The sequence below is a fragment of the Salmo salar genome, chromosome 22 (assembly GCF_965601325.2).
Source record: "Salmo salar chromosome 22, fSalSal1, whole genome shotgun sequence".
Classification (NCBI taxonomy): domain Eukaryota; kingdom Metazoa; phylum Chordata; class Actinopteri; order Salmoniformes; family Salmonidae; genus Salmo; species Salmo salar.
In genome coordinates, this window is record NC_138312.1 from 8,089,562 (window position 1) to 8,192,305 (window position 102,744).

Below are 102,744 nucleotides of genomic sequence, written 5' to 3' on the forward strand. Positions count from 1 at the left end.
AGACTCCGGACATTTTCCCTTTTTGAGAATAAGTGATATGTTGGCTTCTCGCAGCGTTTGGGGGAGCTGGTCATTTGAAAATGAGTGGTTAAACATATCACGCAATGGCTCAAGGATCAGGCCATGGAATTCTTTATAGAACTCACTACAAAACCCGTCCGGTCCTGGGGCCTTACCATTTTGCAGATTCTTAATTGCGGACATTATCTCTTCCTCAGTAATAGGAGCATTAAGGAGAGACCTCTGTTCTTCGGAGATAGTAGGGAGCTCAATCTTAGAAAATAAGTTCTCCATTAACTTGGGTGCGTCATTTGGCAGTTCTGAGGCATAAAGATTTGCATAGAATTTCTTAAATGAGTCATTTATCAATTTATTTTCATATAAATGATTGCCATCAGAATCAGTAATAGAGTTGACTGTGAGTCAGCTCTCTTTTTAGCTAGGTACGCCAAGTACTTTCCTGGCTTATCGCCATGTTCATATAGCTTTTGCTTGACAAATCTCATTTTCTTTTCAGCGTCCTGTGTTAGGAGGGAGTCCAACGTTGATCTAATGACTGATATTTCCTTTAATAGGGCAGGAGTGGGAGTTTCAATGTAGTCCTTCTCTTTAGTTCCTAATTCACCCTCTAGTGTTTTTTGCTTTTCACGCTTTTTCCGCCTCTTAGTGGCTGCGTATGACATAATCAGACCCCTGGCGTACGCCTTACAGGTTTCCCAAAGGAGTGAGGGGTTATCTGTTGATTGAGAGTTAATAGAGAAAAATGCTTTAAACTCTGTAATAAAATATGATGTGAATGTATGGTCTTTAAGAATGGTTGTATTCAACCTCATGGATTCAACCTTGACTGATTGAATGCCCCGTTTTATGTCCAGGATCATCTCCGCATGATCAGATATGACTATGGTTCCTATCCTAGCGGATAAAACCGACTGCAGTGACGTCCTGGGCATAAAAAAAGTAATCTATTCTAGTCTGACATCCATGAGGTGCAGAGAAAAAAGTGAACTCTCTGTTGGAGGGATGAAAAGCTCTCCAAACATCAGCATACCCCAGATCATCACAAATAGCTGTAAGTGACTTAGCTTGAGGAGAGAGTGGGGCTATACCACTGGGAAGCTTATCAATAAGGGGCTTCAACAAACAATTAAAATCCCCTCCAACCACTGCAGTGTCTGAGTTTAATTCTGAAAAGTCTAGAAATACCTTAGTGAGGAAGTCGGGGGGGTGGGCAGGGGGGAAGTAAATATTCATTATGGAAATGCTCTGCCTTTGTAAAGTACCATTAATTATAACAAAGCGACCAATTTATCTTTCACACACTTCAAGACCTTAAGTGGTAGGTTCTTTTTCACAAGAATTGCTACACCTCTACTTCTGGATGTAAATGATGAGAAAAACACTTGACCAAACCCCCCTTGTTGTAATTTCAGATGCTCCTTATCATTCAAATGAGTTTCTTGTAATAGGGCAATATCAATATTTTCTTTTTTCAAAAAGGACAGTACCTTCTTCCTTTTAATGGGGTTATGGCTCCCTCTAATGTTCCATGTACATACACGTAGTCTGTTACCTGCCATTGCGCTTTGACCATTCAATATCCAGACTGAATCCTACTGTAAAAATGGGGTGGTACCTTTTTCCATGTGTTGAACTCTCCTCTATCTCACTGAGCGTAAACAAACGATATGAACCCTGAACTCGAACTATACTAAACCCAAAAATTAAACATGAAAAGATCCAAAAGGGGGTTTTCCCACTAGCTAACATGCAGGGGATTTCAACTTTCCAATGTAGACTCTTAAGTCCGCATTGCCACTCAATAGCCTCATCCTTTATATATGTGGAAATTAAAATCAATAGAAGAAGATTGAGGCTCTTCCACCTAAAACCGAGCCTGGGCACTAATATAGGTTCACACATATCTCAGTCTGAGCTACGGCGGCAGTTACTTTAGCAAGAAAAATAATAACGATACGAATGTTACTGAACAGGAGCACATGAGAACTTACACCACTGTTTCATGATCAGATTCAAAATAAAATAAGACGTTATCCAATGCTGCGGAGGTGCAGCTTAAGGTTATTTACCCGAGAGAGTCAATAAACGCAGCAGCCTCTTCAGATGTGTAGAGTTTTTTAGGCGATCCGTTGACCATAATCTTCAATGTGGCCGGGTACAGCAGTGCGTAGTCGATCTTCATTCTCTTGAGTCGAGCCTTCACCTCATCAAACGCTTTGCGCCTTCGTACAACCGCTGTGGAATAATCATTGAAGAATGAGACCTTTGGACCTTTACGTTGACTACCGTCAGAACCGATGTTTCTAGCCGCATCCATGACGCGCTGCTTGTCGGTAAAGTTGTGGAACTTTATAACCACTGGTCGTGGGCGCTGATTGGGACCAGGTATCGGTGCTTGAGAGCAATGTGCTCTGTCTAGCTTCACCCGACCAGCCTTAGTGTCCATTTGTAGGTAGCCAGGGATCCATTCCTCCAAAAATTTTACTGAACGTGTCCCTTCAGAATTTTCCGGGAGTCCCACAACACGTATATTGCATCTGCGTCCTCGATTATCCAAGTCGTCAATGTGCTCCGCCATTTCGCGCACCTGTTTCTCAAGTGCTTTTATCTTAGTGTCCATGGATGTAGTTGAAGTTTCCACAGTAGCAATTCTTCCTTCCGCCTCATCAACACGTTTGACAACCCTCTGTAGTTCAGCTGAATGGCCTGCTATTGCTTCCAGGACCGTTCCTATCTTAGCATCGATCACTTTAGTAATGTTATCCATCATCCTTTGAATCACCAGGTCCATTGTGCCTGGATCCGCAATGTTGTTAGATTCGCTAACGTTAGCTAGCTCCTCCTGCACATCTACATGGATGGCGGTTTTGGTCGACTTCTTAGTAGCTCTGTTGGGCATGTTGTCGGAGATTTTTGAGAAATAGTCGCCAAGACTCATTGTAGGGTAACTTATTTAGCCAATTCTACCACTTTTTCAAGCTAGGAGATTAATGTAAGAATATAAATTTACGAATACCGCGTGAGCTCGCTGAAACACCGTGTTCTCTCTACGGCGCCATTTTGTTCCCCCAGGGAATTATTTTGAATTCAAGGCACACTTAGCCTCTATGGGCTAGGCGGGACAAATTCGTCCCACCTACGTAACAGCCACTTGAAGCCTGTGGCGCGATTTTCAAAACCTTAAAAATCCTATTACTTAAATTTCTCAAACATATGACTATTTTACAGCTATTTAAAGACAAGACTCTCGTTAATCTAACCACACTGTCCGATTTCAAAAAGGCTTTACAACGAAAGCAAAACATTAGATTATGTCAGCAGAGTACCAAGCCAGAAATAATCAGACACCCATTTTTCAAGCCAGCATATAATGTCACCAAAACCCAGAAGACAGCTAAATGCAGCACTCACCTTTGATGATCTTCATCAGATGACAACCCTAGGACATTATGTTATACAATACATGCATGTTTTGTTCAATCAAGTTCATATTTATATCAAAAACCAGCTTTTTACATTAGCATGTGACGTTCAGAACTAGCATACCCCCCGCAAACTTCCGGGGAATTCGCTAACATTTTACTAAATTACTCACGATAAACGTTCACAAAAAGCATAACAATTATTTTAAGAATTATAGATACAGACCTCCTCTATGCACTCGATATGTCCGATTTTAAAATAGCTTTTTGGTGAAAGCACATTTTGCAATATTCTAAGTACATAGCCCAGGCATCACGGGCTAGCTATTTAGACACCCGGCAAGTTTAGCACTCACCATAATCATATTTACTATTATAAAAGTTTGATTACCTTTTGTTGTCTTCGTCAGAATGCACTCCCAGGACTGCTACTTCAATAACAAATGTTGGTTTGGTCCAAAATAATCCATCGTTATATCCGAATAGCGGCGTTTTGTTCGTGCGTTCCAGACACTATCCGAAATGGTAAAGAAGGGTCTCGCGCATGGCGCAATTCGTGACAAAAAAATTCTAAATATTCCATTATCGTACTTCGAAGCATGTCAAGCGCTGTTTAAAATCAATTTTTACGCCATTTTTCTCGTAGAAAAGCGATAATATTCCGACAGGGAATCTCCTTTTCGGCAAACAGAGGAAAAAATCACAAAGGCGGGGGCGGTCGGGTCACGCGCCTAAGCCCAGAGTCCCTTGATCGGCCACTTGAGAAAGGCGATAATGTGTTTCAGCCTGGGGCTGGGATGACGATATTCTGTTTTTTCCCGGGCTCTGAGCGCCTATGGACGACGTAGGAAGTGTCACGTTAGAGCAGAGATCCTTAGTAAAAGATAGAGATGGAAAAGAAGTTCAAGAAATGGTCAGACAGGCCACTTCCTGTAAAGGAATCTCTCAGGTTTTGACCTGCCATTTGAGTTCTGTTATACTCACAGACACCATTCAAACAGTTTTAGAAACTTTAGGGTGTTTTCTATCCATATGTAATAAGTATATGCATATTCTAGTTACTGGGTAGGAGTGGTAACCAGATTAAATCGGGTATGTTTTTTATCCAGCCGTGTCAATACTGCCCCCTAGCCCTAACAGGTTAACCAGCATCACTACCACAGCATTCTGCAGCTATACACCATCCCATCTGGTTTGCACTTAGTGGGACTAGCAGTTGTTTTTCAACAGGACAATGACCCAACACACCTCCTGGCTGTGTAAGGGCTATTTGACCAAGAAGGAGAGTGATGGAGTGCTGCATCAGATGACCTGGCCTCCACAGTCACCTGACCTCAACCCAATTGAGATGGTTTGGGATGAGTTGGACCGCAGAGTGAAGGAAAAGCAGCCAACAGGTGCTCAGGATATGTGGGAACTCCTTCAAGACTGTTGGAAAAGCATTCCAGGTGAATCTGGTTGAGAGAATGCCAAGCGTGTGCAACGCAGTCATCAAGGCAAAGGGTGGCTAATTTTTGAGAATCTCAAATAGAAAATATATTTTGTTTTGTTTAACACTTTTTTGGTTCCAATGTGTGTTTGTGTTTTTTTCAGAGTTTTCACTCTATTTTTTTTATAAATAAAAACCCTTGAATGAGTAGGTGTGTCCAAACTTTTGACTGGTACTGTATGTGAAAGTTGTGTGATTGTGTGATATGACATATCAAGCTGATTTAAATTTGGATAATAAGTTGATTGATTGAAATTTGGATATGAAGTATTATGCATAATGGATTACTAGAGATAAAGTAACATAACATTGAGTATAATGCGTTACTAGAGATCTGGTGAAGCAACAAAATAAAAAATTATAATAATATACAACCTGCACACCCACACTTAGATGTACGTAAGTGGTGTAAAAAAATATTCTGAGAAATGTTCAGAGTGGTCTCTTTATGAATCATTTGGTAAAGATAAGGTTAAAGCATTGTACGGGACTTGACTTACCCCTAACCAATAAAACTATAAATGCTTATGAGATTTCCTCCACCCTGTTAATACATTTTGAAATAAACCCCATACCCTGTTAAAAAGCCGCAATGATTTTCTGTGTTCACCTACTCAACTGTTTAACTTTCTAGGGAGAGACTTATTATGGACAGAGCACCATGCCATCTACAGGGGACTGATAGACAGTGCCAGCCCAGTTAATACATATTGATCCCTCCAAAGCATTAAATATAAATAATAGACATTTAATAAGTGTGAAGTAACAAAATGAATGGTAATTGGCATTCAGATAGCACTCTAACAATGCAATGTCTTAGTAATTTGAAGAATTAAATGTTTCAATACTAGGTCACATGATAAACAGAGGGATTGAGCATTGAGACTGATATTAAATGAGGCCGCCATCTGGTGTTTGGGTCAGAGATAAGCTTCCGGTAGAACAATATATAGCCGCCAGTACACACTAAACTCAAACAGGCTGTGGGGAAATTTGGGACAGAGGTATGAATAATTGAAAAAGACATGTTTTTGACAATTTACTACTCAATTCTATAGTTTGGGTAGCACCAGTGATTTAAGTAAGAATGTAATGTCATCTAAAACAATAATCTGTTTCCATTACATGGAACTATGTCCAGAATAAGTACATCCAAGTAAATGTTTTAGTACAGAATATTGAGCTGATAAGCCAGCACCAACTCTTTGAAGGTCCTAGCAGATTTGTTAAACAACATGTTTCATATTTTGATTAGTTTATGTCCCCGGGACAGTCTGTTCAGAACTATGTCAATGCAACAGGTCAAAATGACAATGATTACAAGAGAGGGGCTCTGGGTTTGTTTACTTTAGAAGGTGCATTTTCAGCTTGACGGGTAAGGCCTTGCCGTTTTATACGTTTTTTACCACACACATGCCAGCACCCACACACAACCCACCTGTTAATGAATATTTGTTAGTGGTTAATACTCTGTTTGATTTATTGTGTGGGATCTTTCCATTTTTGTTTTAGTGGGTTTTTCACGGGTTAGAAAGGATGCAACTTAAAGGGTACACAAATGAAATTCTCTGAAGTTTGTCAGAGTTTGGTTGCACATATATAAATTCTCGTGATAAGAAATGTACTGAAAAACCCAATGTAAACCATATGCACGAAGTGTTTGAAATGTTTGAAATATCTTTAAATAATGTCTGAGGTACAGGGAAAGAAACACTCACTTAATAGGGCTGACTGACCTCTGACTTTCTGGTGAGGCCTGATCACCCTTACTAGAAAGACTAGAGACATTGAGTGAGATTTAAATGAGCTATGTACTGTGCTGCCCCTGAATGAGGGACACCTGTCTCTAGTTTATTTTACCATTACCTTATGGGATACAATTATTTCCTTATGGAGTTATCAAGTGTTCTAATTTGATTTGTTGTTTTTATTTAACAGGCAGTGTTTTTGTTTTTTTGGGAAGCACGGATTTGTGTATTGCTCTTGTTGTTTAATTTTCTTTTTCTTTGTTTTTGTCTTGCTTCAATAACAGATCTCACCAGATTGGGTCTGCTGGATGATCAGGATTTCCACTTAAGGATTAGTCCTCTAACTCCCTGACCCTGTAACTCTGCAACGAGATTGCCAAGATGATAGGGGAGTATAAGCCAATAATTAAAAAAATAAAATGTTTAAATTGTGTGTTGCTATTCTCTTTGACGTTTGACAATCTGTATTAAGAATATTGGTAGTAGTAATAATTTGTCATACAGGGAATAATTTGTATGGATTTCCTGAATCAGAAATGCCCTAAACTAAACTGTTGTTCTGGTCTGTCCTTTCTCAGGGTTATGGCGAAGGTGACCACAGATGGTATCTAGATGCATGGAAGGGATCATTTGAACAAGAACAGTTTAAACCTCACCCCCTCTAACTGGCTGAAGTAATGGCGAAAATGGCATTCACTATGGCCCTGTCCTTCACCACTTCTACCGTGAGACCTGAGTCCGAGCCAGCAACCTGTACACAGCATTCAGTCGAAGCTATGAACTGCTTTTTCTCCCATGCCTTTTCTCACAGGATTGTGACGAGTCCACGTGGAGTGAGCATGGAGAGAGATCCCGTCCAAACTTCTCTCATGCTGTTGATGTACTGGTAGGAAAATGGACAAGACATAATGGACTGTAAAGGACATTGGCGGCTCAAGTGAGGGCCATCCACTTTGAACATGTGCCATTGGGAGGACAAACTGAAACGCCAGAAGAATGAGTGCCAGGAGGGAGGGGGGTGGTCAACCATGCCCGTAATTAATTTAGGATTATCCCAAATTATATATTTGGGGCATCAGGTTGGTTTTGGAGGTGTGCACACTGCAAAATGTATAGTACTTTAGACTAGAAATGCATTGTGATACCGATCTGTCATTAACTTGCCACTCGCAACAAAAGCTCCATCTGAAATGTCATTGCCAGAATCCATAAATTCAATTGTGTAATGAAGCATATGTGTAACTGTATGAAGCGAAGGTCTTAAGTTAAAACATTCTACTGCAATAGTATTACAAGTACAAACCAGAATGATTGTACAACCCAGAATGAAGGGTTTGAAAGTGTCTGTGATTTTATGTGTTGATTAAGTATAACCTTTATTATGATTTATTATAATGATGTATTTTGATTTTGACGGCCCCTCCCTACTCTATCTACTGGGTTTTGCTGTGCTTACTTCCTGCAGGAGATTGGTGGGTGGAGTAGGAGAGGTGGGTGGAGCTGCGAGGGTCGTCAGCACTGATGGGGAACACCTGTGAAAGCTCAGCTGTGGCATAAAGCCACTGTTTCCCCATTCAGCAAGAGATTCCTCTCTTCATGCATACCTTTGGTTGTTTTGTTGTGGCTTTGGCAGTTGAGACCTAATTTACTGACCTTCATGCCTCATCTGATTATTGTGGTGAATGTTTACTTTATTTATGGAATAAATTCATTTAGTTATTCCTTTACTCAGTGTGTGGTTTCCCATTGTTACAATCTTGAGCCAGGTTTTAACCTCTTAGGGATCGATTAAGCTCGAATCCCACTCGAATCCCGTTAGCGGGATACATTTGACAACATCCAGTGAAATTGCATAGCGCCAAATTCAAACTACAGAAATATAAATATTCAACATTCACGAAAATATAAATGTAATACATCAAAATAAAGCTTAACTTCTTGTTAATCCAGCCGCTGTGTCAGATTTCAAAAAGGCTTCATGGCAAAAGCACACCATGCGATTATCTGAGGACAGCGCCCCGCATACAAAAACATGAAAACCACTTTCAACCAGGCAGGTGCGACACGAAAGTCAGAAATAGCCATATAATAAATGCCTTACCTTTGAAGATCTTCATCTTTTTGCAATCTCAAATGTCTCAGTGACACAATGAATGGTTGTTTTGTTCGATAAATTCCTTCTTTATATCCACAAAATGTCCATTTATTTGGCACGTTTGATTCAGAAATATACCGGTTCCACCTCGCCCAACATGACCACAAAGTATCTAATAAGTTACCTGTAAACTTGGTCCAAACATTTCAAACAACGTTCCTAATCCAACCTTAGGTATCCTAAAATATAAATAATCGATACAATTTAAGACGGGATAAACAGTTTCCAATACCGAAGAAAAATAACACGGAGCACGCTCCTGTTCACGCACAACAAAAGACTAGTGACCTTCTGAGTGACACATGAAAAGAAGAGGACTACTTCTTAATTTCTCAAAAGAAAAACATCGAACAATTTCTAAAGACTGTTGACATGTAGTGGAAGCTATAGGAACTGCAATCTGGGCCCTAATAAATCAGGTTTCCCATAGAAAAGCATTGGAAAACACAATGACCTCAAAAAGTTTTTGCGCTGGATGGATTGTGCTCGGGGTTTCGCCTGCCAAATCAGTTCTGTTATACTCACAGACATTATTCTAACAGTTCTAACATTATATGCATATCCTAGCTTCTGGGCCTGAGTAACAGGCAGTATACTTTGGGCACGCTTTTCATCCGGACGTGAAAATACTGCCCCCATCCCTAAGAAGTTTTAACATGATATAGGAGCTAAAATCTAAATGCTTGCATTAACATGTAATGATTACTATCACACAAGTGATAAGAGGATGGAATATGATTGACATGTTTATCTTGTGAAAAGACAGCCTTGAAAATGTTCATCTTGTTTTAGTGTCATAAATAATCCTTGGTTCCTGCCTGTGCTTCGTAAAGATAAGGTCCTTAGGTCCTTCTGGCAGAATGCCCAGAATATGTTCTGAAAGGGATCGGTGTCCCTTCCACGGGACGGTTGAGCTAACGTAGGCTAATGCGATTAGTTTGAGGTTGTAAGTAACAAGAACATTTCCCTGGACATAGACATATCTGATATTGGCAGAAAGCTTAAATTCTTGTTAATCGAACTGCACTGTCCAATTTACAGTAGCTATTACAGTGAAATAATGCCATGCTATTGTTTGAGGAGTGCACAATTCTGAACATGAAAAGTTACTAATAAAAAAAAGTTAGGCACATTTGGGCAGTCTTGATATAAAACTTTGTGGCTCAGTTGGTAGAGCATGGTGTTTGCAACGTCAGCATGGTGTGTGCAACGCCAGGGTTGTGGGTTCGATTCCCACGAGGGGCCAGTACAAAAAAATGCATGAAATGAAATGTATGCATTCACTACTGTAAGTCGCTCTGGATAAGAGCGTCTGCCAAATGACTAAAATGTAAATGTAATACAATGGTTCATTGGATCAGTCTAAAACTTTGCACATACACTGCTGCCATCTAGTGGCCAAAATCTAAATTGCACCTGGGCTGGAATAATACATTATGACCTTTCTCTTGCGTTTCAAAGATGATAGTATTACCTTTTACCAGATATATTGTGATATATTCTACTACATTCCTTTCACATTTCCATAAACCTCAAAGTTTTTCCATTCAAATGGTGCCAAGAATATGCATATCTTTGCTTCAGGGCCTGAGCTACAGGCAGTTAGATTTAGGTATGTCATTTTAGGCGAAAATTGAAAAAAAGGGGCTAATCCTTAAAACCTCTTAGGGCTAGGGGGCAGTATTTTCACGGCCAGATGAAAAACGTGCCCATATTAAACTGCCTCCTACTCAAACTCAGAAGCTAGGATATTCATATTATTAGTAGATTTGGATAGAAAACACTCTGAAGTTTCTACAACTGTTTGAATGATGTCTGTGAGTATAACAGAACTCATATGGCAGGCAAAAACCTGAGAAAAATCCAACCAGGAAGTGGGAGATCTGAGAATTGTAGTTTTTCTTTTGAATCCCTTGAGAAACTATAGTGACATAGGGGTCACGTTGCACTTCCTAAGGTTTCCATTGGCTGTCAACAGTCTTTAGAAACTGGTTTCATCCCTCTCCTGTTACAGGGCAGAAAATAGTAGCTCAGTCAATCAGTGGCCGGTCTGAGGACAGGTGTCTCGTGACGCGCGTGCCCGCGAGCTTGCTGTTCATTCTTTTTCTTCTGGGATTGTCCGGTTGTCCGGTTGGAAAATTATCGCAATTTTACGTAAAAAAATACCCTAAAGATTGATTGTAAACATCGTTTGAGATGTTTCTACAAACGGTAATGGAACTTTTGAACTTTTCGTCTATGGATTTGCGCCCACGCTTCATGGCTTTGTAATAGTGTTCTGGATGCGCCAACAAAACGGAGGTATTTGGACATAAATGATGGACTTTGCAGAACAAATGAACATTTCTTGTGGAAGTGGGAGTCCTTCCGAGTGCATTCCGCCGAAGATCATCAAAGGTAAGAAAATATTTTGAACATATTTTAGAGATTTGTCGATGCCGTGGTTGTAGGCTAACTGTATAGCTTAGCATTGAAGGCTACGTTCTGTACTCAGAATACTGAACAATGTGCTTTCTCCGTAAGGTTATTTTGAAATCTGACAAAGCGGTTGCATAAAGGAGTAGATTATCTATAATTCTTTAACCTGTTAGGGCTAGGGGGCAGTATTGACACGGCCGGATAAAAAACGTACCCAATTTAATCTGGTTACTACTCCTGCCCAGTAACTAGAATATGCAAATAATTATTGGCTTTGGATAGAAAACACCCTAAAGTTTCTAAAACTGTTTGAATGGTGTCTGTGAGTATAACAGAACTCATATGGCAGGCAAAAACCTCAGAGGATTCTATATGGGAAGTGGCCTGTCTGACAAGTTGTTGTTCATCTGGGCTCTTTTTATTGAAGACTGAGGATCTTTGCTCTAACGTGACACTTCCTACGGTTCCCATAGGCTCTCAGAGCCCGGGAAAAAGCAGAACGATATCGAGGCAGCCTCTGGCTGAAACACATTATCGCTTTTGGCAAGTGGCCGATCAGAGTACTATGGGCTAAGGCGCGTGCACGAGTCGACCCCGTGCTTTATTTTCTTTCGTCTGTTTACCTAAATACAGATTCCCGGTTGGAATATTATCGCTTTTTTACGAGAAAAATGGCATAAAAATTGATTTTAAACAGCGGTTGACATGCTTCGAAGTACGGTAATGGAATATTTAGAATTTTTTTGTCACGAAATGCGCAATGCTCGTAACCCTTATTTACCCTTTCGGATAGTGTCTTGAACGCACGAACAAAACGCCGCTATTTGGTTATAACTATGGATTATTTTGAACCAAACCAACATTTGTTATTGAAGTAGAAGTCCTGGGAGTGCATTCTGACGAAGAACACCAAAGGTAATAACATTTTTCTTATAGTAAATCTGACTTTGGTGAGTGCTAAACTTGCTGGGTGTCTAAATAGCTAGCCCTGTGATGCCGGGCTATCTACTGAGAATATTGCAAAATGTGCTTTCACCGAAAAGCTATTTTAAAATCGGACATATCGAGTGCATAGAGGAGTTCTGTATCTATAATTCTTAAAAGAATTGTTATGCTTTTTGTGAACGTTTATCGTGAGTAATTTAGTAAATTCACCGGAAGTTTGCGGGGGGTATGCTAGTTCTGAACGTCACATGCTAATGTAAAAAGCTGTTTTTGGATATAAATATGAACTTGATTGAACAAAACATGCATGTATTGTATAACATCATGTCCTAGGTGTGTCATCTGATGAAGATCATCAAAGGTTAGTGCTGCATTTAGCTGTCTTCTGGGTTTTTGTGACATTATATGCTAGCTTGAAAAATGGGTGTCTGATTATTTCTGGCTGGGTACTCTGCTGACATAATCTAATGTCTTGCTTTCGTTGTAAAGCCTTTTTGAAATCGGACAGTGTGGTTAGATTAACGAGAGTCTTGTCTTTAAAATGCTGTAAAATAGTCATATGTTTGAGAAATTGAAGTAATAGCATTTCTAAGGTATTTGAATAACGCGCCACAGGATTCCACTGGCTGTTACGTAGGTGGGACGATTTCGTCCCGCCGGCCCTAGAGAGGTTAATCTAACCACATTGTCTGATCGCAAAAAGGCTTTACAGTGAAAGCAAAACATTAGATTATGTTAGGAGAGTACATAGACACAAATAATCACACAGCCATTTTCCAAGCAGGGAAATATGTCACAGAAACCGAAAACACAGCTACATTTTGCACTAACCTTTGACGATCTTCATCAGATGACACTCCTAGGACATGATGTTACACAATACATTAATGTTTTGTTCGATAAAGTTCATATTTATATCCAAAAACAGCATTTTACATTGGCGCTTGATGTTCAGAAAATGTATTTCCCACCAAAAACTTCTGGTGAATTTACAAAACTACTCATCATAAACGTTGACAAAATACATAACAATTATTTTAAGAATTATAGATAGACTACTCCTTTATGCAACCGCTGTTTCAGATTTTAAAATAGCTTTACGGAGAAAGCACATTTTTCAATATTCTGAGTACATAGCTCAGCCATCACGGCTAGCTATTCAGACACCCGCCAACTTCGGGGTCACCTAAACTCAGAATTAGTATTAGAAATATTGTATTACCTTTGCTGATCTTTGTCAGAATGAACTCCCAGGACTGCTACTTCCACAACAAATGTTGCTTTTGTTCGAAATAATCCATAGTTATGTCCAAATACCTCTGTTTTGTTCACGCGTCCAGGTCACTATCCAAAAGGTAACGCGCGAGCGCATTTCGAGACGAAAAAATTCAAAATGTTCCATTACCGTACTTAGAAGCATGTCAAACGCTGTTTAAAATCAAAATACCATAAAAAATGTTATGGTATTTTTCTCGTAGAAATGCGATAATATTCCAACCGGACAATCGTGTATTCATTCAAGGAGGAAAAGTAAAAACACTGTGCTCGCGGGAATGCGCATATCCAATCTCTTTGTCCCCACGCAGTCCACTCTGAAACTGAGCTACTTTAATCTGCCCAGAGAGGGGAGAAGGCTCAATCCACTTTCTGAATGCTTTAGACAGGCAATGGAAGCCTTAGGAAGTGCAACGTGACCCATAAGTATTTGTAGTTTCTCTAGGAATTCAAAAGTAGAACTACAGTTCTCAGAACCTGACACTTCCTGCTTGAAATTGTCTCAGGTTTTTGCCTGCCATATGAGTTCTGTTATACTCACAGACACCATTTAAACAGTTTTAGAAACTTCAGAGTGTTTTCTATCCGAATATAATAATAATATGCATATTGTAGTTTCTGGGCCAGAGTAGTAACCTGTTTAAATTGGGTACGTTTTTCATTCGGCCGTGAAAATACTGCCCCCTATACCACAACAGGTTAATATTAATATACATTTATTCAATAATTAAATGCATTCACTTGTCAGTCACACACAACATAGAAAGGAAAACATAAGTTGACTGCCCCATGCATTCACCATGCAATCATAAGACTGGAGGGAGAAACTGTTGCTTAAATGGTCAAGGGTGCTAATGAGCAGACTGGAGACAGGTGAGGTGCAGTAGTGTGTATTCATGGATGCCAAGGGATGCCAGGCTGTTGTGGAAATTCTACACAGGGACACTTGAAGTCAATCTTGAATCATTCTTTATTATTAGAGCACTGGAGAGGTTCCAACCAACTCAATACACCATGTACACATGTAGATCAGGAGCTCCACTCGGGGCAGTCCCGTTAGATCCTTATATACTGGTTACAGACACATTACATAGGCATAGTTCATAGGGTTGGTTCCGGCATGTGTCTGGCACCATCTCCTATCTTATTAACCTCTTACATCTAGATGTTCCGCTAGCAGAACACCGCTCCAATATCCAATGATAGGGTGTGGCGCGAATTACAAATTCCTCGAAAATCCGAAAACTTCAATTTTTCAAACATATGACTATTTTACACCATTTTAAAGACAAGACTCTCCTTTATCTAACCACACTGTCCGATTTCAAAAAGGCTTTACAACGAAAGCAAAACATTAGATTATGTCAGGAGAGTACCCAGCCAGAAATAATCAGACACCCATTGTTCAAGCTAGCATATAATGTCACAAAAAACAAAACCACAGCTAAATGCAGCACTAACCTTTGATGATCTTCATCAGATGACACTCCTAGGACATTATGTTATACAATACATGCATGTTTTGTTCAATCAAGTTCATATTTATATCAAAAACCATCTTTTTACATTAGCATGTGACGTTCAGAACTAGCATTCCCACCGAACACTTCCGGTGAATTTACTAAATTACTCACGATAAACGTTCACAAAAAACATAACAATTATTTAAAGAATTATAGATACAGAACTCCTTTATGCAATCGCGGTGTCCGATTTTAAAATAGCTTTTCGGTGAAAGCACATTTTGCAATATAGCCCGGCCATCACAGGCTAGCTATTTTGACACCCACCAAGTTTGGTACTCACCAAACTCAGATTTACTATAAGAAAAATTGGATTACCTTTGCTGTTCTTCGTCAGAATGCACTCCCAGGACTTCTACTTCAACAACAAATGTTGTTTTGGCTCCAAATAATCCATAGTTATATCCAAATAGCGGCGTTTTGTTCGTGCGTTCAAGACACTATCCGAAGGGTAACGAAGGGTGACGCACCGGCGCGTATCGTGACAAAAAATTTCAAAATATTCCATTACCGTACTTCGAAGCATGTCAAACGCTGTTTAAAATCAATTTTTAAGCGTTTTTTCTCGTAAAATAGTGATAATATTCCGACCGGGAGTCGTTGTTTTCGTTCAAAGACTGAAAATGTGAAATGGACTCTTCACGTGCACACGCGCGCGCGCGCGCCCGTCTCATTGTTCTCAGATCGACCACTATCCAAATGCGCTACTGTTTTTCAGCCATGGACTGCAGAGTCATCATTCAACATTCCGGCGCCTTCTGAGAGCCTATGGGAGCCTTAGAAAGTGTCACGTTACAGCAGAGATCCTCTGTTTTCAATAAAGAGGCTAAAGAAGGCCAAGAAATGGTCAGAGAGGGCACTTCCTGTTTGGAATCTTCTCAGGTTTTGGCATGCCATATGAGTTCTGTTATACTCACAGACACCATTCAAACAGTTTTAGAAACTTTAGGGTGTTTTCTATCCAAATCAAACAATTATATGCATATTCTAGTTTCTGGGCAGGAGTAATAAACAGATTAAATCGGGTACATTTTTTATCCGGCCATGAAAATACTGCCCCCTATCCATAACAAGGTTAAGATCCTTTTTAGTTGATGTTAGTTTATATCATGCTGCCAAATTACTTAGTAAAATTTCCTGTCAGTCCAGCATGTAAGATGCGGTTCAATTATTTATCCCTTTTGCACTTGTCAGTCATGCTTGTATGTTAACATGTGTTTGTATCTCCCTCGTGTATTTACCCAGTAAACCACAGCATTATCCTTCAACCATTCCCCATGTGCTCCAGTGTTTGTGTGCAATAAAATCCCACTATTTGGATTCCTGCTTCATCTCATTTCATCTGCATTCTTATCGACGTGCCATGGTGGCACACTGAACAGTGGCTTATACAGTCCACCTTTTCCATACACACAGTGCACATGAGGTTGGTGGCACCTTAATTGGGGAGGCTGGGCACGTGGTAATGGCTGGAGCGGAATATGTGGACTGGTATCCATTTTCTCCGTTCCGACCATTATGATGAGCCATCCTCTCCTCAGCAGCCTCCTCTGACACAGTGGTCTATTGACGCCGTCCACACAACTGATGACACAGGACTTATAGTTGTTAGGAGGAGTTGAGATATGCAAAAAACACATTTCCATTTCACTCCTCACACTCATACAGAGTAGCCACTTCTACATGCAGTGAAACAGGACAAATATAAGCACCCCTATTTGACCTTTGGGTACAGTGTGTTGCTATGGAGACACCATAATATAAGGGCCTCTGAAGTCAGGGGGTCAGAGGAGGGGGCAGTTTATGAAAGTTTCCCTCTTTTTCTCTTCTCTCTCGCTGTGTCTCTCAATCCTATATTGTATCTGGACAGTGTGGCCATGGTAACTGAAATCAGAACTTTAAGAAACCTGAGGATAGTCGCTGTCTGATGAAATGTCCTCCTTCCTGTTCTAGGAATCAGAGGGGATAGTGTGGCCAGTGGCCAGGTAGTGTACCACTACAGAACTGTAGTCCAGCTGACATTTTGACAGGCATCACACCCAACTAGCACACAATGTTCAGAGAACCATATGTTTCTTAGAGCTTGGTGAGAGGGTGGTTGTCCTATGGTTATTTTGCAAACATTCTGGGAATGGTGCAGGATACCCAGTCAGCACATAACGTTCTGGGAACCATATGTTTCTTAGGTGGGAATTTCAGTACTTCAGCATAACGTTTCCCACAGGTTTCCTCGTGGTTCTTTTTAAAGTTATGTTCTCAAATTGTTCAGAGAACGTTAAGAAACAATGTTCTTCTGTGGGAATTTCAGTACTTCAGCAAACTTTACAATATTATTCATGATACATACAGTTGAAGTCGGAAGTTTACATACACCTAAGCCAAATACATTTAAACTCCATTTTTCACAATTCCTGACATTTAATCCTAGTAAAATGCTCCTGTCTTAGGTCAGTTACTTTATTTCAATAATGTGAACTGTCAGAATAATGGTAGAGAGAATTATTTATTTCAGCTTTTATTTCTTTCATCACATTCCCAGTGGGTCAGAAGTTTACATACACTCAATTAGTATTTGGTAGCATTGCCTTTAAATTGTTTAACTTGGATCAAACGTTTCGGGTAGCCTTCCACAAGCTTCCCACAATAAGTTTGGTGAATTTTGGCCCATTCCTCCTGACAGAGCTGGTGGAACTGAGTCAGGTTTGTAGGCCTCGTTGCTCGCACACGCTTTTTCAGTTCTGGCCACAAATTTTCTATAGGATTCAGGTCAGGGCTTTGTGATGGCCACTCCAATACCTTGACTTTGTTGTCCTTAAGCCATTTTGCCACAACTTTGGAAGTATGCTTGGGGTCATTGTCCATTTGGAAGACCCATGTGTGACCAAGCATTAACTTCCTGACTGATGTCTTGAGATGTTGCTTCAATATAGCCACATAATTGTCCTCCCTCATGATGCCATCTATTTTGTAAGTGCACCAGTCCCTCCTGCAGCAAAGCACCCCCACAACATGATGCTGCCACCCCCGTGCTTCACGGTTGGGATGGTGTTCTTCGGCTTGCAAGCCTCTCCCTTTTTTTCTCCAAACATAATGATGGTCATTATGAACAAACGGTTCAATTGTTGACCAGAGGACATTTCTCCAAAAAGTACAATCTTTGTCCCCATGTGCAGTTGCAAACCGTAGACCGAGATTTTTATGGCGGTTTTGGAACAGTGGCTTCTTCCTTGCTGAGCGGCCTTTCAGGTTATGTCGATATAGGACTCGTTTTACTGTGGATATAGATACTTTTGTACCTGTTTCCTCCAGCATCTTCACAAGGTCATTTTCTGGGATTGATTTGCACTTTTCGCACCAAAGTACGTTCATCTCTAGGAGACAGAATGCGTCTCCTTCCTGAGCGGTATGACGGCTGCGTGGTCCCATGGTGTTTATACTTGCGTACTATTGTTTGTACAGATGAACATGGTACCTTCAGGCGTTTGGAAATTGCTCATATGGATGAACCAGACTTGTGGAGGGCTACACATTTTTTCTGAGGTCTTGGCTGATTTCTTTAGATTTTCCCATGATGTCAAGCAAAGAGGCACTGAATTTGAAGGTAGGCCTTGAAATACATCCACAGGTACACCTCCAATTGACTCAAATGATGTCAATTAGCCCGTCAGAAGCTTCTAAAGCCATGACATCAATTTCTGGAATTTTCCAAGCTGTTTAAAGGCACAGTCAACTTAGTGTATGTAAACTTCTGACCCACTGGAATTGTGATACAGTTAATTATAAGTGAAATAATCTGTCTGTAAACAACTGTTGGAAAAATTACTTGTGTCATGCACAAAGTAGATGTCCTAACCGACTTGCCAAAACTATAGTTTGTTTAACAAGAAATTTGTGGAGTGTTTGAAAAATGAGTTAATGACTCCAACCTAAGTGTATGTAAACTTCCAACTTCAACTGTATGTTGATGTTGGGAATGGTGCTGGAGATTATAAACAGCTTTGTACGAGTAATACAAACATAGCTTGTTCCATCCTGGTGGTGCAATCGACTAATTCCATGGATAGAGAACAGAAAATCCTGTATTCTAAATAAAAAAAATTGCCATGCCACAATAAAAAAATAAAGATTTGCATGGTTAATGTCGAAGCAAATTAGTTTCCTTGTGTCCTATCTGCGCTTGGAGTTCAAAACAGTTAAACTAAGCTAACAGCTTATTTAAAAGTCTTATAGAAACATGGTTTCAGAAAGTTATTTAAAACCTCTTACATCTAGACGTTCCGCTAGCGGAACACCTGCTCCAATATCCAATGATAGGCGTGGCGCGAAATACAAACTCCTCGAAAATCCGAAAACTTCAATTTTTCAAACATATGACTATTTTACACCATTTTAAAGACAAGACTCTCCTTTATCTAACCACACTTTCCGATTTCAAAAAGGCTTTACAGCGAAAGCAAAACATTAGATTATGTCAGCAGAGTACCCAGCCAGAAATAATCAGACACCCATTTTTCAAGCTAGCATATAATGTCACAAAAAACAAAACCACAGCTAAATGCAGCACTAACCTTTGATGATCTTCATCAGATGACACTCCTAGGACATTATGTTATACAATACATGCATGTTTTGTTCAATCAAGTTCATGTTTATATCAAAAACCATCTTTTTACATTAGCATGTGACGTTCAGAACTAGCATTCCCACCGAACACTTCCGGTGAATTTACTAAATTACTCACTATAAACGTTCACAAAAAACATAACAATTATTTTAAGAATTATAGATACAGAACTCCTTTATGCAATCGTGGTGTCCGATTTTAAAATAGCTTTTCGGTGAAAGCACATTTTGCAATATTCTCAGTAGATAGCTCACCATCATGGGCTAGCTATTTTGACACTCACCAAGTTTGGTACTCACCAAACTCAGATTTACTATAAGAAAAATTGGATTACCTCTGCTGTTCTTCGTCAGAATGCACTCCCAGGACTTCTACTTCAATAACAAATGTTGGTTTGGTTCCAAATAATCCATAGTTATATCTAAATAGCGGCGTTTTGTTCGTGCGTTCAAGACACTATCCGAAGGGTAACGAAGGGTGACGCGCCCGGCTCGTTTCATGACAAAAAATTCAAAATATTCCATTACCGTACTTCGAAGCATGTCAAATGCTGTTTAAAATAAATTTTTATGTGATTTTTCTCGTAAAAAAGCGATAATATTCCGACCGGGAGTCGTTGTTTTCGTTCAAAGACTGAAAATAAAAACATGGAGTCGTCTCGTGCACGCGTGCGCCAGTCTCATTGTTCTCAGATCGACCACTTACCAAATGCGCTACTGTTTTTCAGCCATGGCCTGCAAAGTCATCATTCAACGTTCTGGCGCCTTCTGAGAGCCTATGGGAGCGTTAGAAAATGTCACGTTACAGCAGAGATCCCCTGTTTTGGATAGAGACGATCAAGAAGGCCAAGAAATGGTCAGAGAGGGCTCTTCCTGTTTGGAATCTTCTCAGGTTTTGGCCTGCCAAATGAGTTCTGTTATACTCACAGACACCATTCAAACAGTTTTAGAAACTTTGGAGTGTTTTCTATCCAAAGCTAATAATTATATGCATATTCTAGTTTCTGGGCAGGAGTAATAATCAGATTAAATCGGGTACGTTTTTTATCCGGCCGTGAAAATACTGCCCCCTATCCATAACAAGTTAAATTACCTTCAAATAACCTACAATTTTCGTTCTCAGAATGCTAATAAAACGTTGCAGGAAATCTTTCAGGGAACTGTAGTAAAATGAACCTCCCTGCAACCTAAAAATATACTTTCCCAGAACAGGCGAAATGTTCACTTCTGTTCTCAGAAAACAAAAAAAACGTTCTGTTTTACCAGTCAGGAAACTTATGGCTTTGTTCCCAGAACTAATGGGAAACCAAAAACATTCATTCCCACAACATCCAAGGAACCAAATGTGGTAGATTGGACCATTCAGTTTCTTCAGAAAGTATTCATACATCTTGACTTATTCCAGATAGATTTTTTTTCTCACCCATTTACACACAATATCCCAAAACGACCAAGTTACATGTTCTCAGACATTTTTGCAGATGTATTGAAAATGAAAATTATGACCAATTTGTTTGACTTCCTTGATACTTGAGCCGTGCCGTTTATCATAGTTGCAATGAACACCACAAAATCCACTTTCATTACATACAGCTTGTTCTGTTCTTTTGTTTGACACATTCACTATAGGCTGTGGTGCATCCACTACCATTATCTTCAACACTAGTGTCACTAGCTCCCTCAGCTCTTTTAATTGTTTCCGCATAAGTGATCCGATGGACCGCCCTCACTTTTGCCACCTTTTATTTATTTTATTTAACTAGGCAAGTCAGTTAAGAACAAATTGTTATTTACAGTGACGGCCTACCCCGGCCAAACCCTAACGACGGTGGACCAATTGTGCGCTGCCCCAGCTCAACCCACGTCATCCTTACAGGGCACTCCACGAAGACTGGGTTATGATCCCCACTACAATTGCAACACGGCCGCTCTTCACTCTGATCTTCAGTATACTCCTTCCGTCTGCACACATTTGAAACATGGCCAAATTCTTTACAGTTTTTGCATTGTAGTGGTTTGGGGATAAATCCTCGTACTAAGTACCTCATATATCCTATCTTTACATGCATAGGGAGGTGTTCACTATTAAAAAACAAATAGCCCAGACAAACCTTCTTATTTTCCTCCATGTGGGTCATGCGACAGGCACTATCCACACCTGGGATTCTCGTCACAAGAAATTCCTTCTTAATTTCCACCAACACCCCACAGATAACTCCCTTAGCAGGTGCCTTAGTCCAGAGTTGGAAATACGATACTTTGGATGACACGATTCTCGTGATGCCTTCTTCCTCTTTTCCTCAGACACACAATTAATCAACTCAAGTCCACTCTTGGTCACGCTGATTGATCCCACTTTTCCCAAAACAAGATTCACCTTCTTCGAGACTCCAAACAGATCTCCCAGGTAAACATCCTTATCCAAAAGTATCCTTGTCCGACATACACTTATCATCCCCTTCATTTTTCAACACTATCTTCTTTTTCATTCCATTCTTCAACACCATTATTTTCCATTAATCTTCCCCAACTCTACTAGACTCATTTCACCCTCGACATCAACTTCTGCCATGATCTCTCGCTAGTTCAGCTTCTCAGGCCAAGAGTGAACTGGACGCTCCATTTTAAGGATCTCAGGCAGACCTGGGCCAACTCCCGTCTCCAAGCCAAGACGGAGGAGTCTGCAATAAATCAATTAGAAAACACAAAAGGAGGGAGAGGCACAGCAAACCATAGAAATTCGTGCAAATTAGAATAAGGTAGACATAAAAGATCACTGCAAACTCAAAATAAGTAATAAATACACAAAAAAAGGGGGCTCGTTTCCAATTGGGGGAAAAACAAAGGGAGGGTAGCACGTGACACATACACACACCCTGTTTTTGCCTGTAGCGAAGTTCTCTGAGGAGAGGGGAACACACTATCACCTTTCACCTTCACTGTAAGGAAGACACTTGGGACACGACACGGCTTGCCACACCATGGATTGCGTCAACCCACGCAGCCAGCTAGTTTGTATTGTATTGACCCATGATGGGAACAGAACACGGGAGAGAAACATGGGGACCCACAGAGCACAGACACAAAACAAAACCACAGGAAGGATGTTACTTCTGCATAAAAACTTTACAAATGTACTAAGTTTAACGCTTTTACTTTAAAAATGGAGTTGAAAAAATGTCACATATTTGCCTGGACTAAGTGATTTGTGTGGTATTTGTATACAATTTCAACCGTAACACTATCACCATTACCTTTCAGATCATAGGCAATCTAAGGAAGGATGAAAAGAAGGAAGACAATACAGAGGGTGGAATGGATTGAGCGAAGGAGGGACTAAAAGACAGAAGATTGAGATGTCAAATACATTTGTAGAAGATGCAAATAGTTCAGGTGGTCACTCTCCACCTCTTTCAGATTTGTGACAACTCAACCTCCTTGGATCAAAATTAGGGGCGTGCAAACGTGATAAATAACAGCAATTAATTAATCCAGTAATGCCACTGTCCTTTTCCCCTCCTCTCTCTCACTGACACTCAGACATCCAACCAAACAACACAATAACAAACACGCCTGGAGACTGAGACGACGTATTCAGTTCCACCTCTCTAAAGAATCTTTTTTCCTCCTCACTAACAGCAGACAATGAATGACAGAACACAAATAATCAAAGGCGAGTCCCTAGATAGGACAGGGAGGAATAATAAAGGAGAATATGGCTGTCTTTGAAATGTACTAGGTCAGTCTCCGTTTTGTGCCTGTCACATAACCATCTCAGACCCAGGGGCATTTTCATTAGGCACCAAACGGGAGAAAACAGACGGAAACAGGGAGGACCTACCTGCACTTGTCTAATAGGAAACGAAAAATGTTTGTTTATCATTGCAAAACGTTTTGCTACGGTGTGCCCTGATGAACAGGAGAGGTAGATAGATACGGTGTAAGGTGGACAAAAGCACTAACAATAGGGGGGAGCAGGTGTGGTTACAATATAAAAGGTGGTGGAGGTTTTTCAGGTGTTATGTCTGGGGTGTGAGAGGAGTGTGCATGAACCTGTCTGCAGTGCTTGGCTTAATCTCATAAAGGTGAGTAGGCTTGAAGACATAACTTCTGTTTGGTCTTGGGTGAAATATTACAGAATTGTAGAATACTGAATACATTATTGATATAATATTGAATGCACTACAGATAGATCCCAATGACTGTATTTTCTAGATGTACAGAGTCTGAGCATGCTCAGAACGTTCTAGTATCTCCAAAATGTGATACTTTTTTATGGATATGGTCGTATGGTTTTATGGATATGAGAATTGCAGGTAGCACTTTATAATAACTCCATGTAATAAAGCATTTATAATATAAATACTTTATTGATCATTACTCCATTCATAATATGTTTAATATAGGTCCTTATGAACAATTGACTAATCATTAAGTCTTGTTGCATGGCCTCATCTAAAGTGTGGGATATTTATACTTCAGAAATGTTTTGAGTGACCAGTGTAATTTCTCACAAAAAGATGGACATGCCATTGGTAGACATTCCAGCAGTACCTGATGCTCCTTAAGGTCTCAGAACAATCATGATAATGTTGTAAACCTCGAATGCAAACTAATCACAAAAAAGGAAGATGTAGCCTACACAAAACAACTGGTAGAAATGTTACATGTATAACATCTAGATGCTTCCAGTGCTTCAGTCTTTTAACCACAGACTATTCTCACACATGGCTTTGTTTGGCAGCACATTTATTGGATCTTTAAAAGGTATAAATTATTTTAACATACCTGGTAAGCAGTATATGGACTGCTCTTAATGTCTTGTGGACAGATTCTGTGCATAAACAGAATATTCTCCTCTTATTCTTCTTATTTTTTTTTTTTAAATGCAGGTTGGCAACCAAAATTTGCATTACAGCCACCAACTGGACTGGAGTGTAAATCTATTACACTTTGTGACACAAAATCAACAAATAAATACATGGAAAAACAATTACCCTGCCAACTAATCTTTCACGTATTAAATAAACTAAATAAAACCCACCACCCCATTCCACTACTTTGACCCTTTTTGATCCTACACCAGGCCAACAGCCTGGGAGGACGGGATACTACAATTCAACACTCCTTGTAACTCCTCCGCAGTAAAATCTCGTAATCCCAAGTACTTCTCACAGCTGCCGCCACCACCACACCTATTTCCTGTGATTTACATTCCATTTCTGCGGTGCAGTTGATAGCCATGGCAATGAACACTAAAAAGCCAAACTTACTGAAGCATATCTCATTAAACACACTCGCCACCGGGCCTGCATCGCACCAAATGGCAGGCGTCACTGACACCGGGAATCTTCAACTTCAGTTGATCAACCTCCATCCACACCCCAGTAATCACTCCTTCCAATAGCGCCTTTTGCTGAAAGCAAAGCAAGTAACAGGTATTTCACAATTTACATGGCGCAGAGCACCTGCTTCCTCTGGGTGGAAGAAACACAAAAACGTATCACAAGTCCACTTCCGGTTACCTTCACCGATTCAACAGTACCCAAGTCCTTTTTCACCCAACCTGTAACCACATATGGGTCAGCCAAAAGGCAGGGGTCCACTTAAAAAAATAAAAATGACTCTTGCTGGACCAGATTCCTCACAACACATCAAGTACTTCATCCTCATTCTCTTCTAATACACCTCCAGAGCTACTGGAGTAAAGCTCATTCTGTTTGTACTTGACGTCAATCTTCCTCGACGCCCACGTCTCCCTCATTACTGCTAGCTTCATCGGAAAACACGTAACCTACTTCCAGCCATCTCTTCATTAACCCCAAACCTGGGTTTTCATCACTGATTAATTGGATATATTAATTGGTGAGGGAGGTGCTTAAACTTTGACTGCTTCGCATGTGTGGTGAAATTAACGAAAGAGGGGGCGGCTTTGACAGAGTTTCCTTTTGCGAGGAGGGAGAAACCAACTCCCAACCAGTGTTGGGAAATAGTGAACTACATGTTGTTCAACTAGCAATAAACTTTATTTTGCAGAAGCTTGGTGGTAGTTGAACTAAATTCAAATCTTGGTAGTGTTTTCAGTAGTTAATAGCTTTTTTTGCCATGTAGTGGGGTAGCTAACTACTGGAACTACACACTAAGAGAAGGGTGAAATAGGCAAGAATTTCATTTCTTTTTCATCATCAGACCTGCCTAATCCTCACTGGAACATAGCTTTTGTGTTTAATAGACACATTCTCTTAACATCTGACTCCGGAGTGATCTGTTCATGCAATATGCAGTCTATGACATTTCTGATTTAGATATGATACATTTTTACCAGGAGGTTGGTGGCACCTTAATTGGGGAGGATTGGCCCGTGGTAATGGCTAGAGCAAAATAGGTGGAATGGTATCAAATACATCAAACACATGGAAACCACTATTTTGGAATAAAATGTTCAATATATTTTCTTAAAACATCCTCTGTATTTTGTGATTATTGTTTAACCATTGATATGTTCTAGGGGCATCAGGTACTGCTGGAATGTTTACCAATGAAATGTCCATCTTTTTGTAAGAAATTACATTATAAATTATTTTAAGGGACCAAAGTATAAATAGCCCACACTTTAGATGAGGCTACCCAAAAATACTTTACTAATGATTAGTAAATGTTTTATAAGGACCTATATTAAACATCTTACGAATGAACTTGTGAATCATTATTAAATACTTTAAAAGCTGTTTATACTATAAAAGTGTGAATAAGGGTACTAACACTTACAATTAAATGATCCATAAATGAATAAAATATTTACCAATCAAATATAAATGTTTTATTACGTGGAGTTTTTATTAAGTGCTACCGAATTGCACAAATATGTTATGTCTACATTAGTGGTACATTTCTAAATCTATAGATTTTATTGTGGCATGTTCCTGAATGTCTAATGGCAGTAAAAATATGGAGTAAAATATTTCCCAGTGTGCTTTTCTGTCTGCTTTAGAACCGACCAATCCAGTCCAAATAGACCAGACCAAGCCAGATCAGACCAGATAACCATGGCAGAATCATGTCATGTATCACTGATCCTAATGGTCATCCTTACAATCAGAGGTATAGAACCAATGTATGATACTGGGCATAGAAATTATTCGGCAGATGTCAATCTTACCTTTAAATACCTCCTCTCTCTCCCCTCCTACCCTCCTTCATCTCCCACTCTCGCTCCCCCTCTCCTCTTCCCTCCTCACCCCCTAACCTTTCTTCCTCCCTCCCCCCACCTCTCCTTCCCGCCCGCCTACCCCTCCCTCACTACCTCTCTCCCCCCTCCCTCCCCACCACTCTCTTGCCCCCTTTCCTATGTCCCTCCTTCACCATCCCTCCCCATCTCCTTATAGGAGTACTGGGCCAGAGGATCATTGGAGGTCTGGAGGTATCACCCTACTCTATAACATACCAAGCCTCCATCCAGTACAACAAATACCACTACTGTGGAGGGACCCTCATTCACCCTCAGTGGGTGGTGTCTGCTGCCCACTGCTGGAGACCGTGAGTAATTAAACTGCTATTTCAACCTACAGTTTCTTTGATGGACAATAGCTTCCCACAGCCACTGTGTCTGGAGCTCTATGAGTCTGGCTAATATTGTCCACCAGCTGGCTCTCTCTCTGAACATATGCGGTAGCAATTGAGCCTGGGGATGAGGTTAGAGTCTGGCAAGTGAGACTACCTCTTGTACTACACCCACTAGATTTGGGGGTTATGATGGGATAGAGTAGGGCATTTCTAATGTATATTCTTCAAGAATCAATAGATATACTATTGATTGAAATAACCATTGAACACCAGGACATCTTACAGAGGGTGTTTTTAGAATTAAGTGGAATGATTCATGGTAGATGCCAGATTGGAGTCCTAACTTCCGCTCCTCTCCACCCCTCTCCTCTCGATCCACAGGGCATACCTGATCAAAGTGGTACTGAGTGAGCACAGTCTATCCAGAGCGGAAGGCTTTGAGCAGGAGTTCAACGTCTCCAATGTGCTGGTCTACTACATGTATAACTACAGGACGTTCGACAATGACATCATGCTGCTCAAAGTAAGCTGATACGATGGACAGTAGCTTTGGTTTCCCTGTACTCCCTCTCTGTATATTATCTAGTGGTCTGATTAATTGATGGATAAATCAATGAACAAGTGAATCAATTCATGCCCTCCTTAACCCCCATACAGTGAGGGAAAAAAGTATTTGATCCCCTGCTGATTTTGTACGTTTGCCCACTGACAAAGAAATGATCAGTCTATAATTTGAATGGTAAGTTTATTTGAATAGTGAGAGACAGAATAACAACAAAAAAATCCAGAAAAACACATGTCAAAAATGTTATAAATTGATTTGCATTTTAATGAGGGAAAACAGTATTTGACCCCCTCTCAATCAGAAAGATTTCTGGCTCCCAGGTGTCTTTTTTAAACAGGTAACGAGCTGAGATTAGGAGCACACTCTTAAAGGGAGTGCTCCTAATCTCAGTTTGTTACCTGTATAAAAGACACCTGTCAATCAATCAGATTCCAAACTCTCCACCATGGCCAAGACCAAAAAGCTCTCCAAGGATGCCAGGGACAAGATTGTAGACCTACACAAGGCTGGAATGGGCTACAAGACCATCGCCAAGCAGCTTGGTGAGAAGGTGACAACAGTTGGTGCGATTATTCGCAAATGGAAGAAACACAAAAGAACTGTCAATCTCCCTCGGCCTGGGGCTCCATGCAAGATCTCACTTCGTGGAGTTGCAATGATCATGAGAACGGTGAGGAATCAGCCCAGAACTACACGGGAGGATCTTGTCAATGATCTCAAGGCAGCTGGGACCATAGTCACCAAGAAAACAATTGGTAACACACTACGCCGTGAAGGACTGAAATCCTGCAGCGCCCGCAAGGTCCCCCTGCTCAAGAAAGCACATAAACATGCCCGTCTGAAGTTTGCCAATGAACATCTGAATGACTCAGAAGACAACTGGGTGAAAGTGTTGTGGTCAGATGAGACCAAAATGGAGCTCTTTGGCATAAACTCAACTCGCCGTGTTTGGAGGAGGAGGAATGCTGCCTATGACCCCAAGAACACCATCCCCACTGTCAAACATGGAGGTGGAAACATTATGCTTTGGGGGTGTTTTTCTGCTAAGGGGACAGGACAACTCCACTGCATCAAAGGGACGATGGATGGGGCCATGTACCATCAAATCTTGGGTGAGAACCTCCTTCCCTCAGCCAGGGCATTGAAAATGGGTCATGGATGGGTATTCCAGCATGACAATGACCCAAAACACACGGCCAAGGCAACAAAGGAGTGGCTCAAGAAGAAGCACATTAAGGTCCTGGAGTGGCCTAGCCAGTCTCCAGACCTTAATCCCATAGAAAATCTGTGGAGGGACCTGAAGGTTCGAGTTGCCAAACGTCAGCCTTGAAACCATAATGACTTGGAGAAGATCTGCAAAGAGGAGTGGGACAAAATCCCTCCTGAGATGTTTGCAAACCTGGTGGCCAACTACAAGAAACATCTGACCTCTGTGATTGCCAACAAGGGTTTTGCCACCAAGTACTAAGTCATGTTTTGCAGAGGGGTCAAATACTTATTTCCCTCATTAAAATGCAAATCAATTTATAACATTTTTGACATGCGTTTTTCTGGATTTTTTGTTGTTGTTATTCTGTCTCTCACTGTTCAAATAAACCTACCATTAAAATTATAGACTGATCATTTCTTTGTCAGTGGGCAAACGTACAAAATCAGCAGGGGATCAAATACTTTTTTTCCCTCACTGTATCTTTCTCTCACTCTCTATCCATCCATCCATCAGCTGGGGAGGCCCGTGAATCTCAATGCCAACATCCAGCCCGCCATCCTGCCCAGAGTGGACATGCCCCCGTTGCAACAGGGAATGACCTGTACGGTAAGCGGCTGGGGGGTCACCAATATCTTCAGCTACTACCTGTCCCCCGTGCTCCAAGCTGTGGATGTTGACGTTATCACCAACTGCCAGAACTACTACTCCTTCAGCATCACAGACAACATGCTCTGTGCCGGCTCTCCCTTCGGAGGGAAGGACTCCTGTCAGGTGAGAGAGAAGAGATCTGTGGCTCTATTTCAGTGTCCATAATCCACACTGACATACTACTTAGAATTAAGTAACGTATCGGGCATACTGTACATTCTAAGTAGAATGCTAGTATGGAGACAGGAATGTGTAGCCTGTGTCTGAATTTCAGACTGTAAGGTACTTTATGTCGTGATGTATGCAGACCGAGGTTCAAATACTATAAGGTATCTCAGTTATTAAGTAGTTGAATATTGGAATGTATTTGAAAAAACACTTGGAAAGTATTTGAAAAAACACTTGGAAAGTATTTGAAAAAACTCAAATACACTCCCATGAAAATAACACAGTTATTTGAAAATAGTATTTTAAAAAAACATTTAAAAAGTTACCTTTTTAGATAAAACTATACTAAATATTTTCACGTGACCAAATTATTTATTAAAACACACTGTTTTGCAAAGAAGGTCTACAGTAGCCTTAGCAGCACTCTGTAGGGTAGCACCATGGTGTAGCCGGAGGACAGCTAGCGTCTGTCCTCCTCTGGGTACACTCCTCTGGGTACATTGACATTAATAGAAAACCTAGGAGGCTCATGGATCTCACCCCCTTCCATAGACTTACACAGTAATTATGACAACTTCCGGAGGACATCCTCCAACCTATCAGATCTCTTGCAGCATGAACTGACATGTTGTCCACCCAATCAATGGATCAGAGAATTAATGTAGTACTGAAAGCATAAGTTACAGCAAGCTAGCACTACTTAAAATGTGGTGAGTAAACTCAGCAAAAAAAGAAACATCCCTTTTTCAGTACCCTGTCTTTCAAAGACAATTCGTAAAAATCCAAATAACTTCACAGATCATTGTAAAGGGTTTAAACACTGTTTCCCATGCTTGTCCAATGAACCATAAACAGTTAATGAGCATGCACCTGTGGAACGGTCGTTAAGACACTAACAGCTAGCAGACTGTAGGCAATTAAAGTCATAGTTATGAAAACTTAGGACACTAAAGAGGTCTTTCTACTGACTCTGAAAAACACCAAAAGAAAGATACCCAGGGTCCCTGCTCATCTGCGTGAACGTACCTTAGGCAAGCTACAAGGAGGCATGAGAAATGCAGATGTGGCCAGGGCAATAAATTGCAATGTCCATACTGTGAGACGCCTAAAACAGCGCTACAGGGAGACAGGACAGACAGCTTATTGTCCTCGCAGTGGCAGACCATGTGTAACAACACCTGCACAGGATCGGTACATCCGAACAGCACACCTGCGGGACAGGTACAGGATGGCAACAACAACTGCCCGAGTTACACCAGGAACGCACAATCCCTCCATCAGTGCTCAGACTGTCCGCAATAGGCTGAGAGAGGCTGGACTGAGGGCTTGTAGGCCTGTTGTAAGGCAGGTCTTCACCAAACATCACCGGCAACAACATCGTCTATGGGCACAAACCCACCGTCACTGGACCAGACAGGACTGGCAAAAAATGCTCTTCTCTGATGAGTCGGGGTTTTGTCTCACCAGGGGTGATGGTCGGATTGCATTTATTGTCGAAGGAATGAGTGTTATACCGAGGTCTGTACTCTGGAGCAGGATCGATTTGGAGGTGGAGGGACCGTCATGGTCTGGGGCAGTGTGTCACAGCATCATCGGACTGAGCTTGTCATCATTGCAGGCAAACTCAACGCTGTGCGTTACAGGGAAGACATCCTCCTCCCTCATGTGGTACCCTTCCTGCAGGCTCATCCTGACATGACCCTCCAGCATGACAATGCCACCAGCCATACTGCTCGTTCTGTGCGTGATTTCCTGCAAGACAGGAATGTCAGTGTTCTGCCATGGCCAGCGAAGAGCCCGGATCTCAATCCCATTGAGCACGTCTGGGACCGGTTAGATCTGAGGGTGAGGGCTAGGGCCATTCCCCCCAGAAATGTCCGGGAACTCGCAGGTACCTTGGTGGAAGTGTGGGGTAATATCTCACAGAACGGGCAAATCTGGTGCAGTCCATGAGGAGGAGATGCACTGCAGTACTTAATGCAGCTGGTGGCAACACCAGCTATTGACTGTTACTTTTGATTTTGAACCCCCCCCCCCCCCCCCCCCCCCTTTGTTCAGGGACACATCATTCCATCTCTGTTAATCACATGTCTGTGGAACTTGTTCAGTTTCTGTCTCAGTCGTTGAATCTTATGTTCATACAAATATTTACACATGTTAAGTTTGCTGAAAATAAACACAGTTGACAGTGAGAGGACATTTCTTTTTTTGCTGAGTTTAGTTGAATCAAAGAGAAAGACAATAGTTGAACAGCTTTGAACAAGTTAATTTCTTCCAAAATTAAGGAGAAGCAAGATAGAGAGAATGCTAGCTATATTTCATAGTATATTTGTTTTCCACCTTCACTTAGCTAGCATCAATGCAGCTAGCTAGTTTAGCCTACTCAAAGACAGCTTAAACAGAGAGGGATGCTATGTTAACTAGCTGGCTATCCAACACTGGAACTCTTCCAAGTCAGCTTTTGGTTTTATTAATTTCTTGCTACTGGGACACACCAGAGTAACTGCTAAACTGCTTTCTGACTTTAGAGGGTTTACTAACGTGTTAGTTCTAGAAGCTATGTTGACTATGAGATGACTAATGGTTACACCCTTGACCAGCTAGACGCAAGTAAGAGTGTGCAAAGTTGTATTGAATGTGTCACTGTCTGTCACCTTGTTTACTCAAAATCCTCTCGACTTGTGCACCCACGTAAACTTTCATTCATCGGCTAGGTTGTAGCAACCTCATGATGGATACAGGGAAAATATGAGTATCATGTAGTAGCCTGAACCTTTTGATGTTACATTGAGCTGGGTGAATGGAATATGAATGACAGTCATCCAATACGCTGTTATAGAAATAAGGCCATGTTCATGTTCCTCCCTCATATTAAACGGCACTGACCGCCACTATCTACTAACCCTAGCTCTACCCCTAACCTTAACCCTTGCCCTTATTCTAACCCTAACCCTAACCCTCGCCTGAACCTTAACCCTTATTCTAAAGCTAACCCTAACCTTAGCAAGCAGTTGCTTATGAACAGATAGTTTGTTGATAGTCTGACCATCTGTAGAGCATCTACAGACGAAAATCCAGACTATCCAAATAAAGTGTGACCATAAATAATTATATAAAAACTACGCATGTATTTGAACCCAGGTCTGGACATATGTTGTGATATGTGTATGCCAAGTATATCTGTATGGCAAGCAAATGTCTTGATGCGGATATTAAAGCAAATCAATTCTATCAGGGTGACTCAGGCGGCCCTCTGATCTGTAATGGACACTTTGAGGGCATCGTGTCCTGGGGCATCAGCTGTGCCAACCCCTACTTTCCTGGTGTTTACACCAAGGTCAGGAAGTACATCAGCTGGATCAAGTGGATCATGCAGAACAACAGCTAGCGACGCCGTCTTCTCCTTTGTAAGGATCACAATGGATATACCATGTACAGAAACTGATAGTGTATCGATATGGGACATAGATGCTGAACTACCCACCGTAAACCATTACCACCAGTTTTTTTTTACTAAATAGAAAACACGAAAAAATACACTCAGGTCTATTTTCTCTCTTATGGCTACTGAATGCTGTACTGAATATGTCAATAGTGAGTGATATTGTCTTTTTGCTGATAGAAAGCTTCTAGGTAATAGTGTTATCAGCAGACAGACGTGATAAACCTCCAGCCCATGTAATCATTTGTTGAATAAGAAAAAACCTACGTACACTTTACGTCCATTGAAAAACATCGGGAAAATACACAAGGGTTGGTTTCGTTTGTCCAGTCACCAAACAGAAATAGAGTTTAAGACACACTAAAGCGTCTGTGTCTGCACTGTTAGTTGACATTTTTTCCCCTCTATATCATATTTTGATTAATATGTTATTTTGTATGTCTTAGCAAACACATACTTCTTATCCATTTCACCTGTTGATAAATAACGTTTGTGAGGTTATTTTGGTTTTTCCTTTGTGCTTTCCCATGTCCCTACTAAGGGGCAGTAAAATAAAGATCATTATTTTTACCAAGCTGTCTCTTTACTAATCAGTAGCTACTCATCTACAAAAAAATTGATTTTACCAGCACACAAACCTCATTCCGTGAACTTTATACACTGCCACAAAGAAAACATTTACAGTAAGCGATTGCCACAATATGCAACATCCTGCTGGTTACGCAACAGATGTCTATTGCTCACTCATGTCTATGCAGCTGACTCACCCCCCTCCCCCTACACACACACCCTACCCACCCAGACCCATCAGAGAGGGGGAGAATAAATAAGTAACAGGGATTGGCTATAAAGAAATGAACCACCCCCCTCTACCCTCACCCAATCTATTACAGTACAAGGCATACTCATTAAAGTCAGAGAAACTCAACAAGGACAGACACACGCACCTACACCCACAGATTCACACCACAGACAGAGACTCAGAGCCAGTATGGGAGACCTGAAGATCGCGATGCTCCATGGTAAGGACCAGGGGTTGCAGCTCCTCCACCACCCAGACAGGGTAACGGTAGAAGGGCTTATCCATCAGTCCCTGGAGGCCAAGGAGTTTGCCTACTGTCCCTACAGCAATTTCAGGGTGGGGGCTGCCCTCCTGGCCCACGACGACAGAGTGTTCACAGGTGAGCTTTCATCCATTACTTTCATCTATTGATTGAGTTTATTTGATCATCTTAAAAAAAAAAAAGTCCTACAGCTGACAATCAGTATACGTTTAGTTATATTTATTTGACCAGGTAAGTTGACTGGGAACACGTTGTCGTTTAGCGACAGTATTGAACTGGGAAGACTTAGTGGAGAAGGATCCGACATTGGATGCATGTGTTACAGTAAAGTAAAAATGTACAGAACGTCTACATTTTAATCAATAACTTTAGAATAGATGCGTAGATAACCAGAAAATAGGCATATCCAACAATCGGAAAAATTAAACATTACCCTGTAACGTTTATACTGTAGAATTTGTGATAAAGATTGCTTCTAATCGCGAGCAGGAATTTCCTGAACCTGTTTCATGAGTCATGACGAACCACCAAAAAGGAATAATCCCATATGAAGCAGGCCTGTGATGTTCAGAATGATGTAACTGTCTGTGTTCTACAGTTCTGTAGACTATTCACACTTGTTCCCTCGTCAATGGAATTTACTCAGTCAGAAATGAATCAGTTAGTCAGTTAGAATTTAGTCAGTAAGGAATTTAGCTCAAGTGGGCAAGAAGCCTTTATGTGCACAAGCATAACTAGGTTATTTAACAATACATGAACAGTCAGTAAATTCAAAGGATTTCAATAACTTTGTTGAGTACATTGTGTTCTCGACTGACTGGTTTTGCATAACCTGTTAATGATTAACTAGGGGAAAAACTATCTAAACCAAGTACTCTGCTTGGCCTAAAGACACATTTTTTGCAAGAGGATGCTTGGTATTTTCAATCAACCAATCCATCAATTGATCAATCATAAGATCTTTAGAGGGAACAGGGGAGACATCCTCAGCTCTGTCTACTTTGCCTTTGTTTTAAGCCCTTTGAAACCAAGTGAAAAGCGCTGTACATGACAGTAAATGTGATCTGTCATCTCTTCAGGTTGCAATGTGGAGAACGCGTGTAACAACCTGGGGGTGTGTGCAGAGAGGAACGCCATCGCTAAAGCGGTGTCAGAGGGATGCCGTAGCTTCAAGGCCATCGCTATCGCCAGGTAGTTCTACACTGAGTGTACAAATTATTAAGAACACCTGTTCTTTCCCATGACATAGACTTACCAGAAAACGAAAAGAGACCATATGTGTTTTTTCATAAATAACAACTGGTCTCAAGCTTTTGCTCACCTGATAAATAATATCTCATGGTAAACTGCAGACTTATCTACCAAGAGAGATCTCATCCATAATTACACGGCTGTCTACATTCATCCACAAGCCAACAAGGAGATTGAGGTTGTAACCTCATATAAATATCTTGGAATTTTGATTGATGATGGCCTCTCTTTTAAAATGCATATTCAACAACTTACAAAAAAATTGAGGCTGAAATTAGGATTTTATTTTAGGAATAAGGCTTGTTTTTCTTTTGAAGCCAGAAGGAGGCTAGTATCAGCTACATTTATGCCTTTACTAGACTATGGGGATATTTTATATATGAATGCTTCCGCTCAGTGTTTGAGATCAATTGACACCGTTTACCATGGCACTTTGAGATTTATTTTAAATTGCAAAACCCTTACGCACCACTGCACTTTGTATACCAGGGTTGGCTGGCCTTCTCTAGTCACTCGTAGAATCAGTCACTGGTATACTTTTATTTACAAAGCCATTTTGGGTTTACTACCTTTTTATTTGGGCATTTTTATTGTTCAGAAATGTGGTGGGTACTCTCTTCGTTCGCGGGACTTTATCCTGCTAACTGTTCCAAATGTCCGAACTGAATTTGGTAAAAGGGCTTTTATGTCCTCTGCGCCATCGTCTTGGAATACCTTACAAAATACTTTTAAACTGGAAGAACTTCTCCCGATTGGTATTTTTAAATCACTGATGAATGATCTTGAGACTGATTCCCTGACATGTCAATGTTTTTAATTTGCTGTTTTTGATTTTGTTATATTCTTTGTTAATTCTATGGTTTTTACTAGATTAATTGTAGTTTTTCATGTTGTTTGTCTGTAATTTTTGTAATGACTTGGCGCTGCCTATCTTGGCCAGGACGCTCTTGAAAAATAGATTTTAAATCTCAATGAGCCCTTCCTGGTTAAATAAAGGTTAAATAAAAAAAAATAAACACCACACTGGCACTCAACGAACTGTATGGGGCAATAAATAAGAAACCGCTCACCTCAGCGTTTCTGGTGGGTGGTGACTAACATGGGGAGACTTAAAACCAATCCTACCTCACTTATCCCGCTCCAATAGGGGAGCTAAAACTCTAGACCACTTTTATTCTCCCACAGAAACGCATACAAGGCCCTCCCTTGGCCTACCGTTGGCAAATCTAACCATGACTTCATTCTCCTGCTTCCTGATTACAAGCAAAAGCTCAAACAGGAAGTAGCAGTGATAGACTCAATACGGAAGAGGTCAGACGAAGCAGACGCGAGGCTACAAGACTGTTTGCTAGTACAGACTGGAATATGTTTTGGAATTCATCCAATAACATTGAGCCATTTACTACAACAGTCACAGGCTTCATCAATAAGTGCATAGACGATGTCGTCCCCTCAGTGACTATAAGAATGTATCCCAACCAAAAAGCATGGATTACAGGCAACATCCGCTCTGGGCTAAAGCCTAGAGCTACCACTTACAATGCTACGGGGACATGCTTTCATTCAGCCACAAGAGCATTAGTGAGGTCAGGCACTGATGTTGGGCGATTAGACCTGGCTCTCAGTCGGCGTTCCAATTCATCCCAAAGGTGTTCAATGGAGTTGAGGTCAGGGCTCTGTGCAGCCCAGTCAAGTTCTTGTACAGCCAATCTCAACAAACCATTTCTGTAAGGACCTCGCTTTCTGCAGGGGGGCACTGTCATGCTGAAACAGAAAAGGGCCTTCCCCAAACTGTTGCCACAAAGTTGGAAGCACAGAATTGTCTAGAATGTCATTGTAGCATTAATATTTCCATTCACTGGAACTAAGGGGCCTAGCCCTAACCTTGAAAAACAGCCCCAGACCATTATTCCTCATCCACCAAACTTTACAGTTACCGCTATGCATTGGGGCAGGTAGCGTTCTCCTGGCATCCACCAAACCCATATTCGTCCGTCAGACTGCCAGATGCTGAAGCGTGACTCATCACTCCATATGAAGCATTTTCACTGCTCCAGAGTCCAATGGCGGTGATCTTTACACCACTCCAGCTGACGTTTGACATTGTGATCTTAGGCTTGCGTGCAGCTGCTCAAACATGGAAACCTATTTCATGAAGCTCCCGACGAACAGTTGTTTCCAGAGGCAGTTTGGAACTCGGTAGTGAGTGTTGCAATTGACAAGATTTTTACGCACCACACGCTTCAGCACTTGGCGGTCCTGTTCTGTGAGCTTGTGTGGCCTACCACTTCGTGGCTGTGCCGTTGTTGCTCCTAGACATTTCCACTTCACAATAACAGCACTTACAGTTTACCGCGGGAGCTTCTAGCAGGGCAGAAATTTGACAAATTGACTTGTTAGAAAGGTGGCATCCTATGACGGTGCCATGATGAAAGTCTTCAGTAAGCTCTTCAGTAAGGCCATTCTAATGCCAATGTTTATCAATGGAGTTTGCATGACTGTGCGCTCGAATTTATACCCCGGTCAGCAATGGTTGTGCCTGAAATAGCCAAATCCACTAATTTGAAGGGATGTCAAATCAAATCAAATCAAATCTATTTATATAGCCCTTCTTACATCAGCTGATATCTCAAAGTGCTGTACAGAAACCCAGCCTAAAACCCCAAAGAGCAAGCAATGCAGGTGTAGAAGCATGGTGGCTAGGAAAAACTCCCTAGAAAGGCCAAAACCTAGGAAGAAACCTAGAGAGGAACCAGGCTATGAGGGGTGGCCAGTCCTCTTCTGGCTGTGCCGGGTGGAGATTATAACAGCACATGGCCTAGATGTTCAAATGTTCATAAATGACCAGCATTGTCAAATAATAATAATCATAGTAGTTGTCAAGGGTGCAACAAGTCAGCAACACAAGAGTAAGTGTCAGTTGGCTTTTTCATAGCCAATCTTTGGGAGTATCTCTACCGCTCCTGCTGTCTCTAGAGAGTTGAAAACAGCAGGTCTGGGACAGGTAGCACGTCCGGTGAATAGGTCAGGGTTTCAGCAGGTCTGGGACAACAGGTCTGGGACAGGTAGCACATCCGGTGAACAGGTCAGGGTTCCATAGCTGCAGGCAGAACAGTTGGAACTGGAGCAGCAGCACGGCCAGGTGAACTGGGGACAGCAAGGAGTCATCAAGCCAGGTAGTCCTGAGGCATGGTCCTAGGGCTCAGGTCCTCCGAGAGAGAGAAAGAAAGAAAGAGAAAGAGAGAATTAGAGAGAGCATATTTAAATTCACACAGGACACCGGAAAAGACAAGAGAAATACTCTAGCCCCCTGACACATAAACTACTGCAGCATAAATACTGGAGGCTGAGACAGGAGGGGTCAGGAGACACTGTGGCCCCATCCGATGAAACCCCCAGACAGGGCCAAACAGGTAGGATATAACCCCACCCACTTTGCCAAAGCACAGCCTCCACACCACTGGAGGGATATCTCCAACCACCAACATACCATCCCGGGACAAGTCCGAGTTTAGCCCACAAAGATCTCCACCACGGCACAGCCCAAGGGGGGGCGCCAACCCAGACAGGAAGACCACGTCAGTGACTCAACCCACTCAAGTGACGCACCCTTCCCAGGGACGGCATGGAAGAACACCAGTAAGCCAGTGACTCAGCCCCCGTAATAGGGGTAGAGGCAGAGAATCCCAGTGGAAAGAGGGGAAACTGGCCAGGCAGAGACAGCAAGGGCGGTTCGTTGCTCCAGCCTTTCCGTTCACATTCACACCCCTGGGCCAGACTACACTTAATCATAGGACCTACTGAAGAGATGTGTCTTCAGTAAAGACTTAAATGTTGAGACTGAGTCTGCGCACATGGGTAGGCAGACTATTCCATAAAAATGGAGCTCTATAGGAGAAAGCCCTGCCTCCAGCTGTTTGCTTAGAAATTCTAGGAACAATTAGGAGGCCAGCGTCTCCTAATCTCCTATGTCCACATACCTTTGTATATACAGTGCATTCGGAAAGTATTTAGACCACTTGACTTTTTCCAGATGTTGCTACGTTACAGCCTTATTCTAAAATGGATTTAAAAAAAATCCTCATCAATCTACACACAATACACCATAATGACAAAGCAAAAACCAGAAATAGAAATAACTATTCAGACCCTTTGCTATGAGACTCGAAATTGAGCTCAGGTGCATCCGGTTTCCATTGATCGTCCTTGAGATGGTTCTACAACTTGGAGTCCACCTGTGGTAAATTCAATTGATTGGACATGATTTGGAAAGGTCTATATACGGTCCCACAGTTGACAGTGCATATCAGAGCAAAAACCAAGCCATGAGGTCAAAGGAATTGTCCGTAGAGCTCCGAGACAGGATTGTGTCGAGGCACAGATCTGGGGAAGGGTACCAAAACATTTCTGTAGCATTGAAGGTCCCCAAGAACACAGTGGCATCCATCATTCTCAAAATGGAAGAAGTTTAGAACCACCGAGTCTCTCCCTAGAACTGTCCGACTGGCCAAAGTGAGCAATCGGGGGAGAAGGGCCTTGGTCAGGGAGGTGACCAAGAACCTGATGGTTTCTGACAGAGCTCCAGAGTTCTGTTGAAATGGGAGAAACTTCCAGAAAGACAACCATCTCTGCAGCACTCCACCAATCAGGCCTTTATGGTAGAGTGGCCAGATGGAAGCCACTCCTCAGTAAAAGGAACATGACAGCCCGCTTGGACTTTGCCAAAAAGGCACCTAAAGGACTCTCAGAACATGAGAAACAAGATTCTCTGGTCTGATGAAACCAAGATTGAACTCTTTGGCCTGAATGCCAAGCATCACATCTGGAGGAAACCTGGCACCATCACTACGGTGAAGCATAGTGGTGGCAGCATCATGCTGTGGGGATGTTTTTCAGCGGCAGGGACTGGGAGACTACTCAGGATGGAGGGAAAGATGAACAGGAAAAGTACAAAGAGATGCTTGATGAAAACCTCCTCCAGACTGCTCAGGACCTCAGACTGGAGGCGAAGGTTCACCTTCCAATAGGACAACGACCCTAAGCACACAGTCAAGACAACGTAGGTGTGGCTTCGGGACAAGTCTCTGAATGTCCTTGAGTGGCCCAGCCAGAGCCCGGACTTGAACCCGATCAAACATCTCTGGAGACCTGAAAACAGCTGTGCAGCAACTCTGCAGAGAAGAATGTGAGAAACTGCCCAAATACAAAGATCTCCACCACGGCACAGCCCAAGGGGGGGCGCCAACCCAGACAGGAAGACCACGTCAGTGACTCAACCCACTCAAGTGACGCACCCTTCCCAGGGACGGCATGGAAGAACACCAGTAAGCCATACCCAAGAAGACCAAAGGTTGTAATCACTGCCAAAGGTGCTTCAACAAAGTACTGAGTAAAGGGTGTGAATACTTATGTAAATGTGATATTTCCAGTTTTATTTAAAAATTTGGAACAATTTCTTTTAACGGTTTTTGCTTTGTCATTATAGGCTATTGTGTAGATTGATGAGGAAAAACTGTGTTGAATCCATTTTAGAGTAAGGCTGTAACATCACCAAATGTGGAAAAATTCAAGGGGTCTGAATAATTTCCAAATGCACTGTATCATGTATCTACCTCGAGTACCTCTGCACATTGACCTGATACTGTATGTAGCTCCATTCTTGAGTATTTTATTACTTGTGTTAGTTACTATTTTTGATAAAAAAAATGTAAAACTCTGCATCGTTGGTAAAGGTTCATAAGCCAGCATTTCACTGTAAAGTCAACGACTGTGATAAATACATTTTGATATGTGGACATTCCTCATCTCAATAATTCAAGTCTAATGCTGACTCCTAGTGTCAGGGAAGTGTTATAACATCTTGATAACTATCAATGTTCTTATACAAATGTGTTCGAGGCAGGTTGACTTTTATCGTCAGGAGTCTCGCCCTGGAGGCAGAACTGAGCGGTTTCCGCTAGATACGCCAACTGCAAAGTCAAAATTCATATATATAAAAAAAAATGTTTTCATTTAGGGTTAGCAGTGGTTACAGTTAGCTTTAAAATGAGATTATGACTTTGTGGCTGTGCCAGCTAGTGACCACTCTGCACAGCTGCCTCCAGTCATCCCAATAAATGCCAACCTGCGTGTTGCATAGTGCAGTGAAAGGACGATAGTATTCTTCTTATTGACAGTGTTGTAAAAATGTCTTTATATCAATTTGTTCGCAGTGACTTACATGACCAGTTCATCTCACCATGCGGTGGCTGCAGACAGTTCATGAGAGAGGTAAGCATCATTCAAGCCTTGCATAACTGTCTGTCATTCATCTGTACTGAATGTGCAGTAGGTCTACTTCTGATTACCAAAGTAGTTATAGAGCAGGAAACTTAATCTAAAGTTCTGCTGATGCTCCATATACAACGTGTTTTTCTCCAGTTTGGGGCCAGCTGGGACGTGTACCTGACCAAGCCAGACGGCTCATACAAAGAGATGAACGTCAGCGAGCTGCTTCCTGTCTCCTTCGGTCCAGAAGACATGTCCATGAAGAAAGTCGTCAAGATCTCCAACGAGTATTAACCCGTTATAACAACCACTGGAAGGGGGGGGCGGGGGTAGATAAATACACAAGTTGTAAATTATCGAGATGTATTACACAAATCTTTGATATAAGGTAGATTGGGGGTTCCATTTTATGTAGCATGTGTGGACTGGATAGTAGTGCTATGGCAAAGATGTATATTTATGCATTTTCATTGTTCATGTATATCGAGATTTAAATGTTATTGACAGTACATTGATCAATTTGTATTCAATACATGTATAATATTTTGTCACACTTAGCTGGTATCTTTATTCCACATCAATCTATTCCTGTGAGTGATAGATTTAGAAAATGTTTATTAGGCTTAGGAAGCATATAGGCTACATCAAATAAATATCAACAGCACATCGAATAATTCTACATTCACATAATTTCATACCAATCGTTTAAAATGGACTACAGTACTCTCCCAAACATCTCAAACGTACATTTTGTTAAATCTCTCATCAGCACCAATATTGGACATGAACATGAAAAACACATTAAAATGAAAGGCAGGCAAAGTGAAATATCTACGTAGTTCATATCTAGAACTTAGTGAGCTGGAAATCATTCTGTAGCAAGAATGCAAGTAAAGGACATCTTATGCAAAACCTTGTGCAAATGTGACCGGCTGGGTTTGAACCATGGACTATACGGTTTCAACCAGACTGTTTAGCTCGCTAAGCTAAAGCCTTAACCAAAGTCTTCGGGTCTCAGGCAAGGTTACTCATCACACGAGCATGGTTCACAAGCACATCATGAGGTACAGGTACAGAAAGAGATGTGGAATAATGTTGATGTAGCTTTGCAAATCATGTGACAACACAGAATATTCTTCTGACAATGACATGCAATAAAAATCCATAGCGGTATATTTAAGGGCACAGACTCAAAACGGAAAGTAAAAGAAAAGAAACAAGACAGAAGGATGATTCAACCTTTCTGCCTGATCTGCAAATGGATAGAAATATTTATAAAAGAGTTGTACTGAGATCTCCAGCTTGGGGACCTGGCCCTGAGCAGCAGCAGAGAACACCAAGGGCTCTATTCAATCAGCTAGGAACAGTTTAGCACCCCCAAGTCCTAACCATTAGGAAAGAATAAGCAAAACTGACCTTAGTCCAGTGTTACTGTGGTAAAGTTCAGTAAGCATGAAATAGGAGAAAACGTAGTGAAAAGGGAGGTAATACCTGAACTTGTGCTACAAAAACTAGTTTGTTTTTCCTGATTCAAAAATGAATTCCTATGAACATGACCCTAGATTAAAACTGTACATTTAGATTTTTTTGCTTCACATAATTTTGTTCAGTACATGGATCCTAACCTGCATAATTTCCCCCCCATAATTGAACCAGAGTCAGCTGGTGAGAGGAGCAATAGGAGGACGTTTGACTCCATTCCATTGATTCCATTCCAACCATCACAATGAGCCTGTCCTCCTATAGATCACCCCACCAGCCTCTCTCTGAACTGCACATAATATATCCCCCCCCCCCCCCCTTTTCTTTAAATCCTAAGAGCCGGTGGTTATTGAATAGGGCCCTTGGTGTTTATTTACAACAAAATATCCAAACATACAGTAGTCAGTGCTTTACAGTGCAACACGTCAATTGTCTCAAGCCCTAATTCTGGGTTAACAGCTTCCTATGAAAGACAATGGCAAGATCAGTGCATTTGAAGCTTCACCTACTATAGTCCCTAAAGTGAAAGTAAAAAATGATTGTTGTGATAGGGTAAATGAAGCTTCAGTTTCTTGCCTGGTTCTGGATCAGTTTGTGCCGTCTGGCCAACTCCTATGACCATTGTCACACCTGAAGTTGGCATTCGCAAGACAGCACAAACAGATGTGGGACCAGGTTAGTATCCTTTATAGGGTTATATTAATCTTCTGTATTATTCATTGGCTTTGCATAATGACTACTGGCTACGTTTAAGCTGCAGAAACCTCATTTACACTTCATAGGGGTCCGGTCGGGTCCAGTCCAGTGTGGTTCCTCAGTTCTGGGGAGTGGGGCTGGAGCTTGGGGAGGTGGTGTCCAGCCCAGGCCAGCCAGGGACACTGTGCCTGGGCAGAGTCCCCTCCATCAGCCTCTCCATCCACAGCCCCAGCCTGTCCAGCTTATGGTGCACCTCCAGACTGGTAGCCCTGGAGGCCCGCCCACCACCCCTCCCTCCCCTACCCGACGGACCCCCCTCCTCCCTGGACCTTGAACGTGAGCTCGACTGGGACCGCGACCTTGACCGAGACTTTCTCCTGGAGCCTTCGTCAAATGATGAAGATGATGAGCTCGAGCTCTCTCCGCCAGTGTCCGTGTCCCCAGTGAAGACAGGTCTGAAGAGACAGAAGTACTTCTTGTGTCCATTGAGGGCCAGAACATGGCCTGTGAAGTCTCTGGGACGACCTGAGAAAGGAGAGGAGTGTTCATCCCCCTCTCCTCCTCCCCCCTCCTCCTCCTCTCCGTGGGCCAGGGCCCGGGCTGCAGTAGGACAAGACTCTAGGAGAGATGGCATCCACTGGCTGTGTTTGTCTGCATTCAGGAAGGAGAAGTGTAGGGTCTGGGTCCTGAGGGTGGGCATAAAGAGACAGACAAACAGAGAGGGTGTAGCACAAAAATACACTAATCACTAGCGCAAGCATGGTATAATACAATATCGCACAGAATGCGTTTCATTTCTGACACAAAATAAAGTGTTGAGGTTATTTTCTAAAGCAGTACATTTTCTGTAACCTTTATTTATATACGTTTGTCTCACTCATTTATATATTACAAAAAAATCTATTTTGCAAGAGAGGCTAAGCAGTGTATAGCATCTTACCCGGAGAAGGAGAAGACCTCTTTGGCGTACTTCCTGAGCAGAGCATTCTTGGAAGCGTCAGTGAGGACTAGGACCACGTTGATGTGACCAGGTCTCAGCTTGACCAAGTTACTGATGTAGGTGATGTTTGTCAGCTCAGTCACCTCCACAAAGTCCTTCTTAGGAGGACGACTAGCAGGGTGGGGAGAGATGAGAGAAGAGGGCGAATACTCGTTATGTTACTGAAGAGAAATATCCTTGCGCATGCATGCACGCACGCACGCCTCCCCACACTCTCACTCACACACACTTATTTTACTGTTACCTGGAAGTATTGGCTCGACCAGGTGAGTCGTCAGTCTTTGGTGGGTTCTTCGGCTTTGATTTCGGGGGAGGCTTCTCTTCACCCGAGTCACTAGTGATGAAGAAACGGTGAGAGAACAGCTGTATGTCTGTCTGCTATCAGAAGACATATGACTCAGCACTCGACTACCGACACTGACTGAAAAGTCTGAAAAGTTTGAGTTAACTAACATAAAAATATGCAGCATCAGGTGTTTTCCAAATATATTTCAGAAAGACAAATGGGATTCTACACGTTTCTATTGTAAATACTGTCTAAACAAATCCTGATAACAGAATATATGCCGTTGTGGAGCCTTTTGTGGAAGCATACACCAGAGGGGTATACTACAAAGAAGAATGAATGAGTTAGCTATTGATTTTCTGGTTCACAAAAAAAGCTAAACTTGGATATAGTTACAATCAAGTTTGGACACACCTACTCATTCAAGGGTTTTTATTTTTACTATTTTCTACATTGTAGAATAACAGTGACGACATCAAAACTATGAAATAACACATACGGACTCATGTAGTAATCAAAAAGGTGTCAAACAAATCAAAACATATTTTATGTGAGATTCTTCAAAGTATCCACTTTTTGCCTTGAGGACAGCTTTGCACAGGCTTGGCATTCTCTCAACGTGCTTCATGAAGAATGCTTTTCCAACAGTCTTGAAGGAGTTCCCACATATCATGAGCACGTGTATCCTTACCTCTGCGGTCCAACTCATCCCAAACCATCTCAATTGGGTTGAGGGCGTGTGATTGTGGAGGCCAGGTCATCTGATGCATCACTCTCCTTCTTGGTCAAATAGCCCTTACACAACCTGGAGGTGTGTTTTGGATCATTATCCTGTTGAAAAACAAATGATAGTCCCACTAAGCGCAAACTAGATGGGATGGCGTATCGCTTCAGAATGCTGTGTTAGCCATGCTGGTTACGTGTGCCTTGAATCCCAGACAATGTCACCAGCAAGACACCCCACACCATCACACCTCCTACTCCATGCTTCACGGTGGAAACCACACATGCGGAAATCATCCGTTCATCTGCGTCTCACAAAGACACGGCGGTTGGAACCAAAAATCTCAAATTTGGACTCATTGGACCAAATGACAGATTTCCACTGGTCTAATGTCCATTGCTCGTGTTTCTTGGCCCAAGCAAGTCTCTTCTTATTGGTGTCCTTTAGTAGTGGTTTCTTTGCAGCAATTCAACCATGAAGGCCTGATTCATGCAGTCTCCACTGAACAGTTGATGTTGGGATGTGTCTGTTACTTGAACTCTGTGAAGCATTTATTTGGGCTGCAATCTGATGTGCAGTTAACTCTAACGAACGTATCCTCTGCAGCAGAAGTAACTCTGGGTCTTCCTTTCCTGTGGCGGTCCTCATGAGATAGTTTCATCATAGAGCTTGATGGTTTTTGCGACTGCACTTCAAGAAACTTTCAAAGTTCTTGAAATTTTCCGGATTGACTGACCATGTCTTAAAGTAATGACGGACTGTCATTTCTCTGATTATTTGACCTGTTCTTGCCATAATATAGACTTGGTCTTTTACCAAATAGGGCAATCTTCTGTATACCATCCAACCTGATTGGCTAAAACACATTAAGGAAAGAAATTCCACAAATTAACAAGGCACACCTGTTAATTGAAATGCATTCCAGGTGACTACCTAATGGAGCTGGTTGAGAGAATGCCAAGAGTGTGTAAAGCTGTCCTCAAGGCAAAAGGTAGCTACTTTGAAGAATCTTAAATATATTTTGATTTGTTTAACACATGATTCCATGTGTTATTTCATAGTTTTTATTTATTCTACAATGTAGAAAATAGTAAAAATAAAGAAAAACCCTGGAATAAGCAGGTGTGTCCAAACTTTTGTCTGGTACTGTATGTGCTTTTGGTTGTTGAGTCAATTTGACCATGACTATTTCAATCTCATTTTTCATATATATATTTAAATATTTAGGCAAGTTAGCAGGCCTACGGTATGTAAACTAACTTTGAGTCCCAGCCCCAGAGGCGGAGGCTCCCATGCTCACCTGAAGGCCTGGATGATGACAGTACCAAAGAGGATGAACAGAGCAGAAAAGATGAGAGACAGGATGGGCATCATCTCTCGCCTAGAAGATAAACATCAACAAGTATAGATGATACTTACTTTTTTGGTCCACAACACTAACCATGTGAAAAAAAACTATAATTGACAGCCAATGTTTGCCTTTTTTATTTTGGGCTATGGCAGTCAACTGCAAAACATTGTCAGTATTTCTGATTGTCTCCTCAACTCACTCTCTCTCATACTTTTAATTTGCGGCTATGACTAGGGCTGTGGAGGGCATAAAAATGTGTCAGCCAGTTACTATCATGCAAAAGTCTGCCGGACTCACTGTAATTGACCATTAATTAACATAAAAAGGTTTAGCATATCCAGGCCTCCACGCATACAAGCCACTGAGCTGATGTGCGCCTTTGGAACATCTACATTTAAAAGCCTCAAATCAATTTAATATACTGTTCACCATCACAATAAATCCATAATTGATTTTTAGCCAGGTCTAAAGAAACAATATGATATGAAGAAAATGCATTTCAGAAGAACAGAATATGGAGTTGGCCTACTGTATGTTATCTGGCTAAACTCCATGCCATAGCTAAATGAACAAACATACAGCCTAACAAGATACCAGTGCACTCAAAGTACTCAGACCCCTTGACATTTTGTTACGTAACAGCCTTATTTTAAAATGGATTACATGTATTTTTTTCCTCAGCAATCTACACAATACTCCATAATGATGAAGCGAAAACGGGTTATATATTTTTTCAAAGATATAAAAATAAAACAATATTTAAATTGACTTATTTACATAATTATTCAGACCCTTTGCTATGAGACTCGAAATTGAGCTCAGGTACATCCTTGTTTCCATTGATCATCCTTGAGATGTTTCTACAACTTGGAGTCCACCTGTGGTAAATTCAATTGATAAGATATGATTTGGAAAGGCACACACTTGTCTATACAAGGTCCAACAGTTGACAGCGCATGTCAGAGCAACAACCAAGCCATGAGGTTGAAGGAATTGTCCGTAGAGCTCCAAGACAGGATTGTGTCAAAGCACAGATCTGGGGAAGGGTACCAAAACATTTCTGCAGCATTGCAGGTCCCCTAGAACAGTGGCCTCAATCATTTTTAAATGGAAGAAGTTTGGAACCACCAAGACTCTTAATAGAACTGGCTGCCTGAGCAATCGGGGGAGAAAGGCCTTGGTCAGGGAGGTGACCAAGAACCCCATGGTCAATCTCACAGAGCTATGGAGTTCCTCTGTGGAGATGGGAGAATCTTCCAGAAGGACAACCATCTCTGAAGCACTCCACCAAATCAGGCCTTTATTGTAGTGGCCAGGCAGAAGCCATTCCTCAGTAAAAGGCACATTTATTATTTATTTATTCAACCTTTATTTAACCAGGTAGGCTAGTTGAGAACAAGTTCTCATTTACAACTGCGACCTGGCCAAGATAAAGTATAGCAGTTCGACACATACAACACAGAGTTACACATGGAATAAACAAACATACAGTCAATAATACAGTAGAAAAAGTCTATATACAGTGTGTGCAAATGAGGTAAGATAAGGGAGTTAAAGGCAATAAATAGGCCATGGTGGCGAAGTAATTACAATATAGCAATTAAACACTGGAATGGTAGATGTGCAGAAGATGAATGTGCAAGTAGGGATACTGGGGTGCAAAGGTGCAAGATAAATAAATACAGTATGGGGATGAGGTAGGTAGATGGGCTGTTTACAGATGGGCTATGTACAGGTGCAGTGATCTGCTCTGACAGCTGGTGCTTAAAGCTAGTGAGGGAGATATGAGTCTCCAGCTTCAGTGATTTTTTGCAGTTCGTTCTAGTCATTGGCAGCAGAGAACTGGAAGAAAAGACGACAAAAGGAGAAATTGGCTTTGGGGGTGACCAGTGAGATATACCTGCTGGAGCGCGTGCTACAAGTGGGTGCTGCTATGTTGACCAGTGAGCTGAGATAAGGCAGGGCTTCACCTAGCAGAGACTTGTAGATAACCTGTAGCCAGTGGGTTTGGCGACGAGTATGAAGCAAGGGCCAACCAACGAGAGCGTACAGGTCGCAATGGTGGGTAGTGTATGGGGCTTTGGTGACAAAACAGATGGCACTGTGATAGACTGCATGCATCCAATTTGTTGAGTAGAGTTTTTTTTTTATCCGGCCGTGCAAATACTGCCCCCTAGCCCTAACAGGTTAAAACTTGTTTTTCAACCACTTCAAATTTCTTGTTAACCTGTTAGGGCTAGGGGGCAGTATTTACACGGCAGAATAAAAAACGTACCCGATTTAATCTGGTTATTACTCCTGCCCAGAAACTAGAATATGCATATAATTACTGGCTTTGGATAGAAAACACCCTAAAGTTTCTAAAACTGTTTGAATAGTGTCTGTGAGTATAACAGAACTCATATGGCAGGCAACAACCTGAGAAGATTCCTTACAGGAATGGGCCTGTCTGACACGTTCTAGTTCTTCTTGACTCTCTTTATTGAAAACTGAGGATCTTTGCTGTAACGTGACACTTCCTACGGCTCCCATAGGCTCTCAGAACCCGGGAAAAAGCTGAATGATGTAATTCCAGCCCCTGGCTGAAAAACATTAGCGCCTTTGGTTAAGTGGTCTATCAGAGGACAATGAGACTGAGGCGCGTGCACAAGGCGACCCCATGTTTTTATTTTCTCTCTCTTTGTACTAAAAACACAGATTCCCGGTCGGAATATTATCGCTTTTTTACGAGAAAAATTGCATAAAAATTGATTTTAAACAGCGGTTGACATGCTTCGAAGTACGGTAATGGAATATTTAGAATTTTTTTGTCACGAAACGCATCAGGCGCGTCACCCTTCTTTACCCTTTCGGATAGTGTCTTGAATGCACGAACAAAACGCCGCTATTTGGATATAACTATGGATTATTTTGAACCAAACCAACATTTGTTATTGAAGTAGAAGTCCTGGGAGTGCAATCTGACGAAGAACAGCAAAGGTAATAACATTTTTCTTATAGTAAATCTGACTTTGGTGAGTGCTAAACTTGGTGGGTGTCTAAATAGCTAGCCCTGTGATGCCGGGCTATCTACTGAGAATATTGCAAAATGTGCTTTCACCGAAAAGCTATTTTAAAATCGGACATAGCGAGTGCATAGAGGAGTTCTGTATCTATAATTCTTAAAATAATTATGTTTTTTGTGAACGTTTATCGTGAGTAATTTAGTAAATTCACCGGAAGTATGCTAGTTCTGAACGTCACATGCTAATGTAAAAAGCTGTTTTTTGATATAAATATGAACTTGATTGAACAAAACATGCATGTATTGTATAACATAATGTCCTAAGATTGTCATATGATGAAGATCATCAAAGGTTAGTGCTGCATTTAGCTGTGGTTTGGGTTTATGTGACATTATATGCTAGCTTGAAAAATGGGTGTCTGATTATTTCTGGCTGGGTACTCTGCTGACATAATCTAATGTTTTGCTTTCGTTGTAAAGCCTTTTTGAAATCGGACAGTGTGGTTAGATTAACGAGAGTCTTGTCTTTAAAATGGTGTAAAATAGTCATATGTTTGAGAAATTGAAGTAATAGCATTTCTAAGGTATTTGAATAACGCGCCACGGGATTCCACTGGCTGTTACGTAGGTGGGACGAAATCGTCCCACTGGCCCTAGAGAAGTTAACAAACTCTAGTTTTGGCAAGTCGGTTAGAACATCTACTTTGTGCATGATAAGTAATTTTTCCAACAATTATTTACAGACAGATTTCAGTTAATCACAATTCCAGTGGGTCAGAAGTTTAACATACACTAAGTTGACTGTTCCTTAAAACAGCTTGCAAAATTCCAGAAAATTATGTCATGGCTTTAGAAGCTTCTGACAGGCTAATTGACATGATTTGAGTCAATTGGAGGTGTACCTGTGGATGTATTTCAAGGCCTACCTTCAAACTCAGTGCCTCTTTGCTTGACATCATGGGAAAATTAAAAGAAATCAGCCAAGACCTCAGAAAAAAGAATTGTAGACCTCCACAAGTCTGGTTCATACTTGGGAGCAATTTCCAAACACCTGAAGGTATCACGTTCATTTGTACAAACAATAGTACGCAGGTATAAACACCAAGGGACCACGCAGCCGTCATACAGCTCAGGAAGGAGACGAGTTCTGTCTCCTAGAGATGAACATACTTTGGTACGAAAAGTGCAAATCAATCCCAGAACAACAGCAAAGGACCTTGTGAAGATGCTGGTGAAAACAGGTACAAAAGTATCTATATCCACAGTAAAATGAGTCCTATATCGACATAACCTGAAAGGCCGCTCAGCAAGGAAGAAGCCACTGCTCAAAAACCGCCATAAAAAAGCCAGACTACGGTTTGCAACTGCACATGGAGACAAAGAGCTTACTTTTTGGAGAAATGTCCTCTGGTCTGATGAAACAAAAATAGAACAGTTTGGCCATAATGACCATCGTTATGTTTGAAGGAAAAAGGGGGACGCTTGCAAGCCGAAGAACACCATCCCAACCGTGAAGCACGGAGGTGGCAGCATCATGTTGTGGGGGTGCTTTGCTGCAGGAGGGACTGGTGCCCTTCACAAAATAGATGGCTACATGAGGAAGGAAAATTTGGTGGATATATTGAAGCAACATCTCAAGACATCAGTCAGGAAGTTAAAGCTTGGTTGCAAATGGGTCTTCCAAATGGACAATGACCCCAAGCATACTTACAAAATTGTGGCAAATTAGCTTAAGGACAACAAAGTCAAGGTATTGTAGCGGCCATCCCAAAGCCCTGACCTCAATCCTACAGAAAATATGTGGGCAGAACTGAAATTGTGTGTGCGAGCAAGGAGGCCTACAAACCTGACTCAGTTACACCAGCTCTGTTAGGAGGAATGGGCCAAAATTCACCCAACTTATTGTGGGAAGCTTGTGGAAGGCTACCCGAAACATTTGACCCAAGTTAAACAATTTAAAAAGGCAATGCTACCAAATACTAATTGAATGCATATAAACTTCTGACCCACTGGGAATGTGATGAAAGAAATAAAAGCTGAAATAAATCATTCTCTCTACTATTATGCTAGTGAGGTAGGTTTCATCATATTTTCCAGCACGATTTCTGCTTTTGTGCTGGTGAGTTGCCTCGGCTTCACTTAATGTAGTAGCCACCGAACTGAGGATGGTTGTATAAGAAAACAGTCAATTTTGCAGCAGCGTAGCGGGCCTAGCCATTCACTGTGGGCATGATTCATGTGCCGCCTTTTCCCATGATCTAAGGGTGCTCTCTCAGTGGTTGAATTATGTCTTTTAGATTTGAATCATTTTAATTTGGATTTCTAAGGTTAACCACATTACAATGACTTTAAGATATATATAATATTGTCTTTGTATATATACAGTATCTCACAAAAGTGAGTACACCCCTCACATGTTTGTAAATATTTGAGTATATATTTTCATGTGACAACACTGAAGAAATGACACTTTGCTACAATGTAAAGTAGTGAGTGTACAGCTTGTATAACAGTGTACATTTGCTGTCCCCTCAAAACAACTCAACACACAGACATTAATGTCTAAACCGCTGGCAACAAAAGTGAGTACACCCCTAAGTGAAAATATCCAAATTGGGCCCAAAGTGTCAATATTTTGTGTGGCCACCATCATTTTCCAGCACTGCCTTAACCCTCTTGGGCATGGAGTTCACCAGAGCTTCACAGGTTGCCACTGGAGTCCTCTTCCACTCCTCCATGACGACATCACGGAGCTGGTGGATGTTAGAGACCTTGCACTCCTCCACCTTCCGTTTGAGGATGCCCCACAGATGCTCAATAGGGTTTAGGTCTGGAGACCTGCTTGGCCAGTCCATCACCTTTACCCTCAGCTTCTTTAGCAAGGCAGTGGTCGTCTTGGAGGTGTGTTTGGGGTCATTATCATGTTGGAATACTGCCCTGCGGCCCAGTCTCTGAAGGAAGGGGATCATGCTCTGCTTCAGTATGTCACAGTACATGTTGGCATTCATGGTTCCCTCAATGAATTGTAGCTCCCCAGTGCCGGCAGCACTCATGCAGCCCCAGACCATGACACTCCCACCACCATGCTTGACTGTAGGCAAGACACACTTGTCTTTGTACTCCTCACCTGGTTGTCGCCACACACGCTTGACACCATCTGAACCAAATAAGTTTCTTGGTCTCATCAGACCACAGGACATGGTTCCAGTAATCCATGTCCTTAGTCTGCTTGTCTTCAGCAAACTGTTTGCAGGCTTTCTTGTGCATCATCTTTAGAAGAGGCTTCCTTCTGGGATGACAGCCACGCAGACCAATTTGATGCAGTGTGCGGCGTATGGTTTGAGCACTGACAGGCTGACCCCCCACCCCTTCAACCTCTGCAGCAATGCTGGCAGCACTCATACGTCTATTTCCCAAAGACAACCTCTGGATATGACGCTGAGCACGTGCACTCAACTTCTTTGGTCGACCATGGCGAGGCCTGTTCTGAGTGGAACCTGTCCTGTTAAACCGCTGTATGGTCTTGGCCACCGTGCTGCAGCTCAGTTTCAGGGTCTTGGCAATCTTCTTATAGCCCAGGCCATCTTTATGTAGAGCAACAATTCTTTTTTTCAGATCCTCAGAGAGTTCTTTGCCATGAGGTGCCATGTTGAACTTCCAGTGACAAGTCAGTATGAGGGAGTGTGAGAGCGATGACACCAAATTTAACACACCTGCTCCCCATTCACACCTGAGACCTTGTAACACTAACGAGTCACATGACACCGGGGAGGGAAAATGGCTAATTGGGCCCAATTTGGATATTTTCCCTTAGGGGTGTACTCACTTTTGTTGCCAGCGGTTTAGACATTAATGGCTGTGTGTTGAGTTATTTTGAGGGGACAGCAAATTTACACTGTTATACAAGCTGTACACTCACTACTTTACATTGTAGCAAAGTGTCATTTCTTCAGTGTTGTCACATGAAAAGATATACTCAAATATTTACAAAAATGTGAGGGGTGTACTCACTTTTGTGAGATACTGTATATATATTTTTTAATTTCACCAGGCTTTTGGACATTTTCCCGTGACCCCATTTTCATATCAGGCAACCCCACATGGGGTCGCAACCCCTAGTTTTTGGAACCGCTGACCTAACCCAATTGAAAACGGATCAAATACAGAATTATCTTACCAGTTGGAGAAGAGAAGGTCATCATAGATTTGAAGGAAATAATCGTAAGCTGCATTGATCCACTGAATCAGAAACATCTAGAGTTGGGGAAGAAGAGAGAAATTGCTGTTTAGTTCAGGTAGAGTGCCGTCGTAGTTCAGGTAGGTAGGTGCGTGTGTACCAGGTGTGCATGTGTGTGTGACTCACAGGGGTCAGTTTCGTTGTTAAGTTCAGGTAGTGTAGCATCATACAGTTAACTGCCAAAATAATGGAAACACTTGAGTAAAAAAAGGTACACAGTATATTGAAAGCAGGTGCTTCCACATGTGTGGTTCCTGAGTTAATTAAGCAATTACATCCCATCATGCATAAGACACTATGTTGGTGTTTCCTTTATTTTTGCAGTTACCTGTAGCTCAGGTAGGCAGGCGTGTGTGTACCAGGTGTGAGTGAGTGAGTGTGTGACTCACGGGGGCCAATTCGTTGTTTAGTTCAGGTAGCGTGGCGTCATAGCTCAGGTAGGAGGGGTCTCTCTGCAGGAGCTCCAGCTGCTCGTGGAGGCGGGTCTTATCATCGTCACTGCCGTTCCATCCACCAATCACAGACCGGTACACAGCCTTACCTCCCGGGCTCCGCCTCTCCAGTATCACCACCTGTCATGGTGCAATCAAACACGAGCGCATAATGTGATACACGTTATTGCCCATTTGTGTGGGTGTGCATTGTAAGCAAAGCATGCGTTTATTACTAACCTGTGCGAACAGTGGGGCCTGGTTGTGGAGCAAGGCCTGACACAGTGGTTGTTGCTGTCTCTGGTAGACGTATGTGAAGCGCAGGACGTCTTTAGTGTTGGACGAGGCGAAGGTCAGGAAGGCCTGGTTACCAGGGACAAACCCTGGCTCCTCACCAGTGATCAGCAGCACACAGTACCTGAGTGAGTGAGAGAGAAAAGAAGGAAAAAGATTAACTTTATTTTCCTTAAGGATCAGAAACATGTCTTTCTGCTTTGTTCCAATAACCACACAAGCATAACACTTATAACTCAGAATGCATACCAATACAATACTTAATTCTTAGGATTATCCCGACGAAGATAAAGTATATCCGAGAGTCTTTATTGCAGTCACACTGCAAAGATAAGATCTCACAACACGTATAGAAGTGTTGAACATCTCAGGAACCCCATAAACGTTATATAGAAATCTTCTGAAATGTGCAGTGCACAGTGAGACTGCAATAAAAACGACCTTGGACAGAGGCAAGCTCTGTCCACATTAGCATACCACTTAGAATTAAGAATACATGCCCAAAACATGACTTCATTCTCAGTCAGGCCTGGGCAAAGGATGGCCCTTGGGCCGTATACGGCCCGCGACCTGATTCAATACGGCCCACGGAATCCTGCTCAGATCAAAGAATTTGCAATAGTAATGTTTTGAAAAAAAGTATTTGTTATTCAAATTAAAAGCCCAATGAATACTCGCATTTGTGTAATGATTTAACTCCAATGGCTTGTGGGACATTTATTTTGAAGGCACGTATAAATAACAACTGAACGAGGACCGACAGGCTGACACACACACGTCACAGTTACAAAGAGTAGCTAGCTAGAAATTGTGCAAAATGAGCTTTTTCAAAGGAAAGGAAAGTAGACAATGAATGTAGGGTGTTCCAGCAAGAGCAGACATTGAAATAGTTCTTTATTGAGGTATCAGGGAAAGCTGTGTTCTTAGTGTGCAAAGAGAGCATCACTGTCTTGAAAGACTACAACTTGTCCCGACACTTCCAGACGAAGCATGCAGAGAAATATAGGAATATGTCTTCTGAGCAGAGGGCAAGCACATCGATAGAGTTGCTTTCTCATTTGCAAAAGCAGCAAGGACATTTTACAAAACTGCATTCAGCAAACGGAGTTGCGAGAGCTAGCTATGTACTGTCCCACAACATTTCTAAACATAGCAAGCCATTCTGAGGGTGAATTCATTAAAGAATGTTTAATTGACTCTGCATGAATACTTTGCCCCGACAAGAAAGAGTTTTTTGAAAACGTTTCCCTGTCAAGAAGAACAGTGACACGGCGTGTTGAGGACGTCGCAGAGAATATGGAACAGTTCCAAAAGCTCATCAATAAGCTAAAGGACCCTGGGATGAAACACCTCCCTCTGCAACTGGATCCTGGACTTCCTGACAGGCCGCCCCAAGGTGGTAAGGGTAGGTAACAACACATCCGCCACGCTGATTCTCAACACGGGGGCCCCTCAGGGGTGCGTGCTCAGTCTCTTCCTGTACTCCCTGTTCACTCATGACTCCAACACCATCATTAAGTTTGCCGATGTCAACAGTGGTAGGCCTGATCACAGACAACGACGAGACAGCCTATAGGGAGGTGGTCAGAGACCTGGCCGTGTGGTGCCAAGACAACAACCTCTTCCTCAACATGATCAAGACAAAAGGAGATGATTGTGGACGACAGGAAAAAGAAGACCGAGCACACCTCAATTCTCATCAATGGGGCTGTAGTGGAGCAGGTTGAGAGCTTCAAGTTCCTTGGTGTCCACATCACCAACAAACCAAGCACACCAAGACAGTCGTGAAGAGGGCACGACAAAACCTATTCCCCCTCAGGAGACTGAAAAGATTTGGCATGGGTCCTCAAAAGGTTCTACAGCTGCACCATCGAAAGCATCATGACTGGTTGCACCACTGCCTGGTATGGCAACTGCTCGGCCTCCGGCCACAAAGCACTACAGAGGGTAGTGCGTACGGCCCAGTACATCACTGGGGCAAAGCTTCCTGCCATCCAAGACCTCTATACCAGGCGGTGTCAGAGGAAGGACCAAAAATTGTCAGACTCCAGCCACCCTAGTCATAGACTGTTCTCTCTGCTACCGCACAGCAAGCGATACCGGAGCGCCAAGTCTAGGTCCAAGAGGCTTCTAAACAGCTTCTACCCCCAAGCCATAAGACTCCTGAGCATCTAATCAAATGGCTACCCAGACTATTTGCATTGCACCCCCCCTTTACACCACTGCTACTCTAACATCTATGCAGTCACTTTAATAACTCTACCTACATGTACATATTACCTCGACTAACCGGTGCCCCCGCACATCGATTCTGTACCGGTACCCCCCTGTATATAGTATCGCTATTGTTATTTTACTGCTGCTCTTTAATTACTTGTTACTTTCATTTCTTATTTGTACTGCATTGTTGGTTAGAGCTCATAAGTAAGCATTTCACTGCAAGGTCTACACCTGTTGTATTTGGCACAAGTGACTAATAAAATTAGATTTGAACAGTTGAAAGACAAGGTAAAGGATTTGACCTATTTCTCCTTGGCCCTGGACGAGAGCAGTGAGGCACGTGACACGGCGCAGTTGTTGATATTCTTACGAGACAGAACCCCAGACTGAAATTACAGAGGAGTTTGCTTCGGTGTAGTCAATGAAGAGCACAACCACAGGGAAAGATTTATTGGAGGAGGTTAATGAGTGTGTGGCAAAGCTGGGACTGAGTTTTGAAAAGTTATCCAGTGTGACCACTGATGGGTGCCCAAACCTTGACAGGAAAAAGACATTGGCCTTTTGAAAAGGATACAAGATCAAGTACCAGAGCTGAACCCAGATTAGAAAATGATTTTCCTGCATTGCATTATTCATCAGGAGGTGCTCTGTAAATGTGTTCTGAAAATGAGCCATGTGGATACAGTCACTAAACTGGTAAACTTAATAAGAGCAAAATCTTTAAACTACAGGCAGTTTGTCTCACTGTTGGAAGAGAGTCGGGTCATGCAGATCTCCCTACCACGCAAACGAGAGATGGCGGAGAAAGGGAAAGGTGCTTAAAAAGGGTGTGGGACCTGAAGTCGGAGATTTCCTTTCTTTTGCAAAAAATTGCCCTCAACTGCAAGATAAAGAAAGGTTGGCTGATTTTGCCTTCACCGTGGACATCATGGCCCTCATGAATGAACTGAATTCCAAACTACAAGGGAAGGGCCTTTTTGCACATCAGATGTACAGCCTTGTCAAAGCCTTCAGGGGAAAATTACTCCTCCTGACCCACCAAGTAGAAGCCAACAATCTCACCCAGCTTCCGACACTACTAGTCTGTTCGCTATCAAAATGACCAGCGGGAGAAATATACATCGCTGCTGCATGCTTTGAACGTTCAGTTTTCCCGTCGTTTTGAGTTTTTCAAGTATTGGAAAATGACATGCTGTTGGTTATCTCTCACCAATATGGAACACGCTCCCATTGGCCTGCAACTTGAGCTTATCGCTCTTCAGTCTGATGCAATGATTGGATAACTATTCAAAACAATGTCACTGACGATGTTCTATGCATCTCTCGATGAACAAAACTTTGTAAAGATTAGGAGTCATGCTCAGAACATGTTTGTACTGTTTGGGTTAACCTATGTATGTGAACAGACATTTTCAGTGATGAAATATAACCAGTCAAGGCACAGATCCTCTCTTACTGACTCTCACCTCTCAGCAATCCTGCACATAGCGACGAAACTATACGATGACTTCACTGCTCTAGTCAACGCCTATCAGACTTTTCCCTCCGTGTAGTTCATTGCATGTTTAATAATGAAAATACCTACCAAAAGAAAATATGGATGTGGTTTATTTCTGTGATGTTAAAGTAAAATAAGTGGCATATCTGGACGTGATTTACAGAAGAGATATCTGTCAAAGTCAAACACAATGTATAATCCTGTTATATGATTCTGGCCCACGATGGCAAAAATATATTCGAATGTGGCCCTCCATGGAAAATAATTGCCCAGGCCTGTTCTAAGTGGTACTAGTGTGGATATTAAAGCCCAGTGCAGTCAAAAACGTGATTTTCTTTGGAGATTTTCTTTCTTAAGTTTATTAGGTACACTCAGAGTACCGGGTAGGACCTCTCTTTTCCTCCAGAACAGCCTGAATTATTCAGGGCATGGATTCTACATGGTGTGGCGTTCAAATGTTGCTCAATTGTTATCAAGGGACCGAACGTATGCCACGGAAACATTCCCCACAACATTACACCATTGACACCAGGCTGGATGGGGCCATGGCCTCATGCTTCTTACACCAAATCCTGACTCTGCCATCAGCATTACGCAACAGGAAGCAGGATTTGTCCAACCAAGCAATGTTTTTCCACTCCTCAATTGACCAGGTTGGTGATCGCGTGCCCACTGGAGACGCTTCTTGTTTTTAGCTGATAGGAGAGGAACCCAGTGTGGTCGTCTGCTGCATTAGCCCATCCCTGACAAGGACTGACGCGTTATGCGTTCCAAGATGCCGTTCTGCACATCACTGTTGTACTACGCAGTTATTTTCCTGTTTGTGGCTCGCCTGTTAGCTTGCACGATTCTTGCCATTCTCCTTCGACCTCTCATCAACAAGCTGTTTTTGCCCACAGGACTGCCGGTGACTGGATGTTTTTTTTATTTTTCCCGCATCATTCTTGGTAAACCCTGTACACCGTCGTGCGTGAAAAGCCCAGGAGGACGGCCGTTTCTGAGATACTACATCTGGTGCGCCTGGCACCGACGATCATACACGCTCAAAGTCCCTTAGGGCACTCGTTTTGCCCATTCTAACATTCAATCGAACAGTAACTGAATGCCTCGATGCCAGTCTGCCTGCTTTATACAGCAAGCCACGGCCATGTGACTCACTGTTTCTAGGAGGGAACCATTTGTGAACAGGGAGGTGGTGTACCTAATAAACTATATTTTATTGTATATTTCCACAGTGAGGTTGTAATAATACTGTTGAAAATGATGATAATACCTTTTCAGTGTGAGAGCTGTTTGTAAAGACATCCTGAAATTTCACCGTTTTGAAGGGATGGAGTTTTGGCCAGCCTGGTAACATCACCAGGTGGTAAGTTAATTAATAGACCAATAAGAAAGAGTTCCAAACCTTTCTGTGAATAACAACTAGTTTTCAGTTTCCCCCTCCCCACTCAGACTACTCCCAGATAGTCTTCGCAAAATTCTTGGTTGAGAAATTGTGCTTTGCTAAGATGCTATTTTAGTTTATTTTTGACCATTTTAATAGAAATCACAGTAAGGTACTAAATTGTTATCCAGAAATGATTTGATATGGAGATAGAAACGGCTGCATTGGACCTTTAAGATCAGAGGCCGGATTTAGTTGGTTCTTACTTCCTGCGTCGGTGGAACTGCTTGATGGGGCAGAGCTCATCGAACAGATGCTGGTTGACCAACCGAGGGACACACAGGTACTTGTTGTTGGACACAAACTCCTCCATGATCTGTCTCTTCATCCCTTTAGCCTGGAGGAGGGGAGCAATGATCAGGTATTCAACTGGCAGTCTTGTGGTTCTGACCCATTGATCTCTGACACCAAAACAGAATAAGTCATCTAGATCCAGCGCATGCAACTATTTTAATACTGGTCCATGAGTTCACCTGTATAATATCAGCAGGTTGCTCAGTGTTCTCCTTGAACAGCAGCATTGTGGGAGCATAGCTGTTGATGTTGAACTGATGCAGTAGTCTGGATGTCTCTGTCAGGCCCTGGTCCACGTAACCAAACCGCACATAGTCCTTAAAGGCAAACGCTGTGAGCTGGAGAGAGGGAGAGAGAAGGGTAAGCTGTTGGACTGATGACTAGATAGATAACCATTTCCCACAGACACACTCATTGTGTGATACCTTGTAGAGCAGGGGCACTGCAGGCACTTGGTCAAACAGCAACACACTGGGATTGTTCTCAACATGCCAGCTGCCCAGGAAGGACACATAGTTCTTATCTGTTACCTGACAAAGAAAAATAAAACAAGATCAATGGAACAACTGATTAAGTTCAGGAGAGATTAAAATGCTTTATATATTCATACAGTGCCTTCGGAAAGTATTCAGACCCCTTGACTTTTGCCACACTAACGCTACAGCCTTGTTATAAAATGTATTAAATAAATAAAAATTCTCAATCTACAGACAATACCCCATAACGACAAAGCGAGAAACTAAAATACCTTATTTACATAAGTATTCAGACCCTTTGCTATGAGACTAAAAATTGAGCTCAGGTGCATCCTGTTTGCATTCTTGAGATGTTTCTAAAACTTGATTGAAGTCCACCTGTGGTAAATTCAATTGATTGGACATGATTTGAAAACGCACACATCTGTCTATATAAGGTCCAACAGTTGGCAGTGCATGTCTGAGCAAACACCAAGCCAAGGTCGAAGGAATTGTCCGTAGAGCTTCCAGACAGGACTGTGTCGAGGTACAGATCTGGGGAAGGGTACCAAAACATTTCTGCAGCATTGAAGGTCCCCAAGAACGCAGTGGCCTCCATCATTATTAAATGGAAGAAGTTTGGCACCACCAAGACTCTTCCTAGAGCTGGCCACAGGGCCAAACTGAGCAATCAGGGGAGAAGGGCCTTGGTCAGGGAGGTGACTGACAGAGCTCCAAAGTTCCTCTGTGGAGATGTGAGAACCTTCAAGAAGGACAAACATCTCTGCAGCACTCCACCAATCAGGCCTTTATGGTCAAATGGCCAGACTGAAGCCACTCCTCAGTAAAAGGCACATGACAGCCCGCTTGGAGTTTGCCAAAATGCACCTTAAGACTCGCAGACCATCAGAAACAAGATGCCAAGCGTCACGTCTGGAGGAAATCTGGCACCATCCCTACGGTGAAGCATGGTGGTGTCAGCATCATACTGTGGGGATGTTTTTCCAAAGTCAGGGACTGTGAGACTCGTCAGGATCGAGGGAAAGAACAGAGCAAAGTACAGACATCCTTGATGAAAACCTGTTCCAGAACGCTCAGAACCTCAGACTGGAGCAAAAGTTCACCTTCCAACAGGACAGCGACCCTAAGCACACAGCCAAGAAAACGGAGGAGTGGCTTCGGGATAAGTCTCTGAATGTCCTTGAGTGGCCCAGCCAGAGCCCGGACTTGAATCCGATCAAACATCTCTGGAGAGACCTGAAAATAGCTGTGCAGCAATGCTCCCCATCCAACCTGACAGACCTTGAGAGGATCTGCAGAGAAAATTGGAAGAAACTCCCCAAATACAGATGTGCCAAGCCTGTAGCGTTATACCCAAGAAGACTTGAGGCTGTAATCGCTGCCAAAGGTGCTTCAACAAAGAACCGAGTAAAGGGTCTGAATACTTATGTAAATGTGATATTTTAGTTTAAAATGTTTAATACATTTGCAAAAATATCTAAACCTGTTTTAACTTTGTCATTATCGTGTATTGTGTGTAGATTGATGAAGGGAAAAAAACTAATTAATCCATTTTAGAATAAGGCTGTAACGTAACAAATTGCGGAAAAAGTCAAGGGGTCCGAATACTTTGCGAAAGCATTGTATTTTATGACATGCAGTGCAAAAAAGGAAACCTACAATACGTATTACAGATACTGCGTAATTGTAGCAATTATACACAATATATCAATAATATAAACAATATATCACTTTGGAATGAAAAACACTGTAGCTTATTAAAGTGCAACTGTGTCACTTTTCAACCTCATATTCATTATATCCAGCACCAAACCAGTGTCTACAAGATGGTGCATATACACTACCGTTCAAAAGTTTGGGGTCACTTAGAAATGTCCTTGTTTTTGAAAGAAAATCACATTTTTTGTCCATTCAAATAAATAAAAATTTATCAGAAATACAGTGTAGACATGGTTAATGTTGTAAATGACTATTGTAGCTGGAAACGGTAGATTTTTTATGGAATATCTACATAGGCATACAGAGGCCCATTATCAGCAACCATCACTTCTGTGTTCCAATGGCACATTGTGTTAGCTAATCCAAGTTTATCATTATAAAAGGCTAATTGATCATTAGAAAACCGTCAGCTATGTTAGCACAGCTGAAAACTGTTGTTCTAATTAAAGAAGCAATAAAACTGGCCTTCCTTAGACTAGTTGAGTATCTGGAGCATCAGAATTTGTGGGTTCGATTACAGGCTCAAAAATGGCCAGAAACAAGGTACTTTCTTCTGAAACTCAGTCTATTCTTGTTCTGAGAAATGAAGGCTATTCCATGCGAGAAATTGCCAAGAAACTGAAGAGCTCGTACAACGCTGTGTACTACTCCCATCACAGAACAGCGCAAACTGGCTCTAACCAGAATAGAAAGAGGAGTGGGAGGCCCCGGTGCACAACTGAGCAAGAGGACAAGTACATTAGAGTGACTAATTTGAGAAACGGACACAAGTCCTCAACTGGCAGCTTCATTAAATAGTACCCGCAAAACACCAGTCTCAACGTAAACAGTGAAGAGGCGACTCCGGGATGCTGGCCTTCTATGTAGTCTTATGTAGATATTCCATAAAATAAATAAAAATCTGCCGTTTCCAGCTACAATAGTCATTTACAACATTAAATGTCTACACTGTATTTCTGATCAATTTTATGCCATTTTAAGGGACAATTTCTTTTAGCTTTTCTTTCAAAAACATTTCTAAGTGACGCCAAACTTTTGAACTGTATAGTAATAACACATTTTTATGTGTTATGTAGAAAAAAAGGTTATACTCGATGACATCGTCAAAAGTTACATAAAAAAAATGTATTTTCAAAACACTGAGATTCCCAGTGACATGGGGAGCAAGGAAATACCATCCCTCTTGCTAGAAAAACTCATTGCAGGTTCTGAAAATATTTCTTACTTTTAACCTTACCCTGTGATGTCACAGAGAAGCATTTTTTAGGACCTTATCTTTTAACACAGAGCAAAGAAACATATGTAGACATTGGTTTGGTGCTGAAGATAATGAATAAGGTTGAAAAGTGGCGGAGTTGCCCTTTAAGCTATTATTTTGGACATGTTTGCCTCGGAGGCAGCAGGTCCACTACAAACTGTCTGAGGAATTTGACTATTTATTACAATGGTGCTGATTAACTGAACACAATAGGTGACAATAAAACATTGGAAGCCAGTCATTTTCAATGGAGGGAAGTGAAATGGGCAGGAGACTGTTGGGCGATTCGAAAATGGCCGAAAGAATGTGAAGGGGGCGGGACCTAAGTTGGGGAAAAATGAATTCTCAGCGATATTGCGTCAAGATTGACCAATCAAAGCCTACTATAGCTTCCAGCCTCTACTGGATTGGCTGTTGATACCTAGCACGCTCGCTAGCACCCATTATTACTATAAATCATACTGGATACGTTGCAATATTGATAACAGCAGGCCTACCTTTTCCACCAGCCTCTGAGGCAGCAGGTCTTCTACAAACTGTCGCAGGTGTTCTCTGACCACGGAGTAGTGGAACACGGTCACTCTACCATTGACCACACCCAGGATGGATGGCGTGTGATGGACACCCAGCTGGTTGGCTAGGCGACGCTCGTAACCAATGTCAACAATGCCGATACCCACACCTGAGTGATGGAGACCATTCATTAGGTTGTTACATACCAGTGGACAGCAGAGGGAAGCAAAGAGACAGTTGTATTAAACAGATTACAATGTACTATATGTTTTGATTCATCCGAGTCACCACTGACTAATAGGTTTGAGCCCATTTCCCCTGTTGTTCTCTTGTCAATGGTTAATTTCTCCACCTGTTACAAAACACATCAGTGAATGAATTTAAAAATCTTCAAATCAGGATTCGACCCCAACGGATTCTTAGTGAAAGACGTACTGCATCCCAAATGGCACCCTTTTCCTACAGAGTCCACTACTTATGACCATAGCCCTAGTGTACCTGGTCAGAAGTAGTGCAGTATATAGGGAATAAGGTGCCATTTGGGACACAGCCATGGACTTCCTGGATGTCAGCCGACTTCATACCCAGTGGCTCTAGCTCTTGTACTGTCTCCCTCCAGACTGGCTCGATGTGAACGCAGGCGAAGCACCACTCGGAGGTGATCTTGATCAGGTAGGGCCGCTTGAAGCTGTCGGGCAGCACCTTACTGTTGAACCCTGCGTGGTCGAGCAGGTACTTGCTGTCTGAGAAGTCCCGGCCTGACCTGGGGGAAGAGAAGATTTAGCCACTCTTGGAGGACAATGGAAGTTGATTAAAGATGCTTCTTTAGTACTAAACCCAATGTATTTCTTGCATGTAGCCTTCGTCAGGGTTTCCCTAGACAGAAAAATAAAGGAGGCTTTGATACTGTATCTTTCAAAATGGCCTCAGGGACCAATCAATTCAGGGACAACTCAAAGTGGGACTACATTTACGTTTTGGTCATTCAGCAGATGCTCTTATCCAGAGCGACAGTGGAATTAAGGTATGTAAAACCAACACATATCACAGTCATTGCAAGGGATACAAGACAACATGATATGATTGGCAAATGAGTTGCAAAAATTGCGTGGTATCTTTTCCTTTGCACTGACCTAGGGAAATTGAAGAATGACTCGTCGAAATAGAAGCTGTTGTGGAAGTGTCGGTTGAAGCCCTGCTGGTGCTGACCCTGCTTGTTCTCCTCCATCTGACCGTAGCGGTCATAGTTAGCACGCCGCTCTACATTCCCCAGGATCTGAGGGAGGGATCCAATCAAACTTTATTATGAACTCCTCTCCTCCTCCTGACTGGAGAGTTTAAATAGAGCAATGTTCTACAATTCAGATCCTTGGAGACCCATAGGGTCAGGATGTGCTGCATTTACACAACACTTCAGCACCAGAATCATCAAGCTCTTGATTAGTTGAGCCAGGGGTTAGATTTGTGCTGTGTCAATCTGTAGTGCACACACCCAGTGCATGCGATGTAGCCATGTTAGATGAATAAACATGACTCTAACATCTAAATATTTAAGATTTTTGTCCGCATGTGTGTCTGGTAAGGGAAACTAGTTTACCTCATAAGATTTAGTGATCTTGATGAACATATCTTCAGCCCCAGGATCATTGTTCTTGTCTGGGTGCCTTGAATACAGAGCAAAGAGACACTTAAAAAACACCCCTACCAGTAGAAATCCACTTTTTCGAGCTGAAAGAAAACAGCCAGAGCTTAACCACGATGTTGAACAGCGATTTAATTCAATAAGTCATTGTTTTAGTCAAAGTATGATATTTTTAGGCTTGCAAATCCATGCAAATCCATGGGAATCCGGTGACTTTTCCTATGATATGACATACATATTATTTTCGGCCTAATTTGTTTAAAGGCTGGGTTTTATTTGAATGTACTACCCACAAGCATGGCATTGTTTATTAATCAAAAACAGCTGCAAAGTTATTCCTCTTAGCGAATGAGATGAGCCAGACAGCCTTGCACCAATTGGATATGTGTAAATTCACTTTTGTTTTGAAAGTCTGTATAAAGAAAACGCATAACCTACATGCATACATACAACCAGTCAAAAGTTTGGACACACCTACTAATTCAAGAGAGTTTTTCCTTTATTTTACTTTTTTCGACATTGTATAATAGTGAAGACATCAAAACTATGAAATAACACATGGAATCATGTAGTAAGCAAAAAAATATAAATAAAAATGTTAAAACTAATTAAAATATATTTTATATTTGAGATTCTTCAAAGTAAAACACCCGTTGCCTTGATGACAGCTTTGCACACTCTTGGCATTCTCTCAACCAGCTTCATGGAGGTAGTCATCTGGAATGCATTTTAATTAACAGGTGTGCCTTGTTAAATTCATTTGTGGAATTTCTTTCCTTCTTAATGTGTTTGTGCCAATCAGTTGTGTTGTAACAAGGTAAGGGTGGTATACAGAAGATAGTATGTACTTGGTATTTTACCAAGTAGGGCTATGGCAAGAACAGATCAAACAAGCAAAGAGAAATAACAGTCCATTACCTTAAGACATGAAGATCAGTCAACCAGGAACACTTCAAGAACTTTGAACGTTTTTTAAAGTGCATTTGCAAAAACCATCAAGCACTATGATGAAACTGGCTCTCCTGAGGACTGCCACAGGAAAGAAAGGAGTTACCTCTGCTGCAGAGGATAAGTTCATCATAGTTACCAGCCTCAGAAATTACAGCCCAAATAAATGCTTCAGAGTTCAAGTAACAGACACATCTCGACAACTGTTCAGAAGAGACTGCGTGAATCAGGCCTTCATGGTCAAATTGCTGCAAAGAAACCACTACTAAAGGACACCAATAAAAAGGGATTTGCATGGGCCAAGAAAAAAGAGCAATGGACTTTAGACCAGTGGAAATCCTAGAGATGAATGTACTATGGTGAGAAAAGTGAAAATCAATCCCAGAACAACAGCAAAGGACCTTGTGAAGATGCTGAGGAAACAGGTACAAAAGTATCTATATCCACAGTAAAATGAGTCCTATAATCGACATAACCTGAAAGGCCGCTCAGCAAGGAAGAAACCACTGGTCCAAAAACCACCTTAAAAAAAGCCAGACTACAGTTTGCAACTGCACATGGGAACAAAGATTGTACTTTTTGGAGAAATGTCCTCTGGTCTGATGAAACAAAAATAGAACAGTTTGGCCATAATGACCATCGTTATGTTTGAAGGAAAAAGGGGGAGGCTTGCAAGCCGAAGAACACCATCCCAACCGTGAAGCACGGAGGTGGCAGCATCATGTTGTGGGGGTGCTTTGCTGCAGGAGGGACTGGTGCCCTTCACAAAATTGATGGCAACATGAGGAAGGAAAATTTGGTGGATATATTGAAGCAACATCTCAAGACATCAGTCAGGAAGTTAAAGCTTGGTTGCAAATGGGTCTTCCAAATGGACAATGACCCCAAGCATACTTACAAAATTGTGGCAAATTGGCTTCAGGACAACAAAGTCAAGGTATTATAGTGGCCATCACAAAGCCCTGACCTCAACCATACAGAAAATATGTGGGCAGAACTGAAAAAGCATGTGCGAGCAAGGAGGCCTACAAACCTGACTCAGTTATACCAGCTGTCAGGAGGAATGGGACAAAATTCACCCAACTTATTGTGGGAAGCTTGAGGAAGGCTACCCAAAACGTTTGACCCAAGTGAAACAATTTAAACGCAATGCTACCAAATACTAATTGAGTGTATGTAAACTGGGAATGTGATGAAAGAAATAAAAGCTGAAATGAATCACTCTCTCCACTATTATTCGGACATTTCACATTCTTAAAATAAAGTTGTGATCCTAACTGACCTAAAACAGGGAATTTTTACTAGGATTATATGTCAGGAATTGTGAAAAACTGAGTTTAAAAGTATTTCGCTAAAGTGTATGTAAACTTCTGTCTTCAACTGTATCTCATAGTTTTGATGTATTCACTATTATTCTACAATGTAGAAAATAGTAAAAAAAATTAAGAAAAACACTTGAATGAGTAGGAGTGTCCAAACTTTCACTGGTATTGTATAATTTCCTCACCATCTTAAATAAGCATGCCCCTTTCAAAAAATGTAGTACTAAGAACAGATATAGCCCTTGGTTCACTCCAGACCTGACTGCCCTCAACCAGCACAAAAACATCGTGTGACGGACTGCACTAGCATCGAATAGTCCCCACGATATGCAACTTTTCAGGGAGGTCAGTTACCAATACACACAGTCAGGAAAGCAAAGGCTAGCTTTTTCAAATAGAGCTACTGGATGCAAATTTCTAACTCCAAAAAGTTTTGGGACAGTAAAATCCATGGAGAATAAGAGCACCTCTTCCCAGCTGCCCAATGCCCTAAGGCTAGGAAATACTGTCACCACCGATAAATCCACGATAATCGAGAATTTCAATAAGCATTTCTCTATGGCTGGCCATACTTTCCTCCTGGCTATCCCAACAAACAGCGCCGCACCCCCCGCAGCAACTTGCTCAAGCCTCCCCAGCTTCACCCATATCCAGATAGCAGATGTTCTGAAAGAGCTGCAAAACCTGGACCTCTACAAATCAGCTGGGCTAGACAATCTGGACCCTCTCTTTCTAAAATTATCCGCCGCCATTGTTGTAACCCCTATTACCAGTCTGTTCAACCTCTCTTTTGTATCATCTGAGATTCCTAAAGATTGGAAAACTGCCGCGGTCATCCCCCACTTCAAAAGGGGGTGACACTCTAGACCCAAACTGTTACAGACCTATATCTATCCTGCTCTGCCTTTCTAAAGTCTTTGAAAGCCAAGTTAATCAACAGATCACTGACCATTTAGAATCCCACCGTACCTTCTCCGCTGTGCAATCCGGTTTTTGAGCTGGTCACGGGTGCACCTCAGCCCCGCTCATGGTACTAAACGATATCACAACTGCCATCGATAAAAGACAGTACTGTGCAGCCATCTTCATCGACCTGGCAAAGGCTTTCGACTCTGTCAATCACCACATTCTTATTGGCAGACTCAACAGCCTTGGTTTCTCAAATGACTGCCTCGCCTGATTCACCAACTACTTCTCAGACAGAGTTCAGTGTGTCAAATCGGAGGAACTGTTGTCTGGACCTCTGGGGGTACCACAGGGTTCAATTCTCGGACCGACTCTTTTCTCTGTATATATCAACGATGTCGCTCTTGCTGCAGGTGATTCCCTGATCCACCTCTACGCAGACGACACCATTCTGTATACATCTGGCCCTTATTTGGACACTGTGTTAACCTCTCTAGGCTAGGCGGGACGAATTCGTCCCACCTACGTAACAGCCACTTGCAGCCTGTGGCGCGATTTTCAAAATCTTAAAAATCCTATTACTTCAATTTCTCAAACATATGACTATTTTACAGCCATTTAAAGATAAGACTCTCGTTAATCTAACCACACTGTCCGATTTCAAAAAGGCTTTACAACGAAAGCAAAACATTAGATTATGTCAGCAGAGTACCAAGCCAGAAATAATCAGACACCCATTTTTCAAGCCAGCATATAATGTCACCAAAACCCAGAAGACAGCTAAATGCAGCACTCACCTTTGATGATCTTCATCAGATGACAACCCTAGGACATTATGTTATACAATACATGCATGTTTTGTTCAATCAAGTTCATATTTATATCAAAAACCAGCTTTTTACATTAGCATGTGACGTTCAGAACTAGCATACCCCCCGCAAACTTCCGGGGAATTCGCTAACATTTTACTAAATTACTCACGATAAACGTTCACAAAAAGCATAACAATTATTTTAAGAATTATAGATACAGACCTCCTCTATGCACTCGATATGTCCGATTTTAAAATAGCTTTTTGGTGAAAGCACATTTTGCAATATTCTAAGTACATAGCCCAGGCATCACGGGCTCGCTATTTAGACACCCGGCAAGTTTAGCACTCACCATAATCATATTTACTATTATAAAAATGTCATTACCTTTTGTTGTCTTCGTCAGAATGCACACCCAGGACAGCTACTTCAATAACAAATGTTGGTTTGGTCCAAAATAATCCATCGTTATATCCGAATAGCGGCGTTTTGTTCGTGCGTTCCAGACACTATCCGAAATAGTAAAGAAGTGTCACGCGCTTGGCGCAATTCCTGACAATAAAATTCAAAGTATTCCATTGCCGTACGTCGAAGCATGTCAACCGCTGTTTAAAATCAATTTTTACGTCATTTTTCTCGTAGAAAAGCGATAATATTCCGACAGGGAATCTCCTTTTCGACAAACAGAGGAAAAAATCCCAAAGGCGGGGGCGGTCGGGGTCACGCGCATAAGCTAGTGTCTCTTGATGGGCCACTTGAGAAAGGCGATAATGTGTTTCAGCCTGGGGCTGGAATGACGACATTCTGTTTTTTCCCGGGCTCTGAGCGCCTATGGACGACGTGGGAAGTGTCACGTTAGAGCAGAGATCCTTAGTAAATGATAGAGATGGCAAAGAAGTTCCAGAAATGGTCAGACAGGCCAGTTCCTGTAAAGGAATCTCTCAGGTTTTGACCTGCCATTTGAGTTCTGTTATACTAACAGACACCATTCAAACAGTTTTAGAAAATTTAGGGTGTTTTCTATCCATATGTAATAAGTATATGCATATTCTAGTTACTGAGTAGGAGTGGTAACCAGATTAAATCGGGTATGTTTTTTATCCAGCCGTGTCAATGCTGCCCCCTAGCCCTAACAGGTTAACTAACCTCCAAATGAGCTTCAATGCCATACAACACTCTTTCCGTGGCCTCCAACTGCTCTTAAAGGCAAGTGAAACCAAATGCATGCTTTTCAACCATTCGCTGCCCACACCCGCCCGCTTGACTAGCATCACTACTCTGGACGGTTCTGACTTAGAATATGTGGACAACTACAAATACCTAGGTGTCTGGCTAGAGTGTAAATTCTCCTTCCAGACTCATATTAAACCTCTCCAATCCAAAATTAAATCTAGAATCGGCTCTCTATTTCGCAACAAAGCCTCCTTCACTCACGCTGCCAAACATACCCTCGTAAAACTGACTATCCTACCGATCCCCGACTTCAGCGATGTCATTTACAAAATAGCTTCCAATACTCTACTCAGCAAACTGGATGCAGTCTATCACAGTGCCATCCGTTTTGTCAAAGCCCCATATACCACCCACCACTGCGACCTGTATAATCTAGTCGACTGGCCCTCACTTCATATTCGTCGCCAGACCCACTGGCTCCAGGTCATCTAGAAGTCTTTGCTAGGTAAAGCTCCGCCTCATCTCAGCTCACTGGTCACGATAACAACACCCACCCGTAGCACGCGGTCCAGCAAGTATCTCTCACTGGTCATCCCCAAAGCCAACACCACCTTTGGCCGCCTTTCCTTCCAGTTCTCTGTTGCCAATGACTGGAACGAATTGCAAAAATTGCTGAAGCTGGAGACATATTTCCCTCACTAACTTTAAACATCAGCTATCTGAGCAGCTAACCGATCGCTGCAGCTGCACATAGCCCATCTGTAAATAGCCCACCCAATCTACCTACCTCATCCCCATATAGTTTTTATTTACTTTTCTGCACAACAGTATTTCTACTTGCACATCACCAACTGCTCATCTATCACTCGTGTTAATTTGCTAAATTGGAAATACTTCGCTACTATGCCCTATTTATTGCCTTACTTCCTCACTCCATTTGCACACACTCTATATAGACTTTCTTTTTTTTATTGTGTCATTGACTGTACGCTTGTTTATTCCATGTGTAACTCTGTGTTGTTGTTTGTGTCACACTGCTTCGCTTTATCTTGGCCAGGTCGCAGTTGTAAATGAGAACTTGTTCTCAACTAGCCTAAATAAAGGTGAAATTAAAAAAATCAAACGTACATAAGTATTCAGACCCTTTGCTATGAGACTTGAAATTGAGCTCAGGTGCATCTGGTTTCCATTGATCGTCCTTGATGTTTCTACAACTTGGAGTCCACCTGTGGTAAATTCAATTGATTGGACATGATTTGGAAAGGCACACACCTGTCTTTATAAGGTCCCACAGTTGACAGTGCATGTCAGACCAAAAACCAACCCAAGAGGTTGAAGGAATTGTCAGTAGAGCTCCCAGACAGGATTGTGTCGAGGAACAGATCTGTAGAAAGGGACCAAAACATGTCTGCAGCATTGGCGGTCCCCAAGAACACAGTGGCCTACATCATTCTCAATGGAAGAAGTTTGTAACCACCAAGACTCTCCCTAGAGCTGGCTGCCTGATCAAACTGAGCAATCGGAAGAGAAGGGAGGTGACCAAGAACCCTATCGTCACTGACAGAGCTCCTCTGTGGCAATGTAAGAAACTTCCAGAAGGACAACCATCTCTGCAGCACTCCACCAATCAGGCCTTTATGGTAGAGTGGCCAGACGGTAGCCACTCCTCAGTAAAAGGCACGACAGCCCGCTTGGAGTTTTCCAAAAGACACCTAAAGGACTCCTAGACCATGAGAAACATGATTTCCTGGTCTGATGAAATCAAGATTTAACTCTCTGCCTGAATGCCAAGTCTGGAGGAAACCAGGCATCGCTCATCAATATGCCAATACCATCCCTACGGTGAAGTATGGTGGTGGTAGGATCATGCTGTGGGGATGTTTTTCAGCGGCAGGGACTGGGAGACTAGTCAGGATTGAGGGCAAGATGAACGGCGCAAGTACAGAGAGATCCTTGATGAAAACCTGCTCCAGAGTGCTCAGGACCTCAGACTGGGGTGAAGGTTGACCTTCCAACAGGACAATGACCCTAAGCACACAGCCAAGACAATACAGGAGTGGCTTCGGGACAAGTCTCCGACAGTCCTTGAGTGGCCCAGCCAGAGACCAGACTTGAACTCAATCAAACATCTCTGGAGAGACCCGAAAATAACTGTGCAACGACGCTCCCCATCCAACCTGACAGAGCTTGAGAGGATCTGCGGAGAAGAATGGAAGAAACTCCCCAAATACAGGTTTGCCAAACTTGTAGCGTCACACCCAAGAAGACTGAACCCAAGAAGGCTGTAATCGCTGCCAAAAGGTGCTTCAACAAAAGTACTGATTAAAGGGTCTGAATACTTATTTAAATGTGATATTTCAAGAGACAGAAAGATAGGGCTCTACCGTGCGACCATTTTAGTCACATATGCGCCAAAATATTTTGCGCTTGAACTGGAATTTTAATTTAGGAACAGTGTGCCTAGAAAAATTAAGGATTCCAGCTTTATTACCTTCAATATTTTAAATTGTGTTACTACATTTCTGTGTGTGCGCATACATTTTTCCAACATAGGGGCACACACGCTGCTTGTAAAAAAAGGTCAGTGTAGAACTGTCGTGCATCTGCCGGCCGAAAGTACTTAGTGGTCCCTATAACACTCTGTGCCGACAGAAAGCAAGTTAATGGCCCCTACTATGCAGACCGACACTTGGTCTGGTACGTCCTCCCTACCCTATTGACAGACATTACTAGAGACAAACAAACATCCATCCTTAAGAGGCCACACACACGTTACCCAAACCTATCCATAGTATGATAGACAAAAAGTAGCAGGGTGTTTCCAACTCACCATTCTCTGACCAGCCTCTTGTACACCTTCTTGACCTCTGCTTGACTGGCGCTCTTGGTGAGCCCCAGGACTCTGTAGGGGTCAAACTCCTGGGCTGTGTTCACCGTCTCCCCCCGCAGCAGAAGGAGAACGGCCAGCCAGACCATAGAGGCCTGGAGTGGCCTACACAATCCCCCCATCTCCTCTCCTCCCTGTCCCAACGTCTCTAAATCTGCAACCTGAGTCAGGAGGAAGAAATTAAAGTAAAAATATACATTCATATCATATGACTCACTGGCAGTTCTGTTGGACCTCTAACTGAAAATATTTTTCTTCACTTTCATTTCAATACAGCGGTGCAGTTCTGCGGTGTTGTGAAATGGTTTCAGTTGTGTCGTTGAGACACTTCACCTGCATCAGCTCGGTCAATGAGTGTCTCTAATGAGCCACGGAGTGGCAATGAACAACAATCAAAACGTTTTGCTAAGGCTGGCATAAATGACCTCACCTAGCCAGCAGCTAGTACCAATATTTCTAGCCAAAGTTAGCTAGGTATAACTATTGACATGATCAACATTAGCTACTACAGCTAGCTAATATAGCTAGCTGCATTTGGTCGATGTTTTGCTAGATAACGTTGCTGACAGCTGGCCAAACAAAATACGAGTGTAGCTTTTATAACTAGTTAGCTATACACATTACTCTGCTAGCTAACTAAATACGGCCGAGAGAAAGATAATGAATGTGGTGAGCTCGCTAGATATTCCAGCTCTTTGCCCAGCTAGCAGCAAATATTTTATCTGTATTAGCAGTTTTTGCCTTTACTCTAGCTAGCTAACGTTAGAGGGCTAAGTCACGTCTACATTTATCTAGACGGCGACGCAACATGAAAATATGTTGCTAACTAGATACAAAATATGTTGTAAAAATACTAAACCTGGGTCAGTCACAAAATCAACTTGTCATCATGTCGACTGATATAACTTGATTTGGGCTGCCAGTTAACGTTACGGATGCTGCTGCTGCTTCTTCAAATGTGTCCACAGCGCCACCTACTGTACTGGAGTGTGAGTTCTTGTGTGGCTAGAATCAAATACTTATGTGGCACACATCAGAGTCAAATACTTTCTATAGAACAAACGTCACGTCAGGATAGGCAACCGAAATTAAAAATGTATGTATGTATGTGTGTGTTATATTAAACATAGAGGTACGGGCGACATGGGCAGCCGCCCAGGGCGGCATCTTGCCGGGGACAGCACGGGGCGGGGGCGACCGCTGAAGGTGGGGTTCGCCCAGGGTGCTATACAAACTGCAGACAAAAAAATGCTTTCTGCTACTATGATCAGTGAAATGTAGGCCAAACTAACAACGGAGAGTGAAGGACATAAATCTCAACTAGGAAGCAAGTCGCAGCAATAAAGAACACGAACACCGGCCCCAATTGGTGAAAAGTGTATTATTTTCAACTACCAAATGAATACTTCGCTTGGTAAAAACACCAGGTTATTGATGATTTAATATGATATTTTTCAAAATGTCATAGCGAGCTGATAGAAAGAGAAATCGAATGGCTACCTCCTCAAGCTAGCAATGCTCAGGCATCATCCAATGTCGTTACACAGGAGGCAAATGCTTTGATTGACAACTGCCACAACTATACTGGCCTGACAGACTCTATGACACTTAAAAAGTGTCTGACAAGGATTTTCCTTTCCAAGAGAGGCATGTTTGAGCTGGGCCCAGATGCCGCTGCCAACAATGATGTCATCGCCACTCTTCCCACGCTCATCAATGACAGAGAAAATGGTCAGGGACAACGCAATGAAAATATTGACTTTGCATGCATGGAAATCAAGAACGTTAAGAAGGTCGCCGACATCGAAAAGCGTTTCGAAAAAGAGGAGGGAAAGATGGACTTGTGCCAAAGAAGAATCGCAGAACTCGAAAACTACTCCAGGCGGTGGAATCTGGGACTATGGAGTTCCCGAGGCAGACGGGGAGGACGCGTGGCCAGAGACCATCAAAGCCTGCCAAACTATCCTACCCGAGGAGAAGGATAAACTAGCAGATGTGGTCGAACACCGTGCATCGCCTCGGCACGAGAAGGCAGGGTGACCCCCAAGCCCAGAGGTGTCATTCTCCAGTTCACATTACAGATCTACAGGGATGCCACTTGGAAAGCAGCCTATACATCTACCTTCCTACGCGACAACAACCTGTGGTTTGCTGAAGACCTCTCGAAAAGAGAGAGAAACTGTGGCCAGTTGTGGGAAAAGCATGAACATAGGGGAAAGCGGCTTACTTTTCATCGGAGGGCGCGCTTTCATCAACAGATTTGAAATTAACCTTCCTCCTTGAGGACTGTCATAGACTGCCTGGTGGTCAGCATAGGCTACCTAGATAGCTACCTCTGATGTGAGCAGATCCCAGTCCCGGCTCAAAAGTGATGGATATGTACTATTTTATTTTTTCTCTCACTTCTGATATTTTTACCTGCGGTATTAGCAGTGAGCAAGCTCTTTGTTGTTTCTTGTTCTGGCAGTTATATTTGTTAAGGTAAACTATTCTCATTCAATCATTTATATCTATATGGTGTGCAACGCTGGTTTCTTTTCATTCATACTCGATTTGCGATTGCTGTACTTTCTGTTCTATATTCCACGTTGTCGTTGTCTGTAATTTCACTCAATGCTAGGGGGTTAAGAAATCATGTAAAGCGCAAAGCCTTATTTTTATTTGCCAAACAGCTTAAAACAGATTGATATTTTTTTTTCAAGAGTCTCATTCAGTTTCTACCGACGTCAACTTCTGGAGATCTCAGTGGGGAAATGATTTATGGCTCTCTCATGGTTCTGAACGCTCTGCTGGAGTTATCACTCTGGAGCAGGGGGGACACGACCCCCCCCCATCCTGGGAAAAATATGATTTGTCCCCCCCAATATATCACTGAAACATAACTATGTAATTTAAATAATATTAATAATACGCAATGAAAGCAATTGTGCTGATTAAGATTGCGTGTCCACAAAAGATTGCGACCCCCACACCCTTTGCCTCACAATGGTTTGATCCACTGCCAGTTCCTTAGTTGGCAAGGTAACAGAGGGGTCGTATCCACTGTCTGAAAGGCACTCAATGAACGTAACTGACGTGAGGTTAATCCAGTCAATCGCGCGCACACACACTAGCTGAATATGCAGAGCTAGCGTGCAAATATTAACTATTAAGCTAGCTAGTACCTATTCCATTTATGTGGCCTCGTCAAAGATGGAATCTTTGCTATCGTCAATTTATTCCAAGATCAGCATGCAGATGATGTAAATTAGTGCTTTAAAGTCCATGTGATAAGGTTAGCGATAAACTGAAGTCCAAACTGAACAGAACTACACTCTCTTCTACCATTGTCTTAAATATATTTAATGGTCTCGTTGCAAAAGCTAAATTGTTGCAAGGGAACTTTTATTTATTTATTTTATTTCACCTTTATTTAACCCGGGTAGCAAAGATTATAGCAAACACCACTGAAACCGAATTGGTGCTCGCTAGCTTTGCAAATTCAGCTATTGTTGGAAGCCAGCCAATATGAAAGAAACTATTAAAATTACAAAAGGTTGCAGCATATGTTGTGTAAATGGTGAACTCATACAGCTGTCAACTCTTGTCATTTTAATCCGTTTCACATTTGCTAGCTACCTTTTAGATCGAAGCCCAAATAGAATGATAAAAGATAAGATGATAGAAGCCCATCTCCTACTATAAATAACCTACACACTGTGTGTGTGTAGCCAGCCAGCCAGGTAGAAAAATGGCAGAAAAATAAAAGACAGACATCAGAGTATTTTTCAGTACACCAAAACGCAAAGTAAGAACCCTAGTAGCCTAATATCTCAAAGACTAGTTGATAAAATGTTCATAAGAAAGAAATGAAATTCTAATGGAAATGTTTCACAATGATGTCATTAGGCAGAGCAGGCAACAGATGGCACACAGACAGCAGAGTTGGGGACAGATATGCAGGGACAGACTGGCAGAGACAGGGAGTCTCAGGTAAGTTTGTTGAGTCTTTGTTTGGCAACATTATGAAAGGTTCTCCATTTTTTTTACTTGTAACATAGGAACATAATTGGAAAATGCCATGGATACCCCCACTCTCAACTTAAACTGGTGACTGAACTAAGATTTGTTAAAGGCAATGGTATTGCTGTTGTGATTAGTTGTGTAGTTTTGGGTACCGGTAGTTAGGAGTACGGCAAACACCTTATTTCTTTGGTTCCTCAATATACATTTACCATATTACAATGTAGGCTATGTGTTACAGCACTACTTTTGGTGTCCCCCTCAGGAATTGCTCTTGAGAAAATTTCATGTAATTGTCCCCTCCAAAGTTGATATCAGATTTTCGCCCCTGCTCTGGAGAATACTTTAAATGGAAGTATTTTCTCCGACTGTGACCCCTTTGGTCACTTTCTTTGTCTTGTTATCAACTGTAACAACATCATTATTATTATTACCAACATTTAGGGGTACAATTCCAAACTTGAAAATGATCAGTTACTTGAATCTTTGGAAAAGCATATTCTCCATTGGCTAACCAAGTTCTCTAATGCTTTACTTGTAGTAGGTGGGGATTTTCATATTTCTCAGGTTATGGAAAAGTTTGATATTATAGATATTTGGAGAGTAAAGTTTCCCAATGACAAGTCTTTCACTTCGAGTAATAAGGCACGCTCCAGAAAACCACGCATAGATTTTTGGCTGGTGTCTAAATGTTTTGATAAACAGAGTATTTCTGTTAACATCCTGGCCACTCCCGTCACTGATTGATCATAGAGCTATTTATATTGACCTTAAACTGTTTATCTCTGATAATGGCATTGGCAGAGCATCCTACTGGAAGCTTAATAGCTCTATATTAAAACATGAGTTGGTCAAGGGGGAGATAAACAATTTAATTACACACTTCTGGAACAAAGCTATAAGTGACCATTCATACAGTAATAACTGGGAGCATTTTAAATATGAGATTGGAAAATATTTAAGAAAATATGGGAGTATTCTTGCCAAGACGAGGAGAGCTGAAGAAGAAAGTGTAATTACAAAGACCACCTCTCTTGTTCAAAAGCCTGTTGAAAGTCTCTCAAAACACCAGTCTCAACGTCAACAGTGAAGATGCGACTCCGGAATGCTGGCCTTCTAGGCAGAGTTCCTCTGTCCAGTGTCTGTGTTCTTTTACCCATCTTAATATTTTATTTTTATTGGCCAGTCTGAGATATGTCTTTTTCTTTGCAACGCCGCCTAGAAGGCCAGCATCCCGGAGTCGCCTCTTCACTGTTGATGTTGAGACTGGTGTTTTGCAGGTACTATTTAATAAAGCTGCCAGTTGAGGACTTGTGAGGCATCTGTTTCTCAAACTAGACACTCTATTGTACTTGTCCTCTTGCTCAGTTGTGCAACGGGGCCTCCCACTCCTCTTTCTATTCTGGTTAGAGCCAGTTTGCGCTGTTCTGTGAAGGGAGTAGTACACAGCGTTGTACAAGATCTTCAGTTTCTTGGCAATTTCTCGCATGGAATAGCCTTCATTTCTGAGAACAAGAATAGACTGATGAGTTTCAGAAGAAAGTTTTTTGTTTCTGGCCATTTTGAGCCTGTAATCAAACCCACAAATGCTGATGCTCCAGATACTCAACTAGTCTAAAGAAGGCCAGTTTTATTGCTTCTTTAATCAGCACTACAGTTTCCAGCTGTGCTAACATAATTGCAAAAGGGTTTTCTAATGATCAATTAGCCTTTTAAAATGATCAACTTGGATTAGCTAACACAACGTGCTATTGGAACACAGGAGTGATGGTTGCTGATAATGGGCCTCTGTACGCCTATGTAGATATTCCATAAAAAAATCTGCCGTTTCCAGCTACGATAGTTATTTACCACATTAACAATGTCTACGCTGTATTTCTGATCAATTTGATGTTATTTTAATGGACAAAAAATGTGATTTTCTTTCAAAAACAAGGACATTTCTAAGTGACCCCAAACTTTTGAACGGTAGTGTATGTTTAATAATGTCCAACTGGTGTTTGACCTTATTGACTATTCTGATCTAATCTTTTAAGATAGAAGACAATAAAACTTAGACTTTGATACAGTGGAACATGAGTTTCTGAGAATTGTTTGCTGTTAAAGACTGTGTGATACCCTCCATATGCAATATTCCAGTCAAGGAAAAAGTAACATACCTTGGGATTACCATATCTAAGGATCAACAGGAAAGATGCTTATTCAATTTCATACCTATTATTGAAAAAAAACGAAAAGAAGTTGAACCATTGGTTGCAGAGGGATTTGTCCTTGAAAGGTCAAGTATTGCTTTCTAAAGCTGAAGGTATCTCCAGACTTACTAATGCAGCCCAGTCCCTACATCTTGACAACAAAATAGGTAAAGTGGTTGACCAGATATTTTTCAACTTCATTTGGAAAAATCGTACAGATTATATTAGGAAATCTGTCGTTATAAACGCATGAATATGGTGGTCTCAATTTTTTTGATTTTCCCACTTTGAATAATACTTTAAAGATAAATTGGGCTGAACATTCAAAGAATCCCGCTTCAATTTGGAATTTCATCCCTCATTATGTCTTCTCCTGTTTTGGTGGCTTCAATTTTATGTTACTTTGTAACTATAACATTGATAAGATTCCTACAAAATTATCTGCTTTTCATAGACAAGTATTCTTAGCGTGGTTGTTAATAGTGTATATAAACCTAATTCTTCCCCACATAGGTATTTCATTTGGAACAATAAGGATATTTTTGATAGAATCAAGTCTTTATTTTTTAAGAACTGGTTCAATAATCATATCCTGCTGGTGAGACAATTTTTTTATGCAGTAGGATTGTTACTCAATTATGAGGAATTTTTATCTCATTACAATATATCTGTTACACCTAGAGAGTTCGCCATAGTCTTTGATGCTATTCCATCTGGAACTCTCATGTTGTTTAGAGGTGTAACCAGACCTCATCTTCTTGACCTACCCTCTCTTTATCCAGTTGACTTTCCAATAGGAAAAATGTGTTTCTCCTTGCTTCCTCAGAACAACAAATCTATATGTGCTTTATTTCAAAAGGATATTCTATCCATTTCTTATGTCACAATTTACTGGAATACATTTGTCAATAATGTCTGTTGGAAAAAAGTCTGGTTATTACCACACAAATACCTGCTTGTTAACAAGGTCAAAGAGATCTCTTTCAGAATGATCCATAAGTATTACCCTGAGAATCATTACCTGAGAAACTCAAAAAAGACATTAACATTAACTGTACTTGTCACGACTTCCGCCGAAGTTGGTTTCTTTCCTTGTTCGGGCAGCGGTCGGCATCGCCGGTCTTCTAGCCATCATCGATCCACTTTTCATTTTCCATTTGTTTTGTCTTGTCTTCCCACACACCTGGTTTCAATTCCATCATTACTTGTTGTGTATTTAACCCTCTGTTTCCCCCCCATGTCCTTGTCCGGAATTGTTTATTGTAAGTGCTTGTGCTCGTTATGTCTGGTGTGCGACGGGTTTTGTACCCATTTATATATTGTTCTGTTTTCCGGTGGTTTTTATTATTAAACTGCGCCGTTGTAAACACACTTTTTGCTCTCCTGCGCCTGACTTCTCTGTCACCAGTACGCACCCCTTACAGTACTTTTTGTGTTGACCCTCCAGAAACAGTTTTGCATTGATTTTGGCATTGTTTACATGTAAAGAAATTAAGGAAAGATATTCATAGTTCTATAATTGTTAATATTCTTGATGACATTTGTTTTTTATGGGAGAATGTGCTGCTCGGTTTCCTTAACTATAATAAGGAAAAAGAAAAACAATTTTACCTCATAAATCTAATTGTGCTAATGGGAATGTAATATTCATAAATGTAAATTCACAAATAAAAAAACACTCTTCTGTGTTTTCTATAAGGAATTCGAGCAGTACATTAAGACCATTCTACATTCTTCTAATAAGAAAGCTGTTAAAACAATCAAGGTCTTTGTATAATCTGTAATTTGTTGTACCCCCTGGCATATGTTATCATTGTCTGTTTGTATACTTCTTGTATGTATACTGTTTGTTCTGCAATAAATACAAATAAATATATAACCATCATACTTTGTGATACAAAATGGCAAAAGAGAAGAAAAATATATAATTATTTAAAAAAATACACCCTTCCAACTAAACCTACACTGATTAAAAACCCACTACCCCATTCCACTACTTTGACCCAATCTACTCCTGCACCATGCCAACAGCCTGGGAGGACAGCACACCACCACTCAACACAACCTGAAGTCAAATCTTGTATACCCAAATAGTTCTCTGCAGCTGCCACCACAACATCTATTTTCTGTGATTTACGTTCCTGTAACGGTCGTCGTATGAAACGGACCAAGGCGCAGCGGGTTGAGTGCTCATTTTAACTTTTAATTTAGAACACTGAAAACACAAAACAACAAAACGCACGAACGCACAGTAATGCAGGCTACACACAGCAATGCACAAACAACAACTTCCCACAAAGAGACAGGTGAAACAGGGCTACCTAACTATGACTCTCAATCAGCAACAACGATGTACAGCTGTTCCTGATTGAGAGCCATACCAGGCCAACACAAAGAAATACACAACATAGAAAACCATAGAAATACAAAACAAGAACATTACCCAAAAACCCCGGAACACATAAATCAAACACCCCTCTTACATAAATACATATCCCATTAAACCCCGAACCACATAAAACAAATACCCCCTGCCACGTCCTGACCAAACTACAATAACCAATAACCCCTTATACTGGTCAGGACGTGACATTTCCATTTTTGCGGTACAGTTGATAACCATTGCTATGAATGCTAAGAAGCTAACTTTACTGAAGCATAAAGTGCCTTCGGAACGTGTTCAGACCCTTTGACGTTTTCCACATTTTCTTACATTACAGCCTTATTCTAAAATTGATGAAAAAATTAAATTCCTTATCAATCTAGACACAATACCCCAAAATGACAAAGCAAAAACAAGTTTAGAATTGTTTTGCTAACTTATAAAAATACAACATTTACATAAGTATTCAGACCCTTTACTCAGTACTTTGTTGAAGCACCTTTGGCAGTGATTACAGCCTCGAGTTTTCTTGGGTATGACGCTACAGGCTTGGCACACCTGTATTTGGGGAGTTTCTTCCATTCTTCTCTGCAGATCTTCTCAAGCTCTGTCAAGTTGGATGGGGGCGTCTCTGCACAGCTATTTTCAGGTTTCTCCAGAGATATTAGAGCGGGTTCAAGTCCGGGCTCTGGCTGGGCCACTCAAGGACATTCAGAGACTTGTCCCGAAGCCACTCCTGCGTTGTCTTGGCTGTGTGCTTAGGGTCGTTGTCCTGTTGGAAGGTGAACCTTCGCCTCCAGTCTGAGGTCCTGAGCAGTCTGGAGGAGGTTTTCATCAAGGACCTCTCTGTACTTTGCTCCGTTCATCTTTCCCTCGATCCTAACTAGTCTCCTAGTCCCTGCCACTGAAAAACATCCCCACAGCATGATGCTGCCACCACCATGCTTCACCGTAGGGATGGTGCTAGGTTTCCTCCAGACGTGACGCTTGGCATTCAGGCCAAAGAGTTAAATCTTGGTTTCATCAGACCAGATAATTTTGTTTCTCATGGTCTGAGAGTCTTTTGGTGCCTTTTGGCAAACTCCAAGTGGGCTGTCATGTGCCTTTTACTGAGGAGTGGCTTCTGTCTGGCCACTCTACCATAAAGGCCTGATTGGTGGAGTGCTACAGAGATGGTTGTCCTTCTGGAAGGTTCTCCCATCTCCACAGAGGAACTCTAGAGCTCTGTCAGAGTGACCTTTGGGTTCTTGGTCCCCTCCCTGACCAAGGCCCTTCTCCTCGATTGCTCAGTTTGGCCGGGCGGCCAGCTCTAGGAAGAGTCTTGGTGGTTACAAACTTTTCCATTTAAGAATGATGGATGCCGTTGTGTTCTTGGGGACCTTCAATGCTGCAGAAATGTTTTTGGTACACTTCCCCAGATCTGTGCCTCAACACAATCCTGTCTGGGAGCTCTACGGACAATTCCTTCGACCTCATGGCTTGGTTTTTGCTCTGACATGCACTGTCTACTGTGGGACCTTATATAGACAGGTGTGTGCCTTTCCAAATCATGTCCAAACAATATAATTTACCACAGGTGGACTCCAATGAAGTTGTAGAAACATCTCAAGGATTATCATTGGAAACAGGATGAACCTGAGCTCAATTTCGAGTCTCATAGCAAAGGGTCTGAATACTTATGTAAATAAGGCATTTCTGTTATTTATTTTTAATACATTTTTCTTACAAATATTAAAACCTGTTTTTCGCTTTTTTGTTATGGTGTATTGTGTGTAGATAGATAATGTAAAAAATGCTGGAACTGTAACGGAACAAAATGTGGAAAAAATAAAGGGGTCTGAATACTTTCCGAATGCAACGTATGATTGTTTTTTGATGAGTCTCTCCCTTCTTATGTAAAGCTTGAACACTCAACACCACAGTTTTAGAGACAGAGGTGGTGAGAATAAGGGCTGTCCAGCGTGTCTCCTATTTGGAGGCGGTGAGAAGAGTGGAAGGAGCGAGTGGAATTGAGTAATCAAGGGATTCTGAGATGTTACAGGTGAAAAAGGTGGACTTGGTAGCATTTATTTCAATGGTCACAAACTGCACAGCACAAACAAATAAGATATCAGAGAACATTTGAAGGACTGTGCAGCAGTACGCTTTTTGGGAGTTTACAGCCGAGGCATTGCAAGAAATCCTGTCGAAGGACGTTCCGCCCTCACAATTCCCTGAGTCTGTGTAGGGATGTGATTTGAATGGTAATGTGACTGAAGGAGTGTCTATTTTTATATTTCGTATGATGTCGGTTTCCCACCTTTTTTTCCTACAATGGTTCTCAACTGTGCCGCAGAACTGGAACGTAAATCAGAAAAAAATTGATTTGTTGTGGTGTCAGCTGTAGATAAGTACTTAGGTGTACGGGATTTTACTGCAGAATAGTTACAAGGTGTGCTGAACGATAGTGTCCCATCCTCCCAGGCCGCCGGCCTGGTGTAGGATCAGGTAGGACCAGTGGAATAGTGGTGACATTTTGAATGGGTGTTTTGTCTTCCTTTTTCTCCATCCCTTCCCTTTTCCATTTTTATATCACAAAGTGTAATGAATTCACACTCCAGAACAGTAGGCAGAAACACGGGGCTAGATAAGAGAAATAGATTAATAGGACGGCCGACCGTTTTTTGTTTTTTTTACAGTAATGATTGACGAGCGTCGAGGAGAAAGAGAGAAGGGAGAGAGGCTGTGCCTCTGCTCATGCTCTCAAAATGTCGGCGCCCGGAGAAGACATGTTTCCAAGGTGAGCAGGACGATTATGAGATGAAGTTACGTCAGGATGCCACAAGGCTGAAAGCAAAGTCGGGAGAAGATGAATATTGTGAAAGGGATACAGAAAGGTGGGTTTCTGAGGATCTAAAACCCTCACTCCGACTATAAACAAATCTAGGGATTTCTTTCTTTCCATCACCATTACTTCTTTTGATTCCTTTCTTTTTCACGACTGTAGCCCAATCATTCTCAATCTCATCTTCACCCGACCCACCATCAGTTTTGAACAGAACTGCTGTTTCCACCACCTTCCCAAATCTTTCTTTAACCTCTAAGGTTTATTGGCAGACTAAAAACCTATAAGGTGTATTGCCGTCACGTAATGTGCGAGGTAGTAAAACATCCCCCAAAAAACAAGACGTTTTGGATTAAAATATTCATACTAACTACGATCTTCAATATGCTCCATCCGTTTGCAAACATTTGCAACATGGGCAAATCCTTTACAGTTTTTGCATTGTAGTGGTTAGTGGACAAATGCTCTTACTAAGTACTTTACATGCATAGGGATGTGCACAAGGGATGTGCTCTTAATCAAAAAACAAAAGAACCGACAGACTTTCTTCCTTTTTTCTATTCACCATTCAGTTTAGGCGAAGGCCACCAACCACACCTTGGATTCTCTTGAAGTATTCAATCTCAACTTCCATCGACACCCCGACGATGACTGCTATAACAGGTGCTCTACTTTGCAGTTCAAAGCATGACACTTTGGAATTTGCAATTCTTGTGATTCCCAATGCCTATTTCTGCTCTTCAGAAACACAATTAACTAGAACAAGCCCACTCTTGGTCACTCTTTTCCCAACACGTGCTTCACCTTCTTTCATACCTCAAATGGGTTTAAGGATCGGGCCCTTTTTTTCAATTTTCGCCTAAAATGACATACCCAAATCTAACTGCCTGTAGCTCAGGCCCTGAAGCAAGGATATGCATTTTCTTGGTACCATTTGAAAGGAAACACTTTGAAGTTTGTGGAAATGTGAAAGGAATGTAGGAGAATATAACATATTAGATCTGGTAAAAGATAATATAAAGATAAAAACAACCGTTTTTTGTATTTTTTTTGTACCATCATCTTTGAAATGCAAGAGAAAGGCCATAATATATTATCCCAGCCCAGGTGCAATTTAGATTTTGTCCACTAGATGGCAGCAGTGTATGTGCAACGAACCATTGCATTTCTGTTCAAAATGTTGTATCAAGCTGCCCAAATGTGCCTAATTTGTTTATTAATAACTTTTTCATGTTCAAAACTATGCACTCTCCTCAAACAATAGCATGGTATTCTGTCACTGTAATAGCTACTGTAAATTGGACAGTGCTGTTAGATTAAGAAGAATTTAAGCTTTCTGCCAATATCAGATATGTCTATGTCCTGGGAAATGTTCTTGTTTCTTACAACCTCATGCTAATCGAATTAGCCTACATTAGCTCAACCGTCCCACAGGGGACCCACCAATCCTGAAGAAGTTTTTAAAGTAATGATGGACTGTCATTTCTCTTTTGTTATTTGAGCTGTTCTTGCCATAATATGGACTTGGTCTTTTACCAAATAGGGCTATCTTCTGTATACCACCCCTACCTTGTCACAACACGACTGATTGGCTTAGCACACCTGTTAATTGAAATGCATTCCAGATGACGACCTCATGAAGCTGGTTGAGAGAATCCCAAGAGTGTGCAAAGCTGTCATCAAGGCAAAGTGTTGCTACTTTGAAGAATCTCAAATATAAAATGCTTTTTTGGTTACTACATGATTCCATATGTGTTATTTCATCGTTTTGATGTCTTCACTATTATTCTACAATGTAGAAAAGAGTCAAAATAAAGTTTGTGTCCAAACCTTTGACTGGTACTGTATAGTTTTTTTTCCAGGTTTTTGGAAATTCTCCCATGACCCCATTTTCATATCAGGAACCCTAGTTTGGAAACACTGAGTTAAGTGATCCTGAAATACTGAGAATGAAGAAGGTGGATTTTGTTGCAATTATTGCGCAGGTTAAACTCACAAGAAATTGAAGAAACTTGACATTGTGAATGTAGCAAAAAGGTTTTTGGATCTGCAGGACTTTACGGCTAAAACATTTCAGGTAATACTGTGCGAAGATACGCTTTCGCCTCAGGCCCCAGAGTCTGTAGGGATCTGAGTAGACATTTTAATCTGAGTACATTGATTGATTGATGTATTTTTTTGGGGGGGGGGGGGGGGGTTCAACCTTTCCCCATGATGAGTGTCAGTCGGATAAGGATTTGTTTCTTGTTGGGATGCGTTTTTTTTTTTTAATTAAGCCATGTTTCAATCAGGCCAATCACATCAAGATTATGATTATGATTAAGATTAGTTCCTTGACTATAACTGCCTTGGAAGTGAGGGATCTAACATTAAGTAGCCCTATTTTGAGATGTGAGATATCACAATCTCTTTCAATAATGACAGGAATGGATGAGGTCTTTATTCCAGTGAGATTGCTAAGGCGAACACCGCCATGTTTAGTTTTGCCCAACCTAGATCTAGGCACAGACACGGTCTCAATGGGGTTAGCTGAGCTGACTACACTGATTGTGCTAGTGGCAGACTCCACCAAGCTGTCTGGCTGCACCCTATCTCATTGTGGAGCTGGAGGAGTTAGAGCCCTGTCTATGTTGATAGATAAGATGATAGCACCACTCCAGCTAGGATGGATTCTGTCACTCCTCAGCAGGCCAGGCTTGGTCTTGTTTGTGGGCGAGTCCCAGAAAGAGGGCCAGTTTTCTTTTGGGAGGGGCAGAAAACAGTTTTCAACCAGCGATTGAGTTGTGAGACTGCTGTAGAGCTCATCAATCCCCCTAACTGGGAGGGGGCCAGAGACAATTACTCGATGCCGACACATCTTTCAAGCTAATTTGCACGCTGAAGCTAGGTTGCTCTTGGTGACCTCTGACTGTTTCATCCTAACATCGTTGGTGCCAACGTGGATAACAATATCCCTATACCCTCTACACTCACCAGTTTTTGCCTTAGCCAGTACCATCTTCAGATTAGCCTTAACGTCGGTAGCCCTGCCCACTGGTAAACAGTGGATGATTATTTTTAAGTCTAATATTGCGGGTAATGGTGTTGCCAATGACTAGGGTTTTTAATTTGTCAGAGCTAATGGTGGGAGGCTTCGGCGGCTCAGACCCCATAACGGGTGGAGGAGAGACCTGAGAAGGCTTAGCCTCTGACTCGTTGCTTTATAAGCTGTTTATTCGATTGTGGGGTTTGAATAGTGTGAGAAGACAACATATTTGGTGAAAATCACAACAGGATACAAAATCAATTATTGCTCTTAAAAGAGCAGTAGCCATCGTTAGGTGCTCATTTTCAATTACAGCATTATTTAATCTGCAGTTATTCTTCTGTTATTTAATCTGTTACCAATAATATTTACATGTTAATAGTATATTCTGATTACAATTATTATCTCTCATATTTTAACTAAATGCAATCTATTAGCTTCCAAAATGTAAGTAGATACATATCAACCTGTCCGATAACACATTCTGATGAAATTGCTTGTCCTGCACTAGTAAAAGCCTAGAGTGCATTGAGTGAATGTTGGAAAAAGATCTTGGTTCCTTTCTAAACATAGCAATGTGAATGCAAAGAGGACTCTGAAAAAAATGGGTGAAGTGAACTGGCAAAAGAGTTCAGTCAAAGGCAAGGGCAGTGTGAATACAAAGATTTCACTTTAAAAATGACTGGGAACGGTTCTGTTAAAGAGGACTATATGTGAAAACACCCTGAGAGAGCCCAGAACGCATCATTTAAGGTTACCTATCATATAGCACTATAGCACAGGCAATGGAACCACACACTATTGCAGAGACTTTGATATTAACCGGCCTCAATTGATATGGTGAAAACGATGTGTGGAGAGGCAAAGGCACAGAAACTCACATCAATACCTCTGTCAGATAACACTGTGAAACGAAGAATAGCCATCAAATGGAAACTGACTGTACATGTTGGAGGACACTACATGTCGCGGGATGCTATTTACGAGGATATAATTATTGTATGAAACAGCACAGGGGATGTTCAGTGTGCTGCGTGGCTACAGTATATTAATGATGGGACTCTGTCGATGGTGGCACGGGGAGCAAGCCTCCGTACTCTAGTTATGAATGTGTCTCCCTGCCCTGTGGAACGTATTGTATGATACACCAAGAGAAACTGGCGGCAAAAGAGCTGATCGCTGAACTCAGAGATATACTGCAGCAGGTAACTTTGATTGTAAACTACATCAAGCCAAATCCACTGCGTGCACGCCTGTTCGCAAAACTACAGTGAGGGAAAGAAGTATTTGATCCCCTGTTGATTTTGTACGTTTGCTCACTGACAAAGAAATAATCAGTCTATAATTTTAATGGTAGGTTTATTTGGCCAGTGAGAGACAGAATAACAACAAAAAATCCAGGAAAACACATGTCAAAAATGTTATAAAATGATTAGCATTTTAATGAGGGAAATAAGTATTTGACCCCCTCTGCAAAACATGACTTAGTACTTGGTGGCAAAACCCTTGTTGGCAATCACAGAGGTCAGATGTTTCTTGTAGTTGGCCACCAGGTTTGCACACATCTCAGGAGGGATTTTGTCCCACTCCTCTTTGCAGATCTTCTCCAAGTCATTATGGTTTCGAGGCTGACGTTTGTCAACTCGAACCTTCAGCTCCCTCCACAGATTTTTTATGGGATTAAATATGTGTCCAAATTTTTTTTCCTGAGCTTTCTTATATCTCCTAGATATAAAGACAGACACTTCAAAACCTTCTCCTTTAGGATAAATTTTTTTACTGTCTTTTTTTGCCATTTATGAATGTGTTAGTCAATGTGTTTCTATGGGATATACACTGCGTGCACAATTAATAGGCAAGTGAGTATTCTGATCTTATCATTGTTTCTATTCATATTTTCGATCTCCAAACCATATAAACTTGAATGCTTATTGGTTTTAATCATTTTCAGGTGATATGTATTTGTGTAATGAGGGAGGGTGTGGCGAAAGTGAATAACACCTTATATCAAGGTGTGCATAATTATTAGGTAGCCTCATTACCTCAGGTAAAATGGGCCAAAAAATAGATTTAACTGACACTGAAAAGCCGAAAATGTAAAATGCCTTTCAGACGGATGCGACACTCTTTAAATAGCTAAACTATTGAGGTGTGACCACTGGACATTCAAACATTTTGTTGCGAAAAATCAACTGGGGCGCAAAAAACGCATGGGGAAGAAAAGGCGCAAATTAACTGCAAAAGACTTGAGAAGAATTAAACGTCAAACTACCAGGAACCCATTATCCTCCAGTGCCACCGTATTCCAGAACTGCAACCTACCTGGAGTGTTCAGAAATACAAGGTGTCAAGTGCTCAGAGACATGGCCAAGGTCAAGAAGACTGAAACAAGACCACCACTGAATAAGATTCACAAGTTGAAGGGTCAAGATTGGGCAAAGAAATACCTGAAGACAGATTTTTCAAAGGTTTTATGGACAGATGAAATGAAAGTGACTCTTGATGGACCAAATGGATGTGTCCGTGGCTGCATCAATAATGGACACAGGGAACCACTTTGAGTCAGGTGCCAGCAAGGTAAAGGAGGGGTACTGGTATGGGCTGCTATCATTGAGGATGAGGTAGTTGGACCTTTTCGGGTTGAAACTGGACTGAAACTCAACTCCCAAACCTACTGCCAGTTTCTGGAAGATTCTTTCATCAAACAGTGGTACAGGAGGAAGTCCTCAGCATTCTAGAAGGCCATGATCTTTATGCAGGACAATGCTCCATCACATGCATCCAAGTACTCCACTGCTTGGCTAGCCAGCAAGGGCCTCAAAGATGCATGAATAATGACCTGGCCCCCTTCCTCACCTGACTTAAATCCTATTGAGAACTTGTGGGCCCTTCTCAAACGTGAGATTTACAGTGATGGAAGACAATACACCTTTTTGAACAGCATTTGGGAGGCTATGGTTGCTGTTTCAGCAAAAATTGATTGTGAACAGATCAAGAAACTGACAGACTCCATGGATGGAAGGCTCATGGCAGTTATTGAAAATAAGGGTGGCTATATTGGTCACTGAATATTTTTGAAAGGCCAAAAATGTTATATAATTGTCATTTTGTGTTACTTATCTGTTACACTTACTCTAAAAATTGAGAATAAACAAGTGAGTTGAGAGAAATTATTTTTGTAATTTAGTTGCCTAATAATTCTCCACACTAATAGTTGCCTAATAATTGTGCACACTTATATATTTCCCTGAGAAAGACAAAACTCACTTTTCCTTTGTTAAACATTCAGGTTTGAGGTTCAATAACATTTTGGATTGACTGAGAGCATTGTGTTTGTTCAACAATAAAATGAATCCTGAGGAATACAATTTGCCTAATAATTGTGCACGCAGTGTAGTAGTAAAGGCCAAATTCAATAGTCTAAGTAATCAAACAGAATTATTGTCTGGAAAGAATCTACAGTTGAAATCGGAAGTTTACATACACTTAGGTTGGAGTCATTAAAACTCGTTTTTCAACCACTCCACAAATTTCTTGCTAACAAACTATAGTTTTGGCAATTCGGTTAGGACATTTACTTTGTGCATGACACAAGTAATTTTCCAACATTTGTTTACATACACATTATTTCACTTAGAATTCACTGTATCACAATTTCTGTGGGTTAGAAGTTTACATACACTAAGTTGACTGTGCCTTTAAACAGCTTGGAAAATTCCAGAAAATGATGTCATGGCTTTAGAAGCTTCTGATAGGCTAATTGACATAATTTGAGTCAATTGGAGGTGTACCTGTGGATGTATTTCAAGGCCTAACTTCAAACTCAGTGCCTCTTTGCTTGACATCATGGGAAAATCAAAAGAAATCAGCCAAGACATCAGAGAAAAAAAATAAAAATAATTGTAGACCTCCACAAGTCTGGTTTATCCTTGGGAGCAATTTCCAAAAGCCTGAAGGTACCACGTCCATCTGTACAAACAATAGTACGTAAGTATAAACACCATGGGAACATGCAGCTGTCACACCACTCAGGAAGGAGACGTGTTCTGTCTCCTAGAGATGAACGTACTTTGGTGCGAAAAGTGCAAATCAATCCCAGAACAACAGCAAAGGACGTTTTAAATTTTTCTTAACTCGGCAAGTCAGTTAAGAACAAATTCTTATTTTCAATGACCTGCCTTGTTCAGGGGCAGAATGACAGATTTTTACCTTGTCAGCTCAGGGATTCGATCCTGCAACCTTCCGGTTACTGGTCCAAAGCTCTAACCACCTGCCGACCTTGTGAAGATGCTGGAGGAAACAGGCACAAAAGTATCAATATCCACAGTAAAACGAGTCCTATATCGACATAACCTGAAAGGCCGCTCAGCAAGGAAGAAGCCACTGCTCAAAAACCGCAATAAAAAAGCCAGACTACGGATTGCAACTGCACATGGGGGCAAAGATCGTACTTTTTGGAGAAATGTCCTCTGGTCTGATGAAAAAAAAAAAACAGCTGTTTGGCCATAATGACCATCGTTATGTTTGGAGAAAAAAGGGGGAGGCTTGCAAGCCGAAGAACACCATCCCAACCGTGAAGCACGGGGGTGGCAGCATCATGTTATGGGGGTGCTTTGCTGCAGGAGGGACTGGTGCACTTCACAAAATAGATGTCATCATGAGGATGGCAAATTATGTGGATATATTGAAGCAACATCCCAAGACATCAGTCAGGAAGTTAAAGCTTGGTCGCAAATGGGTCTTCCAAATGGACAATGACCCAAAGCATACTTCCAAAGTTGTGGCAAAATGGCTAAAGGACAACAAAGTCAAGGTATTGGAGTGGCCATCACAAAGCCCTGACCTCAATCCCATAGAAAATTTGTGGGCAGAACTGAAATTGCGTGTGTGAGCAAGGACTGTATATATTGTTTTTGACCAAGCGTGCATGCACCAAATCCACCTCTTCGGCACCATAGAATTAAGAATTAGAATACTATAATGGACATGAACCTGGTGGGATAAAGGTCAGCCATTTTGGTCAGGGAGTTGGTCAACCATGGTTTGCCTGTGCTGTGATAGTGTAAAATAATGAATTCATTTTAAGAATTCATCTGCACTGTATGTTTTTTAGCAACCATTCAGACAGTTTTAGATTCCATATTCATTATTTTATTAACTGCCAATATGCCAACATTCCATTCAAACAATGCAGTCAATCCACAGCCTTACACTGGTTCAAATCAGTTCATGATAGAATAAATTGTAAATGCAACAAGCAGGGTAACGTGGGGTAACTAACCCCCCTAAGAACTATGTCCAATTACTGACACAAGATGAAGGAAAAAGGAAACCGCACACTGCTCTTGATAGTATCACTGATCTTTAATAAGCTTACGTATAGGCCTCACGGCCTTCGTCAGAGCTTTTGGGATTTTTTTTAAATTAGCACCCTTATGGAGACCTAGTCCCACCTACATCTGTTCCACGCATCGAAAGGGGTTGGAGGCAAAGGAAAAACAAGTAAGTGCTACCAAGTATAACAATATGCATTTCATAAATATTCAAAAAGTGTTTAAATAAGATGTTTTAAACACGTCTGTAAAACCACGATGAGGACATAGACCTACCGAGCAAGTTTTCATTAATCATTGGGTACATCGTATGAAAAACATAAGAGTATTCTTAAATAGGGACATAATTCATGTTCAAATTCACAACATAACATACATAGGCATTTCATCATTAAGTCCTTTAGGAAATAATGTCTGCAGGGTGAAAATCCAGAAACATTCTCTTTTACTCAGTGTTATTAATATCACATCCCCTGTCTGATATCTTTCTCTATGCCACAAAATCTAAAGGTAGAAATGTCATGTTTTAGGTCATTAGAATGTACTGCGACTGGATAATCCCTGTCGTTTCTCCTGATTGAACTTTAATGTTCACTGATTCTCTGTTTGAGAGAACGAGAGGTTTGACCTACATAGCAAAGCCCACATGGACATTTTAATAATGTAAATATCATGGGTGGTGGAACACGTAATAATGTAATTTGTTTGGAACCGTTTTCCTGTATGTGGGTGGCAGAAATATTCACACTTCATCAGATTGTTACACTGTACGCATCCTCTGCATTTATAGCTACCATTTGGAAGAGGGCGTAAGAGAGAATGTTCTCTGCTGAGTTTATAAAACTGTAAAAAGAGCAGCACGGTAGGGCTGTTTATTGCACAATGCTGTCAACAAAATGAGGTTGATGTTACTCCCGTCCCTATTGTAGAATGCAGCCTTTTGACAGCATGTACTAAAGTCAATTTAATCCACATTTGCATTAGTCCCCTCGTTTGTTGATTGGCATTGAGGCTGTGACAACGAAAAGGCAGCAGACAGACATACAGTATGTTTTAGCAGGGAAGTTTGGTAGGGTGACCTGATTTGTAACTATTAAAATGATTTTGTCAACAGATTGTGAACCCAGAAGTGTACATTTGATTGTAGAGGGGGGACAATAAATAGAAAAAATATTTGGTTAAGGTGTTGGGTTAGATTTATGGAATCTTGCCTTCAGGAGAGTTTATACTCTATTTACTTTATTTAGTCTGATCAGTGGAACAATGATCATTCTTAATGGTCTAAAATACAGGGTAATTACTATGCTTGGCAGCAAGAACACTACTGTTATTCACCACAGTTATTTTATTATTCCACTTCTTCCCAATTTTGCCATTGTAATCACATATTTGAAATTTGGTATGTCGACAGTTTTGAATTAGTCACACAAATAAGCATTGGAAATGCTCCAGGAATCAAATATAATTAGACTTTTTAGGGGGACTCACAACTCAAACGCATCATATTTTGTCTATGTAGAGTAAGATGATGGCCAGGATCTTCAACTAGTAGGCATAAACTACATGAATACTGATATTCATTCCATTTTTCTTCAAGGTTGGGTTATTTTGAAAAACTTTATTGTTATAAGAAGAACATTTCCAAAACACCCAGCACTTAAGAAACATAGATCAGGCATGGCCAACCCTCCTGGAGAGCAAGCAGGATTTTCTTCCATTTTTAAAAGAGATAGTTCACCCAAATTACAAAATGTTAGTGTCCTTACGTTGAAAGCAGTCTATGGACAAGGAGACTGCCATCTATGATTTGGTTACCCTCTGCTATATCAATCATTAATATAAAAAAATTCCTGTGTAGTGGTAACACTTCCCAACACATCACATAGAACTTTCACCTGAGAAGAGAGATCAATCCCTGCTTCCAACCATCCCACTGTTTCTAGAATTTGCCTGTCTCCCTATCTCATTTAATTACTGCCTTAATAAAAGTGTCAAACCACCCAATTCAATTGTTTTAAGATTTTAGGACACTTTAAATTTCATCCCCCCCCAAATCTCAAAGTAACAAAGTAATTGAATTGTGCGTGTTCATTTATTGTTCAAAGCATCCTGAATACATCTAACCTGTGGTAAAAAAAGAAAGTCACCCTGGTCATAGGCTTAAGAAATGTCAAAATACGTAGAATTGCAAGAAATTAGCGTTAAAAAAGTAAAATATTCCTGGGGGAGGACTCCCAGTCCAGAGCACATAGCTTAATCACTAGCTAGCATGTCATTCTGGGACAAGGAGCGTTTTAGCTATCAGTAATAATTTAATACTATAAAATCTATAGGACAAGCATTGTAAATCTAATACAGCCATCAAGGCAGGACCCACAAATGTAATTCATACTGACAAATAAGAAATGGCACATTATCCCTGTGTCATGACGTTGGCATGTGGGTAAGGTTTATGACCCCCCCCCCCCCCCCCCCCCCATAAATACCTTTCTCCCTTCCCTCTCTCTCTGACTCTACTGAAGGACTATTGAATAGCCTTTGTTAAACATAGAGAGTCTGGGAACATCAAACAAGTGGGGGGAAAGGAACCATATTTCGGTAATAGAACCAGTTGAAAATATGCGTTGGTACTTAATGAGTATGGATGTCAGTTCGGTTGTCACCTGAGACATTATGACTGATGACAGGACGACATACACGGTATCTGGGAAAGTCTACACATTCTAGTTATCAGATTCACATGGAATTGTTGTGCAATTTAAATGTTTGAATATGAAGCTATTTGTGAAAAGATTAAATGTAATTTTAGCTTCCAAATGAGAGAATTGGGTTTTCATAAGGTTAGAGCCCTGCTCAATCAGTGGCCCGCCCCTGTGAAGAGACATGGGTTATAAACTATGAAACACACCCTTCTCTCCCTCCACTATATAAGCCCTTGACAAAAATGTAACCTTCTGTTCTGAGGACGATAGGACGATGGTCCATACGTTAAAAAGGACTAACATGTCAACTACAGAACTAAGCCAACCTCAGCGTGAGCTTTGGTTTGAATGGTATGAACTTTGAACTCTTATTCACTAAAGAAGTGAGACATCCTAGCCGTTGAGTTAGCAACAGCAGCTGTAAACGTGGGCTAGGAAAGGACGGACGACGTACCCAGTCTAACACACAACGAAGATACAACGTATCCAATTTACCACCAGAGACATTCTTCCGAGGACAGGAAGATCTCTGTTGGCCAACACGGCCAGCATCTACGACCAACCTACCGAAGCGCAGCTCAGAGTAAATATTTATTGCATTTTCCTTTTCCAAATGGGCGGTAATTTAGAATGCATAAGATACTGTATTTACGATAGCACAGCTTCTCCCTTTGTTCCTCAGTCTTCCCGCTCTTTCATTCAAGCCCAACCCCCTCTCTTTATGTAACAAGCCATCATACAGGTTCCGTCCACCAGGGACGTTTTCTGTATGACATAATTTGCATTCTGTGTATATGTAATTCTGTGTGATTAGTTAGGTATTTAGTAAATAAATAATTAAACCCAATTTTGTATTGCTGATTCAACTTGTTAGCCAGGGTTCGTGAAGATAACCAAGAATTTACAACTTTCAGATAAGACTGAAATAAGGTGACGATTAATATTGATGTAAAATATTACTAGGTCTTTAAGAGTTTATTCGGAAGATAACAGCTGTATAAACACTCTTTCGTGGTGCCCCGACTTTCTAGTTAATTACATTTAAATGATTAGCTCAATCAGGTAATATTAATTACAGAGAAAGGATTTTATAGAATAGCATGTCATACCACTTAATACGACATAGCCAAAGACACGACACCTGTCAATAGTTGGAGTAGGATGATTGCAGAACAGGTGGCCTCAGACTGTGAGGATGTTCATTTTCTAGCTCAAACTCCTTTATTTTATTAATTATTGTCTCACTTTTGTCTCACATGATCTATTCAGCTCTCCTGTGTCCTGCTCCCAGAATATAGAAAGATGCAAGATGGCGCCGACAGAGAGGGTCGCCTCGGCTTCTAGTCCTTTAAAAAAATAAAAATATTTTAAATGGATTATTTCTTACATTGTTAGCCCAGAAAATCTTGTGTTATTACATACAGCCGGGAAGAACTATTGGATAGCAGAGTGACGTCAACTTAACCAGCACTACAACCAGCAAGACGTCGGACACCGACGTCTTGCTTCCAGACAAACTAAACACCTTCTTTGCCCGCTTTGAGGTTAACACAGTGCCACCGACGTGGCCCGCTAGCAAGGACTGTGGGCTCTCCTTCTCCGTGGCCGACAAGAGTGAGACATTTAAACGTGTCAACCCTCGCAAGGCTGCTGACCCAGACGGCATCCCTAGCCGCGTCCTCAGAGCATGCGCAGACCAGCTGGGTGGTGTGTTTCCGGACATATTCAAACTCTCCCAATCCCAGTCTGCTATCCCCACATGCTTCAAGATGGCCACCATTGTTCCTGTACCCAAGAAGGCAAAGGTAACTGAACTGAATGACTATCGCCCCATAGTACTCACTTCTGTCATCATGAAGTGCTTTGAGAGACTAGTCAAGGATCATATCACCTCCACCTTTCCTGTCAGCCTAGACCCACTGCAATTTGCATACCGCCCCAAAAGGTCCACAGACGATGCAATCGCCATCACAATGCACACTGCCCAATCCCATCTGGACAAGAGGAATACCTATGTAAGAATGCTGTTCATTGACTACAGCTCAGCATTCAACACCATAGTACCCTCCAAGCTCATCATTAAGCTTGAGGCCCTGGGTCCCAACCCCGCCCTGTGCGATTGGGTCCTGGACCTCCTGAAGGGCCGCCCCCAGGTGGTGAAGGTAGGAAACATCTCCACTTCACTGATCCTCAACACTGGGGCCCCACAAGTGTGCGTGCTCAGCCCCCTCCTGTACTCCCTGTTCACCCATGACTGCGTGGCCATGCACGCCTCCAACTCGATTATCAAGTTTGCAGACGACACAATAGTAGGCTTGATCACCAACAATGACGAGACAGCCTATAGGGAGGAGGTGAGGGCACTCGGAGTGTGGTGTCAGGAAAACAACCTGGACTTCAGGAAACAGCAAATGGTCCACCCACACAGACAGTGTTGTGAAGAAGGCGCAACAGTGCCACTTCAACCTCAGGAGGCTGAAGAAATTTGGCTTCTCACCTAAAACCCTCACATACTTTTACAGATGCACAATTGAGAGCATCCTTTCGGGCTGTATCACCGCCTGGTACGGCAACGGCACCGCCCACAACTGCAGGGTTCTCCAGATGGTGGTGCGGTCTGCACAACGCATCACCGGGGCAAACTGCCTGTCCTCCAGGACACCTACATCACCCGATGTCACAGGAAGGCCAAAAAGATCATCAAGGACAACAACCACCCGAGCCACTGCCTGTTCACCCCGCTACCATCCAGAAGGCGAGGTCAGTACAGGTGCATCAAAGCTGGGACCGAGAGACTGAAAAATAGCTTCTACCTCAAGGCCGTCAGACTGTTAAACAGTCACTAACAGAGTTTGCTGCATACATATAGACTTGAAATCATTGGCCACTCTAACAAATGTATCACTAGTCACTATTAATTAATGCCACTTTTTAATGATGTTTACATATCTTGCATTACTCATCTCATGTGTATATACTGTATTTTATACCATCTATTGCATCTTGCCTATTCCGCTCAGTCATTGCTCATCCATATATTTATATGTACATATTCTTATTCTATCCTTTACTTAGCTGTATGTGTATATTAGGTAGTTGTGGAATTGTTAGATTACTTGTTGATATTGCTGCACTGTCGGAACTAGAAGCACAAGCATTTCGCTACACTTGCAATAACATCTGCTAACCATGTGTATGTGACCAATAAAATTTGATTTGAGATATCAATCAAGTGCTGTTCGCCAAGCATGGGCTGATTCACTCACCTGTGAGGAGAACCATTCTACAGCAGTTTGAACTAGCCCTGCCGTCACTATTTTGACATTGGGACCACATATGTCATATTGTCTTTTCTTTGTGGATTTTGTCTTACACAGTCTAGTGCATTTTAGAGTTGAAGCACACCCACTACAGATACACGTGCTGGTTTGAGCATCTTCATTCATTATCGTCTCTCACTTTTGTCTCAAATGCTAAATTCAATGTAGAATCAGTTTAACAGCTGACAAAAGTTATTTTACTATTGTAACATGCAGTGGGAAGAAATATATTGTACCCGTCAGGAGCCCAGGCTTTTGCCACAGATTATATAGAGTTATCGTCTCTGAACCACACAAAATGTAGATTGCATTCTGCTAAGGCACTTGTCTCTCTCTACATCGGTCAGCTACGTTGGGGACCAGAGTGGGATCCTTTAGATGTGCCTATGGGGCCTGGGAACACAAATGCTCCTAGAGAGAAGGAGGAATACTGAAGCATGGTTAACAGTTCTTCAGTCTTCATCAGAGGCCCAGGCTTTGGGCATAGATGGTAAAGCTCTTTTCTGGACTGCAACATTGTAAGATTGTGACCTCCACGGCAATTGATATGCATTGATTGGTAGGTTACACTATATTTAGATATTTGAAATACTGCCTGAGACTTCTTTGCTATTTGTCTCCAGACTCAACAAATTGTGATGTTCTTTTTTCAAATGTATGTTCCCGAAAAGGTGTATTTGGCGCATGCACACGTGGTCAAAAACAATACATAGATAATTTCCAGAGAAAAGGCTTTTTTTCTCGTTTGATTCTACATTTGAATGTATACCTTTTTTGGAAGTACTTACCGGGCATGACTGCAGTAAATGACAATAGTTGCTCAGCGAAACTCCATATTTGCGGAATATAATGAACGTATTCTGACATTATAACGCTTGCAAAGCTGTCCACTGGGAAAATAAATGGTAGCTAACTGTGCTAGTGAGGAGACTGGTCATATTCATCGTCTCCTCTGCCCAGACACTGGTTCAGCAGCTAGCCTACTACACGACATGATGTATACTAAAATGACCAGTTCCTAGGTGTATTGTACTAAGAGTAATTTATTGATATTGCTATATTTTTACTGGCTTCATGGGGGAGTAAGTTCACATCAGATTGATCTTAAATTGGTCAGCAATATTGAAAACATTATGGGATCACGCATTAACTTCTCCAGCTTTACATTATAGTAATCGACAAGTATTTTTGTACTTGAAACATTACATGAAAATATACGCCATCCCATCTGGTTTGTGCTTAGTGGGACTATCATTTGATTTTCAACAGGACAATGACCCAAAGCACACCTCCAGGCTGTGTAAGTAATTTACCAAGAAGAGTGATGAAGTGCTGCATCAGATGACCTGGTCTCCACAATCACCCGACCTCAACCCAATTGAGATGGTTTGGGATGAGTTGGACCGCAGAGTGAAGGTAAAGCAGCCAACAAGTGCTCAGAATATGTGGTAAGTCCTTCAAGACTGTTGGAACAGCATTCCTTACGAAGCTGTTTGAGAGAACGCCAAGAGTGAGGAAAGCTGTCATCAAGGCAAAAAGTGACTCATTTGAAAAATCTAAAATACATATTTTTTTGGTTACTACATGATTCCATATGTGTTATTTCATAGTTTTGATGTCTTCACTATTATTCTACAATGTAGAAAATAGTAAAAATAAAGAGAGAACCTTGAATGAGTAGGCGTGTCCAAACTTTTGACTGGGACTGTATACATCATTGGGTAAAACATTCTCAAAGAGTTGCAAGATTGAAAGAATTGCACACACGCACACACACACCTTGGAGCTTTATGTCCAAGTTTGGTACTCTATATCTATAGCTATGGGGGAGCTTCTCTCCGACTCAACCTTGAAGTCCTACATAGCGCATACACTATAGATGCTAGGGAAACCACATTCTGATTTCATCATGCATCTTGTGACTTGGGGATGGAGGATTTTAAATACATTCTATCAAATAACATTTTGTGACAGTGACATCTCTCCCCTCACTTCTAATAGACTAGACACAGAACAGAGGACAGGACAGCGTAACGAGTGTTCGAGGAGGCAATGATATAAAGATGGAGTGAAATAAAAACAGAGAGAAGGGTAGAAGAAAAAAAGAGATTAAATAAGTTAAAAGGGGCAGGATAAGCAAAAACAAACTCCCCAGTCCTCTACCCCCTCTCTCTTTCTGTGTGATTGAATTAGAGAGAAAAGATGGACATCAAAAGGTTGTATCCTCATTCTCATAAGGGACACGCCATGCTGAGATGAATCCACCTGATTGGGCATGGAACCTGCCAGTCATTCCTAAACGGTTCCTGTCACTAGGGGCAGTGTTCTAAATCAGTGCGCAAAGGGTGGGCGATGCTATGTGCTCTATTATAATAGTGACTTCTAGGCAGTATTACTGTGTGCATAGTACCATTTATTTACAAGAGTGCAGCCTTATTTACATATGTAAAACACTGGCAGGCATAACAACAGCGTACAGTTTGACTGTGGAGACAGAAGGTTTGTCATAGAAGGGCAGAGGTGATTTACACGGTTGGGTTTCCTACCGA

General features: G+C 41.6%; 3 protein-coding genes and 1 long non-coding RNA gene across 6 annotated transcripts; 3 read left to right on the forward strand and 1 right to left on the reverse strand.

Annotated features, from left to right (window-relative positions):
- The first annotated feature begins 14,311 nt into the window (after positions 1 to 14,311).
- LOC106582612 (trypsin-3) lies at positions 14,312 to 33,744 on the forward strand. The gene is made up of 6 exons (XM_082967798.1): positions 14,312 to 14,346; positions 26,611 to 26,720; positions 27,005 to 27,155; positions 27,564 to 27,705; positions 29,471 to 29,728; positions 33,009 to 33,744. Exons 1-6 carry the CDS (start codon positions 14,312 to 14,314, stop codon positions 33,159 to 33,161), a joined length of 849 nt encoding a protein of 282 aa, XP_082823924.1. The 3' UTR covers positions 33,162 to 33,744.
- Positions 33,745 to 34,150: 406 nt separating this feature from the next.
- cdd (Cytidine deaminase) lies at positions 34,151 to 42,622 on the forward strand. Its single transcript, NM_001146593.1, is given in 4 exon segments — positions 34,151 to 34,396; positions 35,359 to 35,470; positions 41,743 to 41,800; positions 41,951 to 42,622. Coding segments are annotated over 4 exon segments (501 nt in total). The 5' UTR covers positions 34,151 to 34,206; the 3' UTR covers positions 42,092 to 42,622.
- LOC106582681 (dnaJ homolog subfamily C member 16) lies at positions 42,396 to 75,387 on the reverse strand. Of its 2 annotated transcripts, XR_014382118.1 has the most exons (17): positions 75,274 to 75,387; positions 74,358 to 74,575; positions 66,322 to 66,388; positions 65,858 to 66,000; positions 65,309 to 65,487; positions 64,709 to 64,893; positions 61,184 to 61,288; positions 60,938 to 61,096; positions 60,671 to 60,801; positions 55,249 to 55,426; positions 54,967 to 55,149; positions 54,518 to 54,594; positions 47,286 to 47,366; positions 45,220 to 45,309; positions 44,916 to 45,086; positions 43,952 to 44,661; positions 42,396 to 43,880 (listed from the first exon to the last, which is right to left on the reverse strand). XR_014382118.1 is itself a non-coding variant. In XM_014165977.3 (16 exons), exons 2-16 carry the CDS (start codon positions 74,534 to 74,536, stop codon positions 44,094 to 44,096), a joined length of 2,496 nt encoding a protein of 831 aa, XP_014021452.1. In that variant the 5' UTR covers positions 74,537 to 74,575; positions 75,274 to 75,387; the 3' UTR covers positions 42,396 to 44,093. The 2 variants fall into 2 exon arrangements, 1 of the variants encoding a protein (XP_014021452.1); XM_014165977.3 differs by having other exon boundaries at positions 42,396 to 44,661.
- Positions 75,388 to 84,878: 9,491 nt separating this feature from the next.
- LOC106582682 (uncharacterized) lies at positions 84,879 to 87,651 on the forward strand. Of its 2 annotated transcripts, none has more exons than XR_006761355.2 (3): positions 84,879 to 85,234; positions 85,670 to 85,867; positions 86,388 to 87,651. It is a non-coding gene; the product is annotated as an uncharacterized LOC106582682 (long non-coding RNA). The 2 variants fall into 2 exon arrangements; XR_014382119.1 differs by having other exon boundaries at positions 84,884 to 85,234; positions 85,670 to 85,770.
- The last annotated feature ends 15,093 nt before the right edge of the window (positions 87,652 to 102,744 follow it).

Coding starts and splice junctions, on each gene's coding strand:
- LOC106582681 (XM_014165977.3), bottom strand. CDS start 74,536: ATGGGGGGATTGTGTAGGCCACTCCAGGCCTCTATGGTCTGGCTGGCC. Junction 66,001..66,321: donor AGATCACTAAATCTTATGAG/GTAAACTAGTTT, acceptor TCCCTCCCTCAG/ATCCTGGGGAATGTAGAGCG. Junction 61,097..61,183: donor CAGTGCCCCTGCTCTACAAG/GTATCACACAAT, acceptor CCCTCTCTCCAG/CTCACAGCGTTTGCCTTTAA.
- LOC106582612 (XM_082967798.1), top strand. CDS start 14,312: ATGGTCAAGGGTGCTAATGAGCAGACTGGAGACAG. Junction 14,347..26,610: donor AATGAGCAGACTGGAGACAG/GTGAGGTGCAGT, acceptor TGTCTGCTTTAG/AACCGACCAATCCAGTCCAA. Junction 26,721..27,004: donor GGTCATCCTTACAATCAGAG/GTATAGAACCAA, acceptor ATCTCCTTATAG/GAGTACTGGGCCAGAGGATC.